The sequence below is a fragment of the Oncorhynchus clarkii genome, chromosome 6 (assembly GCF_045791955.1).
Source record: "Oncorhynchus clarkii lewisi isolate Uvic-CL-2024 chromosome 6, UVic_Ocla_1.0, whole genome shotgun sequence".
Classification (NCBI taxonomy): Eukaryota; Metazoa; Chordata; class Actinopteri; order Salmoniformes; family Salmonidae; genus Oncorhynchus; species Oncorhynchus clarkii.
In genome coordinates, this window is record NC_092152.1 from 86,730,185 (window position 1) to 86,874,363 (window position 144,179).

At 47.1% G+C, this 144,179-nt stretch overlaps 1 protein-coding gene across 13 annotated transcripts; it reads left to right on the forward strand.

Moving 5' to 3' along the window:
* Positions 1-8,134: 8,134 nt before the first annotated feature.
* Positions 8,135-94,141, forward strand: LOC139411755 (liprin-alpha-1-like). Of its 13 annotated transcripts, none has more exons than XM_071158461.1 (31): positions 8,135-8,488; positions 15,921-16,178; positions 48,445-48,546; positions 49,541-49,705; positions 49,810-49,884; positions 55,989-56,090; positions 56,460-56,681; positions 56,910-57,056; positions 60,448-60,582; positions 67,781-67,864; positions 68,182-68,313; positions 72,022-72,084; positions 72,446-72,528; positions 73,020-73,170; positions 73,859-74,085; positions 74,418-74,643; positions 79,960-79,989; positions 80,397-80,521; positions 80,971-81,191; positions 81,325-81,418; positions 84,749-84,830; positions 86,267-86,467; positions 87,483-87,545; positions 89,695-89,721; positions 90,455-90,630; positions 91,085-91,200; positions 92,432-92,607; positions 92,790-92,858; positions 93,076-93,244; positions 93,475-93,542; positions 93,973-94,141. In XM_071158461.1, exons 2-30 carry the CDS (start codon positions 15,921-15,923, stop codon positions 93,531-93,533), a joined length of 3,780 nt encoding a protein of 1,259 aa, XP_071014562.1. In that variant the 5' UTR covers positions 8,135-8,488; the 3' UTR covers positions 93,534-93,542; positions 93,973-94,141. The 13 variants fall into 13 exon arrangements, with proteins under 13 accessions (XP_071014562.1, XP_071014561.1, XP_071014565.1 ...); XM_071158460.1 differs by having other exon boundaries at positions 92,790-92,857; positions 93,063-93,244; XM_071158464.1 differs by having other exon boundaries at positions 91,085-91,182.
* Positions 94,142-144,179: the final 50,038 nt, after the last annotated feature.

The following is a 144,179-nucleotide window of genomic DNA, read 5'->3' on the forward strand; positions in this document are numbered from 1 at the left end:
GGAACACATAAGCATCAGGTAAATGTATATTTTTTACATTCAGACATCTTCCATTTTGTCTGTGACGAGGTTGAAGATAAATGGTGTCCATATCAGACAAAAATGGACAATAATAAACAAGGGCTTTAATGCCTGAGGTGGGAGAATGGGTTTTCTTGAAGGTTTAATATCTACTTAATGTCGTGCGCTGTTTAGAAAACGTATTTATTCTAGTAAAAAAATAAATATATATATATATATATAATTTTCAAATATTTCCGCAGCCCAAGAATGACCCAAGTACTGTAGTATAAGTATGTTGATTTACACTGCCCTCCTGTGGTCAAATATGATTTAAATCCAGGACTATTATCACCCAGACTAACAGTATCTATTGTAGTATGTAGTATTAATTCAAGCATAATGGCATGTCTTGTCTAGTTCGCCATAGTTACAGTATATTTGTAACTTACGTTTTAGTTGTAGTTTAGTAGTTTAGTTTAGTTATGAAGTACTTCATAATGGGGCCAGTGATAATCCTCTCACTGACAGACCATCATCATCATCATCAGACATCCCTTGTTGCAACACAAATCTTTGCAGTTTTACCATCTTACCACCAGGGAGCGCTGCAGCACCTTCAGCACCAGTTCTTCCCGTTTTTCACAATTCCTGACATTTAATCCTTGTAAAAATTCCGTCATAGGTCAGTGAGGATCACCTTTATTTTAAGAATGTGAAATGTCAGAATAATAGTAGAGAGAATTATTTATTTCAGCTTTTATTTATTTCATCACATTCCCAGTGGGTCAGAATTTTACATGCACTCAATTAGTATTTGGTAGCATTGCCTTCCACAAGCTCGCCACAACAAATTGGGTGAATTTTGACCCATTCCTACTGACAGAGTTGCTGTAACTGAGTCAGGTTTGTAGGCCTACTTGCTTGCACACGCTTTTTCAGTTCTGCCCGCAAATTTTCTATGGGATTGAAGTCAGGGCTTTGTGATGGCCACTCCAATACCTTGACTTTGTTGTCCTTAAGCCATTTTGCCACAACTTTGGAAGTATGCTTGGGGTCATTTGAAGTCCCCTTTGCGACCAAGCTTTAACTTCCTGACTGATGTCTTGAGATGTTGCTTCAGTATATCCACATAATTTTCCTTCCTCATGATGCCATCTATTTTGTGAAGTGCACCAGTCCCTCCTGCAGCAAAGCACCCCCACAACATGATGCTGCCACCCCCGTGCTTCACGGTTGGGATGGTGTTCTTCAGCTTGCAAGCCTCCCCCTTTTTCCTCCAAACATAACGATGGTCACTATGGCCAAACAGGTCTATTTTTGTTTCATCAGACCAGAGGACATTTCTCCAAAAAGTACGATCTTTGTCCCCATGTGCAGATGCAAACTGTAGTCTGGCTTTTTTTATGGCAGTTTTGGAGCAGTGGCTTCTTCCTTGCTGAGCAGCCTTTCAGGTTATGTCGATATAGGACTCATTTTACTGTGGATATAGATACTTTTGTACCCGTTTCCCCCAGCATCTTCACAAGGTCCTTTGCTGTTGTTCTGGGATTGATTTGCACTTTTCGCACAAAAGTACATTCATCTCTAGGAGACAGAACGCGTCTCCTTCCTGAGCGATAGGATGGCTGTGTGGTCCCATGGTGTTTATACTTGCGTACTATTGTTTGTGCAGATGAACGTGGTACCTTCAGGCGTTTGGAAATAGCTCCCAAGAAGGAACCAGACTTGTGGAGGTCTACAATTTTTTTCTGAGGTCTTGGCTGATTTCTTTTGATTTTCCCATGTCAAGCAAAGAGCACTGAATTTGAAGGTAGGCCTTGAAATACATCCGCGGGTACACCTCCATTTGACTCAAATGATGTCAATTAGCCTATCAGAAGGTTCTAAAGCCATGACATAATTTTCTGGAATTTTCCAAGCTGTTTAATGGCACAGTCAACTTAGTGTATTTAAACTTCTGACCCAATGGAATTGTGATACAGTGAAATAATCTTTCTGCAAACAATTGTTGGAGAAATGACTTGTGTCATGCACAAACTAGATGTCCTAACAGACTTGCCAAAACTATAGTTTGTTAACAAGAAATTTGTGGAGTGGTTGAAAAACGAGTTTTAATGATTCCAACCTAAGTGTATGTGTCACACCCTGTCCATAGAGAGGTTTTTATTCTCTATTTTGGTTAGTTCAGAGTGTGACTAGGGTTGGCATTCTAGTTTCCTTATGTCTATGTTAGAGTGGTTCCCAATCAGAGGCAGCTGTCTATCTCTGATTGGGGATCATATATAAGTTGGCATTTTCCGTTTGAGTTTTGTGGGATGTTGTTTTCTGTTTAGTGTCTGTACCTGACAGAACTGTTTGCGGTGTTATTTTTGTTTGAGTGGTTTTTGATCATAAAAATCATGAACACTTTCCACGCTGCGCTTTGGTCCACTCCTTTCGACGAGAGCCGTGACCGTATGTAAACTTTCCACTTCAACTGTAGTTGGGCAGACCTGCCGTGATCATGGCACATTCCTGTAGGGTGTGTCAGCTGTCAGAGCTTGGGGAGGAAGTGGTGGTCATTGGTGGCCATCTATTTTTAAAGTGTTGAAACGGGCAGGAAGCGACAGGGTAAAGCTCAGAGGTCAAGAGTTACGGAAACGCATGGCTGTCGTGTGATTCGCTGACTGGCAAACAGGGGTGGCAGACGGGGGTGGGGTTGGGTTTGGGTATAGGTCTATGTGAAACACGAGAGGGGAGACAGGGTAGATGAGGAGGGCTAGGGGAGATGGGGAGGGAGGAGGGCTAGGGGATGATGGGTAGATGAGGAGGGCTAGGGGATGATGGGTAGATAGGGAGGAGGACTAGGGGATGAGGAGGAGAGGGGTAGAGGGGGGGAGGGATTGATACGACTGTAGTGACAGACACCTCATTAGACCTGTCATCAGTGTGACCTTGCAGGTAGAGTGCTGGGTACATTCCTCAAGTTTCAAAGGGTCGGTTAACCGGTTACCTCATACACAACATAAATGTCCCATTATAGTTCACAGACAGGACAGTCTAGCACACAGTACACTGCATTATAGTTCACAGGCAGGACAGTCTAGCACACAGTACACTGCATTATAGTTCACAGGCAGGACAGTCTAGCACACAGTAAACTGCATTATAGTTCACAGGCAGGACAGTCTAGCACACAGTAAACTGCATTATAGTTCACAGACAGGACAGTCTAGCACACAGTAAACTGCATTATAGTTCACATACAGGACAGTCTAGCACACAGTAAACTGCATTATAGTTCAAAGACAGGACAGTCTAGCACACAGTAAACTGCATTATAGTTCACATACAGAACAGTCTAGCACACAGTAAACTGCATTATAGTTCACATACAGAACAGTCTAGCACACAGTACACTGCATTATAGTTCACATACAGGACAGTCTAGCACACAGTAAACTGCATTATAGTTCACATACAGGACAGTCTAGCACACAGTAAACTGCATTATAGTTCACATACAGGACAGTCTAGCACACAGTAAACTGCATTATAGTTCACATACAGGACAGTCTAGCACACAGTAAACTGCATTATAGTTCACATACAGGACAGTCTAGCACACAGTAAACTGCATTATAGTTCAAAGACAGGACAGTCTAGCACACAGTAAACTGCATTATAGTTCACATACAGAACAGTCTAGCACACAGTAAACTGCATTATAGTTCACATACAGAACAGTCTAGCACACAGTACACTGCATTATAGTTCACATACAGGACAGTCTAGCACACAGTAAACTGCATTATAGTTCACATACAGGACAGTCTAGCACACAGTAAACTGCATTATAGTTCACATACAGGACAGTCTAGCACACAGTAAACTGCATTATAGTTCACATACAGGACAGTCTAGCACACAGTAAACTGCATTATAGTTCACATACAGGACAGTCTAGCACACAGTAACCTGCATTATAGTTCAAAGACAGGACAGTCTAGCACACAGTAAACTGCATTATAGTTCACAGACAGGACAGTCTAGCACACAGTAAACTGCATTATAGTTCAAAGACAGGACAGTCTAGCACACAGTAAACTGCATTATAGTTCACATACAGAACAGTCTAGCACACAGTAAACTGCATTATAGTTCACATACAGGACAGTCTAGCACACAGTAAACTGCATTATAGTTCACATACAGAACAGTCTAGCACACAGTAAACTGCATTATAGTTCACAGGCAGGACAGTCTAGCACACAGTAAACTGCATTATAGTTCACAGACAGGACAGTCTAGCACACAGTAACCTGCATTATAGTTCACAGGCAGGACAGTCTAGCACACAGTAAACTGCATTATAGTTCACATACAGAACAGTCTAGCACACAGTAAACTGCATTATAGTTCACAGACAGGACAGTCTAGCACACAGTAAACTGCATTATAGTTCACATACAGAACAGTCTAGCACACAGTAAACTGCATTATAGTTCAAAGACAGGACAGTCTAGCACACAGTACACTGCATTATAGTTCACATACAGAACAGTCTAGCACACAGTAAACTGCATTATAGTTCACAGACAGGACAGTCTAGCACACAGTAAACTGCATTATAGTTCACATACAGAACAGTCTAGCACACAGTAAACTGCATTATAGTTCACATACAGAACAGTCTAGCACACAGTAAACTGCATTATAGTTCACATACAGAACAGTCTAGCACACAGTAAACTGCATTATAGTTCACATACAGAACAGTCTAGCACACAGTAAACTGCATTATAGTTCACAGACAGGACAGTCTAGCACACAGTAAACTGCATTATAGTTCACATACAGGACAGTCTAGCACACAGTAAACTGCATTATAGTTCACAGGCAGGACAGTCTAGCACACAGTAAACTGCATTATAGTTCACATACAGGACAGTCTAGCACACAGTAAACTGCATTATAGTTCACATACAGGACAGTCTAGCACACAGTAAACTGCATGATAGTTCACATACAGGACAGTCTAGCACACAGTAAACTGCATTATAGTTCACAGACAGGACAGTCTAGCACACAGTAAACTGCATTATAGTTCACATACAGGACAGTCTAGCACACAGTAAACTGCATTATAGTTCACATACAGGACAGTCTAGCACACAGTAACCTGCATGTTAGTTTAGTTTTATTTTGCATACATGGCAACTGAAAGCTGAATTGTGAATATAAGTACAAACATAAAACATCAACAAATCAATAAAGTATGAAATCGAACTGGAAGCCTGATGGATGATCAGGGAAGCAGATCTGATGGATGATCAGGGAAGCAGATCTGATGGATGATCAGGGAAGCAGATTTGATGGATGATCAGGGAAGCAGATCTGATGGATGATCAGGGAAGCAGATCTGACGGATGATCAGGGAAGCAGATCTGACGGATGATCAGGGAAGCAGATCTGATGGATGATCAGGGAAGCAGATCTGATGGATGATCAGGGAAGCAGATCTGATGGATGATCAGGGAAGCAGATCTGATGGATGATCAGGGAAGCAGATCTGATGGATGATCAGGGAAGCAGGTCTGATGGATGATCAGGGAAGCAGATCTGATGGATGATCAGGGAAGCAGGTCTGATGGATGATCAGGGAAGCAGATCTGATGGATGATCAGGGAAGCAGATCTGATGGATGATCAGGAAAGCAGGTCTGATGGATGATCAGGGAAGCAGATCAGATGGATGATCAGGGAAGCAGATCTGATGGATGATCAGGGAAGGAGATCTGATGGATGATCAGGGAAGGAGATCTGATGGATGATCAGGGAGGCAGATCTGATGGATGATCAGGGAGGCAGATCTGATGGATGATCAGGGAAGCAGGTCTGATGGATGATCAGGGAAGGAGATCTGATGGATGATCAGGGAAGCAGGTCTGATGGATGATCAGGGAAGCAGGTCTGACGGATGATCAGGGAAGCAGATCTGATGGATGATCAGGGAAGCAGGTCTGATGGATGATCAGGGAAGCAGGTCTGATGGATGATCAGGGAAGCAGATCTGATGGATGATCAGGGAAGCAGATCTGATGGATGATCAGGGAAGCAGGTCTGATGGATGATCAGGGAAGCAGGTCTGATGTCACTTTGCAGTTCCACCACACGCTGCTATGTCATACGAGTGTGACTGTCTGTTTAGCAATTCCATCATCCCCCAATAACGCCATTATGAGAAGGGGTTGGGTCTCATTACTACTGATGTAGTCTAACAGAACCATCCTGTAGTCTAACAGAACCATCCTGTAGTCTAACAGAACCATCCTGTAGTCTAACAGGACCATCCTGTAGTCTAACAGAACCATCCTGTAGTCTAACAGAACCATCCTGTAGTCTAACAGGACCATCCTGTAGTCTAACAGAACCATCCTGTAGTCTAACAGGACCATCCTGTAGTCTAACAGGACCATCCTGTAGTCTAACAGAACCATCCTGTAGTCTAACAGAACCATCCTGTAGTCTAACAAAACCATCCTACTGCTGTAGTCTAACAGAACCATCCTGTAGTCTAACAGAACCATCCTGTAGTCTAACAGGACCACCCTGTGGTCTAACAGAACCATCCTGTAGCCTAACAAAACCATCCTACTGCTGTAGTCTAACAGAACCATCCTGTAGTCTAACAGAACCATCCTGTAGTCTAACAGAACCATCCTGTAGCCTAACAAAACCATCCTACTGCTGTAGTCTAACAGAACCATCCTGTAGTCTAACAGAACCATCCTGTAGTCTAACAGAACCATCCTGTAGTCTAACAGGACCATCCTGAGGCTCCATAACTAATTTAAGCAAAACCCACCCTCACATTTTCTCTCTCTGGCTTTTCCCCTCTCTCTTTCTCCTTCACTCTCAAAAGCTGGAGAGGATGTTGGAGCTCGGGATGATTATGTTGACTTATTACTGCCAATATTGCAGGTCCCTGAAGCAAAACGTCTACTCACTTGATTGACTGGAAATTCCCAGAAGGTCTCTAAGACATAAATTATTCAGGTCAGACCGGACGCTGAGGATAATAAACATTTAAATTGTTCACAAAGAAATTGGCAATATCTGTCTCATAGTGTACATGGAGGGCATAATTCATTTAATAAAGACACCCTGTGGAGTGTCTCTGGAGTGCTGTGTGTGTGTGTGTGTGTGTGTGTGTGTGTGTGTGTGTGTGTGTGTGTGTGTGTGATTTTTCAAAGATAACTAAATCTCTTCCATTATAAATGTTTTAAAAAATCAAGTGACAAGAGGGAAAATGCTGCCATTATTCCACCACACATAGGCTAATCACAATGACCTAAAACACACTCAAAGATAATATACTGTAAATCTAAAGGCAGACTGAATGAGCGGCAACCTTGGTCGCCGACGGTAGCCTGCGACGTACCGACGTGCTTTCCACCGTTCCAACGTATTGACGCACAGGAGAGCAGGAAACGATAGACAACAAGAAGTGACTCCTGAGCCGACCGGGAGAGGGACGGCTCCTGTCGAGCTGGACTACCAAAGAAAACTGGATTAAAAGCTTGCATTCGGACGGAAACCTGGTTTATTTGATACGTTGGTAACCCATGGACAAATTGGCCGTGGATACATATTTATCAAGTGCGTTTCGAGCTCAATCCAAGGAGTTTAAAGTTTCCGCGATCTCCTCTCTTGGATCCCACAGTTTTCTTTTTTGCCAGGCTGTGATGTGGTGACGCGGCTCGTCGACGGGAAGCTAAGCTAACGTTAGCTGGCAAAATACACCAGAGAATGTGTTTTTAGATTTTTTAGTTTTCTGACTTCGTCTTCATTTTTTTTTTTTCATTTGACCCTTGAAGTTGGATTATAAACACTTTTATATATATATATATATGCTTTGCCTGGTATTGTCTTGGACAGTAACATTACACTTTTTAGTTGCAGTCCAATGAGCTATCGTAACCGGCTGTAGTGCCGAGCTAGCTCTGGACATTTGATTGCTAACGGTAGCTAGCTATCTAGCTACATCTGTTTCCACTTTTGTTTCTTGTAAGGAGTGTTGCCTAACTACACTTTTTTTTTTCTTCCCTTGAACAAAGTATAGAAAATGTTAGGATGAGTTAATAATTGTGTGTCTGTATATTACATGTGCAAACACTAATAATCAGTTTGACTCACTTTTATCTTTGTGCAATGCAGAAGTCACTACCGTTAGCGAAATAGCTAGCTAGAGTTGTTGCCCTCTGATGTGGGTCTGGCGGTGCGGCCTTTTGGAGTTATCTTTTTTTGTTCGCCGTCGGGGACCTTTCAGTCTGGATGGTTTTCAACATTTTCATTGGATTTAATGTTTTGAATGGCTTGGATTATTCATACAATTGTACCGTTGTATTAGTTGAACGAACTGGCTAGAAGTTAAGTTGAAGAAAGCTCGGCAACATAGATAGAAAAGTGGACATCCACAAAGGAATTTCGCCTACTCTGCAAAGGTAACGTTAGCTAACCATTGATCTGTTTGTATTAATGTATAATATTTTTTATTGTACCAGCTTTACTAACTTTCTACCAGGCATATGTCGTCATATATGTCCATTTGGTTCACAGCTCTAGAAAGGAGTGCATTTGGCAGTAACTTAATTAACTTATTTAACTTAAAAATCTCGAAAACCTTTTCGATAACTGCCAATTGATTGATCTAGTTAGCTAGGTGTCCGTACTCAGATTTTATGCCTCCTGCCTTGAGTTTGAAAGAGTTAGGACTGTTCTACACTAGACCTACAGTACCAACACAGCTAGTTTGTTTATCAAAAACAGTCACATTCCAGACCGAAAGTATTAGCGTTAGGCTTTCCCCGTGACCTTGCTGTTATGGTTTACACATTAATGTTACCGGACTTTGACCCTCTTGTCTCTCTCTCTTCGGACTTCAGCCTACCTGTAGCAGCCTTGTTTACGCTGGTATGTTAGCAGCCCGTCCAGTACGAACGCTGTGTACGTTTTGTTCAATAGATGTGCATAGGGACTTCAGCCTTATGTAACGCTACTTGGTGATGTAGGTGTACCCCCCCCCCCCCCCCCCCCCCAACTCACTGCATTGAGATGTCTACAACTGAACTGCCATACTGTGAAGCCTACTGACATGATGGACCTGTTGTTGTTTTGTACATTGAGGTAGTTACACTACAGAGTATTGTTACCATCTGTCATTCCGTCTCGTGCTCTTCAGTAGGGCTCCTCCCCCTCATCAACTCCATTGTTTTTTTTGGTTTGACCTTGTTTACTGGAGAGCTGCTGTCCATTTTGACTAGGTGAAAATTAGGTTACATTTGGCAGTAGCCAATCAGAATATTTCTCACCTCGATATGTGGGGGATTTGGATGGTTTTGGCTCAGTGACGGGCCTGCTTTGTAAACAAGCTCCTAAGGTACAGTGCCACTGCTCAGGTTCCTGAACTTAACACAGTGGCTTCTGAAAGCAAGTGCCTTTGGCGTTGAAGGCCGTGGAAGAAGAAGAAGAAAGGAAAGCCCTAAGTCCTCCCCGGCCACCCAGTAAAAAATGCACTTCGTTCCAATTCATTAGCTGCAGTTCCGTTTGTTAAAAAAAAATATGTAGCTCACATGATTCTCGGCTTTCCCGCCTGGAGGCCCGTCTACAGGGCCTAATTTCCAGTGTTGAGCCCCCTGTTGTGGAGCCAGTGGATGGAGTCAACCACTCAGTCAGGCCTGCATCCCCAACATCTTACACCTGCCCGTCTACAGGGCCTAATTACCAGTGTTGAGCCCCCTGTTGTGGAGCCAGTGGATGGAGTCAACCACTCAGTCAGGCCTGCATCCCCAACATCTTATGCCTGCCCGTCTACAGGGCCTAATCGCCAGTGTTGAGCCCCCTGTTGTGGAGCCAGTGGATGAAGTCAACCACTCAGTCAGGCCTGCATCCCCAACATCTTATGCCTGCCCGTCTACAGGGCCTAATCGCCAGTGTTGAGCCCCCTGTTGTGGAGCCAGTGGATGGAGTCAACCACTCAGTCAGGCCTGCATCCCCAACATCTTATGCCTGCCCGTCTACAGGGCCTAATCGCCAGTGTTGAGCCCCCTGTTGTGGAGCCAGTGGATGGAGTCAACCACTCAGTCAGGCCTGCATCCCCAACATCTTACGCCTGCCCGTCTACAGGGCCTAATCGCCAGTGTTGAGCCCCCTGTTGTGGAGCCAGTGGATGGAGTCAACCACTCAGTCAGGCCTGCATCCCCAACATCTTACGCCTGCCCGTCTACAGGGCCTAATTGCCAGTGTTGAGCCCCCTGTTGTGGAGCCAGTGGATGAAGTCAACCACTCAGTCAGGCCTGCATCCCCAACATCTTATGCCTGCCCGTCTACAGGGCCTAATCGCCAGTGTTGAGCCCCCTGTTGTGGAGCCAGTGGATGGAGTCAACCACTCAGTCAGGCCTGCATCCCCAACATCTTATGCCTGCCCGTTTACAGGGCCTAATTGCCAGTGTTGAGCCCCCTGTTGTGGAGCCAGTGGATGGAGTCAACCACTCAGTCAGGCCTGCATCCCCAACATCTTACGCCTGCCCGTCTACAATGGAAAACCATATTACTGTACACACACATCCAGAGTGATTGTAGGCTAGGTCTACATTTAAAAAAAAAAAAAAATGTTTTTTTATTTAACTAGGCAAGTCAGTTAAGAACAAATTCTTATTTTCAATGACGGCCTAGGAACAGTGGGTTAACTGCCTGTTCAGGGGCAGAACGACAGATTTGTACCTTGTCAGCTCGGGGGTTTGTGCATGTGTTTGTGTTTGTGCACATTGGGTTTCTTAGTGTCTAGTCAATGGAAGGGCTGAGTAGTGGTCTGGCTTCATCATCTGATGCACCACAGGCTTTGGTGCAAACCTCATCAAGCACAAATCTCCAGTTAGGAATTGGCCCTTGGAAAGCATAAAGGACCCCCTCCTTATAACATGTTCTAGCAGCGTATACAGACACTCTGCGGACCAGGGTCCTGATGAAGTCTCAGTCTACTGACTCTCTGTGGACCAGGGTCATGATGAAGAACCCATTACTCAGTATACTGACTCTCTAGACCAGGGTCATGATGAATAAGTCATTACTCAGTATACTGACTCTCTGTGGACCAGGGTCCTGATGAAGAAGTCATTACTCAGTCTACAGACACTCTGTGGACCAGGGTCCTGATGAAGTATCAGTCTACTGACTCTCTGTGGACCAGGGCCATGATGAAGAAGCCATTACTCAGTCTACTGACTCTTTGCAGACCAGGGTCATTATGAAGAAGTCATTACTCAGTCTACTGACTCTCTGTGGACCAGGGCCATGATGAAGAAGCCATTACTCAGTCTACTGACTCTCTGTGGACCAGGGCCATGATGAAGAAGCCATTACTCAGTCTACTGATTCTCTAGACCAGGGTCATGATGAAGAAGTCATTACTCAGTCTACTGACTCTCTGCAGACCAGGGTCATGATGAAGAAGTCATTACTCAGTCTACTGACTCTCTGCAGACCAGGGTCATGATGAAGAAGTCATTACTCAGTCTACTGACTCTCTGCAGACCAGGGTCATGATGAAGAAGTCATTACTCAGTCTACTGACTCTCTGCAGACCAGGGTCATGATGAAGAAGTAATTACTCAGTCTACTGACTCTCTGCAGACCAGGGTCATGATGAAGAAGTCATTACTCAGTCTACAGACACTCTGTGGACCAGGGTCATGATGAAGTCTCAGTCTACTGACTCTCTGTGGACCAGGGCCATGATGAAGAAGCCATTACTCAGTCTACTGACTCTCTGCAGACCAGGGTCATGATGAAGAAGTCATTACTCAGTATACTGACTCTCTGCAGACCAGGGGCATGATGAAGAAGTCATTACTCAGTATACTGACTCTCTGTGGACCAGGGTCATGATGAAGAAGTCATTACTCAGTCTACAGACACTCTGTGGACCAGGGTCATGATGAAGTCTCAGTCTACTGACTCTCTGTGGACCAGGGCCATGATGAAGAAGCCATTACTCAGTCTACTGACTCTCTGTGGACCAGGGCCATGATGAAGAAGTCATTACTCAGTCTACTGACTCTCTGCAGACCAGGGTCATGATGAAGAAGTCATTACTCAGTCTACTGACACTCTGTGGACCAGGGTCATGATGAAGTCTCAGTCTACTGACTCTCTGTGGACCAGGGCCATGATGAAGAAGCCATTACTCAGTCTACTGACTCTCTGTGGACCAGGGCCATGATGAAGAAGTCATTACTCAGTCTACTGACTCTCTGCAGACCAGGGTCATGATGAAGAAGTCATTACTCAGTCTACTGACTCTCTGTGGACCAGGGCCATGATGAAGAAGTCATTACTCAGTCTACTGACTCTCTGTGGACCAGGGTCATGATGAAGAAGTCATTACTCAGTATACTGACTCTCTGCAGACCAAGGTCATGATGAAGAAGTCATTATTCTTTACTTTACTGACTTTTTTGTCGCCATGGGGAAATGTTGTTGCAGTGTCAAGTACATGTTTAAAATGGTGTTTAAATAGCAAAACAAATTGACAGTACGACTTTCATAACAGTTACATACCAATAAAAAGAGACTAGCCTGCTGGCCTTACTGGGTCAATAGGAACATTAGCCCAAGCTATTTAGGGGGGGGGGTATTACACCTGGCACAAATTATTGTCTAGTTGTGTTTTTCTTGTTTCGGGGTGCCCTATACCTGCGCCCAGAGGGGAGTAGTTCAAAGTCCAGGTACAGGGGGTGGCTTGGGTCTAAAATGATTTTGTGAGCCTTGCAGAGGGCCCTGACCTTAAAGATCTCATCCAGTCCTGTCTGTTTGACTCCAAGTACCTTGGGGAGGTCCCTGACCTTAAAGATCTCATCCAGGCCTGTCTGTTTGACTCCAAGTACCTTGTGGATGGCCCTGACCTTAAAGATCTCATCCAGTCCTGTCTGTTTGACTCCCAGTACCTTGGGGAGGGCCCTGATCTTAAAGATCTCATCCAGGCCTGTCTGTTTGACTCCAAGTACCTTGGGGAGGGCCCTGACCTTAAAGATCTCATCCAGGCCTGTCTGTTTGACTCCAAGTACCTTGCTTGCTGTGGTGATAATCCTTGTCGGCATATTTGTCTGGCTGACGGTGGCATTGCCAAACCAACAAACAGTTAAAATACTCTCACTGAAAGATTTGTAAAACAGAGTCAGTATAGTACAATTAACATTAAAAGATCCCAGCTTTTTGAGAAAAGTCCATCTCTGTTGACTCTTTTTTTTTATGTAGATCAGGTCTGTACATTTACTCCACTGAAGCTTATTGTCCAAGAGGACACCCAGGTATGTGTGTTCCTCTACAATCTCTATGTTCTGACCTCTGATAGATGTTGCAGAGGTAGGTGGTGTTCTCTTCCTGACGTCTATGCACATCTCTTTGGTCTTGTTGGTGTGGAGGACCAAGTGTGATTGGTCACACCACTCTTCAGTCATTTAGGACGTTCCTCATCATCATGCAACAGGCTGATCAAGGCAGTGCCATCAGCGAACTTAACGAGGTGTCTGTCAGGATGGGAACTAATACAACTATTAGTGTATGAGATGTATACTGACTCTCTGCAGACCAGGGTCATATTGCGATATACTGCTCAAAAAAATAAAGGGAACACTTAAACAACACAATGTAACTCCAAGTCAATCACACTTCTGTGAAATCAAACTGTCCACTTAGGAAGCAACACTGATTGACAATACATTTCACATGCTGTTGTGCAAATGGAATAGACAACATGGGGAAATTATAGGCAATTAGCAAGACACCCCCAATAAAGGAGTGGTTCTGCAGGTGCAAGGAGGAGGAGCACTGCCAGAGCCCTGCAAAATGACCTCCAGCAGGCCACAAATGTGCATGTGTCTGCTCAAACGGTCAGAAACAGACTCCATGAGGGTGGTATGAGGTTCCGATGTCCACAGGTGGGGGTTGTGCTTACAGCCCAACACCGTGCAGGACGTTTGGCATTTGCAAGAGAACACCAAGATTGGCAAATTCGCCACTGGCGCCCTGTGCTCTTCACAGATGAAAGCAGGTTCACACTGAGTGTGTTAATTTTGAGTGTGACTCCAAATCCAGACCTCCATGGGTTCATAAATTTGATTTCCATTGATAATTTTTGTGTGATTTTGTTGTCAGCACATTCAACTATGTAAAGAAAAAAGTATTTAATAAGAATATTTCATTAATTCAGATCTAGGATGTGTTATTTTAGTGTTCCCTTAATTTTTTTGAACAATATATATAATATTTATTTATTAATTCCATTCTTCTACTTTTTAGGTTTGTGTGTATTGTTGTGAATTGTTAGATACTACACTATTGGAGTTAGGAAGACAAGCATTTCTCTACAGCCTCAATAACATCTGCTAACAATGTGGATGTGACCAATAGCATTTTATTTAATGAAGAAGCCATTTCTCTCTGCGGACCAGGGCCGTGACGAAGAAGGCCATTTCTCAGTCGTTAGAAAATGGCACTTGCAACGCCAGGATAGTGGGTTTGATTCCCGCTAGCATGACTTTCAGTTGCTTTGGATAAGGGCATCTGTTAAATGGCATTAATGATTATCACTATAATTACATGCATTATTATAGTAATGTAGTTGTGCTTAACAAACCGGTTGCAGAAAAGCCCATTTATTTTATTAATGGAGTTGTGCTTAACAAACAGGTTGCAGAAAAGCCCAGTATTATATTAATGGAGTTGTGCTTAACAAATCGGTTGCAGAAAAGAGTGCTTTGACTGGGCTCTCCTCTTGTTTAATACAGTGGTTTACAGCAGACCTGCCAAGTAGTTTTTGTTTACTAAATCATACATCAGCAACCTTGCAGTAACCAGTTGGTGCAATATATACGGCCTGATTGTGTGTGGAGGCCTTCCCCACTGTGTTCTGTTTTCTCACCGCAAATGAACGTTCTCTCCATGCGTGCCTGCCACTACCCTTCAGACAACAGCTTGGCTCAAGGTGCTGGTTTATTGAGTGCAGATGGGGAGATGGTGAGAGTACCGTTGTCACGTTGCGCTGGATCTTTATCTAGCCGGGGGGGGTGTCTCTGTTGATGGGCCGGGTGTCTCTGTTGATGGGCCGGGTGTCTCTGTTGATGGGCCGGGTGTCTCTGTTGATGGGCCGAGTGCCTCTGTTGATGGGCCGGGTGTCTCTGTTGATGGGCCGGGTGTCTCTGTTGATGGGCCGGGTGTCTCTGTTGATGGCCCGGGTGTTTCTGTTGATGGCCCGGGTGTTTCTGTTGATGGGGCCGGGTGTTTCTGTTGATGGGGCCGGGTGTTTCTGTTGATGGGGCCAGGTGTTTCTGTTGATGGGCTGTGTACGTGTGTATTTTGAGTGTGTTTAGAGACAAACTTCATAGAATCTCTGCAAGCACTCTGTCACACAGAACACCAGAGATGGCACCACACAGAAATGTCAGCACTCGTAACTTAACACAAGTGTGAGGTCCAGTGTCTCGCGGCCCAGTGTCTCGCGGCCCATCGTGGCAGTGCTGGCAGGTTGTTGTGTCCAGCCCTCCCTGGCTATCTTTCTGTGCTCTCGGTTGTGAATGAAATTAATGATTTCCCCAGAGTCAAATATGAAGAAAATACAATGTTGTATGTTCATGGTCACCTTGCGGTTTCATGTTTCCGTGTTCGTAATGGTTTTCCATGGAGAGCGCCGCTTAGTGAAGTTGTCATTGATCCTGATGTGTGATAAGTCATTCAACTCTGATGTAAAGATCAAGACCCTGTTGAGCTCCGAGGCGTTGTCCTTGTATGTGTTGGCGACTTCTTTCTCTGACATTTTCTCCCTCTCTGTCTCTATTCCTCTCTCCCATTTCTCTCTCCACCCCTCTCCTCCTATCCTAGATGATGTGCGAGGTGATGCCCACCATCAGCGAGTCGGAGGGGCCTTCGGGTGGCCGGCGGGGGTCTGGCTCGCCTCTTCATTCGGACTCGGAGGGGCACTTTGAATCTCTGATGGTTTCCATGCTGGAGGAACGCGACCGGCTACTGGACACGCTGAGGGAGACCCAGGAGAACCTAGGCCTGACCCAGGGCAAGCTGCACGAGGTCAGCCACGAGAGGGACTCGCTGCAGAGGCAGCTTAACACCGCCCTGCCCCAGGTAAGAGACCTGCTGCTGGTGTAGATAGTGAGGCTGCTGATGCTACTGTACGGGACACATGGCTTATGTTTACACTGCTCTGTGTTTTTATTTGTTATTTTTGATATGTGGTGAAATCACATAAGGCCTGTTACAAACTGGGTGGTTCTAGCCCTGAATGCTGATTGGCTGACATCTGTGGTAAATCAGACCGTATGACAACATTTCTTTTTACTGCTCTAATTAAGTTGGTAAGCAGTTTCTAATTCAGAGGTTTGTGATATATGGCTAATATACACCCCCCCCCCCCCCCCCCCCCGACCTTATTGCTTAAATATACCATTTAATTCTAGACTACTGGGGTAGAGAGAGAGTAGAGTTTGTTCCCACAAACGGAGAGGGAAGCTACTGTATAAGTCCATACTAGCTGCATTTTGTTGTGTGTGTTTAGCTACGGGATGAAAGGCCTTAATGCAGCCTTCTCCCTCAGCAGATGGCCTTAGTGATTGAGACTCCACAGGGACTCTGGTTAAGGGGGGGGGGGTTGGTGGTAAGTCTCCCCCTCCCATTACTGTAGTCCCTCAACCAGCCAGTGTAAAACGCTTGAATTTTAACCTTCTGTTGTCATTCTGGACGCTCTCCAAGGTTACACAAAGCACTTGTCCGTCCTTCAGATGAACTGCCGTTACTGTGTCACGCGGTGCTAGAATATGTATGATGGGCTTGATCCTCCTCTGCCCTCTGTAACGGCCACTGCTGACCTCACGGATCACACACACACACACTGCTAGGCCTCTCTGGCTGGTCCAATAAAACGAGTGCTGGAGAGGTTTCTGGTGAGATGAGACTCATGTAATGGCATTGAGACTCATGTAATGGGGCGGCAGGGTAGCCTAGTGGTTGGACTAGTAACTGGAAGGTTGCAGGTTCAAATCCCCGAGCTGACAAGGTACAAATCTGTCGTTCTGCCCCTGAACAGGCAGTTACCCACTAGGCCGTCATTGAAAATAAGAATTTGTTCTTAACTGACTTGCCTAGTTAAATAAAGGTAAATAAAATTGTGTTCCTACAGGAAGTAGTCCTACGGACTGTGACATGCATGTAATCGCCAACGTTTCTGCCATGGAGGGAAACAGAACCGCGGTGTGGCTTTGAAATTATTGCTCTTGTGTAATTCTAAAGTGTTCATATCACTTGCGTATCTGAACTGGGTAGGTCATGAGCAGGAAGCACCTCAACCAGAGAAGAACTCAGTTTTGCATACTGTGTCGCTGAGGTAAATTCAGGAACGTCTGTGGTTTGGCTGGTGAGGACATTTGTCTAATGAAGTCACCTTTGTGGCTTTGGTTGTGGACTTTGGTTGGTCTTTATTCATTCTGACCGTGTCTTCAGCTGTTGGTTAGTATTAGTTAGTTTGTTTATAGCATGAGATGGTAGAGTCCTGCATTTCTCTTGCTACTGTGATGAAGAAAAGTTTCTCTCTCTCTGCCCCCCCCCACACGTTTTCTCTCTCTCTGCCCCCCCCCACACGTTTTCTCTCTCTCTGCCCCCCCCACACGTTTTCTCTCTCTCTGCCCCCCCCACACGTTTTCTCTCTCTCTCTCTGCCCCCCCACACGTTTTCTCTCTCTCTCTCTCTGCCCCCCCCACACGTTTTCTCTCTCTCTCTCTGCCCCCCCCACACGTTTTCTCTCTCTCTCTGCCCCCCCCACACGTTTTTTCTCTCTCTCTCTCTCTGCCCCCCCCACACGTTTTCTCTCTCTCTCTCTGCCCCCCCACACGTTTTCTCTCTCTCTCTGCCCCCCCCACACGTTTTCTCTCTCTCTCTCTCCCCCCCCCCCCCCCCCCCCCCACACACGTTTTCTCTCTCTCTCTCTGCCCCCCCACACGTTTTCTCTCACTCTCTCTGCCCCCCACACGTTTTCTCTCTCTTTCTGCCCCCCCTACACGTTTTCTCTCTCGATTAAGCCTTGCACCCGTCTGGTCTGTCTCTCTGTATGTGTGTATGATGGAGGCTCGGGTTTCAGTCCCTCTCACAAGGCACATCCTCATAGTTTTACATTGTGAACCAGGCCCTGAGGGGATTGGGTGGTTTTACGTTGTGAACCAGGCCCTGGGGGGATTGGGTGGTTTTACGCTGTGAACCAGGCCCTGGGGGGATTGGGTGCTTTTACGTTGTGAACCAGGCCCTGGGGGGATTGGGTGGTTTTACGCTGTGAACCAGGCCCTGGGGGGATTGGGTGGTTTTACGCTGTGAACCAGGCCCTGGGGGGATTGGGGGGTTTTACGCTGTGAACCAGGCCCTGGGGGGATTGGGTGGTTTTACGTTGTGAACCAGGCCCTGGGGGGATTGGGTGGTTTTACGCTGTGAACCAGGCCCTGGGGGGATTGGGTGGTTTTACGCTGTGAACCAGGCCCTGGGGGGATTGGGTGGTTTTACGCTGTGAACCAGGCCCTGGGGGGATTGGGTGGTTTTACGCTGTGAACCAGGCCCTGGGGGGATTGGGTGGTTTTACGCTGTGAACCAGGCCCTGGGGGGATTGGGTGGTTTTACGTTGTGAACCAGGCCCTGGGGGGATTGGGTGGTTTTACGCTGTGAACCAGGCCCTGGGGGGATTGGGTGGTTTTACGCTGTGAACCAGGCCCTGAGTGGATTGGGTGTCCTCTGTTAATCATGCACAAGGACCTGGAGTTCAATTAAACAAGCTGTTCTGGGCTCGCCAGACGATGGCCGACACTAATACAAAAGCACATTGGATACTTAACAGAGTTTAATTAAATTAAACTATCAGACTAGTGTTATCCAGAGGAGGGAAATAGTTAGTTCTATTCTCCATAGCTGGACAATAGGATGAGAATCCCATAAAAAGCTGTTGGTTTCCTGTACCCTGCCCAGTTTTCTACCTTGTTCCTCATTCCGTTTAGCTTCTCTTCTTGTCTTTGGAGCGGTCGCTGACCTCACACAGCGTAACACTGTCCTTGGGAACACACGCCTCGCTTTCCTGTTAACCCTTCTCACATCTGGTGCACCAGAGAGGAAGCCAGAGGGTTTTAACCATTTGTTCGGGGCAGAAATGGACCGATGCCCTGAGTGGTCGTCAGAATGCAGAACTCTGAAGAGAAGCAGTTCTATTGCTGATGGAAATTAATTCCTAGACATGTTCTTTACTTTTTTTCTGCTTTAGAAATGGAGTCAATCTCTACTCAGGATTTTCAACTTTATTGGGTTCTGCACTGTTACCACTCACCAGTTAACTTCCAGTCCCGGGACCTCACCCTGCCGCTCGGGACGTGTCTGTCACCCTGCCGCTCGGGACGTGTCTGTCACCCTGCCGCTCGGGACGTGTCTGTCACCCTGCCGCTCGGGACGTGTCTGTCACCCTGCCGCTCGGGACGTGTCTGTCACCCTGCCGCTCGGGACGTGTCTGTCACCCTGCCGCTCGGGACGTGTCTGTCACCCTGCCGCTCGGGACGTGTCTGTCACCCTGCCGCTCGGGACGTGTCTGTCACCCTGCCGCTCGGGACGTGTCTGTCACCCTGCCGCTCGGGACGTGTCTGTCACCCTGCCGCTCGGGACCGTGTGGCGCTACGGGTACCCTGCTAACATGCTACGATGCCAGGGCTAATTAAACTCTGTCTGTGGGGGTGCCCCCAGCACACAGAGCTGTGAACAGGAACCATGGAGGTGAACCCTTTATCAGTGTGTGTTTCCTCTGTCTTCCTGGGCTCAGTCTGTCATTCTGCTAGGTGATGGTGTCTACAGTACACAGAGCTGTGAACAGGAACCATGGAGGTGAACCCTTTATCAGTGTGTGTTTCCTCTGTCTTCCTGGGCTCAGTCTGTCATTCTGCTAGGTGATGGTGTCTACAGTACACCACGTCAGGACAGGTCTGCTCTTGTCAATCCCCCACTATAGGAGCCCTGTGGCAACACCTCAGACATGTTACTACATAGTAAAGGTTGTGGAATGTGAAAGACTGGTGGGAGAGCTTGGTACTAGGCTGTTGGAGTGGGTGGGTGGGGGCTTGGGACCTGGCTTTTGGGGGGGGGGCTTGGGACCTGACTTTTGGAGGGGGGGGGTGGCTGTTGCTCTTTCGTTTGGCTGTACTCAGTGGCTGCATATCTGACTTATAAAGCTGGAACAGGAAGGGGGGTGCCTCTGACGTGACTGATTGGTAGCCTAGCTAATTCACGGTAACCTGGGGTAACAGGCCAAACATGCACTAATTACAGGTGCCTCCTATGCACTGTGTAGAGAGACACTGGTTATGGAGCCAGACTGTAAGAGGGGGACCTATAGCAATAATACAGTGCCTTGCGAAAGTATTCGGCCCCCTTGAACTTTGCGACCTTTTGCCACATTTCAGGCTTCAAACATAAAGATATAAAACTGTATTTTTTTGTGAAGAATCAACAACAAGTGGGACACAATCATGAAGTGGAACGACATTTATTGGATATTTCAAACTTTTTTAACAAATCAAAAACTGAAAAATTGGGCGTGCAAAATTATTCAGCTCCCTTAAGTTAATACTTTGTAGCGCCACCTTTTGCTGCGATTACAGCTGTAAGTCGCTTGGGGTATGTCTATCAGTTTTGCACATCGAGAGACTGACATTTTTTCCCATTCCTCCTTGCAAAACAGCTCGAGCTCAGTGAGGTTGGATGGAGAGCATTTGTGAACAGCAGTTTTCAGTTCTTTCCACAGATTCTCGATTGGATTCAGGTCTGGACTTTGACTTGGCCATTCTAACACCTGGATATGTTTATTTTTGAACCATTCCATTGTAGATTTTGCTTTATGTTTTGAATCATTGTCTTGTTGGAAGACAAATCTCCGTCCCAGTATCAGGTCTTTTGCAGACTCCATCAGGTTTTCTTCCAGAATGGTCCTGTATTTGGCTCCATCCATCTTCCCATCAATTTTAACCATCTTCCCTGTCTCTGCTGAAGAAAAGCAGGCCCAAACCATGATGCTGCCACCACCATGTTTGACAGTGGGGATGGTGTGTTCAGGGTGATGAGCTGTGTTGCTTTTACGCCAAACATAACGTTTTGCATTGTTGCCAAAAAGTTCAATTTTGGTTTCATCTGACCAGAGCACCTTCTTCCACATGTTTGGTGTTTCTCCCAGGTGGCTTGTGGCAAACTTTAAACAACACTTTTTATGGATATCTTTAAGAAATGGCTTTCTTCTTGCCACTCTTCCATAAAGGCCAGATTTGTGCAATATACGACTGATTGTTGTCCTATGGACAGAATCTCCCACCTCAGCTGTAGATCTCTGCAGTTCATCCAGAGTGATCATGGGCCTCTTGGCTGCATCTCTGATCAGTCTTCTCCTTGTATGAGCTGAAAGTTTAGAGGGACGGCCAGGTCTTGGTAGATTTGCAGTGATCTGATACTCCTTCCATTTCAATATTATCGCTTGCACAGTGCTCCTTGGGATTTTTAAAGCTTGGGAAATCTTTTTGTATCCAAATCCGGCTTTAAACTTCTTCACAACAGTATCTCGGACCTGCCTGGTGTGTTCCTTGTTCTTCATGATGCTCTCTGCGCTTTTGACGGACCTCTGAGACTATCACAGTGCAGGTGCATTTATACGGAGACTTGATTACACACAGGTGGATTGTATTTATCATCATTAGTCATTTAGGTCAACATTGGATCATTCAGAGATCCTCACTGAACTTCTGGAGAGAGTTTGCTGCACTGAAAGTAAAGGGGCTGAATAATTTTGCACGCCCAATTTTTCAGTTTTTGATTTGTTAAAAAAGTTTGAAATATCCAATAAATGTCGTTCCACTTCATGATTGTGTCCCACTTGTTGTTGATTCTTCACACAAAAATACAGTTTTATATCTTTATGTTTGAAGCCTGAAATGTGGCAAAAGGTCGCAAAGTTCAAGGGGGCCGAATACTTTCGCAAGGCACTGTATGTGTTGCCCCCCCCCCCTCCTGCCATGTCATCCCATTGCTTTTATTTGGCACCATTACACACCATGTTCCTCTCCTTTCTGTCTCTGTCCCTCTCTCCTTTCTCTCTCTCCTTTCTCTGTCCCTCTCTCCTTTCTCTCTCTCCTTTCTCTGTCTCTCTGTCCCTCTCTCTCCTTTCTCTCTCTCTGTCCTTTCTCTGTCTCTCTGTCCCTCTCCTTTCTCTCTCTCCTTTCTGTCTCTCTGTCCCTCTCTCCTTTCTCTCTCTCCTTTCTGTCTCTCTGTCCCTCTCTCTCCTATCTCTCTCTCTGTCCTTTCTCTGTCTCTCTGTCCCTCTCTCCTTTCTCTCTCTCCTTTCTGTCTCTATCTCTGTCCTTTCTCTGTCCCTCTGTCCCTCTCTCTCCTTTCTCTCTCTCTCTGTCATTTCTCTGTCCCTCTGTCCCTCTCTCTCCTTTCTCTCTCTCTCTGTCATTTCTCTGTCCCTCTGTCCCTCTCTCTCCTTTCTCTCTCTCTGTCATTTCTGTCTCTTTGTCCCTCTCTCCTTTCTGTCTCTGTCTCTCGCTCTCTCACTCTCTCGCTCTCTCTCTTCCTCTTAATTCAATTTATTTTTTTCAATTTCTCTGTCTGGTTTTGGGAAGCACTGGGTAGGTGGGGAGTGGCTTTACCTGAAAGTTATCAGCCTGCTTGCTAATAGGGCCACACCTCTCCCTCACGTCTCCTGCTTTCCCCCTCCCCCAGAGAGTTGCCCCTCTAGTGGAATGTACCAACATTCCAGGGCAGCGTGCTCATACATCCACAGCTCCTCAACCCTCACAGTCGGTAGTGAACCTCACTGTCAACCCTGTCAGTTAGTAGTAAACTGTACTGAGGGGGTTGACGGGACAGTTCACTGCTGACTGACGGGGTTGTCGGGACAGTTCACTGCTGACTGTCGGGACAGTTCACTGCTGACTGACGGGGTTGAGGGGACAGTTCACTGCTGACTGACGGGGTTGAGGGGACAGTTCACTGCTGACTGACGGGGTTGAGGGGACAGTTCACTGCTGACTGACGGGGTTGAGGGGACAGTTCACTGCTGACTGTCGGGACAGTTCACTGCTGACTGACGGGGTTGAGGGGACAGTTCACTGCTGACTGACGGGGTTGTCGGGACAGTTCACTGCTGACTGGCGGGACAGTTCACTGCTGACTGGCGGGACAGTTCACTGCTGACTGGCGGGACAGTTCACTGCTGACTGACGGGGTTGAGGGGACAGTTCACTGCTGACTGGCGGGGTTGTCGGGACAGTTGACTGCTGACTGACGGGGTTGTCGGGACAGTTCACTGCTGACTGACGGGGTTGAGGGGACAATTGACTGCTGACTGACGGGGTTGAGGGGACAGTTGACCGCTGACTGACGGGGTTGAGGGGACAGTTCACTGCTGACTGACGGGACAGTTCACTGCTGACTGACGGGGTTGAGGGGACAGTTGACAGCTGACTGACGGGGTTGAGGGGACAGTTGACCGCTGACTGACGGGGTTGAGGGGACAGTTGACCGCTGACTGACGGGGTTGAGGGGACAGTTGACCGCTGACTGACGGGGTTGAGGGGACACACACTCATTCATTCACACGAGCACACACACACTCATTCATTCACACGAGCACACACACACTCATTCATTCACACGAGCACACACACTCATTCACACGACCACACACTCATTGAAACGACCACACACACACACTAATTCACACGACCAGCGCCATGAATATATTTGTGATCCCTTCTGTTTTAGACTGTTGACACGGGGGTGGTGTTGTGTTCAGCCCCAGCAGGTTTAATCTAATGTTATGCCCCAGATGGTGGAATTGGGCTAATTGTGTCGTTGAGGTCAGTGCCATTTTGAAGCACAGTGTGGTTTTGTTAAAGTGGGGAACTGTTTTTCTCTGAGCTCTCTCACGCTCTGTCTCTCTCTCTCTCTCTCTCTCTCTGGGTGTGTGTGGTGAATTAAATCTGTTCTTCAGGCCTGGTGGTGTTTCTATGGCTCTACACAAGGGAGGAGGTGATGGAAGTTTAAAGGGAGAAGGGGGGGGTTAATGAAAAGCGGTGCTTTGCTGGATGGTGTACCACCACTCTAGGAGGGGGTGGATGGAGGAGGGAGGGAGAGGACGGGGAGGGGGGAGAGGAAGGGAAGGGGGGGAAGTGAAAATGGTGAGAGAGAGAGAGGGTAACAGACAGACAAGATGGAGAGAGAGAGACAGACCAGATGAAGAGCGTGGGGTCTGAGTGGAGGGCGTGGGGTCTGAGTGACATTTCGGCACAGTGGCTGCTTGGTGTGGGTGGGGAAAGCAGGAGCCTCTTCACGTGATAAGGCCAGAGAGGGAGAATGAGAGAGGCCGGCAGGGAGAGCTTACTGGTCTGGTGATGGGGGGCCAGTAGAGGACTGTAGTAATGCTCTTATTATAAGATGGAGATTTAGTAAAGTCTCATATACCCATACTAACAGAGAGCAGTGAGGTGTTTCATAGCTCTGTCTCTTCCATCCTCTCTTCCATCCTCTCTTCCCGCCTCTCTTCCCGCCTCTCTTCCCGCCTCTCTTCCCGCCTCTCTTCCCGCCTCTCTTCCCGCCTCTCTTCCCGCCTCTCTTCCCGCCTCTCTTCCCGCCTCTCTTCCCGCCTCTCTTCCCGCCCTCTTCCCGCCCTTCTTCCCGCCCTTCTTCCCGCCTCTCTTCCCGCCTCTCTTCCCGCCTCTCTTCCCTCCTCTCTCCCCTCCTCTCTCCCCTCCTCTCTCCCCTCCTCTCTCCCCTCCTCTCTCCCCTCCTCTCTCCCCTCCTCTCTTCCCTCCTCTCTTCCCTCCTCTCTTCCCTCCTCTCTTCCCTCCTCTCTTCCCTCCTCTCTTCCCTCCTCTCTTCCCGCCTCTCTTCCCGCCTCTCTTCCCGCCTCTCTTCCCGCCTCTCTTCCCTCCTCTCTTCCCTCCTCTCTTCCCTCCTCTCTTCTCTCCTCTCTTCCCTCCTCTCTTCCCGCCTCTTCTCTCCTCTCTTCCCGCCTCTTCTCTCCTCTCTTCCCGCCTCTTCCCGCCTCTCTTCCCGCCTCTCTTCCCGCCTCTCTTCCCGCCTCTCTTGCTCACTGTGTCCTTTACTGTTTTAAACTCTTCCTTCCTCCTCGTTTCTCTCCCTTTTCCCCTCCCTCTTTCCCCCCCTACTCTTTTTGCCTCCCTCTTCCCCCCCCTACTCTTTTTGCCTCCCTCTTTCCCTCCCCTACTCTTTTTGCCTCCCTCTTTCCCTCCCCTACTCTTTTTGCCTCCCTCTTTCCCTCCTCTACTCTTTTTGCCTCCCTCTTTCCCCCCCCTACTCTTTTTGCCTCCCTCTTTCCCTCCCCTACTCTTTTCGCCTCCCTCTTTCCCTCCCCTACTCTTTTTGCCTCACTCAACTCCAAATGTGATTTGTTTCCGTGGCGTCTTGGTTTAGAGGGCTTCTATAAAATATCTCTGTTTTTCTCCTCGTGTGCCTCTGCCTATTTTTATTTATTCCCACATTCACTCTCTCTCTCCTTTCCTCTCTTCAAAGTCCTTTTAGAGTTATCTTCCTTGTTTTAGCATCTTGTTTTAGCATCTTTTGTAGTTTCCTAGGGAGGGAGGGAGAACTGTATTCTATTGATTGTGGCGAATAAATCCAGCCTCACTCTGTATTCCATGGAAAATGTGACGAGGGAAAGTTTATTTTTTTTCATTCACTGGTGGAAGTATGGAGTTGGTGGAGCATAGCCAGGGGATCATTCCTCCTTCTATCCACTGAGGGGACCCTGAGAGGGGCAGAGAAACACAGAGAGAGGGGGGAGTACAGTAACCCCCACAAAACAATCTAACCTAAGTTCCAGACGTGAGTTTTTTTTTTTTGTATATGGTTGTGTAGTCTTAGTTTTGGACATCTGTGACAGAAAGGTTGAATTTCTCTGCATGGACTTTGAGACCCAGGTCCTGGTACCGGTTCCCATACAAGTCCCCTCCCACTCTGGGTTTGGCCACTCGTGGTCACGGTCCGGTCTGGCAGGTTGGGTCAGGTCCCCTCCTTTCTCCCTCCCACTCTGGGTTTGGCCACTCGTGGTCACGGTCCGGTCTGGCAGGTTGGGTCAGGTCCCCTTTAGGACCCTCTGACTCTCTAAGACTGTCATGTTTGCTCCTGACTCAGTCCACAGGCTCTCTGTCAACATTGCACATTACTGCAATGCACTGTTTTCTGCCTGCTGCCACGAAGCACCTCTATAACACAGACCTATGAGGCAGCAGTAGTCTCCTTGAGGCAGCCCTCCCTCCCTGCCCTAACCCAGATTAAGGGGTTGGGGGCTCTGCTAATCTCTGATATCAGAGGGACTCTGATCAGTGGAAATTAGAGTGGCGTCTTGCCCTCCAGATAAATAATCCATGGTTTGGAACTGGAGTAGGGCAAGGACTAGCATGGGGGTTCAGGAATGGATTGAACCCAGTAGAGGAATGAGACCCCTCCTCTGAACCTTGGCTCTCTGGGGGCTGAACCTTGGCTCTCTGGGGCTGAACCTTGGCTCTCTGGGGGCTGACCCGTGACTCTCTGGGGGCTGACCCTGGCTCTCTGGGGGCTGACCCGTGGCTCTCTGGGGGCTGAACCTTGGCTCTCTGGGGGCTGAACCTTGGCTCTCTGGGGGCTGACCCGTGACTCTCTGGGGGCTGACCCTGGCTCTCTGGGGGCTGACCCGTGGCTCTCTGGGGGCTGACCCGTGGCTCTCTGGGGGCTGACCCGTGGCTCTCTGGGGGCTGAACCTTGGCTCTCTGGGGGCTGACCCGTGGCTCTCTGGGGGCTGAACCTTGGCTCTCTGGGGGCTGAACCTTGGCTCTCTGGGGGCTGACCCGTGGCTCTCTGGGGGCTGACCCCTGGCTCTCTGGGGGCTGACCCCTGGCTCTCTGGGGGCTGACCCCTGGCTCTCTGGGGGCTGAACCTTGGCTCTCTGGGGGCTGAACCTTGGCTCTCTGGGGGCTGACCCGTGGCTCTCTGGGGGCTGACCCCTGGCTCTCTGGGGGCTGACCCCTGGCTCTCTGGGGGCTGACCCCTGGCTCTCTGGGGGCTGACCCGTGGCTCTCTGGGGGCTGACCCGTGGCTCTCTGGGGGCTGACCCCTGACTCTCTGGGGGCTGACCCCTGACTCTCTGGGGGCTGACCCCTGGCTCTCTGGGGGCTGACCCCTGGCTCTCTGGGGGCTGACCCCTGGCTCTCTGGGGGCTGACCCCTGGCTCTCTGGGGGCTGACCCCTGGCTCTCTGGGGGCTGAACCTTGGCTCTCTGGGGGCTGAACCTTGGCTCTCTGGGGGCTGACCCGTGGCTCTCTGGGGGCTGACCCCTGACTCTCTGGGGGCTGACCCCTGGCTCTCTGGGGGCTGACCCCTGGCTCTCTGGGGGCTGACCCCTGACTCTCTGGGGGCTGACCCCTGGCTCTCTGGGGGCTGACCCCTGACTCTCTGGGGGCTGACCCGTGGCTCTCTGGGGGCTGACCCCTGACTCTCTGGGGGCTGAACCCGTGACTCTCTGGGGGCTGAACCCGTGACTCTCTGGGGGCTGAACCGTGGCTCTCTGGGGGCTGAACCCGTGACTCTCTGGGGGCTGACCCGTGACTCTCTGGGGGCTGAACCGTGGCTCTCTGGGGGCTGACCCGTGACTCTCTGGGGGCTGAACCGTGGCTCTCTGGGGGCTGAACCGTGGCTCTCTGGGGGCTGAACCGTGGCTCTCTGGGGGCTGAACCCTGGCTCTCTGGGGGCTGACCCGTGACTCTCTGGGGGCTGAACCGTGGCTCTCTGGGGGCTGAACCCTGACTCTCTGGGGGCTGAACCCTGACTCTCTGGGGGCTGACCCGTGACTCTCTGGGGGCTGAACCGTGGCTCTCTGGGGGCTGAACCCTGACTCTCTGGGGGCTGAACCCTGACTCTCTGGGGGCTGACCCGTGACTCTCTGGGGGCTGAACCGTGACTCTCTGGGGGCTGAACCGTGGCTCTCTGGGGGCTGAACCCTGACTCTCTGGGGGCTGAACCCTGACTCTCTGGGGGCTGACCCGTGACTCTCTGGGGGCTGACCCGTGGCTCTCTGGGGGCTGAACCCTGACTCTCTGGGGGCTGACCCGTGGCTCTCTGGGGGCTGACCCGTGGCTCTCTGGGGGCTGAACCTTGGCTCTCTGGGGGCTGACCCGTGGCTCTCTGGGGGCTGACCCCGTGACTCTCTGGGGGCTGAACCGTGGCTCTCTGGGGGCTGAACCGTGGCTCTCTGGGGGCTGAACCGTGGCTCTCTGGGGGCTGAACCCTGGCTCTCTGGGGGCTGACCCGTGACTCTCTGGGGGCTGAACCGTGGCTCTCTGGGGGCTGAACCCTGACTCTCTGGGGGCTGAACCCTGACTCTCTGGGGGCTGACCCGTGACTCTCTGGGGGCTGAACCGTGGCTCTCTGGGGGCTGAACCCTGACTCTCTGGGGGCTGAACCCTGACTCTCTGGGGGCTGACCCGTGACTCTCTGGGGGCTGAACCGTGGCTCTCTGGGGGCTGAACCCTGACTCTCTGGGGGCTGAACCCTGACTCTCTGGGGGCTGACCCGTGACTCTCTGGGGGCTGACCCGTGGCTCTCTGGGGGCTGAACCCTGACTCTCTGGGGGCTGACCCGTGGCTCTCTGGGGGCTGAACCTTGGCTCTCTGGGGGCTGACCCGTGGCTCTCTGGGGGCTGACCCCGTGACTCTCTGGGGGCTGAACCCGTGACTCTCTGGGGGCTGACCCGTGGCTCTCTGGGGGCTGAACCTTGGCTCTCTGGGGGCTGACCCGTGGCTCTCTGGGGGCTGAACCTTGGCTCTCTGGGGGCTGACCCGTGGCTCTCTGGGGGCTGACCCGTGGCTCTCTGGGGGCTGACCCGTGGCTCTCTGGGGGCTGACCCGTGGCTCTCTGGGGGCTGACCCGTGGCTCTCTGGGGGCTGACCCCTGGCTCTCTGGGGGCTGACCCGTGGCTCTCTGGGGGCTGACCCGTGGCTCTCTGGGGGCTGACCCGTGGCTCTCTGGGGGCTGACCCGTGGCTCTCTGGGGGCTGATATGACAGACTCTCTGGGGGCTGATATGACAGACTCTCTGAATTACGCCCCATCTTTGTTTGCACTTTGTTTCATTCCACTAAGAGTGTGTGTGTGTGTGTGTGTGTCTGTGTGTGTCTGTGTGTGTGTGTGTGTGTCTGTGTGTGTCTGTGTGTGTGTGTGTGTGTGTGTGTGTGTGTGTGTGTGTGTGTGTGTGTGTGTGTGTGTGTGTGTGTGTGTGTGTGTGTGTGTGTGTGTGTGAGAGAGAGAGACACACTGTGTCGGCTGATGTAAAGCTCCTTAACCTGAGAGTGGCTTACCACAGTACAGGGTGTTGTGGCCTCATAAGGCCTTGTAGCAGTGGAGCCATCTAACCCAGACATCACTGTAGCTATAATACTTAAAGGGCCAGACCACTGGTTCTCTAACCTCTCCTCGGGGGACCCACCCCTCCATGTAATGTCTGGGGGTCCCGGGGAGAGGTTAGAGAACCACTGATCTAGATCACCCCCCCCAAACAGGGCAGTGGAACGGCATGTAGAATTAGTTTCAGTCCACCTTAGACCCACTATTCCACCAATAGACACAGCGTATGAACATAGAGCCCCTGCATGGGGACATTGGACATACAGGGACATTCACCACCAATGTTTTCCTCCCAGGATACAAATAACATCCAAGAAACCAAACTGAGACTGGGACAGAGAGGGGGATAAATCAGTGACTTACCGAGAGAGTGTGAGAGACGGAGAAAAGGAGCGCGAGAGGGGGAGAAAGAGGGACAGAACAGGAGACTGAGACAAAGGAGCGAGAGAGGGGGAGAAAGAGGGACAGTACAGGAGACTGAGACAAAAGAGCGCGAGAGGGGGAGAAAGAGGGACAGAACAGGAGACTGAGACAAAGGAGCGAGAGAGGGGGAGAAAGAGGGACAGTACAGGAGACTGAGACAAAAGAGCGCGAGAGGGGGAGAAAGAGGGACAGAACAGGAGACTGAGACAAAGGAGCGAGAGAGGGGGAGAAAGAGGGACAGTACAGGAGACTGAGACAAAAGAGCGCGAGAGGGGGAAAAAGAGGGACAGAACAGGAGACTGAGACAAAGGAGCGAGAGAGGGGGAGAAAGAGGGACAGAACAGGAGACTGAGACAAAGGAGCTAGAGAGGGGGAGAAAGAGGGACAGAACAGGAGACTGAGACAAAGGAGCGAGAGAGGGGGAGAAAGAGGGACAGAACAGGAGACTGAGACAAAGGAGCTAGAGAGGGGGAGAAAGAGGGACAGAACAGGAGACTGAGACAAAGGAGCGAGAGAGGGGGAGAAAGAGGGACAGAACAGGAGACTGAGACAAAGGAGCGAGAGAGGGGGAGAAAGAGGGACAGAACAGGAGACTGAGACAAAGGAGCGAGAGAGGGGGAGAAAGAGGGACAGAACAGGAGACTGAGACAAAGGAGCGAGAGAGGGGGAGAAAGAGGGACAGAAGAGAAGAGCAGTCTCTTAGCAGATGTAATAGCAGAGTAGAGAGTCTGTCAGACCAGTGTTGCTGCAGTCTCTTACCAGATGTAATAATAGAGTAGAGAGTCTGTCAGACCAGTGTTGCTGCAGTCTCTTACCAGATGTAATAGCAGAGTAGAGAGTCTGTCAGACCAGTGTTGCTGCAGTCTCTTACCAGATGTAATAACAGAGTAGTGTGTCAGACCAGTGTTGCTGCAGTCTCTTACCAGATGTAATAGCAGAGTAGAGAGTCTGTCAGACCAGTGTTGCTGCAGTCTCTTACCAGATGTAATAGCAGAGTAGAGAGTCTGTCAGACCAGTGTTGCTGCAGTCTCTTACCAGATGTAATAACAGAGTAGATTCAGACCAGTGTTGCTGCAGTCTCTTACCAGATGTAATAGCAGAGTAGATTCAGACCAGTGTTGCTGCAGTCTCTTACCAGATGTAATAGCAGAGTAGAGAGTCAGACCAGTGTTGCTGCAGTCTCTTACCAGATGTAATAGCAGAGTAGAGAGTCTGTCAGACCAGTGTTGCTGCAGTCTCTTACCAGATGTAATAGCAGAGTAGAGAGTCTGTCAGACCAGTGTTGCTGCAGTCTCTTACCAGATGTAATAACAGAGTAGTGTGTCAGACCAGTGTTGCTGCAGTCTCTTACCAGATGTAATAGCAGAGTAGAGAGTCTGTCAGACCAGTGTTGCTGCAGTCTCTTACCAGATGTAATAGCAGAGTAGAGAGTCTGTCAGACCAGTGTTGCTGCAGTCTCTTACCAGATGTAATAGCAGAGTAGAGAGTCTGTCAGACCAGTGTTGCTGCAGTCTCTTACCAGATGTAACAGCAGAGTAGATTCAGACCAGTGTTGCTGCAGTCTCTTACCAGATGTAATAGCAGAGTAGATTCAGACCAGTGTTGCTGCAGTCTCTAACCAGATGTAATAGCAGAGTAGATTCAGACCAATGTTGCTGCAGTCTCTTACCAGATGTAATAGCAGAGTAGATTCAGACCAGTGTTGCTGCAGTCTCTTACCAGATGTAATAGCAGAGTAGATTCAGACCAGTGTTGCTGCAGTCTCTTACCAGATGTAATAGCAGAGTAGAGAGTCAGACCAGTGTTGCTGCAGTCTCTTACCAGATGTAATAGCAGAGTAGAGAGTCTGTCAGACCAGTGTTGCTGCAGTCTCTTACCAGATGTAATAGCAGAGTAGATTCAGACCAGTGTTGCTGCAGTCTCTTACCAGATGTACTAGCAGAGTAGATTCAGACCAGTGTTGCTGCAGTCTCTTACCAGATGTAATAGCAGAGTAGATTCAGACCAGTGTTGCTGCAGTCTCTTACCAGATGTAATAGCAGAGTAGAGAGTCAGACCAGTGTTGCTGCAGTCTCTTATCAGATGTAATAGCAGAGTAGAGAGTCTGTCAGACCAGTGTTGCTGCAGTCTCTTACCAGATGTAAAAGCAGAGTAGATTCAGACCAGTGTTGCTGCAGTCTCTTACCAGATGTAATAGCAGAGTAGATTCAGACCAGTGTTGCTGCAGTCTCTAACCAGATGTAATAGCAGAGCAGATTCAGACCAGTGTTGCTGCAGTCTCTTACCAGATGTAATAGCAGAGTAGATTCAGACCAGTGTTGCTGCAGTCTCTTACCAGATGTAATAGCAGAGTAGAGAGTCTGTCAGACCAGTGTTGCTGCAGTCTCTTACCAGATGTAATAGCAGAGTAGAGAGTCAGACCAGTGTTGCTGCAGTCTCTTACCAGATGTAATAGCAGAGTAGAGAGTCAGACCAGTGTTGCTGCAGTCTCTTACCAGATGTAATAGCAGAGTAGAGAGTCTGTCAGACCAGTGTTGCTGCAGTCTCTTACCAGATGTAATAGCAGAGTAGATTCAGACCAGTGTTGCTGCAGTCTCTTACCAGATGTAATAGCAGAGTAGATTCAGACCAGTGTTGCTGCAGTCTCTAACCAGATGTAATAGCAGAGCAGATTCAGACCAGTGTTGCTGCAGTCTCTTACCAGATGTAATAGCAGAGTAGATTCAGACCAGTGTTGCTGCAGTCTCTTACCAGATGTAATAGCAGAGTAGAGAGTCTGTCAGACCAGTGTTGCTGCAGTCTCTTACCAGATGTAATAGCAGAGTAGAGAGTCAGACCAGTGTTGCTGCAGTCTCTTACCAGATGTAATAGCAGAGTAGAGAGTCAGACCAGTGTTGCTGCAGTCTCTTACCAGATGTAATAGCAGAGTAGATTCAGACCAGTGTTGCTGCAGTCTCTTACCAGATGAAACAGCAGAGTAGAGAGTCTGTTAGACCAGTGTTGCTGCAGTCTCTTACCAGATGGAACAGCAGAGTAGAGAGTCTGTCAGACCAGTGTTGCTGCAGTCTCTTACCAGATGTAATAGCAGAGTAGAGAGTCAGACCAGTGTTGCTGCAGTCTCTTACCAGATGTAATAGCAGAGTAGATTCAGACCAGTGTTGCTGCAGTCTCTAACCAGATGTAATAGCAGAGCAGATTCAGACCAGTGTTGCTGCAGTCTCTTACCAGATGTAATAGCAGAGTAGATTCAGACCAGTGTTGCTGCAGTCTCTTACCAGATGTAATAGCAGAGTAGAGAGTCTGTCAGACCAGTGTTGCTGCAGTCTCTTACCAGATGTAATAGCAGAGTAGAGAGTCAGACCAGTGTTGCTGCAGTCTCTTACCAGATGTAATAGCAGAGTAGAGAGTCAGACCAGTGTTGCTGCAGTCTCTTACCAGATGTAATAGCAGAGTAGATTCAGACCAGTGTTGCTGCAGTCTCTTACCAGATGTAATAGCAGAGTAGATTCAGACCAGTGTTGCTGCAGTCTCTAACCAGATGTAATAGCAGAGCAGATTCAGACCAGTGTTGCTGCAGTCTCTTACCAGATGTAATAGCAGAGTAGATTCAGACCAGTGTTGCTGCAGTCTCTTACCAGATGTAATAGCAGAGTAGAGAGTCTGTCAGACCAGTGTTGCTGCAGTCTCTTACCAGATGTAATAGCAGAGTAGAGAGTCAGACCAGTGTTGCTGCAGTCTCTTACCAGATGTAATAGCAGAGTAGAGAGTCAGACCAGTGTTGCTGCAGTCTCTTACCAGATGTAATAGCAGAGTAGATTCAGACCAGTGTTGCTGCAGTCTCTTACCAGATGTAATAGCAGAGTAGAGAGTCTGTTAGACCAGTGTTGCTGCAGTCTCTTACCAGATGAAACAGCAGAGTAGAGAGTCTGTTAGACCAGTGTTGCTGCAGTCTCTTACCAGATGTAATAGCAGAGTAGAGAGTCAGACCAGTGTTGCTGCAGTCTCTTACCAGATGTAATAGCAGAGTAGAGAGTCAGACCAGTGTTGCTGCAGTCTCTTACCAGATGTAATAGCAGAGTAGATTCAGACCAGTGTTGCTGCAGTCTCTTACCAGATGTAACAGCAGAGTAGAGAGTCTGTTAGACCAGTGTTGCTGCAGTCTCTTACCAGATGTAATAGCAGAATAGATTCAGACCAGTGTTGCTGCAGTCTCTTACCAGATGTAACAGCAGAGTAGAGAGTCTGTTAGACCAGTGTTGCTGCAGTCTCTTACCAGATGGAACAGCAGAGTAGAGAGTCTGTTAGACCAGTGTTGCTGCAGTCTCTTACCAGATGAAACAGCAGAGTAGAGAGTCTGTTAGAACAGTGTTGCTGCAGTCTCTTACCAGATGGAACAGCAGAGTAGAGAGTCTGTCAGACCAGTGTTGCTGCAGTCTCTTACCAGATGTAATAGCAGAGTAGAGAGTCAGACCAGTGTTGCTGCAGTCTCTTACCAGATGTAATAGCAGAGTAGAGAGTCAGACCAGTGTTGCTGCAGTCTCTTACCAGATGTAATAGCAGAGTAGATTCAGACCAGTGTTGCTGCAGTCTCTTACCAGATGTAACAGCAGAGTAGAGAGTCTGTTAGACCAGTGTTGCTGCAGTCTCTTACCAGATGTAATAGCAGAGTAGATTCAGACCAGTGTTGCTGCAGTCTCTTACCAGATGTACTAGCAGAGTAGAGAGTTAGACCAGTGTTGCTGCAGTCTCTTACCAGATGGAACAGCAGAGTAGAGAGTTAGACCAGTGTTGCTGCAGTCTCTTACCAGATGTAATAGCAGAGCAGAGAGTCAGACCAGTGTTGCTGCAGTCTCTTACCAGATGTAACAGCAGAGTAGAGAGTCAGACCAGTGTTGCTGCAGTCTCTTACCAGATGTAACAGCAGAGTAGATTCAGACCAGTGTTGCTGCAGTCTCTTACCAGATGTAATAGCAGAGTAGAGAGTCTGTTAGACCAGTGTTGCTGCAGTCTCTACCCAGATGGAATAGCAGAGTAGATAACAGTTTCAGGAGATGCTGCCTGCCATGGGCCAGGCTCCAGCTCAACACACTGTTCAGCCAAGGTCCTTTCTGTCTTTACAGTGTGTAGTGCTCAAGTGCCCTGGTGTGCCCCGAGCCGGAAGCCCGTTGTCTGGGGTACTTTGGCTTTTGACCCGCAGATGCCTGGAGTTGTGTGGTTCAGGGCGAAACGTCTCCGTGGCTTCAGATTGCAGAGTGCTGTTGGCAGCCTGGTATCAACACCATTGGCATTTACATTGTATTCTACATGTGAAATTGTTTTACAGTTCCCTAACATCCTACGTGCTTATTAAAGACATGCTGACAAAGTGTTTGTTTTTTAACCTCTCGCTGTGGGCTGGATGTGTCAATGTGTCGTTCGTACATACAGATTGACTGTTTTTGCCACCAAATCCCTCATTTGAAAGCAACTGTCTTTCTGGAAGAAGCTGTGCTGTGTCATTTCCCCCCTGTATCTTCCACCATGTGGGCCCGGCCTCCTATCAATTGGGAGTTCCACCAATGTGACTCACCCGTCTGGAACTTGAACCCTCGGTCGAGGACTCACCTCCTGACAGACGAGACGACTCGCGGTAGAGGGCTCACCTCCCGACAGACGAGACGACCCGCGGTAGAGGGCTCACCTCCTGACAGACGAGACGACCCGCGGTAGAGGGCTCACCTCCCGACAGACGAGACGACCCGCGGTAGAGGGTTCACCTCCTGACAGAAGAGACGACCCGCGGTAGAGGGCTCACCTCCTGACAGACGAGACGACCCGCGGTCGAGGGCTCACCTCCTGACAGACGAGACGACCCGCGGTAACATCACACCCTCTCTGTTACCCACCGGACATCTGCCCAGCGAACACAGAGAGGCTGCTCCCATTTCATCCAAATGGGTGTATGCACGTGCTCCACCTTACATATTTAATAGAGGTGTGTGTGTGTGTGTGTGTGTGTGTGTGTGTGTGTACATGCTGTTCCAGAGCCAGTACTGTTCTTTCTTCAGACAAACGTGCGTCTATTTGCACAATGTCTCTTGTTTACATTCACTTGGAAATGTCCAATCTTATCAAACATGACATCCGGTAGATCCCCTCTCTCTCTTTTTCTCTGTCTCTCTGTGTGTGTACAAAGCATTAGGAACACCTGCTCTTTCCATGACACAGACTGAACAGGTGAAAGATACGATCCCTTATTGATGTCACCTGTTAAATCCACTTCAATCAGTGTAGATGAAGGGGAGGAGACGGGTTAAAGAAGGATTTAAAAGCCTGGAGACATGGATTGTGTATGTGTGCCATTCAAAGGGTGAATATGTATATTTAGTGTTTCTCTCCTCTCCTCACCGTCTCTCTCTCTCTCCTCACCGTCTCTCTCTCTCTCCTCACCGTCTCTCTCTCTCCTCACCGTCTCTCCCTCATTCCCCGTCTCTCTCCCTCATTCCCCGTCTCTCTCTCTCATTCCCCGTCTCTCTCTCTCATTCCCCGTCTCTCTCTCTCATTCCCCGTCTCTCTCTCTCATTCCCCGTCTCTCTCTCTCTCTCTCATTCCCCGTCTCTCTCTCTCTCTCATTCCCCGTCTCTCTCTCTCTCTCATTCCCCGTCTCTCTCTCTCTCTCATTCCCCGTCTCTCTCTCTCCTCTCCGTCTCTCTCTCTCATTCTCCGTTCTCCGTCTCTCTCTCTCCTTACCGTCTCTCTCTCTCATTCCCCGTCTCTCTCTCTCATTCCCCGTCTCTCTCTCTCATTCCCGTTTCTCTCTCTCTCTCATTCCCCGTTTCTCTCTCTCTCTCATTCCCCGTTTCTCTCTCTCTCTCATTCCCCGTCTCTCTCTCTCCTCACCGTCTCTCTCTCTCATTCCCCGTCTCTCTCTCTCTCATTCCCCGTCTCTCTCTCTCTCTCATTCCCCGTCTCTCTCTCTCTCTCATTCCCCGTCTCTCTCTCTCTCTCATTCCCCGTCTCTCTCTCTCTCTCATTCCCCGTCTCTCTCTCTCTCTCTCATTCCCCGTCTCTCTCTCTCTCTCTCTCTCATTCCCCGTCTCTCTCTCTCTCTCTCATTCCCGTCTCTCTCTCTCTCTCTCATTCCCGTCTCTCTCTCTCTCTCATTCCCCGTCTCTCTCTCTCTCTCTCATTCCCCGTCTCTCTCTCTCTCTCTCATTCCCGTCTCTCTCTCTCTCTCATTCCCCGTCTCTCTCTCTCTCTCTCATTCCCCGTCTCTCTCTCTCTCTCATTCCCCGTCTCTCTCTCTCTCTCATTCCCCGTCTCTCTCTCTCTCTCATTCCCCGTCTCTCTCTCACTCTCATTCCCCGTCTCTCTCTCTCTCTCATTCCCCGTCTCTCTCTCTCTCTCATTCCCCATCTCTCTCTCTCTCTCATTCCCCGTCTCTCTCTCTCTCTCATTCCCCGTCTCTCTCTCTCTCTCATTCCCCGTCTCTCTCTCTCTCTCATTCCCCGTCTCTCTCTCTCATTCCCCGTCTCTCTCTCTCTCTCATTCCCCGTCTCTCTCTCTCTCTCATTCCCCGTCTCTCTCTCTCTCTCATTCCCCGTCTCTCTCTCTCTCTCATTCCCCGTCTCTCTCTCTCTCTCATTCCCCTCTCTCTCTCTCTCTCATTCCCCGTCTCTCTCTCTCTCTCATTCCCCGTCTCTCTCTCTCTCTCATTCCCCGTCTCTCTCTCTCTCTCATTCCCCGTCTCTCTCTCTCTCTCATTCCCCGTCTCTCTCTCTCTCTCATTCCCCGTCTCTCTCTCTCTCTCATTCCCCGTCTCTCTCTCTCTCTCATTCCCCGTCTCTCTCTCTCTCTCATTCCCCGTCTCTCTCTCTCATTCCCCGTCTCTCTCTCTCTCCTCACCGTCTCTCTCTCATTCCCTGTCTCTCTCTCTCTCTCATTCCCTGTCTCTCTCTCTCTCTCATTCCCTGTCTCTCTCTCTCTCTCATTCCCCGTCTCTCTCTCTCTCTCATTCCCCGTCTCTCTCTCTCTCTCATTCCCCGTCTCTCTCTCTCTCTCTCTCATTCCCTCTCTCTCTCTCTCTCTCTCTCTCTCTCTCATTCCCCGTCTCTCTCTCTCTCTCATTCCCCGTCTCTCTCTCTCTCATTCCCCGTCTCTCTCTCTCTCTCATTCCCCGTCTCTCTCTCTCATTCCCCGTCTCTCTCTCTCATTCCCCGTCTCTCTCTCTCATTCCCCGTCTCTCTCTCTCATTCCCCGTCTCTCTCTCTCATTCCCCGTCTCTCTCTCTCATTCCCCGTCTCTCTCTCTCATTCCCCGTCTCTCTCTCTCATTCCCCGTCTCTCTCTCTCTCACTCCCCGTCTCTCTCTCTCTCACTCCCCGTCTCTCTCTCTCTCACTCCCCATCTCTCTCTCTCTCCCCGTCTCTCTCTCTCTCACTCCCCGTCTCTCTCTCTCTCACTCCCCGTCTCTCTCTCTCTCACTCCCCGTCTCTCGCTCTCTCACTCCCCGTCTCTCGCTCTCTCACTCCTCGTCTCTCGCTCTCTCACTCCCCGTCTCTCGCTCTCTCACTCCCCGTCTCTCGCTCTCTCACTCCCCGTCTCTCGCTCTCTCACTCCCCGTCTCTCGCTCTCTCACTCCCCGTCTCTCACTCCCCGTCTCTCTCTCTCTCTCACTCCCCGTCTCTCTCTCACTCCCCGTGTCTCTCTCTCTCATTCCCCGTGTCTCTCTGTCAGAGGTTGTCGTTGTGGTGTAAACATGTAAGTGATGTAAAGTGAGTTTACCTCTGTGTGTTTAAACAAACAGGGCTGCTCCCTGTCACCTGTCTCTGTCTGACGCATCACAGACCACACCATATGGTGGTGTGTGTTTTTCATGACTACTGTCTACACTGTTTGGCTTTACACATACCTGTTAATGAGGACTGTTCTGTTTGGCTTTACACAGACCTGTTAATGAGGACTGTTCTGTTTGGCTTTACACAGACCTGTTAATGAGGACTGTTCTGTTTGGCTTTACACAGACCTGTTAATGAGGACTGTTCTGTTTGGCTTTACACAGACCTGTTAATGATGACTGTTCTGTTTGGGTTTACACAGACCTGTTAATGAGGACAGTTCTGTTTGGATTTACACAGACCTGTTAATGATGACTGTTCTGTTTGGGTTTACACAGACCTGTTAATGAGGACTGTTCTGTTTGGCTTTACACAGACCTGTTAATGAGGACTGTTCTGTTTGGCTTTACACAGACCTGTTAATGAGGACTGTTCTGTTTGGCTTTACACAGGCCTGTTAATGAGGACTGTTCTGTTTGGGTTTACACAAACCTGTTAATGAGGTCTCTCTCTGAAGTGTCCTTCTGGAATGAGGGAGGGAGCTGTCATACTGGAATGAATTTTGGGGCTACTGAGTGGGGCAGCGGTCTAAGGCACTGCTCAGTGCTGAGAGGCATCAATACAGACACCCAGGTTCGAATCAAGGCTGTTTCACAACCAGCCATGATTGGGAGTCCCATAGGGCGGCGCACTATTGGCCCAGCGTCATCTGGGTTTGGCCGGTCTAGGCCATCATTGTAAATAATAATTCATTCTTAGCTGACTTGCCTAGTTAAATAAAGGTAACACGAGAGGAGGAGGGAGCCGTCATGCTGGAGGGAGGGAGCCGTCATGCTGGAGGGAGGGAGCCGTCATGCTGGAGGGAGGGAGCCGTCATGCTGGAGGGAGGGAGGGAGCCGTCATGCTGGAGGGAGGGAGGGAGCCGTCATGCTGGAGGGAGGGAGGGAGCCGTCATGCTGGAGGGAGGGAGGGAGCCGTCATGCTGGAGGGAGGGAGGGAGCCGTCATGCTGGAGGGAGGGAGGGAGGGAGCCGTCATGCTGGAGGGAGGGAGGGAGTTAGGGAGCCGTCATGCTGGAGGGAGGGAGGGAGCCGTCATGATGGAGGGAGGGAGGGAGCCATCATGCTGGAGGGAGGGAGGGAGCCGTCATGCTGGAGGGAGGGAGGGAGGGAGCCGTCATGCTGGAGGGAGGGAGGGAGCCGTCATGCTGGAGGGAGGGAGGGAGGGAGGGAGCCGTCATGCTGGAGGGAGGGAGGGAGGGAGCCGTCATGCTGGAGGGAGGGAGGGAGGGAGGGAGTTAGGGAGCCGTCATGCTGGAGGGAGGGAGGGAGGGAGCCGTCATGCTGGAGGGAGGGAAGGAGGGAGGGAGGGAGCCGTCATGCTGGAGGGAGGGAAGAAGGGAGGGAGGGAGCTGTCATGCTGGAGGGAGGGAGGGAGGGAGGGAGCTGTCATGCTGGAGGGAGGGAGGGAGTTAGGGAGCCGTCATGCTGGAGGGAGGGAGGGAGCCGTCATGATGGAGGGAGGGAGGGAGCCATCATGCTGGAGGGAGGGAGGGAGCCGTCATGCTGGAGGGAGGGAGGGAGGGAGCCGTCATGCTGGAGGGAGGGAGGGAGCCGTCATGCTGGAGGGAGGGAGGGAGGGAGGGAGCCGTCATGCTGGAGGGAGGGAGGGAGGGAGCCGTGATGCTGTAGGGAGGGAGGGAGGGAGGGAGTTAGGGAGCCGTCATGCTGGAGGGAGGGAGGGAGGGAGCCGTCATGCTGGAGGGAGGGAAGGAGGGAGGGAGGGAGCCGTCATGCTGGAGGGAGGGAAGAAGGGAGGGAGGGAGCTGTCATGCTGGAGGGAGGGAGGGAGGGAGGGAGCTGTCATGCTGGAGGGAGGGAGGGAGGGAGGGAGCTGTCATGCTGGAGGGAGGGAGGGAGGGAGGGAGGCAGGCAAGAAACCTTCCCGACGCTGGTGGTGTCCCACAGCAGCAAATACAGGTTTCTGTTAATACAGAACAGTTTCTGTGTTCATTTATCCCACCAGATGTCCTATCTAGACTGTAATACCAGGAGGACAACAGGTTGCAGGTAGCCTAGCGGTGACCAAGTTATCCAAAGGTCGCTATTCCTGAATCCCCATGCCAACAAGGTGAAACACAAGTTGATGTGCAAGGCACTTAATCCTAGTTGCTCCAGGGGTCTGTGTTGATAATGGTTGATCCTGGCTGTGACCCCAGTCTCCGAGGGTGTCTCAGGGGGAGTTAGGATATGCAGGCACATGGAGACACCAAGCACACGGGGACACCAAGCACACGGGGACGCTCGGTGCACTCACTTAGACGCACACACATATCACACTCTCAACATATATTCTAGGAAGCCGTGCTGACAGGAGTAAGATAAATGATCTTCAGTGGTATTTCTCTCTTCCCCCCCGAAGCGCTAGGTCAGAAATGACAAGGAGAGCATTCAGCTGTGCTTTTGTCCCACTCTGCTCTCAGGCCTCTTAGTGCTGCACTGATGGATGGACAGTGGACAGACAGACACGCTGCTTATCAGTCGAGCCCACATTAGGCCGTTACCACGGGGCCCTTAGCCTAGATAGACTTGTGTGCTAAACATTAAAGCATGTCTGACTGAAGCCTTTTTTGCCTTTGGTGATGTAGAAAAGAGAAAAGCTGCCCTTTGGTGTCCGGTTTGGTCACATGTCTTTAGTACAAAGAGGAGAGAGACGCACAGGGGCACCACAGAGGTGAAAAAGAAAGTGACACAGAGGTCGCAGATTTATTTTCATAGTTTGTGACATTTTGAAAATGTAGTGTTTTTTTAAAGTGCCAGGATTTCATACTCAATTTGGCTTTTCGTCTAGTTTGATTCGCCGCATGCTGGGGCGGCAGGGTAGCCTAGTGGTTAGAGCGTTGGACTAGTAACCGGAAGGTTGCGAGTTCAAATCCCCGAGCTGACAAGGTACAAAGGTACAAGGTACAAATCTGTCGTTCTGTCCCTGAACAGGCACTTAACCCACTGTTCCTAGGCCGTCATTGAAAATAAGAATTTGTTCTTAACTGACTTGCCTAGTTAAATAAAGGTAAAATAAAACACTATTGGGGAAGGGAATCTTGTTTCGAGACCCTCGTGTTTGACGACAACTGATAATTAGCATAATTATTAGAGAAGGGGGCGGGGCTGGAGAAAAATGAAACAAGAGATGCAACGATGGGGGGGGGGGGCAACAAAAGTAATGAAATGTAATCCGATTACTTTTACGAGTAACTAGCAATATCATGTATTACTTTTCAACACTTGGTAATACATTAATAGTTACTTTGTGAAGTAAAGTGTGTTATTTTTAGAATCATAACCCTACCGTGTGAGCGTTTTCAGGATCCGATCTCAACTTGTTTCCTCATTTAACCAGAACTGGCGACGTGAGAGAGAGATTTTGAATGAAAAGCCAGCTAACCTGTACAGATGTTTGTCCTCCAGTATATATGGCTAATTCAGCAGCTCAGATGACAGTGCAGCACACTAGACTAGCACAGGAAAGCAGTGCCACAGATGGAAGGAGGAACTAGTGTTCAGACCTGAGTTAGTAACCAGCCTATCAGATGGGAGGAGGAACCAGTGATCAGACCTGAGTTAGTAACCAGCCTATCAGATGGAAGGAGGAACCAGCGATCAGACCTGAGTTAGTAACCAGCCTATCAGATGGAAGGAGGAACCAGCGATCAGACCTGAGTTAGTAACCAGCCTATCAGATGGGAGGAGGAACCAGTGATCAGACCTGAGTTAGTAACCAGCCTATCAGATGGGAGGAGGAACCAGTGATCAGACCTGAGTTAGTAACCAGCCTATCAGATGGAAGGAGGAACCAGTGATCAGACCTGAGTTAGTAACCAGCCTATCAGATGGAAGGAGGAACTAGTGTTCAGACCTGAGTTAGTAACCAGCCTATCAGATGGAAGGAGGAACCAGTGATCAGACCTGAGTTAGTAACCAGCCTATCAGATGGAAGGAGGAACTAGTGATCAGACCTGAGTTAGTAACCAGCCTATCAGATGGAAGGAGGAACCAGTGATCAGACCTGAGTTAGTAACCAGCCTATCAGATGGAAGGAGGAACCAGTGATCAGACCTGAGTTAGTAACCAGCCTATCAGATGGAAGGAGGAACCAGTGATCAGACCTGAGTTAGTAACCAGCCTATCAGATGGAAGGAGGAACCAGTGATCAGACCTGAGTTGGTAACCAGCCTATCAGATGGAAGGAGGAACCAGTGATCAGACCTGAGTTAGTAACCAGCCTATCAGATGGGAGGAGGAACCAGTGATCAGACCTGAGTTAGTAACCAGCCTATCAGATGGAAGGAGGAACCAGTGATCAGACCTGAGTTAGTAACCAGCCTATTAGATGGAAGGAGGAACCAGTGATCAGACCTGAGTTAGTAACCAGCCTATCAGATGGGAGGAGGAACCAGTGATCAGACCTGAGTTAGTAACCAGCCTATCAGATGGAAGGAGGAACCAGTGATCAGACCTGAGTTAGTAACCAGCCTATCAGATGGGAGGACGAACCAGTGATCAGACCTGAGTTAGTAACCAGCCTATCAGATGGAAGGAGCAACTAGTGATCAGACCTGAGTTAGTAACCAGCCTATCAGATGGAAGGAGGAACCAGTGATCAGACCTGAGTTAGTAACCAGCCTATTAGATGGAAGGAGGAACCAGTGATCAGACCTGAGTTAGTAACCAGCCTATTAGATGGAAGGAGGAACCAGTGATAAGACCTGAGTTAGTAACCAGCCTATCAGATGGGAGGAGGAACCAGTGATCAGACCTGAGTTAGTAACCAGCCTATTAGATGGAAGGAGGAACCAGTGATCAGACCTGAGTTAGTAACCAGCCTAGTAACCAGCCTATCTTTGGTAGAGCGCGCGACTCCCTCCGACAGTCCAAAACGTTTAGAGATTTTTTTTCATGACTATAACGCCGGCTCCCTTCGACATGCAAAGTAATATTATAAAGTAACGCGTTACCTTTTGTTAAATGTACAGAGTAATATGTAATATATTAGTTTCCAGGTAACTAACCCCAACACTGATTGTCAGTATGGGAGACCCTAATATGTTGATATTTGTTGCTTACTGAATACTCTTCTGCTAAACACTATGTACTAAATAGTATGTTGTACGATTAGTGAACGGCTGCATACATTTCTACTAAATAGTATGTTGTGTGGTTAGTACACAGTATGGCTTTTTGGTTAGTAGTAGGCAAGACAGATTTCAGACAGACAGTGATGAGACGAGACAGAGAGATGAAGGGAGACCAAGAAGGAGAGCGTGGGTAAATGGAAGGAAAGGAGAGAGTATGCAGGGCAGGCTGTACTGAAGTAGCCAGACAGGCAGGGCCTCTCTCTCGCTCTCTCGCTCTCTCGCTCTCTCTCTCGCTCTCTCGGCTGGTTGTACATCAGACTCTGCTCTGGAATTCAGGAATCCAACATTCCAACTCCCTACATAATAACCCCTTTGCCCGCCTCCTACTCCTCCCTCACTGGCTAAAGGACGGGCACTTATGCATGGTCAGGCCAATCAAAAACTCCCATGGTCTCTCGTGTGGAATCGGTGCCAGTCTCCAAAGAAGTAGATCAATATACAGTGCCTTGCGAAAGTATTCGGGCCCCCTTGAACTTTGCGACCTTTTGCCACATTTCAGGCTTCAAACATAAAGATATAAAACTGTATTTTTTTGTGAAGAATCAACAACAAGTGGGACACAATCATGAAGTGGAACGACATTTATTGGATATTTCAAACTTTTTTTAACAAATCAAAAACTGAAAAATTGGGCGTGCAAAATTATTCAGCCCCTTTACTTTCAGTGCAGCAAACTCTCTCCAGAAGTTCAGTGAGGATCTCTGAATGATCCAATGTTGACCTAAATGACTAATGATGATAAATACAATCCACCTGTGTGTAATCAAGTCTCCGTATAAATGCACCTGCACTGTGATAGTCTCAGAGGTCCGTTAAAAGCGCAGAGAGCATCATGAAGAACAAGGAACACACCAGGCAGGTCCGAGATACTGTTGTGAAGAAGTTTAAAGCCGGATTTGGATACAAAAAGATTTCCCAAGCTTTAAACATCCCAAGGAGCACCGTGCAAGCGATAATATTGAAATGGAAGGAGTATCAGACCACTGCAAATCTACCAAGACCTGGCCGTCCCTCTAAACTTTCAGCTCATACAAGGAGAAGACTGATCAGAGATGCAGCCAAGAGGCCCATGATCACTCTGGATGAACTGCAGAGATCTACAGCTGAGGTGGGAGACTCTGTCCATAGGACAACAATCAGTCGTATATTGCACAAATCTGGCCTTTATGGAAGAGTGGCAAGAAGAAAGCCATTTCTTAAAGATATCCATAAAAAGTGTCGTTTAAAGTTGGCCACAAGCCACCTGGGAGACACACCAAACATGTGGAAGAAGGTGCTCTGGTCAGATGAAACCAAAATTGAACTTTTTGGCAACAATGCAAAACGTTATGTTTGGCGTAAAAGCAACACAGCTGAACACACCATCCCCACTGTCAAACATGGTGGTGGCAGCATCATGGTTTGGGCCTGCTTTTCTTCAGCAGGGACAGGGAAGATGGTTAAAATTGATGGGAAGATGGATGGAGCCAAATACCGGACCATTCTGGAAGAACACCTGATGGAGTCTGCAAAAGACCTGAGACTGGGACGGAGATTTGTCTTCCAACAAGACAATGATTCAAAACATAAAGCAAAATCTACAATGGAATGGTTCAAAAATAAACATATCCAGGTGTTAGAATGGCCAAGTCAAAGTCCAGACCTGAATCCAATCGAGAATCTGTGGAAAGAACTGAAAACTGCTGTTCACAAATGCTCTCCATCCAACCTCACTGAGCTCGAGCTGTTTTGCAAGGAGTAATGGGAAAAAATGTCAGTCTCTCGATATGCAAAACTGATAGAGACATACCCCAAGCGACTTACAGCTGTAATCACAGCAAAAGGTGGCGCTACAAAGTATTAACTTAAGGGGGCTGAATCATTTTGCACGCCCAATTTTTCAGTTTTTGACTTGTTAAAAAAGTTTGAAATATCCAATAAATGTCGTTCCACTTCATGATTGTGTCCCACTTGTTGTTGATTCTTCACAAAAAAATACAGTTTTATATCTTTATGTTTGAAGCCTGAAATGTGGCAAAAGGTCGCAAAGTTCAAGGGGGCCGAATACTTTCGCAAGGCACTGTATAAGAGGGGGAAAGAAGACAGCTTCCTCAGGCCAGTGTGTGTGTGTGTGTGTGTGTGTGTGTGTGTGTGTGTGTGCGCGCGTGTGTGTGCGTGCCCGCCCGCCCGCCCGCCCGCAAAGAAGGCCTGGATACTCAGGGAACCAAATATCAGGATGGTTCATTCTGTCGGCACAACCATCACGGAATCTGTTAAGGGGTGTGGGTGGTATAGGGCAAGAGTCTCTGGTTGGTAAACTGCATGTAGTCTTAATGCATGGTGACTGTTGATTGAATGGGATGATGGAAGAGTGGAGGGAGACTTTGGAATATGAAGGCAAAGGAAAGGTGTCTCCTGTCCTCTCTCTCCTCTCCTGTCCCCTCCATCTCTCATCTGTCCTCCTCTACTGTCCCCTCTCCATCTCTCATCTGTCCTCCTCTCCTGTCCCCTCCATCTCTCATCTGTCCTCTTCTCCTGTCCCCTCCATCTCATCTGTCCTCCTCTCCTGTCCCCTCCATCTCTCATCTGTCCTCCTCTCCTGTCCCCTCCATCTCTCATCTGTCCTCCTCTACTGTCCCCTCTTCATCTCCATCTCTCCTCCTCTACTGTCCCCTCTTCATCTCCATCTCTCCTCTTCTACTGTCCCCTCTCCATCTCTCCTCCTCTACTGTCCCCTCTCCATCTCTCCTCCTCTCCTGATGGTTGTAGTCAGTGTGTGCTGCTCTTACTGTGGTTGTGTCCACCTGGTCCTCTGAGAGATGGAGAACTCGACCTCTCTGAATAGATATTATAATCTTAGTGACGGAACGTACTCTGAAACCCCAGTTGTATTTTTCAGTCAGATTCGTGAAACAGTGTTAACACTCGTTCAATACTTCAATCGTATTTTAATTCAATTCTCACATGAACATACAGCTGAAATGTTTTCTTTGCACCTTAAAAGGTGACTGTCAGGATGTGTGTAGATGCCCTACCTGTTGACTGCCAGGATGTGTGTAGATGCCCTACCTGTTGACTGCCAGGATGTGTGTAGTTGCCCTACCTGTTGACTGCCAGGATGTGTGTAGTTACCCCACCTGTTGACTGTCAGGATGTGTGTAGTTGCCCTACCTGTTGACTGCCAGGAAGTGTGTAGTTGCCCTACCTGTTGACTGCCAGGATGTGTGTAGTTGCCCTACCTGTTGACTGCCAGGATGTGTGTTGATGCCCTACCTGTTGACTGTCAGGATGTGTGTAGTTGCCCTACCTGTTGACTGTCAGGATGTGTGTTGATGCCCTACCTGTTGACTGTCAGGATGTGTGTAGTTGCCCTACCTGTTGACTGTCAGGATGTGTGTAGTTACCCTACCTGTTGACTGTCAGGATGTGTGTAGTTGCCCTACCTGTTGACTGTCAGGATGTGTGTAGTTGCCCTACCTGTTGACTGTCAGGATGTGTGTAGTTGCCCTACCTGTTTACCAACATGGAAACGTATTATGTATGCAGCCTCTGGGCTTTGGTCTATAGTAGTGCACTATATAGGGAATAGGGCTCTGGTCTATAGTAGTACCACTATATAGGGAATAGGGCTCTGGTCTATAGTAGTGCCACTATATAGTGAATAGGGCCCTGGTCTATAGTAGTGCCACTATATAGGGAATAGGGCTCTGGTCTATAGTAGTGCACTATATAGGGAATAGGGCCCTGGTCTATAGTAGTGCACTATATAGGGAATAGGGCTCTGGTCTATAGTAGTGCACTATATAGGGAATAGGGCTCTGGTCTATAGTAGTGCGCTATATAGGGAATAGGGCTCTGGTCTATAGTAGTGCACTATATAGGGAATAGGGCTCTGGTCTATAGTAGTGCACTATATAGGGAATAGGGCTCTGGTCTATAGTAGTGAACTATATAGGGAATAGGGCTCTGGTCTATAGTAGTACCACTATATAGGGAATAGGGCTCTGGTCTATAGTAGTGAACTATATAGGGAATAGGGCTCTGGTCTATAGTAGTGAACTATATAGGGAATAGGGCTCTGGTCTATAGTAGTACCACTATATAGGGAATAGGGCTCTGGTCTATAGTAGTACCACTATATAGGGAATAGGGCTCTGGTCTATAGTAGTGCCACTATATAGGGAATAGGGCTCTGGTCTATAGTAGTACCACTATATAGGGAATAGGGCTCTGGTCTATAGTAGTGCCACTATATAGGGAATAGGGTGCCAATTCAGATGCAGCTTGTTACTCCTGTTAAGTGTTGAGAAGAGTTTCCATAACAACAGACTTAACTTTATGAAAGACTTAAAAGGGCTAAAATCCATTTGATTGATTTGACCTGCCGGTCTAACGTTGTGTTAATGTGTTGTTGTTGTCCAGGAGTTTGCTGTCTCTCTAATGTTGTGTTAATGTGGTTGTTGTTGTTGTTGTCCAGGAGTTTGCTGTCTCTCTAACGATGTGTTAATGTGTTGTTGTTGTTGTCCAGGAGTTTGCTGCGCTGACCAAGGAGGTGAATGTGTGTCGAGAGCATTTGATGGAGAGGGAGGAGGAGATCGCTGAGCTCAAGGCTGAGAGGAACAACACACGGGTCAGTCTCACACACACACACACACACACAGTCCCCTTCCAGTCCCTAGCATAGTCCATTAACAGTGTCAGACTCCCACTGGTTTGACCTGTGAGTATTCGTTTCTGTTTGTGTTTTAGTAGTGTGTGTGTGTATGTGTGTGTGTGCGTGTGTATTTACGAGTGTTTTTAAGAGAGGGCTTGATCTTTGTTCTGAGGATTAGGTCACCCCTAATGAGTGGTTGACAGAGCACCCGCCCTCCCAGGTCACAGCGCAGACAGCCATAGGATAATTCCCCTGTCTGTCACTTCTCTGCTCAGGCCTAGTGGCAGATGACGGCTCTAACTGGTTAATCCGCCTGCCAGTCCAGTTGCAATGAGCAGAGTCTGGGTCAGTCTAATTAGGAACGATGGACACTGACTGGGGAGAGGAGGGAGGGGGAGGAATTAGAGAGGGGAGGGAGGAGGAATTGAAAGAGGGGGTGGGAGGAGGAGGAGAGGGGATGGAGGGTAGAATGTGGGAGGATGGAGGGTAGAATGTGGGAGGATGGAGGGTAGAATATGGGAGGAAGGGAAGAGGGAGGATGGAGGGTAGAATATGGGAGGAAGGGGAGAGGGAGGATGGAGGGTAGAATATGAGAGGGAGGAGAGAGGGAGGATGGAGGGTAGAATATGGGAGGAAGGGGGTAGAGAGGGGGGATATGAAGGGGGAAGGGGAGATTAAGGGAAGAGTCTGGGCTTTGTCAGCCTGCAGCTCTGATGGGACCCCCCTGAGCTGCTGAACCACATGGGATTGAGCACAACACACACTCGTGTGTAGACATGTCTGTACTATTTCCCAATCCTGTGTGTGTGTGTGTGTGTGTGTGTGTGTGTGTGTGTGTGTGTGTGTGTGTGTGTGTGTGTGTGTGTGGCGTGAACAAGCTGTTTGAAACTTGTTTATTCTGTGATGACCGTAGCTTTTCCTGGAAGGTGTGTGTGTGTAACATCTGATGTGTGTTCTGTGATGACCGTAGCTTCTCCTGGAGCATCTGGAGTGTCTGGTGTCTCGTCATGAACGCAGTCTGAGGATGACGGTGGTGAAGAGGCAGGCCCAGTCTCCTGCCGGGGTCTCCAGCGAGGTAGAGGTCCTCAAGGCACTCAAGTCCCTGTTCGAACACCACAAAGCCCTGGACGAGAAGGTTGGTAGAGTGGAGGACATTGTCTGCCTGCTAATCTCTTCTTTTGTAGAGATGTAATGGCAAGTGTGTAAAATGATGGAGACTAATAATTGTCTGTTTTCCAGGTCAGGGAGAGACTGCGTGTGGCTTTAGAAAGATGCAGCCAACTGGAAGAACAGCTCACATCACAACACAAAGAGGTAAGCCTCATCGGACCATCCTGTGGTAACCCTGTGGTAACCCCATGGTAACCCTGTGTACACACACACATCTAAAAGTACAATCATGGAATTAAGATGTATATACTATTAGGACGAGCAATGTCGGAGTGGCATAGACGAAAATACAGTAGGCTAGTATACAATATATTCCTATGAAATGGGTAAAGCAGTATGTAAACATTATTAACGTGACCAGTGATTCCATGTCTATGAATATTGGGCAGCAGCCTCTAAGGTGCTGGGTTGAGTAACCGAGTGGTAGCCGGCTAGTGATGGCTATTTAACAGTCTGTTGGCCTCCACCCTCTTGAAAGCCCTGCGGTAGCGGGCGGTGATACAGCCCGACAGGATGCTCTTAATTGTGCATGTGTAAAAGTTTGTGAGGGTTTTAGGTGTCAAGACAAATTTCTTCAGCCTCCTGAGGTTGAAGAGGCGCTGTTGCGCGTTCTTCACCACACTGTCTGTGTGGGTGGACCATTTCAGGATGTCAGTGACGAAGTCCGAAGAACTTGAAGCTTTTCAACTTCTCAACTGCGGTCCCGAAGATGTGGATAGGGGCGTGCTCCCTCTGCTGTTTCCTGAAGTCCACAATCAGCTCCTTAGTTTTGTTGAGGGAGAGGTTACCTGGTACCACACTCCGAGCCCTGACCTCCTCCCTGTCGGCTGTCTCATCGTTGTTGGTAATCAAGCTTACTACCGTTGTGTCGTCTGCAAACTTGAGGATTGAGTTGGAGGGGTGCTTGGCCACGCAGTTATGGGAGTACAGGAGGGGGCTGAGCATGCACCCTTTTGGGGCCCCAGTGTTGAGGTTCAGCGAAGAGGTGTTGTTTCTTATCTTCACCACCTAAGGGCGACCCGTCAGGAAGTCCAGGACCCAGTTGCACAGGGATGGGTTCAGTCCCAGGACCCTGAGCTTAGTGATGAGCTTGGAGGGTACTATGGTATTGAAGGATGAGCTATAGTCTATGAACAGCATTCTTGCATAAGTATTCCTCTTGTCCAGATGGGATAGGGCAGTGTGCAGTGCGATGGCGATTGCATCGTCTGTGGATCTATTGGGGGCGGTATGCAAATTGAAGAGGGTCTAGGGTGTCTGGTAAGATAGAGGTGATGTGATCCTTAACTAGCCCCAAGCCTTAGTTCAGTTACCTTTTGCTTTATTGGGTACAGGAGCAATGGTGGACATCTTGAAGTAAGTGGGGACAGCAGACTGGGAAAGGGAGAGATTGAATATGTCCGTAAACACTCCAGCCAGCTGGTCTGCGCATGCTCTGAGGTCGCGGCTAGGGGGGCCGTCAGCCTTGCGAGGGCTAACAAGCTTAAATGTCTTACTCACGTCGGCCACTGAGAACAAGCCCTTACATTCCTTGGAAGTGGGCCGCGATGGTGGCACTGTGTTATCCTCAAAGCGGGCCGCGATGGTGGCACTGTGTTATCCTCAAAGCGGGCCGCGATGGTGGCACTGTGTTATCCTCAAAGTGGGCCACGATGGTGGCACTGTGTTATCCTCAAAGTGGGCCACGTTGGTGGCACTGTGTTATCCTCAAAGCGGGCCACGATGGTGGCACTGTGTTATCCTCAAAGTGGGCCACGATGGTGGCACTGTGTTATCCTCAAAGTGGGTGAAGAAGCTGTTTGTCTTTTCTGAGGAGCGAGACATCGGTGTCTCCGTGACGTGGCTCGTCTTCCCTTTGTAATCAGTTGATTGTCTATCGACCCTGACACATCCATCTCATGTCTGATCCGTTGAATTGCGACTCCACTTTGTCTCTGTACTGACATTTTGCCTGTTTGTTTGCCTCGTGGAGGGATTCAACCATGTTCCCAGTCATCTTGCCAATGGCGACTCACTCTCGCCCGACAATCAGCAAATCGTATCCATGACAACAGTCCTCACTCGTTTTCCTGGGGGAATAAAAAACCAATCCATCTTGAATGACTATGGACCTTATGTCATCATCCCCATGTTTAACAAAGAAGAACAGGCTTCGTGTGGTGATTACACAGTATCTGTAATGTTATACTGTCTAGTGGTTACACAGTATCTGTGATGTTATACTGTCTAGTGATTACACAGTATCTGTGATGTTATACTGTCTAGTGATTACACAGTATCTGTGATGTTATTCTGTCTAGTGATTACACAGTATCTGTGATGTTATACTGTCTTGTGATTACACAGTATCTGTGATGTTCTACTGTCTTGTGATTACACAGTATCTGTAATGTTATACTGTCTTGTGGTTACACAGTATATGTGATGTTATACTGTCTAGTGGTTACACAGTATCTGTGATGTTATACTGTCTTGTGGTTACACAGTATCTGTGATGTTATTCTGTCTAGTGATTACACAGTATCTGTAATGTTATACTGTCTAGTGGTTACACAGTATATGTGATGTTATACTGTCTAGTGGTTACACAGTATATGTGATGTTATACTGTCTAGTGATTACACAGTATCTGTAATGTTATACTGTCTAGTGATTACACAGTATCTGTAATGTTATACTGTCTAGTGATTACACAGTATCTGTGATGTTATACTGTCTTGTGGTTACACAGTATCTGTGATGTTATTCTGTCTAGTGATTACACAGTATCTGTAATGTTATACTGTCTAGTGATTACACAGTATCTGTAATGTTATACTGTCTAGTGATTACACAGTATCTGTAATGTTATACTGTCTAGTGATTACACAGTATCTGTAATGTTATACTGTCTAGTGATTACACAGTATCTGTAATGTTATACTGTCTAGTGATTACACAGTATCTGTAATGTTATACTGTCTAGTGATTACACAGTATCTGTAATGTTATACTGTCTAGTGATTACACAGTATCTGTAATGTTATACTGTCTAGTGATTACACAGTATCTGTAATGTTATACTGTCTAGTGATTACACAGTATCTGTAATGTTATACTGTCTAGTGATTACACAGTATCTGTGATGTTATACTGTCTAGTGATTACACAGTATCTGTAATGTTATTCTGTCTAGTGATTACACAGTATCTGTAATGTTATACTGTCTAGTGATTACACAGTATCTGTAATGTTATACTGTCTAGTGATTACACAGTATCTGTAATGTTATACTGTCTAGTGATTACACAGTATCTGTAATGTTATACTGTCTAGTGATTACACAGTATCTGTGATGTTATACTGTCTAGTGATTACACAGTATCTGTGATGTTATACTGTCTAGTGATTACACAGTATCTGTGATGTTATACTGTCTAGTGATTACACAGTATCTGTAATGTTATACTGTCTAGTGATTACACAGTATCTGTAATGTTATACTGTCTAGTGATTACACAGTATCTGTGATGTTATACTGTCTAGTGATTACACAGTATCTGTAATGTTATTCTGTCTAGTGATTACACAGTATCTGTAATGTTATTCTGTCTAGTGATTACACAGTATCTGTAATGTTATACTGTCTAGTGATTACACAGTATCTGTAATGTTATACTGTCTAGTGATTACACAGTATCTGTAATGTTATACTGTCTAGTGATTACACAGTATCTGTGATGTTATACTGTCTAGTGATTACACAGTATCTGTGATGTTATACTGTCTAGTGATTACACAGTATCTGTGATGTTATACTGTCTAGTGATTACACAGTATCTGTAATGTTATACTGTCTAGTGATTACACAGTATCTGTGATGTTATACTGTCTAGTGGTTACACAGTATCTGTGATGTTATACTGTCTAGTGGTTACACAGTATCTGTGATGTTATACTGTCTTGTGGTTACACAGTATCTGTGATGTTATACTGTCTAGTGATTACACAGTATCTGTAATGTTGTGATTACACAGTATCTGTAATGTTATTCTGTCTAGTGATTACACAGTATCTGTAATGTTATTCTGTCTAGTGATTACACAGTATCTGTAATGTTATTCTGTCTAGTGATTACACAGTATCTGTAATGTTGTGATTACACAGTATCTGTAATGTTATACTGTCTAGTGATTACACAGTATCTGTAATGTTATACTGTCTAGTGATTACACAGTATCTGTAATGTTATACTGTCTAGTGATTACACAGTACCTGTAATGTTCCACTGTACACAGATACAGGTGTTATAGGGACATGAGTCACACATTGATATGAGACTTATTAACTGAGAGCCTGATACTGGGACTCCACGAATGGACGTATACACACACACACAGAATGCACAGCGCTCTCAGGGGAGATGAGTCGTGAGTGGGATTAGAATGGACAAAAGGGCTCGAGGATCATGGGAAAGTGGACTAGATTTCTCTCCTGTCCTCTACATCTCTCCTTATGATTCTCTTCTTCTCAGAGAGTAGGGAATTAGCCTAGCAGTACACACACACACACACACACACACACACACACACACACACACATACACACACATACACACACACACACACACACACACACCTCTTACGCTTCTCCTTGTGTGTGTCAGCCTGCATGAATGTGTGCGAGTTGGGCGTTTAACAGACACTATTATCCAACGGAATAATGAATATGTTTTACGGGCTGCCGGTCCCGGGAATCAAACCCTCTACCCTGGAGTTGCAAGCTCTACCGTCTGACCTGTGAAAGATGGGAAGAGCGTGTCTGCCCGTCAGTGGAGGGATATATGCGTTTGTGTGGTTGGTCCCTGACCGTGGGCCGGCGGCACTAGAATAGTTGTGGTCAGGCTCACGGCCCAAGCTGGACTCTTCCCTGGTGCTTCAGTCTCATGAGTTCACTCACTGTTTTTAAAATGGTGGCCAGACAACACACACAAGTACACACACACACCAGGGGAGGCTGCTGAGGGGAGGACGGCTCATAATAATGTCTGGAACGGAGCGAATGGAATGGCATCAAAGTCAAGGAAACCATGGAAACCACGTGTTTGATGTATTTGACACCATTCCACGGATTCCGCTCCAGCCATTACCACGAGCCTGTCCTCCCCAATTAAGGTGCCACCAACCTCCTGTGATACCCCCCACGGTTCAGCTGTACGTTTCAGTAGGAATCTTCTCTTGCCTCTAAAGCAATAGTGTGTGTGTGTGTGTGTCTGTGTGTGTGTGTGTGTTTTAATGTCAGAGAGGGTCATCTGTATTTGGGGATTTGACAAAGTGGGATCAATGAATGAGTTAGCCTGCTAACTTTGAGAAGACTTCCGATCCGACTGTGGAGTCCCTTAGGGGGCTTTTTAACAGTGCTCTGATCAGACTGTGGAGTCCCTTATACCCAGACTACACCGCTCGCGTCGCGTGCGTGAGTGTTACAAAATAAATGTAGAAATCTATATTATTCAATTATTGGACCCACACTGCTCGCGCGCGCCAATGAGCATCTGCGTTGCCATGGGCTAAAATAGAAGTCAGTTCTATTTGTGACGCAGATCGCGCTGCAAGTCCTGCCTCTCCCATCTCCTCATTGGTTTATAGAAGCAGGTACCCACGTGCCATCTCATTGGTTATACCCATGTGGGTCACTGAAAGACGAATGAGGTCGGTGGCGGTAATGCACCTAATTTATGAAAGTTGCCAATCGCTATATAAAGTCCAGAGAAGAAAAGGCCCGGAAGCAAGAGAGATGACTAGAAACGATTCGGTGGACAGTTTTTTATGTGTGGATTAATTGTCGGAGTACAGGACCTTGTGCATTTTAGGTAAAATAACAACTCAATGTTTATATCCCTGGACAAATGATCTAGCAACAGCAAGCTAGCTAGCTAAATTGCCATAAATGTTTTATGCTTTTCAACCTGTCCCCATATTCATGTAATTGGTTCAGAGTTTGTTTTGATATTTTAACCTGCGTGTCGTGATCGTGTTTGATGTGGGGGGGGGTTACATTTATGCACCTTGGCGCAGCCGGTTTGCGTTCCGTGATAGGAGTCTCTTTAACATGAACCCTTAGTTTTTTCTAATCATTAATGATGTGCTGCTGTTAGTGTCTGGGTTCTGTTGTGTTTTTATTGGGTATTTATTGGTCTTCTATGTATTGGCTGGTCCAATCAAATGTCCCCAATTTGGGGTATTTATTAAAGTACCATCTTCTCCTAGATGTCTTACCTGAGAGAGCAGAACATCCAGAAGAGGTCGCTAGGCGATGGAATGGAAGGGCTCAACCACAACTCTGAAAACACCCCAAGCACAAACGGCAAGGTAGGAAACCTTTTATCCAGAGAGACTTAGTCAGTGCATTTAAATAAGGAAGATAAAACAACCACAAGCCTCCAAGGCCGTGCCCTGCAGCATTTAATATCTACTGGCCTCCTCTCTCAACTAGTCCCTAGTGGTCATCAGATGGCTCTCTGAGCTAGGAGGAGGACCAGGGGAAGGGTCAGGGGTTATAGGTCATGTCCTAGTTGTGTCTGTCTATATTTAAGAAACCTAAACCCTGTCTTGTCCCTAGCGGTTGTCAGATGGCTCTCTGAGCCAGGAGGAGGACCAGGGGAAGGGTCAGGGGTTATAGGTCATGTCCGAGTTGTTTCTGTCTATATTTAAGGAACCTAAACCCTGTCTTGTCCCTAGCGGTCGTCAGATGGCTCTCTGAGCCAGGAGGAGGACCAGGGGAAGGTGGGGGAGCTGCAGGAGGTGGTGGCGAGACAGACGTCAGACCTGGGGCAGATGATGGAGCGCATGGCGGCCATGACGGGACGCATCAGTGAGCTGGAGGAGGACCTGGACACGGCACGCAAGGACCTCATCAAGAGTGAAGACGTGAACACACGCCTGCAGAGAGACATACGAGAGGTATGTACTGGATGTTAACGTTACGAACACGCCTGCAGAGAGACAAACGAGAGGTATGTACTGGATGGTAACATTACGAACACGCCTGCAGAGAGACATACGAGAGGTATGTACTGGATGGTAACATTACGAACACGCCTGCAGAGAGACATACGAGAGGTATGTGTGTATGTATACGGGTGTAGTGTGTGTGCTAAACGTATCCGTCTCTCTCTCTGTCCCGTCTAGTCTATGGCCCAGAAGGAGGACATAGAGGAGCGTATCGTCACCCTGGAGAAGAGGTACTTGGCAGCGCAGCGAGAGGCCACCTCCGTACACGACCTCAACGACAAGCTGGAGAACGAAGTGGCCAACAAGGAGTCCCTGTTCCGACAGGTCAGTACACACACACACACACACACACACACACACACACACACACACACACACATCGAACCAACAGCAAGATCAGAGCAGTCATACTGTACAGAGACTATACTAGCCCACCAGTAAGGAAGCCTACAGTATCTCAGGTCTACAGCCCACCAGTAAGGAAGCCTACAGTATCTCAGGTCTACAGCCCACCAGTAAGGAAGCCTACAGTATCTCAGGTCTACAGCCTACCAGTAAGGAAGCCTACAGTATCTCAGGTCTACAGCCCACCAGTAAGGAAGCCTACAGTATCTCAGGTCTACAGCCCACCAGTAAGGAAGCCTACAGTATCTCAGTTCTACAGCCCACCAGTAAGGAAGCCTACAGTATCTCAGGTCTACAGCCCACGAGTAAGGAAGCCTACAGTATCTCAGTTCTACAGCCTACCAGTAAGGAAGCCTACAGTATCTCAGTTCTACAGCCCACCAGTAGAAGCCTACAGTATCTCAGGTCTACAGCCTACCAGTAAGGAAGCCTACAGTATCTCAGTTCTACAGCCCACCAGTAGAAGCCTACAGTATCTCAGGTCTACAGCCTACCAGTAAGGAAGCCTACAGTATCTCAGGTCTACAGCCCACCAGTAAGGAAGCCTACAGTATCTCAGGTCTACAGCCCACGAGTAAGGAAGCCTACAGTATCTCAGTTCTACAGCCCACCAGTAGAAGCCTACAGTATCTCAGGTCTACAGCCTACCAGTAAGGAAGCCTACAGTATCTCAGGTCTACAGCCCACCAGTAAGGAAGTCTACAGTATCTCAGTTCTACAGCCCACCAGTAGAAGCCTACAGTATCTCAGGTCTACAGCCCACCAGTAGAAGCCTACAGTATCTCAGGTCTACAGCCCCACCCGTAAGGAAGCCTACAGTATCTCAGGTCTACAGCCCACCAGTAAGGAAGCCTACAGTATCTCAGTTCTACAGCCCACCAGTAGAAGCCTACAGTATCTCAGGTCTACAGCCCACCAGTAGAAGCCTACAGTATCTCAGGTCTACAGCCCACCAGTAAGGAAGCCTACAGTATCTCAGTTCTACAGCCCACCAGTAAGGAAGCCTACAGTATCTCAGGTCTACAGCCCACCAGTAAGAAAGCCTCAGTTGAGTTTTCCCACAGGGGTTTTTCAATTTTTGTTGTGTGTGTGTTTTGAGGATTTGTGTATTTGGGGGGTTAGTGTGAGTGTCGGCTCTTTCCGACAGCAGGATGAGCCTGCGGGGTCCTGGACCCCTTCTCGTGCATTCACAGACTGCCCAACGCAGCAGGCACTGAATCAGACGCCTCAGGCACATTCACTTCTCTCTCTGTTTTCTCTCTGGTTTGCCTGCTCTTCTCTTGTATGTCCTCTTCCCCTCCCTTCTGTTTTCTTTCTTGCCTCGATCTCTTCTCTCTTTTTCTAATCTCTATTGGTGGTTTCTCTTTTATTCTGGGCCTCCATGCTGCCAGAACTGGGCCAGCACGCTGCTGGAGGGGAGAGGAGGGAGGGAGACGGCGAACAGAGAAAATAGCTAGCCTTGTTATAGCAGGGAGATTACATCCAGATTGGAGTTTATCAAGTCATCCACCAGGGCAACAAGACGGTACCTAAACACTATCATCCCCCAGGCCAACAAGACGGTACCTAAACACTATCATCCCCCAGGCCAACAAGACGGTACCTAAACACTATCATCCCCCAGGCCAACAAGACGGTACCTAAACACTATCATCCCCCAGGCCAACAAGACTGTACCTAAACACTGTGTATCATCCCCCAGGCCAACAGGACGGTACCTAAACACTATCATCCCCCAGGCCAACAAGACGGTACCTAAACACTGTGTATCATCCCCCAGGCCAACAAGACTGTACCTAAACACTGTGTATCATCCCCCAGGCCAACAAGACGGTACCTAAACACTATCATCCCCCAGGCCAACAAGACAGTACCTAAACACTATCATCCCCCAGGCCAACAAGACGGTACCTAAACACTGTGTATCATCCCCCAGGCCAACAAGACGGTGCCTAAACACTGTGTATCATCCCCCAGGCCAACAAGACGGTACCTAAACACTGTGTATCATCCCCCAGGCCAACAAGACGGTACCTAAACACTGTGTATCATCCCCCAGGCCAACAAGACGGTACCTAAACACTGTGTATCATCCCCCAGGCCAACAAGACGGTACCTAAACACTGTGTATCATCCCCCAGGCCAACAAGTCGGTGCCTAAACACTGTGTATCATCCCCCAGGGCAACAAGACGGTACCTAAACACTGTGTATCATCCCCCAGGCCAACAAGACGGTACCTAAACACTGTGTATCATCCCCCAGGCCAACAAGACGGTACCTAAACACTGTGTATCATCCCCCAGGCCAACAAGATGGTACCTAAACACTGTGTATCATCCCCCAGGCCAACAAGACGGTACCTAAACACTGTGTATCATCCCCCAGGGCAGCAAGATGGTACCTAAACACTGTATCATCCCCCAGGCCAACAAGATGGTACCTAAACACTGTATCATCCCCCAGGCCAACAAGACTGTACCTAAACACTGTGTATCATCCCCCAGGGCAACAAGACGGTACCTAAACACTGTGTATCATCCCCCAGGGCAACAAGACGGTACCTAAACACTGTGTATCATCCCCCAGGGCAACAAGACGGTACCTAAACACTGTGTATCATCCCCCAGGCCAACAAGACTGTACCTAAACACTGTATCATCCCCCAGGCCAACAAGATGGTACCTAAACACTGTATCATCCCCCAGGCCAACAAGACTGTACCTAAACACTGTGTATCATCCCCCAGGCCAACAAGACGGTACCTAAACACTGTATCATCCCCCAGGGCAACAAGACGGTACCTAAACACTGTGTATCATCCCCCAGGGCAACAAGACGGTACCTAAACACTGTGTATCATCCCCCAGGGCAACAAGACGGTACCTAAACACTGTGTATCATCCCCCAGTCCAACAAGACGGTACCTAAACACTGTGTATCATCCCCCAGGCCAACAAGACGGTACCTAAACACTGTGTATCATCCCCCAGGCCAACAAGACGGTACCTAAACACTGTGTATCATCCCCCAGGCCAACAAGACTGTACCTAAACACTGTGTATTGTGTTTGATCTACAGACTGAGGAGAGGAACCGTTGTAATGTATTGATTATTGTGTTTGATCTACAGACGGATGAGAGGAACCGTTGTAATGTATTGATTATTGTGTTTGATCTACAGACGGAGGAGAGGAACTGTTGTAATGTGTTGATTAATATGATTGATTATTGTGTTTGATCTTCAGACTGAGGAGAGGAACCGTTGTAATGTATTGATTAATATGATTGATTATTGTGTTTGATCTACAGACTGAGGAGAGGAACAGGCAGCTGCAGGAGCGTTTAGAGCTGGCTGAGCAGAAGCTACAGCAGACCATCAGGAAGGCGGAGACTCTGCCCGAGGTGGAGGCGGAGCTAGCCCAGAGGGTGGCGGCCCTCACCAAGGTCAGTCCCGCCTCCACGCCGTCAAACATCATGCCTCCTGAGAGAGACTCCTCCATTTCTCATCCCCCCCCCCCCCCCCCCCCCCGTGCGTGCTTGTGTGTGTGTGCACGTGCTTCGTTCCTCTAACTTTCTCACATCATTATTCAGGATTCATTCATGATTATCCATAATCGCGGTAGCATCCACGTTTTTAAATATAGAAATGTTTAGAAACATATTTGGTTCCTATTTACAATAAAAGTGACACAATACGTAGTTCACAATTCAGTTTCTTATTGGGGCAAAAAACCTAATCTGAAACACAACCTTAAACAAACTTAAAATGCATCCAACAAGTTTGTAGTCACCAGCTGGATGTATTCAGTGCGTGCTAGGAATATGGGACCAAATACTAACCTTTGGATGACTTTAGTACACTAGAAGGGAATTTGTGAAAATACTTATTGAAGAGAAATAAAACATGTTCAAATGGGGAGACTATATACAGGGCATTCAGAAAGTATTCAGACCCCTTGACCTTTTCCACATTTTATTACGTTACAGCCTTATTCTAAAATAGATTTAAATATATATTTTTCCCCCTGATCAACTACACACAATACCCCATAATGACAAAGCAAAAAAAAAAATGTTTTTGCCATTAGATAAAAACTGAAATAACTTATTTACATAAGTATTCAGACCCTTTGCTATGAGACTCGTGATTGAGCTCTGGTGCATCCTGTTTCCATTGATCATCCTTGAGATGTTTCTACAACTTGATTGGAGTTCACCTGGGGTAAATTCAATTGATTGGACATGATTTGGAAAGGCACACACCTGTCTATTTAAGGTCCCACATTTGACAAGACATGTCAGAGCAAAAACCAAGAATTGAGGTCAAAGGAATTGACCGTAGAGCTCCGAGACAGGATTGTGTCGAGGCACAGATCTGGGGAAGGATACCAAAAAACGTGTCTCTTTCCTCTCTTCCTTTTAACTATTTAAGAGGCAGAGAGTTCAGTGTAGAACCTGTCACTGCCACACCGCCCAGCTACCTCCACCCAACCACCCAGCTACCTCCACTTAGCCACCCAGCTACCTCCACTTAGCCACCCAGCTACCACCACTTAACCACCCAGCTACCACCACTCAACCACCCAGCTACCTCCACTTAACCACCCAGCTACCACCACTTAACCACCCAGCTACCTCCACTTAACCACCCAGCTACCACCACTTAACCACCCAGCTACCACCACTTAACCACCCAGCTACCACCACTTAACCACCCAGCTACCACCACTTAACCACCCAGCTACCACCACTTAACCACCCAGCTACCACCACTTAACCACCCAGCTACCACCACTTAACCACCCAGCTACCACCACTTAACCACCCAGCTACCTCCACTTAACCACCCAGCTACCACCACTTAACCACCCAGCTACCACCACTTAACCACCCAGCTACCACCACTTAACCACCCAGCTACCACCACTTAACCACCCAGCTACCACCACTTAACCACCCAGCTACCACCACTTAACCACCCAGCTACCACCACTTAACCACCCAGCTACCTCCACTTAACCACCCAGCTACCACCACTTAACCACCCAGCTACCACCACTTAACCACCCAGCTACCTCCACCCAACCGCCCAGCCACCTCCACCCAACCGCCCAGCCACCTCCACCCAACCGCCCAGCCACCTCCACTTAACCACCCAGCCACCTCCACCCAACCGCCCAGCCACCTCCACCCAACCGCCCAGCCACCTCCACCCAACCGCCCAGCCACCTCCACGCAACCGCCCAGCCACCTCCACCCAACCGCCCAGCTACCTCCACCCAACCGCCCAGCTACCTCCACCCAACCGCCCAGCTACCTCCACCCAACCGCCCAGCTACCTCCACCCAACCGCCCAGCCACCTCCACCCAACCGCCCAGCCACCTCCGCCCAGCCACCTCCACCCAACCGCCCAGCCACCTCCACCCAACCGCCCAGCTACCTCCACCCAACCGCCCAGCTACCTCCACCCAACCGCCCAGCTACCTCCACCCAACCGCCCAGCTACCTCCACCCAACCGCCCAGCTACCTCCACCCAACCGCCCAGCTACCTCCACCCAAATGCCCAGCTACCTCCACTTAACCACCCAGCAACCACCACTTAACCACCCAGCTACCACCACTTAACCACCCAGCTACCACCACTTAACCACCCAGCTACCACCACTTAACCACCCAGCTACCACCACTTAACCACCCAGCTACCACCACTTAACCACCCAGCTACCACCACTTAACCGCCCAGCTACCACCACTTAACCGCCCAGCTACCACCACTTAACCGCCCAGCTACCTCCACCCAACCGCCCAGCTACCTCCACCCAACCGCCCAGCCACCTCCACCCAACCGCCCAGCCACCTCCACCCAACCGCCCAGCCACCTCCACCCAACCGCCCAGCCACCTCCACCCAACCGCCCAGCCACCTCCACCCAACCGCCCAGCCACCTCCACCCAACCGCCCAGCCACCTCCACCCAACCGCCCAGCCACCTCCACCCAACCGCCCAGCCACCTCCACCCAACCGCCCAGCCACCTCCACCCAACCGCCCAGCCACCTCCACCCAACCGCCCAGCCACCTCCACCCAACCGCCCAGCTACCTCCACCCAACCGCCCAGCTACCTCCACCCAACCGCCCAGCTACCTCCACCCAAATGCCCAGCTACCTCCACCCAAATGCCCAGCTACCTCCACCCAACCGCCCAGCTACCTCCACCTAAACGCCCAGCTACCTCCACCCAGCCCTCTAGCTACCTCCACCCACCCAACCACCCAGCCCTCTAGCTACCTCCACCCACCCAACCACCCAGCTACCTCAACCCACCCAACCACCCAGCTACCTCCACCCACCCAGCCCTCTAGCTACCGCCGCCCACCAACCCAACCACCCAGCCCTCTAGCTACCTCCACCCAGCTACCTTCACCCAGCCCTTTAGCTACCTCCACCCAGCTACCTCCACCCACCCAACCACCCAGCTACCTCCACCCACCCAACCACCCAGCTACTTCCACCCAGCTACCTCCACTCACCCACCCAGCTACCTCCACTCACCCACCTAGCTACCTCCACTCACCCACCCAGCTACCTCCACTCACCCACCCAGCTACCTCCACTCACCCACCCAGCTACCTCCACTCACCCACCCAGCTACCTCCACTCACCCACCCAGCTACCTCCACTCACCCACCCAGCTACCTCCACTCACCCACCCAGCTACCTCCACTCACCCACCCAGCTACCTCCACCCAACCACCCAGCTACCTCCACCACTTATCATCCTCCAGTCTCTTGTTATTGTCATTAAGTCCTGTCTAGGAATCTCTGCTGAAGTCCTGTCTGTCATCTGTCTTTAGTCCTGTCTGTCCGCAGTCTTTAGTCCTGTCGGCCGGTCCGCAGTCTTTAGTCCTGTCTGTCCTCTGTCTTTAGTCCTGTCTGTCCGCGGTCTTTAGTCCTGTCTGTCCGCGGTCTTTAGTCCTGTCTGTCCGCGGTCTTTAGTCCTGTCTGTCCGCGGTCTTTAGTCCTGTCTGTCCGCGGTCTTTAGTCCTGTCTGTCCGCGGTCTTTAGTCCTGTCGGCCTGTCCGCGGTCTTTAGTCCTGTTGGCCTGTCCGCAGTCTTTAGTCCTGTCTGTCATCTGTCTTTAGTCCTGTCTGTCCGCAGTCTTTAGTCCTGTCGGCCGGTCCGCAGTCTTTAGTCCTGTCTGTCCTCTGTCTTTAGTCCTGTCTGTCCTCGGTCTTTAGTCCTGCCGGCCGGTCCGCGGTCTTTAGTCCTGTCGGCCAGTCCGCGGTCTTTAGCTGCACTAAAACTCTATTCCCTCTTGTCCTAAAGTACCTCCTGCTCTCTGTCTTGCTCTCATCTCTCACACTGTCGTCTTCTCCTCTCTGTTCCTCCTTTGGCCTGTCCTCAACCTTTACCTCCCCCTCCTCCCCAACCCCCCCTAGCCTGACGCCTCGGTCTCTAAGGACGCCAAGACACAGAGGAAGGTAGACTGGCTACAATCACCCCTAAACCTCCCCCTATACCCTCACATCCCAGCCCCATCTCTTACCCCCGCCCAGTGGTCTAACTCTGCCTGCCTAGCTTGGTACTGCTGATCTATGTTTAAAGTCTATTTCTGTGCACAACTCCCCTCCCCCAACCTCTAAAAATAGTTTATGATCTAACAAAAACAGGAAGTGCTACTTAATTCCCTCCCCCCTGATGGGGGGCATCAGGATTTTAGAATAGTGCCCGGACACTAAGGAGACCGCTTTCTCCGGACTAATTCTGTTCTCCAAACTCGCCCTTTTTATTTTAATGTTTAAATGTTCTTGGTTACATTGGACCACCCCACACTGGATTGTTACAGTATACTTCCCTTTAGCTACAGTATACTTCCCTTTAGCTACAGTACACTACCCTTTAGCTACAGTACACTACCCTTTAGCTACAGTACACTTCCCTTTAGCTACAGTACACTTCCCTTTAGCTACAGTACACTTCCCTTTAGCTACAGTACACTTCCCTTTAGCTACAGTACACTTCCCTTTAGCTACAGTACACTTCCCTTTAGCTACAGTACACTTCCCTTTAGCTACAGTACACTTCCCTTTAGCTACAGTACACTTCCCTTTAGCTACAGTACACTTCCCTTTAGCTACAGTACACTTCCCTTTAGCTACAGTATACTTCCCTTTAGCCACAGTACACTTCCCTTTAGCTACAGTACACTTCCCTTTAGCTACAGTACACTACCCTTTAGCTACAATATACTTCCCTTTAGCCACAGTATACTTCCCTTTAGCTACAGTACACTTCCCTTTAGCTACAGTATACTTCCCTTTAGCTACAGTACACTTCCCTTTAGCTACAATATACTTCCCTTTAGCCACAGTATACTTCCCTTTAGCCACAGTACACTTCCCTTTAGCTACAGTACACTTCCCTTTAGCTACAGTACACTTCCCTTTAGCTACAGTACACTTCCCTTTAGCTACAGTATACTTCCCTTTAGCTACAGTACACTTCCCTTTAGCTACAGTATACTTCCCTTTAGCTACAGTATACTTCCCTTTAGCTACAGTACACTTCCCCTTAGCTACAGTACACTTCCCCTTAGCTACAGTACACTTCCCCTTAGCTACAGTACACTTCCCTTTAGCTACAATATACTTCCCTTTAGCCACAGTATACTTCCCTTTAGCCACAGTACACTTCCCTTTAGCTACAGTACACTTCCCTTTAGCTACAGTACACTTCCCTTTAGCTACAGTACACTTCCCTTTAGCTACAGTACACTTCCCTTTAGCTACAGTACACTACCCTTTAGCTACTGTACACTTCCCTTTAGCGACAGTACACTTCCCTTTAGCGACAGTACACTTCCCTTTAGCGACAGTACACTTCCCTTTAGCTACAGTACACTTCCCTTTAGCTACAGTACACTTCCCTTTAGCTACAGTACACTTCCCTTTAGCCACTAACTCTCTCCCCTTTCCACATGTGTCTAAGCACATTGTAGAGCCATTAACATGACAACAGTTTCCCCTTCTTCCCCCTCTCAGATCCCCTTGTTTCTAGTCTGTGTATTCTGTCTGGAATGTAGTCATGGTGCTTTTATGGGGCTTGGCTGTACTGCTACTGTCCCTGTCCCCTGTCTCTGCTGGTGCATGGCTGCTACTGGCTGACTGTACTGCTCTGTGTCCCCTGTCTCTGCTGCTACTGGCTGGCTGTACTGCTCTGTGTCCCTGGCCCCCGTCTCTGCTGGTGCATGGCTGCTACTGGTTGGCTGCAGTGCTCTGTGTCCCTGTCCCCTGTCTCTGCTGGTGCATGGCTGCTACTGGTTGGCTGTACTGATGTGTCCCCTGTCTATGCTGGTGCATGGCTGCTACTGGCTGGCTGTACTGATGTGTCCCCTGTCTCTGCTGGTGCATGGCTGCTACTGGTTGGCTGCAGTGCTCTGTCTCCCTGTCCCCTGTCTCTGCTGGTGCATGGCTGCTACTGGTTGGCTGCAGTGCTCTGTTTCCCTGTTCCCTGTCTCTGCTGGTGCATGGCTGCTACTGGTTGGCTGTAGTGCTCTGTGTCCCTGTCCCCTGTCTCTGCTGGTGCATGGCTGCTACTGGCTGACTGTACTGCTCTGTGTCCCTGTCTCTGCTGGTGCATGGCTGCTACTGGCTGCCTGTACTGATGTGTCCCCTGTCTCTGCTGGTGCATGGCTGCTACTGGCTGGCTGTACTGCTCTGTGTCCATGTCCCCCGTCTCTGCTGGTGCATGGCTGCTACTGGCTGGCTGTACTGCTCTGTGTCCCTGTCCCCCGTCTCTGCTGGTGCATGGCTGCTACTGGCTGACTGTACTGCTCTGTGTCCCCTGTCTCTGCTGCTACTGGCTGGCTGTACTGCTATGTGTCCCTGTCCCCTGTCTCTGCTGGTGCATGGCTGCTACTGGCTGACTGTACTGCTCTGTGTCCCCTGTCTCTGCTGCCACTGGCTGGCTGTACTGCTCTGTGTCCCTCTGCCATGTCCCCTGTCTCTGCTGGTGCATGGCTGCTACTGGCTGACTACTGCTCTGTGTCCCTCTGCCATGTCCCCTGTCTCTGCTGGTGCATGGCTGCTACTGGCTGACTACTGCTCTGTGTCCCTGTCTCTGCTGGTGCATGGCTGCTACTGGCTGCCTGCACTGATGTGTCCCCTGTCTCTGCTGGTGCATGGCTGCTACTGGCTGGCTGTACTGCTCTGTGTCCATGTCCCCCGTCTCTGCTGGTGCATGGCTGCAACATGGCTGCTACTGGCTGACTGTACTGCTCTGTGTCCCCTGTCTCTGCTGGTGCATGGCTGCTACTGGTTGGCTGCAGTTGGTTGGTGTCTGGTTCTTGGTGCTGGTGTTTGTGGGTAGATGGGCACCTCAACCCCCCATAACCCCTAACGTGAACCTATATGGTACTAAGCCTCTGACTGGGCCTTTTCAGTTCCATCCTTCTCCAGGGTCATTTGTATTGATCTGAAAGAAGCTACACACCTAGCCAGCCCTCTTCAACTTCTCCAGTCCTCTTACACCGACCCAGCCCTCTCAGATCTGTACAAATTCTTAAAGGGTAGAGGTTAGGGAATGGTTTTTTTTTAGTTTTTTTTTGCAAGTATGAGGTGTTTGACTCTGTCTGTCCCGCAGGCGGAGGAGCGTCATGGCAACGTGGAGGAGAGGGTGAGGCAGATGGAGGCTCAGCTGGAGGAGAAGAACCAGGAACTGCTCAGGGTGAGATAGGGTCAAAGGTCATCTGTCTGGCAGTCAGTCAGTCTGTGTTGTTGGGGCAGAAATTGTTTACAGATGTGGTCATTGGACTGTCTTCATTTAGCATTGTACCTTCATTGTAGACAATATATTCATTCTCATTCAAATAAATCAGTGAATATTTTACCTCATATAACTGAAAGATCCATTAATTAACAGAACATGGAAAGAAAACAATTAAAATGTGTGTTGTGAAATGTTTCCTGTCATAAAGGAAGCGGTAGTTTTTCCTGCTCTGCCTGGGAGCTCTTCTGATTAGCGTGTGTGTTTGTGTTGTGAAGGCGCGCCAGAGGGAGAAGATGAACGAGGAGCACAACAGGCGTCTGTCGGAGACGGTGGACAAGCTGCTGTCAGAGTCCAACGAGAGGCTACAGCTTCACCTCAAGGAGAGGATGTCTGCCCTAGAGGACAAGGTGGGTGGGTTAGGTTACAGCAGATGTCTGCCCTAGAGGACAAGGTGGGTGGGTTAGGTTACAGCTGATGTCTGCCCTAGAGGACAAGGTGGGTGGGTGGGTTAGGTTACAGCTTCACCTCAAGGAGAGGATGTCTGCCCTAGAGGACAAGGTGGGGGGGGTTATGTTACAGCTGATGTCTGCCCTAAAGGACAAGGTGGGTGGGTTAGGTTACAGCTGATGTCTGCCCTAGAGGACAAGGTGGGTGGGTTAGGTTACAGCTTCACCTCAAGGAAAGGATGTCTGCCCTAGAGGACAAGGTGGGTGGGTTAGGTTACAGCTGATGTCTGCCCTAGAGGGCAAGGTGGGTGGGTTAGGTTACAGCTGATGTCTGCCCTAGAGGACAAGGTGGGTGGGTGGGTTAGGTTACAGCTTCACCTCAAGGAGAGGATGTCTGCCCTAGAGGACAAGGTGGGTGGGTTAGGTTACAGCTGATGTCTGCCCTAGAGGACAAGGTGGGTGGGTTAGGTTACAGCTTCACCTCAAGGAGAGGATGTCTGCCTTAGAGGACAGGTGGGTGGGTTAGGTTACAGCTGATGTCTGCCCTAGAGGACAAGGTGGGTGGGTTAGGTTACAGCTTCACCTCAAGGAGAGGATGTCTGCCCTAGAGGACAAGGTGGGTGGGTTAGGTTACAGCTGATGTCTGCCCTAGAGGACAAGGTGGGTGGGTTAGGTTACAGCTGATGTCTTCCCCAGAGGACAAGGTGGGTGGGTGGGTTAGGTTACAGCTTCACCTCAAGGAAAGGATGTCTGCCCTAGAGGACAAGGTGGGTGGGTTAGGTTACAGCTGATGTCTGCCCTAGAGGACAAGGTGGGTGGGTTAGGTTACAGCTGATGTCTGCCCTAGAGGACAAGGTGGGTGGGTTAGGTTACAGCTGATGTCTTCCCTAGAGGACAAGGTGGGTGGGTGGGTTAGGTTACAGCTTCACCTCAAGGAGAGGATGTCTGCCCTAGAGGACAAGGTGGGTGGGTTAGGTTACAGCTGATGTCTTCCCTAGAGGACAAGGTGGGTGGGTTAGGTTACAGCTTCACCTCAAGGAGAGGATGTCTGCCCTAGAGGACAGGTGGGTGGGTTAGGTTACAGCTGATGTCTGCCCTAGAGGACAAGGTGGGTGGGTTAGGTTACAGCTTCACCTCAAGGAGAGGATGTCTGCCCTAGAGGACAAGGTGGGTGGGATAGGTTACAGCTGATGTCTGCCCTAGAGGACAAGGTGGGTAGGTTAGGTTACAGCTTCACGTCAAGGAGAGGATGTCTGCCCTAGAGAACAGGTGGGTGGGTTATGTTACAGCTTCACCTCAAGGAGAGGATGTCTGCCCTAGAGGACAAGGTGGGTGGGTTAGGTTACAGCTTCACGTCAAGGAGAGGATGTCTGCCCTAGAGGACAGGTGGGTGGGTTATGTTACAGCTTCACCTCAAGGAGAGGATGTCTGCCCTAGAGGACAAGGTGGGTGGGATAGGTTAAAGCTTCCCCTCAAGGAGATGATGTCTGCCCTAGAGGACAAGGTGGGTGGGTTAGGTTACAGCTTCACCTCAAGGAGAGGATGTCTGCCCTAGAGGACAGGTGGGTGGGTTAGGTTACAGCTGATGTCTGCCCTAGAGGACAAGGTGGGTGGGTTAGGTTACAGCTTCACCTCAAGGAGAGGATGTCTGCCCTAGAGGACAAGGTGGGTGGGACATGCTAAATGGCATGTCATTATATCCGTACCTCTGTAGCTGAACCAATCTGGGACAATGCTGTGGTCATTATCTATAGCTGAACCAATCTGGGACAATGCTGTGATCATTATCTATAGCTGAACCAATCTGGGACAATGCTGTGGTCATTATCTATAGCTGAGACAATGCTGTGGTCATTATCTATAGCAGAACCAATCTGGGACAATGCTGTGGTCATTATCTATAGCTGAGACAATGCTGTGGTCATTATCTATAGCTGAACCAATCTGGGACAATGCTGTGGTCATTATCTATAGCTGAACCAATCTGGGACAATGCTGTGGTCATTATCTATAGCTGAGACAATGCTGTGGTCATTATCTATAGCTGAGACAATGCTGTGGTCATTATCTATAGCTGAGACAATGCTGTGGTCATTATCTATAGCTGAACCAATCTGGGACAATGCTTGTGGTCATTATCTATAGCTGAATCAAGCTGAGACAATGCTATCGTCATTATCTATAGCTGAACCAATCTGGGACAATGTTTGTGGTCATTATCTATAGCTGAACCAAGCTGAGACAATGCTGTGGTCATTATCTTTTGCTGAGACAATGCTGTGGTCATTATCTTTTGCTGAGACAATGCTGTGGTCATTATCTTTTGCTGAGACATTGATGTGGTCATTATCTTTTGCTGAGTCAATGCTGTGGTCATTATCTATAGCTGAGACAGTGCTGTGGTCATTATCTATAGCTGAGACAGTGCTGTGGTCATTATCTATAGCTGAGACAGTGCTGTGGTCATTATCTATAGCTGAGACAGTGCTGTGGTCATTGTCTATAGCTGAACCAATCTGGAACAATGCTGTGGTCATTATCTATAGCTGAGACAATGCTGTGGTCATCTATAGCTGAGACAATGCTGTGGGCATTATCTATAGCTGAGACAATGCTGTGGGCATTATCTATAGCTGAACCAATCTGAGACAATGCTGTGGTCATTATCTATAGCTGAACCAATCTGGGACAATGCTTGTGGTCATTATCTATAGCTGAACCAATCTGGGACAATGCTGTGGTCATTATCTATAGCTGAACCAATCTGGGACAATGCTGTGATCATTATCTATAGCTGAACCAATCTGGGACAATGCTGTGGTCATTATCTATAGCTGAGACAATGCTGTGGTCATTATCTATAGCAGAACCAATCTGGGACAATGCTGTGGTCATTATCTATAGCTGAGACAATGCTGTGGTCATTATCTATAGCTGAACCAATCTGGGACAATGCTGTGGTCATTATCTATAGCTGAACCAATCTGGGACAATGCTGTGGTCATTATCTATAGCTGAGACAATGCTGTGGTCATTATCTATAGCTGAGACAATGCTGTGGTCATTATCTATAGCTGAGACAATGCTGTGGTCATTATCTATAGCTGAACCAATCTGGGACAATGCTTGTGGTCATTATCTATAGCTGAATCAAGCTGAGACAATGCTATCGTCATTATCTATAGCTGAACCAATCTGGGACAATGTTTGTGGTCATTATCTATAGCTGAACCAAGCTGAGACAATGCTGTGGTCATTATCTTTTGCTGAGACAATGCTGTGGTCATTATCTTTTGCTGAGACATTGATGTGGTCATTATCTTTTGCTGAGTCAATGCTGTGGTCATTATCTATAGCTGAGACAGTGCTGTGGTCATTATCTATAGCTGAGACAGTGCTGTGGTCATTATCTATAGCTGAGACAGTGCTGTGGTCATTATCTATAGCTGAGACAGTGCTGTGGTCATTGTCTATAGCTGAACCAATCTGGAACAATGTGGTCATTATCTATAGCTGAGACAATGCTGTGGTCATCTATAGCTGAGACAATGCTGTGGGCATTATCTATAGCTGAACCAATCTGAGACAATGCTGTGGTCATTATCTATAGCTGAACCAATCTGGGACAATGCTGTGCTGATTCTCCATGTGCTGTGTGTCCTCCACCAGAACGGCCTGATCAGAGATCTGGAGCACAGTAAGAAGCTGGTTGAGGAAACGCACCATGAGAAGGTAAGGACTGTTGACTCTGGCTGCTGTCTCCTCTGAACAACTGGAGAGTTGTCATCACTGTGTTTGGATTCTCATTGCCAATGACACTCCTCATGTCTGTCTTTCTCCCCTCTCTCTCCCTCTCTTCCTACCCCCTCTTCTCCCCCCTCACTTCTCCCTCCCTCTCTACCTCCTTCCCTCTCTTCCTACTCCCTCCTCTCTCCTCCCTCCCTATCCCCCTCCTTCCCCCTTTTCCTCCCCCTTCTCCCCCTCCCTCTCCCCCTCCTCTCTCCCTCCCCCTCCCTCTCTTCCTATCCCCTCCTCCCTACCTCTCCCCCTCCTTCCCTCTCTTTCTCCCTCGCTTCCTCTCTCCCTCCTTCAGGAGCAGCTATTGATCCAGATTGAGACGATGCGGGCGGAGAACGAGCAAGGCAGGAACAGGAGCAACTCACTGCTGCACCATGGGTAAAATAATCAGCTTTCTCATTGGCTGCCCTGGACTCTGGCCCACACACGATTGGCCAGTGCTCTGGCCTCTGTCCACCTCTTTTCTTTGTGAGTTATATTTTGTGTTGCATTTCTGTCCTTGTGTGTGTGTGTGATGTATGTGTGTGTGTGTGATGTATGTGTGTGTGTGTGTGATGTGTGTGTGATGTATGTGTGTGTGTGATGTATGTGTGTGTGTGATGTATGTGTGTGTGTGTGATGTATGTGTGTGTGTGTGATGTATGTGTGTGTGTGTGATGTATGTGTGTGTGTGTGATGTGTGTGTGTGTGTGATGTATGTGTGTGTGTGTGTGATGTATGTGTGTGTGTGATGTATGTGTGTGTGTGTGATGTGTGTGTGTGATGTATGTGTGTGTGTGATGTATGTGTGTGTGTGTGATGTGTGTGTGTGTGTGTGATGTATGTGTGTGTGTGATGTATGTGTGTGTGTGATGTATGTGCGCTCTCAGGCGGTCTCACCAAGGCAGCACCCCAGACTTCCGGTACCCGGTGTCGGCCTCCTCCATGATGGACAGCCACTCGGACCACTACGGCAGCGCGCTGGTGCTGAGGCGGCCCCAGAAGGGGCGTCTCGCCGCGCTACGGGACGAACCCTCCAAGGTGAACCCCCGCAGCTCTGTGTGTCCTAGTGAGGGACAGTTTAAATGGAATATTGACAGCTGGTGTCTGTCTGTCTGGTGGATCTAGATACTGATGTTCCAGATCATTCAGCTCAGATATCTATTGTCTGTGTTGAAGTCATCTCCGGCCCACAAACTGTTGTCTGTCTCTGTCCCTCTCTCATTTGTTCTGTATCTGATGGTGTTCTTTCTCTCTCTCCTTCCCTCTCATTTGTTCTGTATCTGATGGTGTTCTCTCTCTCCTTCCCTCTCATTTGTTCTGTATCTGATGGTGTTCTCTCTCTCTCTCCGTCCCCCTCTCATTTGTTCTGTATCTGATGGTGTTCTCTCTCTCCTTCCCTCTCATTTGTTCTGTATCTGATGGTGTTCTCTCTCTCTCTCCTTCCCTCTCATTTGTTCTGTATCTGATGGTGTTCTCTCTCTCTCTCTCTGCTTCCTCTCTGGACATCAGAGACATGTAAGTCAGAGTGAAGACAACCATAATAATGAGAGGTTGATTTGATAGTGTTGGTCTGTAGTCATTGCTGTGGAGTGTGTTTTACAGAGCATGGCTGAAAGATATTCTGGAGACTCTGATACGGTTAAGCTAACTTTCTCTGTAACTTTTCCTTCCTCCCCCCCCCCCCTTTCTCTCTTTCCCTCTCTCTACCCCCCGCTTCTCTCCTCAGGTCCAGACTCTGAATGAACAGGAGTGGGAGCGCGTGCAGCAGGCTAATGTTCTGGCCAACGTTGCTCAGGCGTTTGAGTCTGACCTGGAGACGTCAGACCTGGAGGACGATGAGCGCGAGACCATCTTCAGCTCCGTGGACCTGCTGTCCCCTGCCGGCCAGGCCGACGCTCAGACCCTGGCCCTCATGCTGCAGGAGCAGCTGGACGCCATCAACAACGAGATCAGGTACACACACGCACCCCTACTATCAGCATGTTGGATGTATTTCAACATCATTCTGGAGATTCATTCTAGTATTTGTTGAGCAACATTTTCCCTTTCTTATTTTAGAGAAAACAAGGTGATGCTAGCACTAACATCTCGCTCTCCCTCTCCTCGCTCTCCCTCTCCCTCTCCTCGCTCTCCCTCTCCTCGCTCTCCCTCTCCTCGCTCTCCCTCTCCTCGCTCTCCCTCTCCTCGCTCTCCCTCGTCTCTCCTCTCCCTTCTCTCTCCTCTCCCTTCTCTCTCCCCCTCGTCTCTCCTCTCCCTTCTCTCTCCTCCCCCCCACCCCCCTCCAGGATGATTCAGGAGGAGAAGGAGAACACAGCCATGCTGGCAGAGGAGATGGAGAGCCGTGTGGGCAGCGGGGACAGCCTGGGGGCCAGCCGCTTCCGCTCCATGAGCTCCATCCCCCCCTCCTCCATGGGGGGCTCGTCGCCCCCCGGCTCAGGCTCCTCCACCCCGCGACGCATCCCCAACCGCAGCCCCAACCGAGAGGTGGACCGCATGGGAGTCATGACCCTGGTGAGAGAGAGACCTATGCCCTTGTGGAGATCTGAGAGGATTTGATTGGTGGAAGTTCCAACTAGCCTATCAGAGAACAAGTGGAGCTCTCATCATATTACCTACGCTTGTTATATCCTCTGTTCTCCACAAGGGCGTAGGGTTTAGGGTGCAGGGCGTAGGGTTTAGAGATTGGGCCCTACACTCCATCCATCATCAGTCTCCTTTTACTCATTCAGCTTCAGTCCATCCATGTTGATCAACCAGCTCCTCTTTCTTCCTCTCTGAAACAAGCAGCCTTTCAATCATCCTCCCCTAGGATGACCTCGCCCTCCCCTAGGATGACCTCGCCCTCCCCTAGGATGACCTCGCCCTCCCCTAGGATGACCTCGCCCTCCCCTAGGATGACCTCTCACTCCCCTAGGATGACCTCGCCCTCCCCTAGGATGACCTCGCCCTCCCCTAGGATGACCTCGCCCTCCCCTAGGATGACCTCGCCCTCCCCTAGGATGACCTCGCCCTCCCCTAGGATGACCTCGCCCTCCCCTAGGATGACCTCGCCCTCCCCTAGGATGACCTCGCCCTCCCCTAGGATGACCTCGCCTTCCCCTAGGATGATCTCGCCCTCCCCTAGGAGGACCTCGCCCTCCTTTAGAATGACCTCGCCCTCCTTTAGAATGACCTCGCCCTCCTTTAGGATGACCTCGTCCTCCTTTAGGATGACCTCGCCCTCCTTTAGGATGACCTCGCCCTCTTTTAGGATGACCTCGCCCTCCCCTAGGATGACCTCGCCCTCCCCTAGGATGACCTCGCCCTCCCCTAGGATGACCTCGCCCTCCCCTAGGATGACCTCGCCCTCCTCTAGAATGACCTCGCCCTCCCCTAGAATGACCTCGCCCTCCCCTAGAATGACCTCGCCCTCCCCTAGAATGACCTTTGTCTAGAATGACCTCGCCCTCCCCTAGAATGACCTCGCCCTCCTCTAGAATAACCTTTGTCTAGAATGACCTCGTCCTCCTTCTCTTGTCTATCTCATCTCTGCTCTCTCTCTCTCTCTCTCTCTCTCTCTCTCTCTCCACTCCTTGAGCTTCTCTAACTGTCATATGTCATTATTGGATCATAATACCACCCCCTGTTCATACTAGTCCCAGGAGATCTGTGTTGTCACATCTGTGTCTGTTAGAATCGAATGTTTTCATCTGTTCAGTGTTTCTGACACGTTCATGGAACTAGCTACTCGTTTGGCGTTTTGTATTTGGTAGGTGCCGTGTGTGTAATCTGTACCTGTGTTCCCCCAGCACTACCTCTATAACCCCTATGTGATCCAGAGGTCCCTGTCCCACCAGCAGACAGTAGCTTACCTGCCCTACCCTGCTGCTAGCATTAGCTTACCTGCCCCCCCTGCCTGTAGCTATGCTCCATGCTACTTCCAGGTATCACCCCCCTACCGTCGTCCTCTCTTACCCAGGCAGGGTTCAGTCAGCCTGGGGTCGCACTCACACACACCGCCCCCTGTCCCACGGTCCATCTGTGGGGCCACACAGTAATCACTAGCTGTTCACTAGCCTCGCATGGGAGGGTTTTGAAGTTGTCCTAGAATGCTGGGCCCCCATTGGACTTCAGAAAAAGATCAGGCAGGTAGCTTAACCAATGAAGATGCGGAGCAAATGTAAAAACTCTGTTTGGCTGTTAGCTCATCACACGCCAGACAGAATGGCTGTTAGCTCATCACACGCTAGACAGAATGGCTGTTAGCTCATCACACGCCAGACAGAATGGCTGTTGGCCCATCACTCGCCAGACAGAATGGCTGTTGGCTCATCACTCGCCAGACAGAATGGCTGTTGGCTCATCACACGCCAGACAGAATGGCTGTTGATTTTGATATCAGTTAAAGTAGAGCCTTGTTGTGCTCAATTCAGACTTCATTTCAGACACGACAGAGTTACATGAAGTCTTTTCCCCTCAGCTTGATTAAGTTCTGCGTTTGAGTTCTGTCCCCCCCCTTTCCTGGTTCTCTTATCTCTTCCTGTGTTCGGAGCAGGACGAGGAGAACCTTCCGCGGAAATATGTGCTGATACTCCATTTGTTTATTTACTCTAGAGATGCCAAGCTGGAGAAAAGGCTTGCAGGGGCACATCAACCCTGGCTGCCTCAATCCCCTGTCACATGACACGAATCCCATATCCCTGGCTGCCTCACTCCCCTGTCACATGACACGAGTCCCATATCCCTGGCTGCCTCACTCCCCTGTCACATGACACGAGTCCCATATCCCTTTCTGCCTCAATCCCCTGTCACATGACACGAGTCAAATATTATTACCACAGTCCTAGGTTGTGTTCAGTAGGGCACACCGTGGCAAAACATTTCAAAATTGGACACGTTGATGCTGGTTTTCTTCCTGTTGTGCCCCCTGAACACTACCCAGGCCCGTTCCTTTAGGTAAACAGTCCCGTTCCTTTAGGTTAACAGTCCTGATCCTTTAGGTAAACAGTCCTGATCCTTTAGGTAAACAGTCCTGATCCTTTAGGTAAACAGTCCTGATCCTTTAGGTAAACAGTCCTGATCCTTTAGGTAAACAGTCCCGGTCCTTTAGGTAAACAGTCCTGATCCTTTAGGTAAACAGTCCCGGTCCTTTAGGTAAACAGTCCTGATCCTTTAGGTAAACAGTCCTGATCCTTTAGGTAAACAGTCCTGATCCTTTAGGTTAACAGTCCTGATCCTTTAGGTAAACAGTCCCGTTCCTTTAGGTAAACAGTCCTGATCCTTTAGGTAAACAGTCCCGGTCCTTTAGGTAAACAGTCCCGATCCTTTAGGTAAACAGTCCCGATCCTTTAGGTAAACAGTCCCGATCCTTTAGGTAAACAGTCCCGATCCTTTAGGTAAACAGTCCCGATCCTTTAGGTAAACAGTCCCGATCCTTTAGGTAAACAGTCCTGATCCTTTAGGTAAACAGTCCTGATCCTTTAGGTAAACAGTCCCGGTCCTTTAGGTAAACAGTCCCGGTCCTTTAGGTAAACAGTCCCGGTCCTTTAGGTAAACAGTCCCGATCCTTTAGGTAAACAGTCCCGATCCTTTAGGTAAACAGTCCCGATCCTTTAGGTAAACAGTCCCGTTCCTTTAGGTAAACAGTCCCGTTCCTTTAGGTAAACAGTCCCGTTCCTTTAGGTAAACAGTCCCGTTCCTTTAGGTAAACAGTCCCGTTCCTTTAGGTAAACAGTCCCGATCCTTTAGGTAAACAGTCCCGTTCCTTTAGGTAAACAGTCCCGGTCCTTTAGGTAAACAGTCCCGATCCTTTAGGTAAACAGTCCCGATCCTTTAGGTAAACAGTCCCGATCCTTTAGGTAAACAGTCCCGTTCCTTTAGGTAAACAGTCTGTTGTGTGTTTCATTTTCTTTATCAACTTAAACCAATTAATACTCAAATGTTTGTTTTTTAAGAACACCCATGTGTGAGGGCACGGTCGCTGTGTGAGGGCACGGTCTCTGTGTGAGTGCGACCCCATAAAGCAATAGCTCAGCCATTAGCTACGAGCAGACTGAACCCCTTCCCTCCCGGAGAGTGTTTTGCAGTGGTTTCACTCTGCTCCCTCCTCTGATCTTTGACCTCAGTATGATTTCCCCAGATTTCAGACTGTGTAGAGTAATGTAGACAGTAGAGTGATGTAGTAATGTAGGGTGGTGGTAGTGGGGAGACAGACAGTAGAGTGATGTAGTAATGCAGGGTGGTGGTAGGAGGAGACAGTAGAGTGATGTAGTAATGCAGGGTGGTTGTAGGGGGAGACATTAGAGTGATGTAGTAATGTAGGGTGGTGGTAGGGGGGAGACAGTAGAGTGATGTAGTAATGTAGGGAGGGGGGTGACAGTAGAGTGATGTAGTAATATAGGGGGGGGGGGGCAGTAGAGTGATGTAGTAATGCAGGGTGGTGGTAGGGGGGAGACAGTAGAGTGATGTAGTAATGTAGGGAGGGGGGTGACAGTAGAGTGATGTAGTAATGTAGGGAGGGGGGTGACAGTAGAGTGATGTAGTAATGTAGGGTGGTGGTAGGGGGGAGACAGTAGAGTGATGTAGTAATGTAGGGTGGTGGTAGGGAGGGAGACAGTAGAGTGATGTAGTAATGTAGGGTGGTGGTAGGGAGGGAGACAGTAGAGTGATGTAGTAATGTAGGGTGGTGGTAGGGAGGGAGACAGTAGAGTGATGTAGTAATGTAGGGTGGTGGTAGGGAGGGAGACAGTAGAGTGATGTAGTAATGTAGGGTGGTGGTAGGGAGGGAGACAGTAGAGTGATGTAGTAATGTAGGGTGGTGGTAGGGAGGGAGACAGTAGAGTGATGTAGTAATGTAGGGTGGTGGTAGGGAGGGAGACAGTAGAGTGATGTAGTAATGTAGGGTGGTGGTAGGGAGGGAGACAGTAGAGTGATGTAGTAATGTAGGGTGGTGGTAGGGAGGGAGACAGTAGAGTGATGTAGTAATGTAGGGTGGTGGTAGGAAGGGAGACAGTAGAGTGATGTAGTAATGCAGGGTGGTGGTAGGGAGGGAGACAGTAGAGTGATGTAGTAATGTAGGGTGGTGGTAGGGAGGGAGACAGTAGTGATGTAGTAATGTAGGGTGGTGGTAGGAGACAGTAGAGTGATGTAGTAATGTAGGGTGGTGGTAGGGAGGGAGACAGTAGTGATGTAGTAATGTAGGGTGGCGGTAGGAGACAGTAGAGTGATGTAGTAATGTAGGGTGGTGGTAGAGGGGAGACAGTAGAGTGATGTAGTAATGTAGGGTGGTGGGGGAGACAGTAGAGTGATGTAGTAATGTAGGGTGGTGGTAGGGAGGGAGACAGTAGTGATGTAGTAATGTAGGGTGGCGGTAGGAGACAGTAGAGTGATGTAGTAATGTAGGGTGGTGGTAGAGGGGAGACAGTAGAGTGATGTAGTAATGCAGGGTGGTGGGGGAGACAGACAGTAGAGGCCTGTGTGTGTAACATGGTCGACCTGATTTCCACAGTTTTGTCCTCAACTGCATGTTGGACTTTACTTTTTCACTGGTCTGTGTGTCTGTCTCTGTGTGTGTGTCTGTCTCTGTGTGTGTGTCTGTCTCTGTGTGTGTGTCTGTCTCTGTGTGTGTGTCTGTCTCTGTGTGTGTGTCTGTCTCTGTGTGTGTGTCTCTGTGTGTGTGTCTCTTTGGAAGACACTCCCCCTCCACACACACCTTGTGTAGTGTGTGTGCCTGTGCTGGTCTTTCTGTTCTGCTGGTAGTGTGTGTATCCTGTGCTGAGCTTTCTGTTCTGCTGGTAGTGTGTGTATCTAACGTCCTCTCTTCTCTCCTCCTCCGCTGCCATGCTTCAGCCTAGTGACCTGCGCAAGCACCGCAGGAAGGTAATCTAGAGACCTCGCTAGTTACTGCTCTCTCTCTCTCTGACCTCTACCCTGCCTGCCTGCCTGCACCTTCCAAACCATAACCTGTAGTCTAGTCTCTACACCCCCCCCCTAAAACGTGACTTCCCAACCCCACACTCCCTAACTTCCTCACACCTTGACTCCCCCCCCGTCACACGTGTCTCACCTCTACACTTCCCAAACCCTGAGTGTCTTGAACATCCTGAAATGATCATGTCACAAAGAGAGGGGAGACCGTTATTAGAACTAGTCTGTCGTCTCCTCTTGTCCTCCTCATCCACTCAATACAGAGAGGGAGGAGTCGCTTTTTAAAAGCTCTCCTCCTCGACCCCCTTTTCCCGTTTAGAAGACAGTGACTGACTGAGTTGTCCCCATGTTATGTCTAGTCTGCCCAGGACGACAAGACCACAATCCAGTGTGAGACGTCTCCTCCCACCACCCCGCGCTCCATGCGCCTGCACAAGGGGGCCAGCCACACTGCCAGCCATGAGGACATCAGGGACATCCGCAGGTAGGAAGCCCCTTTCTGCCTAACCAATATCTCACTCTGTTTTCTACAATAGCCATGTTTCTCTCTCTCTCTCTCCTTCTGTCGTTCTCTTATCTGTCCCGTTCATCCATCCCTTCATCCCTCTGTTTCTGATCTTTCAATCTATCTATCCACATCTCTCTCTCTCGCTCCCCCTTCTCTCTCTCTCGCTCCCCCTTCTCTCTCTCTCGCTCCCCCTTCTCTCTCTCTCGCTCCCCCTTCTCTCTCTCTCGATCCCCTTCTCTCTCTCTCGATCCCCCTTCTCTCTCTCTCGATCCCCCTTCTCTCTCTCTCGATCCCCCTTCTCTCTCTCTCGATCCCCCTTCTCTCTCTCTCTCGAGATCCCCTTTTTCTCTCTCTCGTCCACCTTTTCCCTCTTCCTCTCTCCCCCCATCTCGCGCTTCCTCTCATCCCTCCTCTCTCTGTCTCAGTATGACCACCCTACAGGACGGCCAGGGTAGTAACCCCAGCAGCAGTAACAGCAGTCAGGACTCTCTGAACAAGGCAGCCAAGAAGAAGAGCATCAAGTCCTCCATCGGGCGCCTCTTCGGCAAGAAGGAGAAGGGTCGACCAGGCCCCCCAGGGAGCAAGGAGTCCCCTGGCAGCCAAGGTCAGTCCCCTGGCAGCCAAGGTCAGTCCCCTGGCAGCCAAGGTCAGTCATCCCCCTCCCTAAAACATGCCTGCTGGTTCAAGTTCATTAGGCAGCAAACAGAAGAAAACAAGCTGAAACAGGAAAGGACTACCTGCACTGACTTTAACCTCTGACCCTCCATCTCTCCTCACAGCTGGTACCCCCGAGGCAGAGACCTCTCCCCAGGATGCACTGGGGCTGGGCAAACTAGGCGGCCCCGCTGAGAAGAACAGGAAACTGCAGAAGAAGTAGGTGTTTCCACATCTTGTCACAGCTTCTGTAAAGGGCGCAACATTTTAACGGTGTTAACGGTGGAGGGACTGGTTCCCTCTCGTTAACGGTGGAGGGACTGGTTCCCTCTCGTTAACGGTGGAGGGACTGGTTCCCTCTCGTTAACGGTGGAGGGACTGGTGTTTTCTGCTTCCATCCAATAGATATGAATCTACTCGATCAACCATAGATCTTGCTGTACTAGAGAGGTCAATCTTGATCAGATAGGTCTTTTTGATGGCTCCAGCCATGCTGCTGTTTATGCTTGTGTGTTCTATATGTCCGTTGTAGATCTGACCCCAGCACTGTAACAGCCCTGTGTTGCTCTATGTTCACCCTGCCGTGCAGCGTACTGCCACTCGCTCTCTCACACACAGCCCCCGCTCCATGCTGTCCCTTTTTTATTTATTTATTTAACCTTTATTTAACTTGGCAAGTCAGTTAAGAACAAATTCTTATTTTCAATGACGGCCTAGGAACAGTGGGTTAACTGCCTTGTTCAGGGGCAGAACAACAGATCTTTACCTTGTCAGCTCAGGGATTCAAACTTGCAACCTTTCGGTTACTAGTCCAACCACTAGGCTACCCTGCCGCCCCTCCCAGGGTCCTGGTCTCATGCCCCCACCCCATGCTGTCCCTCCCAGGGTCCTGGTCTCATGCCCCATGCTGTCCCTCCCAGGGTCCTGGTCTCATGCCCCATGCTGTCCCTCCCAGGGTCCTGGTCTCATGCCCCATGCTGTCCCTCCCAGGGTCCTGGTCTCATGCCCCATGCTGTCCCTCCCAGGGTCCTGGTCTCATGCCCCATGCTGTCCCTCCCAGGGTCCTGGTCTCATGCCCCATGCTGTCCCTCCCAGGGTCCTGGTCTCATGCCCCATGCTGTCCCTCCCAGGGTCCTGGTCTCATGCCCCATGCTGTCCCTCCCAGGGTCCTGGTCTCATGCCCCATGCTGTCCCTCCCAGGGTCCTGGTCTCATGCCCCATGCTGTCCCTCCCAGGGTCCTGGTCTCATGCCCCATGCTGTCCCTCCCAGGGTCCTGGTCTCATGCCCCATGCTGTCCCTCCCAGGGTCCTGGTCTCATGCCCCATGCTGTCCCTCCCAGGGTCCTGGTCTCATGCCCCATGCTGTCCCTCCCAGGGTCCTGGCCTCATGCCCCCCCCCGTCCCATCCACACAAACTCGATCTCCCATCATACAATTCACTGCAGCTCCTCAGCCACACTGCCAGGATGTGATTTTGTAAGGGCCAGTTTCCCGGTCTCCTGTTAATGAATGCTTGTTAGTGCAGAGGTGGACTCTACCTGTGTCTGGGAAACCAGCCCTGTCTGTTTGTACAGCTTCATGCTTCTAGTTCAGCTTGATGTGATGCAGTGTATCAGCCAGGCTTCCATTTCACTTTCATTCATGTTTCTGAACTAATGTCCCCCTTCTTCCTTTAGGTAATCAAGGGGTGACTTGATCATAGCTGTATAACTTTCAAGTATAAGGCGGTTGAATTAGTTTGGTGTTTTGAACCTAACATTTAATGACACTTTTGATAGAGCTACGTTAGTTTGATACAGTCAAAGACTGGTTCTCATTGGCCATTGCCACCAGGAGTCCAAGCTTGGTTCTCATTGGCCATCGCCACCAGGAGTCCAAGCTTGGTTCTCATTGGCCATCGCCACCAGGAGTCCAAGCTTGGTTCTCATTGGCCATCGCCACCAGGAGTCCAAGCTTGGTTCTCATTGGCCATCGCCACCAGGAGTCCAAGCTTGGTTCTCATTGGCCATCGCCACCAGGAGTCCTAGCTTGGTTCTCATTGGCCATCGCCACCAGGAGTCCTAGCTTGGTTCTCATTTGGCCATCGCCACCAGGAGTCCAAGCTTGGTTCTCATTGGCCATCGCCACCAGGAGTCCAAGCTTGGTTCTCATTGACCATTGCCACCAGGAGTCCAAGCTTGGTTCTTATTGGCCATCGCCACCAGGAGTCCAAGCTTGGTTCTTATTGGCCATCGCCACCAGGAGTCCAAGCTTGGTTCTTATTGGCCATCGCCACCAGGAGTCCAAGCTTGGTTCTCATTGGCCATCGCCACCAGGAGCTCTCCATGGCCTAGTTAGGTTATTTTTAATTGGCTTCAGTTCTTTTTATTTAGCTGATTCTGACTCTTATTTCATCCCTCTCTCATTCCATCTGTAGTCCAACGACAGGGTGAGTCATCTCCTCCATGTTGCTTGTTGCTTTGCCCTCTTTGGCTCTAAACAGTTGGCTTCATGCTGCCCTCACCAGCTCTCCTCACCAGCTCTCCTCAGACCTGATGTGTTTTCCTCTCTGCTATACCTACAGTACCATCTCAACTAACAGGAATGTGTCTACCTGCTGTTTTTACAAAGCTTTCTCTGAGCCTCTTCCGGTGTTAAGGTTCTAGGATGATCTTATCAGGGTTGGTGTCAATTCCATTTCAATTCAGAAAGTCAACTCAATTCCAAAATGTCCTAATTTGAAAAGCACGGTAGAGAATTGGATTTTCAGTGTACTTCCTGAATTCAAATGTTATATTTTGTCACGTGTTTGGTAAACACAGATGTAATAGACTAACAACCCCTGGAAGTGACCACTAAGACACGGAGTCAGTCTTGCCAGGTTTCTAGGTCAGACACTAGTGGGATCTTTCCACAGGTTAATGCGATGCTGCTATTATAATTAAGTAGTGGGATGGTGCCATCTTGTGGACCAAAATATATTACTCACAAAAATAGACAAACCATCTGAAGGTTTTTCCCCATGTATTTTATTGCATGTATTCTGTCCTCTACTGACTGTTGTCTTATGGATGCATTCTAACACACGTTTTCCCCTAGTATTGAACCGTTGTGTGAACTCCATTTCCCATGATGCCTTTAGTCTGTTGGCCACAAAGATACTGGTTATGTAACAGTGGCTTGGCATAAAGGTGGGTCTCCTTCTAGACTGAGGAACACGAATCGTCCACCAAATGTATTGATTTAAATGGGACTCCTGCCAAGCTTTGAAGTGGTCAACAGCTTTTAAACTTCTGACCTGTTTACCTGGCCAGAATGTTCTGGAAATGATCTGGGGTTGGTCTTTCTCTCTCTCCCTCTCTCTCTCTAGGTCTGACCTGCCGCAGGGTTAAAATCCTCAGCTTTCTCTCTCTTTTACCTCGGCATGTTTACAACAGTGTGTGTGTGCATGTGTGTGTGAGGTACTGTGTTTTCATGGTGTGCAGGTTGAGGTGTGTGTTAGGTGAAACGGGCTCTCTCTCTCTGTGTTTGTGTGTGTCTCTCTCTCTCTAACCATGTGTGTTGTTATAGGCATGAGTTGCTGGAGGAGGCTCGCAGGCAGAGTCTTCCCTTCGCCCAGTGGGATGGCCCTACTGTAGTGGTCTGGCTGGAGGTGAGACACACACACACACACACACCATCACTCTCATATGGACACACACACCATCACTCTCACATGGACACACACACCATCACTCTCACATGGACACACACACCATCACTCTCACATGGACACACACACCATCACTCTCACATGTACACACACACCATCACTCTCACATGTACACACACACCATCTCTCCCACATGTACACACACACCATCACTCTCACATGTACACACACACCATCACTCTCACATGTACACACACACCATCACTCTCACATGTACACACACACCATCACTCTCACATGTACACACACACCATCACTCTCACATGTACACACACACCATCACTCTCACATGTACACACACACCATCACTCTCACATGTACACACACACCATCACTCTCACATGTACACACACAACAAAAACGATCATGTGCACGCACACACATTCAAAACACAAAAATAACCCAATCCTTTCTCCTGTCCCCTCTCTGCCATCCTCTGTCCTCCCCTGCCATCCTCTGTCCTCCCCTGCCATCCTCTGTCCTCCCCTGCCATCCTCTGTCCTCCCCTGCCATCCTCTGTCCTCCCCTGCCATCCTCTGTCCCCTCTCTGTCCTCCCCTCCCATCCTCTGTCCTCCCCTCCCATCCTCTGTCCTCCCCTCCCATCCTCTGTCCTCCCCTCCCATCCTCTGTCCTCCCCTCCCATCCTCTGTCCTCCCCTGCCATCCTCTGTCCTCCCCTGCCATCCTCTGTCCTCCCCTGCCATCCTCTGTCCCCCTCCCCTGTCCTCCCCTGTCATCCTCTGTCCCCTCTCTGTCCTCCCCTCCCATCCTCTGTCCTCCCCTCCCATCCTCTGTCCTCCCCTCCCATCCTCTGTCCTCCCATCCTCTGTCCTCCCCTCCCATCCTCTGTCCTCCCCTGCCATCCTCTGTCCTCCCCTGCCATCCTCTGCCCCCCCCCCCCCTGCCATCCTCTGTCTCCTCTCTGTCCTCCCCTGCCATCCTCTGTCTCCTCTCTGTCCTCCCCTGCCATCCTCTGTCCTCCCCTGCCATCCTCTGCCCCCCCCCCCCTGCCATCCTCTGTCCCCCTCCCCTGCCCCCCCCTGTCCTCCCCTGCCATCCTCTGTCCCCTCCCATCCTCTGTCCCCTCTCTGTCCTCCCCTCCCATCCTCTGTCCTCCCCTCACATCCTCTGTCCTCCCCTCCCATCCTCTGTCCTCCCCTCCCATCCTCTGTCCTCCCCTGCCATCCTCTGTCCTCCCCTGCCATCCTCTGTCCTCCCCTGCCATCCTCTGTCCTCCCCTGCCATCCTCTGTCCTCCCCTGCCATCCTCTGCCCCCCCCCCTGCCATCCTCTGTCCCCCTCCCCCTCCCCCCCCCCCCCCCCTCCCATCCTCTGTCCCCGCTCTGTCCCCCCCTGCCCCCTCTGTCTCCTCTGTAGCTGTGGGTGGGTATGCCAGCCTGGTACGTGGCGGCGTGTCGTGCCAACGTGAAGAGCGGTGCCATCATGTCTGCCCTGTCAGACACAGAGATCCAGAGGGAGATTGGCATCAGTAACCCCCTGCATCGCCTCAAACTGAGACTGGCCATCCAGGAGATCATGTCTCTCACCTCCCCCTCTGCCCCCCCGACCTCCAGAACCGTAAGAGAGAGAGATACACAAACACACACACACACAAGACAAAACACACACGCACACACACACACACACACAAGACAAAACACACACACACACACACACACATGACAACACACACACACACGACCACACACACACAAGACAAAACACACACACAAACACGACAACACACACACACAAGACAAAACACACACACACACACACACACACAAACACACACACCAAAGATACTGGTAGCTCCAAAGTTAAGACCGTCCAAAGAAGTCCAGTGCAGCCGTGGACCCTGGAGGGCCCTGCCCTCTTCTTCCTCTCCTCACCACCTGATTGGAGCATGCTGCTGTCACTCCTCTAACCAGCTAATAGCGTTTCTCACTGTAACCTTTCCACCAATCAGAGTTCACGGAGCATCACTCACTCACAAGGACTGCCCTGATTGGGGCCTCTCTCTCTTTCTCTCTGTCTCTTTCTTTCTCTCTCTCTCTCTCTCTCTCTTTCTCTTTCTCTCTCTTTCTTTCTCTCTCTTTCTTTCTCTCTCTCTCTCTTTCTTTCTCTCTCTCTTTCTTTCTGTCTCTTTCTCTCGTTCTCTCTCTCTCTCTGTCTCTCTCTCTTTCTCGCTTTCTCTCTCTTTCTCTCTGTCTCTTTCTCTCTCTGTCTCTTTCTCTCTCTGTCTCTCTCTCTCTCTGTCTCTCTCTCTTTCTCTCTCTCTGTCTTTCTCTTTCTGTCTCTCTCTTTCTGTCTCTGTCCCTCTTTCTTTCTGTCTCTCTCTCTCTAAAACTCTCTCTCTCGTTCTCTCTCTCTCCCTCTCTCTCTCTCTCTGAATCATGTGATGTGATAATAACAATACTGTTTGGTCTTATTTTCCTTCCCATCTTCCCTCTGTTCTTAATATAAACAAATCCTCACACCCCTGCCTCCCTCTCCTCACTCTCCTCTCCCTCCTCCTCCCTCTCCTCTCCCTCCTCCCTTTCCTCTCACACGCTTGCATCACTGGTGACTCTTGGGGTTGTCACATGATCAGTCCACGGGGAACGTGTGGGTCACGCACGAAGAGTTGGAGTGCCTTGCGGCCACGCCCTCCACGGTTAGTCTCCCCAAGCCATTGGGCAGTCACTGACGCAGGCGACTGGTAGTGATCTGGTTGGTAGTTGGGTGTTACTCCCTGTGTGTACTTTTCTCACGGCCCTGTTTGTCCATGTCTGTATCTTGGTTTGGGCTTTTGGTGTCAGTACGTGTGTTTTCTGTGTGTCTGTCAGTTTGGTTGAAGGCTAAGTTCAGTACTGACTTAGCTTTTGAACAGAAATGACTGGTTAACATATAGATTTGTCTTGTCTTTATGTTTCAGGCCTTGTTGCATTACAACCTGTAATTTTAAATAGATTTATTTGGATTTCATGTAATGGACAAACACAAAATAGTCTGAATTGGTGAAGTGAAATGAAAAAAATTACATGTTTCAAATGTAAAATTTAAATAAATTCAACGGAAAAGTGATGAGTGCATATCTATTCACCCCTAAATAAGATCTCGTGCAACCAAGTACCTTCAGGAGTCACATCATTTGTTAGATTGCACACGGGTGGACTTTTATTTAAGTGTCACATGATCTGTCACATGATCTCAGTGTATATATACCTCTGTTCTGAAAAGCCCCAGAGTCTACAGCACCACTAAGCAAGGGGAACCATGAAGACCAAGGAGCTCTCCAAACAGGTCAGGGACAAAGTTGTGGAGAAGTACAGATTAGGGTTGGACTATAACAATTAAATATCAGAGACTTTGAACATCCCACGGAGCACCATTAAATCCATTATTAAAAAATGGAAAGGATATGACACCACAACAAATCTGCCAAGAGAGGGCAGCCCACCAAAACTCACGGACCAGGCAAGATGGGCATTAATCAGAGAGGCAACAAAGAGACCAAAGATAACCCCGAAGGAGCTGCAAAGCTCCACAGCGGAGATTGAAGTATCTGTCCTTAGGACCACTTTAAGCTGTATACTCCACAGAGCTGGGCTTTACGGAAGGGTGGCCAGAAAAAAGCCATTGCTTAAAGAAAAAAATAAGCAAACACGTTTGGTGTTCACCAAAAGTGGGAGACTCCCAAAACATATGGAAGAAGGTACTCTGGTCAGATGAGACTAAAATTTAGCTTTTTGGCCATAAAGGAAAACGCTGTCTGGCGCAAACCCTACACCTCTCATCACCCCGAGAATACCCATCCCCACAGTGAAGCATGGTGGTGGCAGCATGCTGTGGGGATGTTTTTCATTAGCAGGGACTGGGAAACTGGTCCGAATAGAAGCAATGATTGATGGCGCTAAATACAGTTTCAGTCTTCCAGAGATTTGAGGCTGGGTCAGAGGTTCACCTTCCAGCAGGACAATGACCCTACGCATACTGCTAAAGCAACACTCGAGTGGTTTAAGGGGAAACATTTAAATGTCTTAGAATGACCTTGTCAACGCCCAGACCTCAATCCAATTGAGAATCTGTGGTATGACTTAAAGATTGCTGTACACCAGCGGAACCCATCCAACTTGAAGGAGCTGGAGCAGTTTTACCTTGAAGAATGGGCAAAAATCCCAGTGGCTAGATGTGCCAAGCTTATAGAGACATACCCCAAGAGACTTGCAGCTGTAATTTCTGCAGAAGGTGGCTTTGGGGGGGGGGGGGGGGGGGGGGGGGGTGAACAGTGATGCACACTCAAGTTTTCAGTTTTTTTTGTTGTCTTGTTTGTTTCACAAGAAAACATATTTTGCATCTTCAAAGTGGTAGGCATGTTGTGTAAATCAAATGATACAAACCCCCCCCCCCAACAAAATCTATTTTAATTCCAGGTTGTAAAATGCCAAAGGGGAATACTTTCGCAGGCCCCTCCCTGTATGTCAAGTTATAAAACTGTATTTCATTTAAACACTTTTGCTCAATGCTATATTTACAGTCCTGTTTCAACCTGGGATTTACTAACACATGTGGTACAATGGATGCTTCAACGGGTCAAATAGTGGTATTAGATATTAAAATGAATTCTAGCTCAATCCCAGGTTCATTGACAACGGGACGCCAATGTAGCCTAAAGCATGAGCTGTTGGTTGCATGTCCAGTTGACTTAACATTAACACTGGTTAAGTAGCATGTTGATGTTGAGCTGCCGAACCCAGCACTGCCACAGTCACTAACTCTAACCCGCTTCTCTTCTCTCACCATGCTAACCATGCTAACAACAGGAGGATGACGAGGGCAGCTGGGCCCAGGTTTGCACACCCCTGTCTGTCTCTTTTCTCTGGCTGTGGTAGACGACGAGGACATTTCACCTTATTTCAGTTGGACAGAGTTGTTTTGTTTGTTTTTTTCCTTGCACGGATCCTTGACAACAGTATGGCTCTTGGTCTCCGTTACTTTAGTCAGCTGCACATTTAACCTGCATGTAAATCTGGAGGTATCGGAGACAGAGGATATTGCAGCTAGAATAATGTAGTTATACACATTGTGATAAGGCTTCTTCATCAAATTCTTGTGGTGGCAGACAGACATTGACTCAGATGTCCTGTTTAGAAGCCACAGACAGGACAGGAGAGATTTATTAGAAGCCTCTGCTGTTTAGAAGTTGTTTACAGTTGGGCTACTTCCTTCCCCTCCCCCACCTATCAGAACACACATCAGTCTAGTTCTCTGACCTCCCACCTATCAGAACACACAAATCAGTCTAGTTCTCTGACCTCCCACCTATCAGAACACACAGATCAGTCTAGTTCTCTCACTGGCCCTAGTTCTGATCTGTGGTCGTAGCTGCTCTTAAACCTGCTGTAACTTACACACAAACATGATCGTACAGACACGTGCACACTCTAGATTTTAATGGGGTGATTTCCATCACTTTCCCACCTAGCCATTTTCTTTCATAGCGATGGTAGCCATCCCCCACTAACTTTTGACTCTTCAATAGACTCCGAACACTGACCTAGCCCCTGTCCCTCCCTCCCACAGACGCTGGCATATGGAGACATGAACCATGAGTGGATTGGTAACGAGTGGCTGCCCAGCCTGGGTCTGCCCCAGTACCGGTCCTACTTCATGGAGTCCCTGGTAGACGCACGCATGCTGGACCACCTCACCAAGAAGGACATGAGGGGACAGCTTAAAATGGTGGACAGTTTCCACAGGTAAAAAGCTCAAAATGGTGGACAGTTTCCACCGGTAAAAAGCTCAAAATGGTGGACAGTTTCCACCGGTAAAAAGCTCAAAATGGTGGGCAGTTTCCACAGGTAAAAAGCTCAAAATGGTGGGCAGTTTCCACAGGTAAAAAGCTCAAAATGGTGGACAGTTTCCACAGGTAAAAAGCTCAAAATGGTGGACAGTTTCCACAGGTAAAAAGCTCAAAATGGTGGACAGTTTCCACAGGTATTAGGAACCAAAATGGTGGACAGTTTCCACAGGTATTAGGAACCAGAATGGTCGACAGCTTCCACAGGTATTATGAACCAAAATGGTTTACAGTTTCCATAGGTAAAGGCCAAAATAAATGGTGGACAGTTCCCACTAATTAAGGGCCAAAACTAGGGATGTTAATTTTGTTTCTGTCTAAATGTTTAACCAGTCAATGTGTCTGTGTAACAGGAACAGTTTCCAGTGTGGGGTGATGTGTCTGAGGAGACTGAACTACGACAGGAAGGAGCTGGAGAGGAGGCGTGACGAGACCCAGCTGGAGCTGCAAGGTAACAGCTGGGATAACGGTGAGAGAAAATGACAGTCGACCGAAGGGAGAAATGACGACACTGTTCAGATTCACTTATCATTTAGTTAGCTCAGCAACACTAAGCTAATAACACTATGGGAGAATCTGAAGTGTAAGCTACGCTGAGCTAATAACGCTATGGGAGAATCTGAAGTGTCAGCAACGCTAAGCTATTAACACTATGGGAGAATCTGAAGTGTCAGCTACGCTAAGCTAATTACGCTAAGCTAATAACACTATGGGAGAATTAGAAGTGTCAGCAACGCTAAGCTAATAACACTATGGGAGAATCTGAAGTGTAAGCTAAGCTAATGACGCTATGGGAGAATCTGAAGTGTCAGCTACGCTAAGCTAATAACACTATGGGAGAATCTGAAGTGTCAGCTACGCTAAGCTAATAACGCTATGAGAGAATCTGAAGTGTCAGCTACGCTAAGCTAATAACACTATGGGAGAATCTGAAGTGTCAGCTACGCTAATGACGCTATGAGAGAATCTGAAGTGTCAGCTACGCTAAGCTAATAACACTATGGGAGAATCTGAAGTGTCAGCTACGCTAAGCTAATAACACTGTGGGAGAATCTGAAGTGTCAGCTACGCTAAGCTAATAACACTATGGGAGAATCTGAAGTGTCAGCTACGCTAAGCTAATAACACTATGGGAGAATCTGAAGTGTCAGCTACGCTAATGACGCTATGAGAGAATCTGAAGTGTCAGCTACGCTAAGCTAATAACACTATGGGAGAATCTGAAGTGTCAGCTACACTAAGCTAATAACACTATGGGAGAATCTGAAGTGTCAGCTACGCTAATGACGCTATGAGAGAATCTGAAGTGTCAGCTACACTAAGCTAATAACACTATGGGAGAATCTGAAGTGTCAGCTACGCTAAGCTAATAACACTGTGGGAGAATCTGTTTTTCCTTCTATTGCGTCCATATACACATTTAGAAATGATAGGTTTGTTTGTACATTGGATTTCTTTGGACTTATTTCCAGGATTTATTACCTGATCGTATCAACGTTTAACCAGTCATAGAGGAATAATTCCCAGCTCTACAACACTGTGGGGGGGGGCAACAAAATGTCAACTTCATTTCAGTCCTTCCCGATTGTTTTTATTTTTCTCACAGAGGAATTATTTTGACTGTCTCTTTGGATGTGTTCCCTGATCATTCCCCAAACGTTTCTGTACCAACTGGTTACCATTTTGTGTACCCTGAGCAGACGTGCTGGTGTGGAGCAACGAGCGTGTGATCAGCTGGGTGCAGGCCATGGGGCTGAAGGAGTACAGTAACAACCTGCTGGAGAGCGGCGTGCACGGAGCCCTGCTGGCCCTGGATGAAACCTTCGACCACAACGCCCTGGCCCTGCTGCTGCAGATCCCCACCCAGAACACACAGGTAGGTATACACACCAGCACACACACTACCAGCATTGGTGGGTGGCGGTGAACCACCCTGGCAGTCAAACGGCGCTCCCAGCTGAGACGTCCGCTCTTGTCTCCTCCGCGCCGAAGAGAGAGGAGACACACTCATTCATTGACTGTCTCTTTCTCTGTCTCTCCCTCCTTCCTGTGTTGTAGGCGAGAGCGGCTCTGGAGAGTGAGTACAACAGTCTACTGGCCATCGGTACAGAGAGGAGACTGGATGAGGTGAGACACACACATATGATGGACCACACACACACACTTTCTAAAGCTCACTCTCACACACACGCGCGCACACTCACTCACACGAGCGCACACACACTTTCTAAAGCGTTCACACACGCACACACACACACGCACACACACTTTCTAAATCACTCCTGCATGTATATCCACATCCTTATCTCCTTCCTGCTTCCTCCTCTCTCTGAATCTCTTCCAGGAGGACGATAACAACTTCCGGCGCGCCCCCTCCTGGAGGAAGAAGTTCCGGCCCAAAGACGCACGGGGGATGTCCCCGGGCTCAGCCGACACCCTGCCCGCCAACTTCAGACTGACCAATAGCAACGCAGCGTCCCCCTCCACGCAGCCGAAAAGGAGCCACATGGACGGTAGGACAAAGGGTTTGGGTCCACGGGGGAATGAGGGCTCGTTGTGTCTGTGTGTGTTTAGGCATGGCACCGCTGCGTCTTGTTACGGAGACCACCGATACACAACATGCTGTCAACAATGGGTTCGTGTTTTCCCAGCTCTAGTGTGTGTGGTGGGTGTGTTATGCTGGAGATTGTGAGTGACTAACTAACAGCATGTTTCTGCATGTGGTTTTGCTGTGGGGATGTAGGGAGTCAGTCTGCAATACAGAGGCTGGACACTGCCACAGTCAGGACATACTCCTGCTAACACAACACAGTAAGTTTACGCGCACGCACGCGCACACGCACACACACACTTCACAGTGGATCTCTTCTGTTCAAGCAGCTTCTTGTGCCTCTGTGGTCTTGGCTATATTAATGCATGTCTACGCTCCTCTCCTCCTCTATTCTCCTTCTATTCTCCTCTGCTGCTTTTGTCTCTTTCTTTCTCTCTCTCTCTCTTTTTCTGTCTCTCTCTCTCTGTCTGCTTCTCTACCTCTCTCTGTCTGCCTCTCTCTCTCTGTCTACCTCTCTCTTTCTCTCTTTCTCTCCTCCTCTATTCTGTCATCTTCATCTGCTGCTTTCTGTCTCTCTCTCTGTCTGTCTCTCTCTCTCTCTCTCTCTCTCTCTCTCTGCCTCTCTCTACCTCTGTCTGTCTGTCTCGCTCTCTGTCTACCTCTCTCTCTTTCTCTCTCCTCTTGTCTTAGTTGATCCTCATTATTTCTATAGGTGACTGCTGGTTGGCGGATGAGGGGTGAGTTCCTCCCTCCCCCCCATCAGGAGCAGCTGCTGACCCTGCAAGGACACAGCGTTGTATTGTTATCACAGCGATAAAAGAAGTAGCAACCACATCACCAATCTCCGTACTAGAGGGCCTAGATGCATCAATCTTTATAGTTCTATTTATGTTAGCAAGCTGGTGGGACATTTGAATGATTTTAGATTTGGTATGTATCTATCTGTTACTTCACCCGTCTCTCCCGGCTAAATGGAAATATCCCTATTTTCTAAAAAAAAACTGTTCCAACTGTGTCCTTATCAAGGTTAACTCTCAGATGTAACTGAATGTTTTTAGATGGTCTGGAGTTTGTATATTTTTTCAACAGACATTATCTAATCATTTTATATATATATATATATATATATATATTCCTGATCTTGTATTGACCAGATGTATGTTTTTATTTCTCTGTCCTCTGTTGTTTTTAATCATTGAACTGATGATCAAGTGACTTTAATAAGTGACTTTCTATCTGAATTGGACCCCATTTCCCTTCGACCCCAGCCTGTTATCTTCAAGCGTATCCATGGTGATTATTTGTAAATGCAGCTCTTATAGGACAATGTGAATATCAGAAATATTGCTGGAGTTCTGACTGACATTGTTTCACCAACTGCTACAGCGCTGTGGTCGCTAAGCACCGGGCGGACCGTAACCACAACAAGGCCCTAGGTAACTGTGACGACAGGTGACACGTGAAACAACTCTCTTTGTTATTTTTCCTGTGAAACCAAACCTGTAGAAAGACTGAAACAAAAGCCATAAACAGTAGTGAAGACCAGGGCTGTTTTCAGACGCATCGCTTGGTAAGAGACCGTTCCACTGTGTAGGATCTCCCATTCTCCAGTCAACCTTGCATGCCCAAACTCTCCATTCCTCTTTTCCTCCTTCTCCTCATCCCTCTCTTTTCCCTGCCTTCCCCTTGGAGCGCGCTAACGGGAGGCCAGACGTGCGTGAAGATCAATTCGCTTGTACCTGAGCCGAAAGCGTGGCGGCTCTACTATCGACGGACCAAGTCCACTGTGGCCTAAACTGATCCCAGCGACTAGCTACTCACCCGAGGTGGAGCGATCTACCCACAAACCTTTAACCAACTCTTTTTACTACGGACACTTCTAATCCAGCCTGATGGGGGGGGGGGTTTCTTACCTTATTTCTCTGGCTGTCTTATTTATTCGTCATCTCCGTCGTGTTTGTTGCTTTCTCCGTTTGATTTTTAGGAGTTGCCATTTTAAAAGCTGTTTCTGAGTGTTTTAACACAGGTTGCCGTGGCAATACTTTTTCAAGACAGATAATGTCACGGAGGCAAAGACTTCCTGTCCACCCTACATTAGTTATGTTATTCCCTTTGCGATTTAGTCATTTTATAATGCACAATGCGAATGCTGATATTATTATTATTATTATTATTTTTTAATCTTCAGTTTTCCCCCATTTTATTCTCCTGCTCTGGTAACAAAATGATGTACAGTCTGAGTACTTAACTATTTTATCACAGTATTATTTATGGATTTACTTTCAATAAAATACTGAAACTTATTTTCCACTGCCAATAAAAAGCTGAAGTCTTTGTGTTTTTAATGCATCTCTTGCCTTAACACGTGGTTCTTAACACGACTGTAAAGACTAGAAACACCTTCCAGTGACTCGGTTGGGGCTTGTAGTTGTACACCACTGTCTGTCCTGACGAGGGTTCCCCTGCTAACTTTGATTAGACATGATGACGAGGGTTCCCCTGCTAACTTTGATTACACATGATGACGAGGGTTCCCCTGCTAACTTTGTTTACATATGATGACGAGGGTTCCCCTGCTAACTTTGATTAGACATGATGACGAGGGTTCCCCTGCTAACTTTGTTTACACATGATGACGAGGGTTCCCCTGCTAACTTTGTTTACACATGATGACGAGGGTTCCCCTGCTAACTTTGATTAGACATGATGACGAGGGTTCCCCTGCTAACTTTGTTTACACATGATGACGAGGGTTCCCCTGCTAACTTTGATTACGCATGATGACGAGGGTTCCCCTGCTAACTTTGATTACGCATGATGACGAGGGTTCCCCTGCTAACTTTGATTACGCATGATGACGAGGGTTCCCCTGCTAACTTTGTTTACACATGATGACGAGGGTTCCCCTGCTAACTTTGTTTACACATGATGACGAGGGTTCCCCTGCTAACTTTGATTAGACATGATGACGAGGGTTCCCCTGCTAACTTTGATTACACATGATGACGAGGGTTCCCCTACTAACTTTGTTTACACATGATGACGAGGGTTCCCCTGCTAACTTTGTTTACACATGATGACGAGGGTTCCCCTGCTAACTTTGTTTACACATGATGACGAGGGTTCCCCTGCTAACTTTGTTTACACATGATGACGAGGGTTCCCCTGCTAACTTTGATTACACATGATGACGAGGGTTCCCCTGCTAACTTTGATTACACATGATGACGAGGGTTCCCCTGCTAACTTTGTTTACACATGATGACGAGGGTTCCCCTGCTAACTTTGATTACGCATGATGACGAGGGTTCCCCTGCTAACTTTGATTACGCATGATGACGAGGGTTCCCCTGCTAACTTTGATTACGCATGATGACGAGGGTTCCCCTGCTAACTTTGATTACGCATGATGACGAGGGTTCCCCTGCTAACTTTGATTACGCATGATGACGAGGGTTCCCCTGCTAACTTTGTTTACACATGATGACGAGGGTTCCCCTGCTAACTTTGTTTACACATGATGACGAGGGTTCCCCTGCTAACTTTGATTACACATGATGACGAGGGTTCCCCTGCTAACTTTGATTACACATGATGACGAGGGTTCCCCTGCTAACTTTGATTACACATGATGACGAGGGTTCCCCTGCTAACTTTGTTTACACATGATGACGAGGGTTCCCCTGCTAACTTTGATTACGCATGATGACGAGGGTTCCCCTGCTAACTTTGTTTACACATGATGACGAGGGTTCCCCTGCTAACTTTGTTTACACATGATGACGAGGGTTCCCCTGCTAACTTTGATTAGACATGATGACGAGGGTTCCCCTGCTAACTTTGATTACACATGATGACGAGGGTTCCCCTACTAACTTTGTTTACACATGATGACGAGGGTTCCCCTGCTAACTTTGTTTACACATGATGACGAGGGTTCCCCTGCTAACTTTGTTTACACATGATGACGAGGGTTCCCCTGCTAACTTTGTTTACACATGATGACGAGGGTTCCCCTGCTAACTTTGATTAGACATGATGACGAGGGTTCCCCTGCTAACTTTGTTTACACATGATGACGAGGGTTCCCCTGCTAACTTTGATTACGCATGATGACGAGGGTTCCCCTGCTAACTTTGATTACGCATGATGACGAGGGTTCCCCTGCTAACTTTGATTACGCATGATGACGAGGGTTCCCCTGCTAACTTTGTTTACACATGATGACGAGGGTTCCCCTGCTAACTTTGTTTACACATGATGACGAGGGTTCCCCTGCTAACTTTGATTAGACATGATGACGAGGGTTCCCCTGCTAACTTTGATTACACATGATGACGAGGGTTCCCCTACTAACTTTGTTTACACATGATGACGAGGGTTCCCCTGCTAACTTTGTTTACACATGATGACGAGGGTTCCCCTGCTAACTTTGTTTACACATGATGACGAGGGTTCCCCTGCTAACTTTGTTTACACATGATGACGAGGGTTCCCCTGCTAACTTTGATTACACATGATGACGAGGGTTCCCCTGCTAACTTTGATTACACATGATGACGAGGGTTCCCCTGCTAACTTTGTTTACACATGATGACGAGGGTTCCCCTGCTAACTTTGATTACGCATGATGACGAGGGTTCCCCTGCTAACTTTGATTACGCATGATGACGAGGGTTCCCCTGCTAACTTTGATTACGCATGATGACGAGGGTTCCCCTGCTAACTTTGATTACGCATGATGACGAGGGTTCCCCTGCTAACTTTGATTACGCATGATGACGAGGGTTCCCCTGCTAACTTTGTTTACACATGATGACGAGGGTTCCCCTGCTAACTTTGTTTACACATGATGACGAGGGTTCCCCTGCTAACTTTGATTAGACATGATGACGAGGGTTCCCCTGCTAACTTTGATTACACATGATGACGAGGGTTCCCCTACTAACTTTGTTTACACATGATGACGAGGGTTCCCCTGCTAACTTTGTTTACACATGATGACGAGGGTTCCCCTGCTAACTTTGTTTACACATGATGACGAGGGTTCCCCTGCTAACTTTGTTTACACATGATGACGAGGGTTCCCCTGCTAACTTTGATTACACATGATGACGAGGGTTCCCCTGCTAACTTTGATTACACATGATGACGAGGGTTCCCCTGCTAACTTTGTTTACACATGATGACGAGGGTTCCCCTGCTAACTTTGATTACACATGATGACGAGGGTTCCCCTGCTAACTTTGTTTACACATGATGACGAGGGTTCCCCTGCTAACTTTGTTTACACATGATGACGAGGGTTCCCCTGCTAACTTTGTTTACACATGATGACGAGGGTTCCCCTGCTAACTTTGATTAGACATGATGACGAGGGTTCCCCTGCTAACTTTGATTAGACATGATGACGAGGGTTCCCCTGCTAACTTTGATTACACATGATGACGAGGGTTCCCCTGCTAACTTTGTTTACACATGATGACGAGGGTTCCCCTGCTAACTTTGATTACGCATGATGACGAGGGTTCCCCTGCTAACTTTGATTACGCATGATGACGAGGGTTCCCCTGCTAACTTTGATTACGCATGATGACGAGGGTTCCCCTGCTAACTTTGTTTACACATGATGACGAGGGTTCCCCTGCTAACTTTGATTACACATGATGACGAGGGTTCCCCTGCTAACTTTGTTTACACATGATGACGAGGGTTCCCCTGCTAACTTTGATTAGACATGATGACGAGGGTTCCCCTGCTAACTTTGATTACACATGATGACGAGGGTTCCCCTGCTAACTTTGTTTACACATGATGACGAGGGTTCCCCTGCTAACTTTGTTTACACATGATGACGAGGGTTCCCCTGCTAACTTTGATTAGACATGATGACGAGGGTTCCCCTGCTAACTTTGATTACACATGATGACGAGGGTTCCCCTACTAACTTTGTTTACACATGATGACGAGGGTTCCCCTGCTAACTTTGTTTACACATGATGACGAGGGTTCCCCTGCTAACTTTGTTTACACATGATGACGAGGGTTCCCCTGCTAACTTTGTTTACACATGATGACGAGGGTTCCCCTGCTAACTTTGATTACACATGATGACGAGGGTTCCCCTGCTAACTTTGATTACACATGATGACGAGGGTTCCCCTGCTAACTTTGTTTACACATGATGACGAGGGTTCCCCTGCTAACTTTGATTACACATGATGACGAGGGTTCCCCTGCTAACTTTGTTTACACATGATGACGAGGGTTCCCCTGCTAACTTTGATTACGCATGATGACGAGGGTTCCCCTGCTAACTTTGTTTACACATGATGACGAGGGTTCCCCTGCTAACTTTGTTTACACATGATGACGAGGGTTCCCCTGCTAACTTTGATTAGACATGATGACGAGGGTTCCCCTGCTAACTTTGATTACACATGATGACGAGGGTTCCCCTGCTAACTTTGTTTACACATGATGACGAGGGTTCCCCTGCTAACTTTGTTTACACATGATGACGAGGGTTCCCCTGCTAACTTTGTTTACACATGATGACGAGGGTTCCCCTGCTAACTTTGTTTACACATGATGACGAGGGTTCCCCTGCTAACTTTGATTACACATGATGACGAGGGTTCCCCTGCTAACTTTGTTTACACATGATGACGAGGGTTCCCCTGCTAACTTTGTTTACACATGATGACGAGGGTTCCCCTGCTAACTTTGTTTACACATGATGACGAGGGTTCCCCTGCTAACTTTGATTAGACATGATGACGAGGGTTCCCCTGCTAACTTTGATTACACATGATGACGAGGGTTCCCCTGCTAACTTTGATTACACATGATGACGAGGGTTCCCCTGCTAACTTTGTTTACACATGATGACGAGGGTTCCCCTGCTAACTTTGATTACACATGATGACGAGGGTTCCCCTGCTAACTTTGATTACACATGATGACGAGGGTTCCCCTGCTAACTTTGATTACGCATGATGACGAGGGTTCCCCTGCTAACTTTGTTTACACATGATGACGAGGGTTCCCCTGCTAACTTTGATTACACATGATGACGAGGGTTCCCCTGCTAACTTTGTTTACACATGATGACGAGGGTTCCCCTGCTAACTTTGATTACACATGATGACGAGGGTTCCCCTGCTAACTTTGATTACACATGATGACGAGGGTTCCCCTGCTAACTTTGTTTACACATGATGACGAGGGTTCCCCTGCTAACTTTGTTTACACATGATGACGAGGGTTCCCCTGCTAACTTTGATTACACATGATGACGAGGGTTCCCCTGCTAACTTTGATTACACATGATGACGAGGGTTCCCCTGCTAACTTTGTTTACACATGATGACGAGGGTTCCCCTGCTAACTTTGTTTACACATGATGACGAGGGTTCCCCTGCTAACTTTGTTTACACATGATGACGAGGGTTCCCCTGCTAACTTTGTTTACACATGATGACGAGGGTTCCCCTGCTAACTTTGATTACACATGATGACGAGGGTTCCCCTGCTAACTTTGATTACACATGATGACGAGGGTTCCCCTGCTAACTTTGTTTACACATGATGACGAGGGTTCCCCTGCTAACTTTGATTACACATGATGACGAGGGTTCCCCTGCTAACTTTGTTTACACATGATGACGAGGGTTCCCCTGCTAACTTTGTTTACACATGATGACGAGGGTTCCCCTGCTAACTTTGTTTACACATGATGACGAGGGTTCCCCTGCTAACTTTGATTAGACATGATGACGAGGGTTCCCCTGCTAACTTTGATTAGACATGATGACGAGGGTTCCCCTGCTAACTTTGATTACACATGATGACGAGGGTTCCCCTGCTAACTTTGATTACACATGATGACGAGGGTTCCCCTGCTAACTTTGTTTACACATGATGACGAGGGTTCCCCTGCTAACTTTGTTTACACATGATGACGAGGGTTCCCCTGCTAACTTTGATTAGACATGATGACGAGGGTTCCCCTGCTAACTTTGATTACACATGATGACGAGGGTTCCCCTGCTAACTTTGATTACACATGATGACGAGGGTTCCCCTGCTAACTTTGATTAGACATGATGACGAGGGTTCCCCTGCTAACTTTGATTACACATGATGACGAGGGTTCCCCTGCTAACTTTGTTTACACATGATGACGAGGGTTCCCCTGCTAACTTTGATTACACATGATGACGAGGGTTCCCCTGCTAACTTTGATTACACATGATGACGAGGGTTCCCCTGCTAACTTTGTTTACACATGATGACGAGGGTTCCCCTGCTAACTTTGATTACACATGATGACGAGGGTTCCCCTGCTAACTTTGATTACACATGATGACGAGGGTTCCCCTGCTAACTTTGTTTACACATGATGACGAGGGTTCCCCTGCTAACTTTGTTTACACATGATGACGAGGGTTCCCCTGCTAACTTTGATTAGACATGATGACGAGGGTTCCCCTGCTAACTTTGATTACACATGATGACGAGGGTTCCCCTGCTAACTTTGTTTACACATGATGACGAGGGTTCCCCTGCTAACTTTGTTTACACATGATGACGAGGGTTCCCCTGCTAACTTTGTTTACACATGATGACGAGGGTTCCCCTGCTAACTTTGTTTACACATGATGACGAGGGTTCCCCTGCTAACTTTGATTACACATGATGACGAGGGTTCCCCTGCTAACTTTGATTAGACATGATGACGAGGGTTCCCCTGCTAACTTTGATTACACATGATGACGAGGGTTCCCCTGCTAACTTTGTTTACACATGATGACGAGGGTTCCCCTGCTAACTTTGATTAGACATGATGACGAGGGTTCCCCTGCTAACTTTGTTTACACATGATGACGAGGGTTCCCCTGCTAACTTTGTTTACACATGATGACGAGGGTTCCCCTGCTAACTTTGATTACACATGATGACGAGGGTTCCCCTGCTAACTTTGATTACACATGATGACGAGGGTTCCCCTGCTAACTTTGATTACACATGATGACGAGGGTTCCCCTGCTAACTTTGTTTACACATGATGACGAGGGTTCCCCTGCTAACTTTGATTAGACATGATGACGAGGGTTCCCCTGCTAACTTTGTTTACACATGATGACGAGGGTTCCCCTGCTAACTTTGTTTACACATGATGACGAGGGTTCCCCTGCTAACTTTGATTACACATGATGACGAGGGTTCCCCTGCTAACTTTGTTTACACATGATGACGAGGGTTCCCCTGCTAACTTTGATTAGACATGATGACGAGGGTTCCCCTGCTAACTTTGATTACACATGATGACGAGGGTTCCCCTGCTAACTTTGTTTACACATGATGACGAGGGTTCCCCTGCTAACTTTGTTTACACATGATGACGAGGGTTCCCCTGCTAACTTTGATTAGACATGATGACGAGGGTTCCCCTGCTAACTTTGATTACACATGATGACGAGGGTTCCCCTGCTAACTTTGTTTACACATGATGACGAGGGTTCCCCTGCTAACTTTGTTTACACATGATGACGAGGGTTCCCCTGCTAACTTTGTTTACACATGATGACGAGGGTTCCCCTGCTAACTTTGTTTACACATGATGACGAGGGTTCCCCTGCTAACTTTGATTACACATGATGACGAGGGTTCCCCTGCTAACTTTGATTACACATGATGACGAGGGTTCCCCTGCTAACTTTGTTTACACATGATGACGAGGGTTCCCCTGCTAACTTTGATTACACATGATGACGAGGGTTCCCCTGCTAACTTTGTTTACACATGATGACGAGGGTTCCCCTGCTAACTTTGTTTACACATGATGACGAGGGTTCCCCTGCTAACTTTGTTTACACATGATGACGAGGGTTCCCCTGCTAACTTTGATTAGACATGATGACGAGGGTTCCCCTGCTAACTTTGATTAGACATGATGACGAGGGTTCCCCTGCTAACTTTGATTACACATGATGACGAGGGTTCCCCTGCTAACTTTGTTTACACATGATGACGAGGGTTCCCCTGCTAACTTTGTTTACACATGATGACGAGGGTTCCCCTGCTAACTTTGTTTACACATGATGACGAGGGTTCCCCTGCTAACTTTGATTACACATGATGACGAGGGTTCCCCTGCTAACTTTGATTACACATGATGACGAGGGTTCCCCTGCTAACTTTGATTACACATGATGACGAGGGTTCCCCTGCTAACTTTGATTACACATGATGACGAGGGTTCCCCTGCTAACTTTGATTACACATGATGACGAGGGTTCCCCTGCTAACTTTGTTTACACATGATGACGAGGGTTCCCCTGCTAACTTTGATTAGACATGATGACGAGGGTTCCCCTGCTAACTTTGATTACACATGATGACGAGGGTTCCCCTGCTAACTTTGTTTACACATGATGACGAGGGTTCCCCTGCTAACTTTGATTACACATGATGACGAGGGTTCCCCTGCTAACTTTGATTACACATGATGACGAGGGTTCCCCTGCTAACTTTGTTTACACATGATGACGAGGGTTCCCCTGCTAACTTTGTTTACACATGATGACGAGGGTTCCCCTGCTAACTTTGATTAGACATGATGACGAGGGTTCCCCTGCTAACTTTGATTACACATGATGACGAGGGTTCCCCTGCTAACTTTGTTTACACATGATGACGAGGGTTCCCCTGCTAACTTTGTTTACACATGATGACGAGGGTTCCCCTGCTAACTTTGTTTACACATGATGACGAGGGTTCCCCTGCTAACTTTGTTTACACATGATGACGAGGGTTCCCCTGCTAACTTTGATTAGACATGATGACGAGGGTTCCCCTGCTAACTTTGATTAGACATGATGACGAGGGTTCCCCTGCTAACTTTGATTACACATGATGACGAGGGTTCCCCTGCTAACTTTGTTTACACATGATGACGAGGGTTCCCCTGCTAACTTTGATTACACATGATGACGAGGGTTCCCCTGCTAACTTTGATTACACATGATGACGAGGGTTCCCCTGCTAACTTTGTTTACACATGATGACGAGGGTTCCCCTGCTAACTTTGTTTACACATGATGACGAGGGTTCCCCTGCTAACTTTGATTAGACATGATGACGAGGGTTCCCCTGCTAACTTTGATTACACATGATGACGAGGGTTCCCCTGCTAACTTTGTTTACACATGATGACGAGGGTTCCCCTGCTAACTTTGTTTACACATGATGACGAGGGTTCCCCTGCTAACTTTGTTTACACATGATGACGAGGGTTCCCCTGCTAACTTTGTTTACACATGATGACGAGGGTTCCCCTGCTAACTTTGATTACACATGATGACGAGGGTTCCCCTGCTAACTTTGATTACACATGATGACGAGGGTTCCCCTGCTAACTTTGTTTACACATGATGACGAGGGTTCCCCTGCTAACTTTGATTACACATGATGACGAGGGTTCCCCTGCTAACTTTGTTTACACATGATGACGAGGGTTCCCCTGCTAACTTTGTTTACACATGATGACGAGGGTTCCCCTGCTAACTTTGTTTACACATGATGACGAGGGTTCCCCTGCTAACTTTGAGGGTTCCCCTGCTAACTTTGATTACACATGATGACGAGGGTTCCCCTGCTAACTTTGATTAGACATGATGACGAGGGTTCCCCTGCTAACTTTGATTACACATGATGACGAGGGTTCCCCTGCTAACTTTGTTTACACATGATGACGAGGGTTCCCCTGCTAACTTTGTTTACACATGATGACGAGGGTTCCCCTGCTAACTTTGTTTACACATGATGACGAGGGTTCCCCTGCTAACTTTGTTTACACATGATGACGAGGGTTCCCCTGCTAACTTTGATTACACATGATGACGAGGGTTCCCCTGCTAACTTTGATTACACATGATGACGAGGGTTCCCCTGCTAACTTTGTTTACACATGATGACGAGGGTTCCCCTGCTAACTTTGATTACACATGATGACGAGGGTTCCCCTGCTAACTTTGATTACACATGATGACGAGGGTTCCCCTGCTAACTTTGATTACACATGATGACGAGGGTTCCCCTGCTAACTTTGTTTACACATGATGACGAGGGTTCCCCTGCTAACTTTGATTACACATGATGACGAGGGTTCCCCTGCTAACTTTGATTACACATGATGACGAGGGTTCCCCTGCTAACTTTGTTTACACATGATGACGAGGGTTCCCCTGCTAACTTTGTTTACACATGATGACGAGGGTTCCCCTGCTAACTTTGATTAGACATGATGACGAGGGTTCCCCTGCTAACTTTGATTACACATGATGACGAGGGTTCCCCTGCTAACTTTGTTTACACATGATGACGAGGGTTCCCCTGCTAACTTTGTTTACACATGATGACGAGGGTTCCCCTGCTAACTTTGTTTACACATGATGACGAGGGTTCCCCTGCTAACTTTGTTTACACATGATGACGAGGGTGATCCCCTGCTAACTTTGATTAGACATGATGACGAGGGTTCCCCTGCTAACTTTGATTAGACATGATGACGAGGGTTCCCCTGCTAACTTTGATTACACATGATGACGAGGGTTCCCCTGCTAACTTTGATTACACATGATGACGAGGGTTCCCCTGCTAACTTTGTTTACACATGATGACGAGGGTTCCCCTGCTAACTTTGATTAGACATGATGACGAGGGTTCCCCTGCTAACTTTGTTTACACATGATGACGAGGGTTCCCCTGCTAACTTTGTTTACACATGATGACGAGGGTTCCCCTGCTAACTTTGATTAGACATGATGACGAGGGTTCCCCTGCTAACTTTGATTACACATGATGACGAGGGTTCCCCTGCTAACTTTGTTTACACATGATGACGAGGGTTCCCCTGCTAACTTTGTTTACACATGATGACGAGGGTTCCCCTGCTAACTTTGTTTACACATGATGACGAGGGTTCCCCTGCTAACTTTGTTTACACATGATGACGAGGGTTCCCCTGCTAACTTTGATTAGACATGATGACGAGGGTTCCCCTGCTAACTTTGATTAGACATGATGACGAGGGTTCCCCTGCTAACTTTGATTACACATGATGACGAGGGTTCCCCTGCTAACTTTGTTTACACATGATGACGAGGGTTCCCCTGCTAACTTTGATTAGACATGATGACGAGGGTTCCCCTGCTAACTTTGATTACACATGATGACGAGGGTTCCCCTGCTAACTTTGATTACACATGATGACGAGGGTTCCCCTGCTAACTTTGATTACTTTGACATGATGACGAGGGTTCCCCTGCTAACTTTGATTAGACATGATGACGAGGGTTCCCCTGCTAACTTTGATTACACATGATGACGAGGGTTCCCCTGCTAACTTTGTTTACACATGATGACGAGGGTTCCCCTGCTAACTTTGATTAGACATGATGACGAGGGTTCCCCTGCTAACTTTGATTACACATGATGACGAGGGTTCCCCTGCTAACTTTGTTTACACATGATGACGAGGGTTCCCCTGCTAACTTTGTTTACACATGATGACGAGGGTTCCCCTGCTAACTTTGATTAGACATGATGACGAGGGTTCCCCTGCTAACTTTGATTACACATGATGACGAGGGTTCCCCTGCTAACTTTGTTTACACATGATGACGAGGGTTCCCCTGCTAACTTTGATTAGACATGATGACGAGGGTTCCCCTGCTAACTTTGATTACACATGATGACGAGGGTTCCCCTGCTAACTTTGTTTACACATGATGACGAGGGTTCCCCTGCTAACTTTGATTACACATGATGACGAGGGTTCCCCTGCTAACTTTGATTAGACATGATGACGAGGGTTCCCCTGCTAACTTTGATTACACATGATGACGAGGGTTCCCCTGCTAACTTTGTTTACACATGATGACGAGGGTTCCCCTGCTAACTTTGATTAGACATGATGACGAGGGTTCCCCTGCTAACTTTGATTACACATGATGACGAGGGTTCCCCTGCTAACTTTGTTTACACATGATGACGAGGGTTCCCCTGCTAACTTTGATTACACATGATGACGAGGGTTCCCCTGCTAACTTTGTTTACACATGATGACGAGGGTTCCCCTGCTAACTTTGATTACACATGATGACGAGGGTTCCCCTGCTAACTTTGATTACACATGATGACGAGGGTTCCCCTGCTAACTTTGTTTACACATGATGACGAGGGTTCCCCTGCTAACTTTGTTTACACATGATGACGAGGGTTCCCCTGCTAACTTTGATTAGACATGATGACGAGGGTTCCCCTGCTAACTTTGATTACACATGATGACGAGGGTTCCCCTGCTAACTTTGATTACACATGATGACGAGGGTTCCCCTGCTAACTTTGATTAGACATGATGACGAGGGTTCCCCTGCTAACTTTGATTACACATGATGACGAGGGTTCCCCTGCTAACTTTGTTTACACATGATGACGAGGGTTCCCCTGCTAACTTTGTTTACACATGATGACGAGGGTTCCCCTGCTAACTTTGATTAGACATGATGACGAGGGTTCCCCTGCTAACTTTGATTACACATGATGACGAGGGTTCCCCTGCTAACTTTGTTTACACATGATGACGAGGGTTCCCCTGCTAACTTTGATTAGACATGATGACGAGGGTTCCCCTGCTAACTTTGATTAGACATGATGACGAGGGTTCCCCTGCTAACTTTGATTACACATGATGACGAGGGTTCCCCTGCTAACTTTGTTTACACATGATGACGAGGGTTCCCCTGCTAACTTTGATTAGACATGATGACGAGGGTTCCCCTGCTAACTTTGATTACACATGATGACGAGGGTTCCCCTGCTAACTTTGTTTACACATGATGACGAGGGTTCCCCTGCTAACTTTGATTAGACATGATGACGAGGGTTCCCCTGCTAACTTTGATTACACATGATGACGAGGGTTCCCCTGCTAACTTTGTTTACACATGATGACGAGGGTTCCCCTGCTAACTTTGTTTACACATGATGACGAGGGTTCCCCTGCTAACTTTGATTAGACATGATGACGAGGGTTCCCCTGCTAACTTTGATTACACATGATGACGAGGGTTCCCCTGCTAACTTTGTTTACACATGATGACGAGGGTTCCCCTGCTAACTTTGTTTACACATGATGACGAGGGTTCCCCTGCTAACTTTGCTAACTTTTTACACATGATGACGAGGGTTCCCCTGCTAACTTTGATTAGACATGATGACGAGGGTTCCCCTGCTAACTTTGATTACACATGATGACGAGGGTTCCCCTGCTAACTTTGTTTACACATGATGACGAGGGTTCCCCTGCTAACTTTGATTAGACATGATGACGAGGGTTCCCCTGCTAACTTTGATTACACATGATGACGAGGGTTCCCCTGCTAACTTTGTTTACACATGATGACGAGGGTTCCCCTGCTAACTTTGTTTACACATGATGACGAGGGTTCCCCTGCTAACTTTGTTTACACATGATGACGAGGGTTCCCCTGCTAACTTTGATTAGACATGATGACGAGGGTTCCCCTGCTAACTTTGATTAGACATGATGACGAGGGTTCCCCTGCTAACTTTGTTTACACATGATGACGAGGGTTCCCCTGCTAACTTTGATTAGACATGATGACGAGGGTTCCCCTGCTAACTTTGATTACACATGATGACGAGGGTTCCCCTGCTAACTTTGTTTACACATGATGACGAGGGTTCCCCTGCTAACTTTGATTAGACATGATGACGAGGGTTCCCCTGCTAACTTTGATTAGACATGATGACGAGGGTTCCCCTGCTAACTTTGTTTACACATGATGACGAGGGTTCCCCTGCTAACTTTGTTTACACATGATGACGAGGGTTCCCCTGCTAACTTTGATTAGACATGATGACGAGGGTTCCCCTGCTAACTTTGATTACACATGATGACGAGGGTTCCCCTGCTAACTTTGTTTACACATGATGACGAGGGTTCCCCTGCTAACTTTGTTTACACATGATGACGAGGGTTCCCCTGCTAACTTTGTTTACACATGATGACGAGGGTTCCCCTGCTAACTTTGATTAGACATGATGACGAGGGTTCCCCTGCTAACTTTGATTACACATGATGACGAGGGTTCCCCTGCTAACTTTGTTTACACATGATGACGAGGGTTCCCCTGCTAACTTTGTTTACACATGATGACGAGGGTTCCCCTGCTAACTTTGATTAGACATGATGACGAGGGTTCCCCTGCTAACTTTGATTAGACATGATGACGAGGGTTCCGAGGGTTCCCCTGCTAACTTTGTTTACACATGATGACGAGGGTTCCCCTGCTAACTTTGATTAGACATGATGACGAGGGTTCCCCTGCTAACTTTGATTACACATGATGACGAGGGTTCCCCTGCTAACTTTGTTTACACATGATGACGAGGGTTCCCCTGCTAACTTTGTTTACACATGATGACGAGGGTTCCCCTGCTAACTTTGATTAGACATGATGACGAGGGTTCCCCTGCTAACTTTGATTACACATGATGACGAGGGTTCCCCTGCTAACTTTGTTTACACATGATGACGAGGGTTCCCCTGCTAACTTTGATTAGACATGATGACGAGGGTTCCCCTGCTAACTTTGATTACACATGATGACGAGGGTTCCCCTGCTAACTTTGTTTACACATGATGACGAGGGTTCCCCTGCTAACTTTGTTTACACATGATGACGAGGGTTCCCCTGCTAACTTTGATTAGACATGATGACGAGGGTTCCCCTGCTAACTTTGATTACACATGATGACGAGGGTTCCCCTGCTAACTTTGTTTACACATGATGACGAGGGTTCCCCTGCTAACTTTGTTTACACATGATGACGAGGGTTCCCCTGCTAACTTTGTTTACACATGATGACGAGGGTTCCCCTGCTAACTTTGTTTACACATGATGACGAGGGTTCCCCTGCTAACTTTGATTAGACATGATGACGAGGGACATGATGACCCCTGCTAACTTTGTTTACACATGATGACGAGGGTTCCCCTGCTAACTTTGATTAGACATGATGACGAGGGTTCCCCTGCTAACTTTGATTACACATGATGACGAGGGTTCCCCTGCTAACTTTGTTTACACATGATGACGAGGGTTCCCCTGCTAACTTTGTTTACACATGATGACGAGGGTTCCCCTGCTAACTTTGTTTACACATGATGACGAGGGTTCCCCTGCTAACTTTGATTAGACATGATGACGAGGGTTCCCCTGCTAACTTTGATTAGACATGATGACGAGGGTTCCCCTGCTAACTTTGTTTACACATGATGACGAGGGTTCCCCTGCTAACTTTGATTAGACATGATGACGAGGGTTCCCCTGCTAACTTTGATTACACATGATGACGAGGGTTCCCCTGCTAACTTTGTTTACACATGATGACGAGGGTTCCCCTGCTAACTTTGATTAGACATGATGACGAGGGTTCCCCTGCTAACTTTGATTAGACATGATGACGAGGGTTCCCCTGCTAACTTTGTTTACACATGATGACGAGGGTTCCCCTGCTAACTTTGTTTACACATGATGACGAGGGTTCCCCTGCTAACTTTGATTAGACATGATGACGAGGGTTCCCCTGCTAACTTTGATTACACATGATGACGAGGGTTCCCCTGCTAACTTTGTTTACACATGATGACGAGGGTTCCCCTGCTAACTTTGTTTACACATGATGACGAGGGTTCCCCTGCTAACTTTGTTTACACATGATGACGAGGGTTCCCCTGCTAACTTTGTTTACACATGATGACGAGGGATGACGAGGGATCCCCTGCTAACTTTGATTAGACATGATGACGAGGGTTCCCCTGCTAACTTTGATTAGACATGATGACGAGGGTTCCCCTGCTAACTTTGATTACACATGATGACGAGGGTTCCCCTGCTAACTTTGTTTACACATGATGACGAGGGTTCCCCTGCTAACTTTGTTTACACATGATGACGAGGGTTCCCCTGCTAACTTTGATTAGACATGATGACGAGGGTTCCCCTGCTAACTTTGATTACACATGATGACGAGGGTTCCCCTGCTAACTTTGTTTACACATGATGACGAGGGTTCCCCTGCTAACTTTGATTAGACATGATGACGAGGGTTCCCCTGCTAACTTTGATTACACATGATGACGAGGGTTCCCCTGCTAACTTTGTTTACACATGATGACGAGGGTTCCCCTGCTAACTTTGTTTACACATGATGACGAGGGTTCCCCTGCTAACTTTGTTTACACATGATGACGAGGGTTCCCCTGCTAACTTTGTTTACACATGATGACGAGGGTTCCCCTGCTAACTTTGATTAGACATGATGACGATGGTTCCCCTGCTAACTTTGATTACACATGATGACGAGGGTTCCCCTGCTAACTTTGTTTACACATGATGACGAGGGTTCCCCTGCTAACTTTGTTTACACATGATGACGAGGGTTCCCCTGCTAACTTTGATTAGACATGATGACGAGGGTTCCCCTGCTAACTTTGATTACGCATGATGACGAGGGTTCCCCTGCTAACTTTGATTACGCATGATGACGAGGGTTCCCCTGCTAACTTTGATTAGACATGATGACGAGGGTTCCCCTGCTAACTTTGATTAGACATGATGACGAGGGTTCCCCTGCTAACTTTGATTACACATGATGACGAGGGTTCCCCTGCTAACTTTGTTTACACATGATGACGAGGGTTCCCCTGCTAACTTTGATTAGACATGATGACGAGGGTTCCCCTGCTAACTTTGATTACACATGATGACGAGGGTTCCCCTGCTAACTTTGTTTACACATGATGACGAGGGTTCCCCTGCTAACTTTGTTTACACATGATGACGAGGGTTCCCCTGCTAACTTTGATTAGACATGATGACGAGGGTTCCCCTGCTAACTTTGATTAGACATGATGACGAGGGTTCCCCTGCTAACTTTGTTTACACATGATGACGAGGGTTCCCCTGCTAACTTTGATTAGACATGATGACGAGGGTTCCCCTGCTAACTTTGATTACACATGATGACGAGGGTTCCCCTGCTAACTTTGTTTACACATGATGACGAGGGTTCCCCTGCTAACTTTGTTTACACATGATGACGAGGGTTCCCCTGCTAACTTTGATTAGACATGATGACAAGGGTTCCCCTGCTAACTTTGATTACACATGATGACGAGGGTTCCCCTGCTAACTTTGTTTACACATGATGACGAGGGTTCCCCTGCTAACTTTGATTAGACATGATGACGAGGGTTCCCCTGCTAACTTTGATTACACATGATGACGAGGGTTCCCCTGCTAACTTTGTTTACACATGATGACGAGGGTTCCCCTGCTAACTTTGTTTACACATGATGACGAGGGTTCCCCTGCTAACTTTGTTTACACATGATGACGAGGGTTCCCCTGCTAACTTTGATTAGACATGATGACGAGGGTTCCCCTGCTAACTTTGATTACACATGATGACGAGGGTTCCCCTGCTAACTTTGTTTACACATGATGACGAGGGTTCCCCTGCTAACTTTGTTTACACATGATGACGAGGGTTCCCCTGCTAACTTTGATTAGACATGATGACGAGGGTTCCCCTGCTAACTTTGATTACGCATGATGACGAGGGTTCCCCTGCTAACTTTGATTACGCATGATGACGAGGGTTCCCCTGCTAACTTTGATTAGACATGATGACGAGGGTTCCCCTGCTAACTTTGATTAGACATGATGACGAGGGTTCCCCTGCTAACTTTGATTACACATGATGACGAGGGTTCCCCTGCTAACTTTGTTTACACATGATGACGAGGGTTCCCCTGCTAACTTTGATTAGACATGATGACGAGGGTTCCCCTGCTAACTTTGATTACACATGATGACGAGGGTTCCCCTGCTAACTTTGTTTACACATGATGACGAGGGTTCCCCTGCTAACTTTGTTTACACATGATGACGAGGGTTCCCCTGCTAACTTTGATTAGACATGATGACGAGGGTTCCCCTGCTAACTTTGATTAGACATGATGACGAGGGTTCCCCTGCTAACTTTGTTTACACATGATGACGAGGGTTCCCCTGCTAACTTTGATTAGACATGATGACGAGGGTTCCCCTGCTAACTTTGATTACACATGATGACGAGGGTTCCCCTGCTAACTTTGTTTACACATGATGACGAGGGTTCCCCTGCTAACTTTGTTTACACATGATGACGAGGGTTCCCCTGCTAACTTTGATTAGACATGATGACGAGGGTTCCCCTGCTAACTTTGATTACACATGATGACGAGGGTTCCCCTGCTAACTTTGTTTACACATGATGACGAGGGTTCCCCTGCTAACTTTGATTAGACATGATGACGAGGGTTCCCCTGCTAACTTTGATTACACATGATGACGAGGGTTCCCCTGCTAACTTTGTTTACACATGATGACGAGGGTTCCCCTGCTAACTTTGTTTACACATGATGACGAGGGTTCCCCTGCTAACTTTGATTAGACATGATGATGAGGGTTCCCCTGCTAACTTTGATTACACATGATGACGAGGGTTCCCCTGCTAACTTTGTTTACACATGATGACGAGGGTTCCCCTGCTAACTTTGTTTACACATGATGACGAGGGTTCCCCTGCTAACTTTGTTTACACATGATGACGAGGGTTCCCCTGCTAACTTTGTTTACACATGATGACGAGGGTTCCCCTGCTAACTTTGATTACACATGATGACGAGGGTTCCCCTGCTAACTTTGATTACGCATGATGACGAGGGTTCCCCTGCTAACGTTGATTAGACATGATGACGAGGGTTCCCCTGCTAACTTTGTTTACACATGATGACGAGGGTTCCCCTGCTAACTTTGTTTACACATGATGACGAGGGTTCCCCTGCTAACTTTGATTAGACATGATGACGAGGGTTCCCCTACTAACTTTGTTTACACATGACGAGGGTTCCCCTGCTAACTTTGTTTACACATGATGACGAGGTTTCCCCTGCTAACTTTGATTACACATGAAGGGGAAGAAAATACAGAACTATTGTCATTTGTGGCTCACAGGGTTGAAATATTCTGGTAACTTTACTTAAATGTCCCATGTTTCCTCCAGAAATCCTGGTTGGACGATTCCAGATTTCTTGTTTATTTCTGGGAATTTGAGGAAAGTTACTGGGATTTCACAACCCTGGTCGCTCAGCTGGCGCTTGGCAATGCTTTGGATTCAGCGTTGTCAACTTTTTATTTGGAAATTATATTTGCCAAAGGGGTTGCAAGGAAATGTAGATTATTTTTTTTGAGCCATGTGTTTGCAGCCCGATTCACAAAGCCCTCGTGAATTTCACAAGTGAACATGAAAGTAACGAGTGATAAATGATCTTCATAATTAGAATGAGCTGTCATCAAGATCTCTTTCTGTGGTTAAAGAGGCCATCTAGTGGCAAATTATGTGGTCATAACCTTTCAATACAGCCTAAACTAGCCATTTCACTTCATCCCATTGATTCAAATGAATTGCTCTATTAAACAACTGCATTGTTTTATGGTGTAAAATGTAAATATTTTTCCTCTTCAGTTCTTTGTACCAGTTTGGCACCTATGGGCTAAACCTTCCTACTGAACAATTCATGACTCCTTCAATTCTGTTCCAAACCTAGCGGGGAGAATGTCTGAGCCATTGCATGGTGCTTCAATTGTAAAAGACCAAGATGACATGATTTCACAAATAACGAGCATCTTCTGGTGTGACTGGTAATGGGTCTTTATTTTAATGTTTTATTCAAAGGTCATTTGATTTTCAAGATACAGAGTAATGTATATGAACACTTTAACATGGAATAGCTATCGTTTGGTTTTAAAATGTGTCCAGTGTCCAGATTTGTATCTGTTGCAGTATGATGTGCAATAAAAAAAATACAGGTATCATTGTCGGGAAAGACACATTTCAGTTGTACAGGTATCATTGTCGGGAAAGACACATTTCAGTTGTACAGGTATCATTGTTGGGAAAGACACATTTCAGTTGTACAGGTATCATTGTCCGGAAAGACACATTTCAGTTGAATTCATTCAGTTGTACAGGTATCATTGTCCGGAAAGACACATTTCAGTTGTACAGGTATCATTGTCCGGAAAGACACATTTCAGTTGTACAGGTATCATTGTCCGGAAAGACACATTTCAGTTGAATTCATTCAGTTGTACAGGTATCATTGTCCGGAAAGACACATTTCATTTGTACAGGTATCATTGTCCGGAAAGACACATTTCAGTTGTACAGGTATCATTGTCTGGAAAGACACATTTCAGTTGAATTCATTCAGTTGTACAGGTATCATTGTCGGGAAAGACACATTTCAGTTGTACAGGTATCATTGTTGGGAAAGACACATTTCAGTTGTACAGGTATCATTGTCGGGAAAGACACATTTCAGTTGAATTCATTCAGTTGTACAGGTATCATTGTCGGGAAAGACACATTTCAGTTGTACAGGTATCATTGTCGGGAAAGACACATTTCAGTTGTACAGGTATCATTGTCCGGAAAGACACATTTCAGTTGAATTCATTCAGTTGTACAGGTATCATTGTCGGGAAAGACACATTTCAGTTGTACAGGTATCATTGTTGGGAAAGACACATTTCAGTTGTACAGGTATCATTGTCCGGAAAGACACATTTCAGTTGAATTCATTCAGTTGTACAGGTATCATTGTCGGGAAAGACACATTTCAGTTGTACAGGTATCATTGTTGGGAAAGACACATTTCAGTTGTACAGGTATCATTGTCCGGAAAGACACATTTCAGTTGAATTCATTCAGTTGTACAGGTATCATTGTCGGGAAAGACACATTTCAGTTGTACAGGTATCATTGTTGGGAAAGACACATTTCAGTTGTACAGGTATCATTGTCCGGAAAGACACATTTCAGTTGAATTCATTCAGTTGTACAGGTATCATTGTCCGGAAAGACACATTTCAGTTGTACAGGTATCATTGTCCGGAAAGACACATTTCAGTTGAATTCATTCAGTTGTACAGGTATCATTGTCGGGAAAGACACATTTCAGTTGTACAGGTATCATTGTTGGGAAAGACACATTTCAGTTGTACAGGTATCATTGTCCGGAAAGACACATTTCAGTTGAATTCATTCAGTTGTACAGGTATCATTGTCGGGAAAGACACATTTCAGTTGTACAGGTATCATTGTTGGGAAAGACACATTTCAGTTGTACAGGTATCATTGTCCGGAAAGACACATTTCAGTTGAATTCATTCAGTTGTACAGGTATCATTGTCGGGAAAGACACATTTCAGTTGTACAGGTATCATTGTTGGGAAAGACACATTTCAGTTGTACAGGTATCATTGTCCGGAAAGACACATTTCAGTTGAATTCATTCAGTTGTACAGGTATCATTGTCCGGAAAGACACATTTCAGTTGTACAGGTATCATTGTCCGGAAAGACACATTTCAGTTGAATTCATTCAGTTGTACAGGTATCATTGTCGGGAAAGACACATTTCAGTTGTACAGGTATCATTGTTGGGAAAGACACATTTCAGTTGTACAGGTATCATTGTCCGGAAAGACACATTTCAGTTGAATTCATTCAGTTGTACAGGTATCATTGTCCGGAAAGACACATTTCAGTTGTACAGGTATCATTGTCCGGAAAGACACATTTCAGTTGTACAGGTATCATTGTCCGGAAAGACACATTTCAGTTGAATTCATTCAGTTGTACAGGTATCATTGTCCGGAAAGACACATTTCAGTTGTACAGGTATCATTGTCCGGAAAGACACATTTCAGTTGTACAGGTATCATTGTCTGGAAAGACACATTTCAGTTGTACAGGTATCATTGTCCGGAAAGACACATTTCAGTTGTACAGGTATCATTGTCCTGAAAGACACATTTCAGTTGTACAGGTATCATTGTCCGGAAAGACACATTTCAGTTGTACAGGTATCATTGTCTGGAAAGACACATTTCAGTTGTACAGGTATCATTGTCCGGAAAGACACATTTCAGTTGAATTCATTCAGTTGTACAGGTATCATTGTCCGAAAGACACAAGACATTCATTGTCAGTTGTACAGGTATCATTGTCCGGAAAGACACATTTCAGTTGTACAGGTATCATTGTCTGGAAAGACACATTTCAGTTGTACAGGTATCATTGTCCGAAAAGACACATTTCAGTTGAATTCATTCAGTTGTACAGGTATCATTGTCCGGAAAGACACATTTCAGTTGAAAGCATTCAGTTGTACAGGTATCATTGTCCGGAAAGACACATTTCAGTTGTACAGGTATCATTGTCCGGAAAGACACATTTCAGTTGTACAGGTATCATTGTCCGGAAAGACACATTTCAGTTGAATGCATTCAGTTGTACAGGTATCATTGTCCGGAAAGACACATTTCAGTTGAATGCATTCAGTTGTACAGGTATCATTGTCCGGAAAGACACATTTCAGTTGTACAGGTATCATTGTCCGGAAAGACACATTTCAGTTGTACAGGCATCATTGTCCGGAAAGACACATTTCAGGTGAATGCATTCAGTTGTACAGGTATCATTGTCCGGAAAGACACATTTCAGTTGTACAGGCATTCAGTTGTACAGGTATCATTGTCCGGAAAGACACATTTCAGGTGAATGCATTCAGTTGTACAGGTATCATTGTCCGGAAAGACACATTTCAGTTGAATGCATTCAGTTGTACAGGTATCATTGTCCGGAAAGACACATTTCAGGTGAATGCATTCAGTTGTACAGGTATCATTGTCCGGAAAGACACATTTCAGGTGAATGCATTCAGTTGTACAGGTATCATTGTCCGGAAAGACACATTTCAGGTGAATGCATTTCAGTTGTACAGGTATCCCCCCTTTTCTTTCTCTAAATGGCTAGTAAAGCAAACAAGAATTGTCTGTTTTAAAAATCTCGAGACAAGTATTGTTTTTAAACAAGGCCTACTTTAGATCACATCAAACACCAACCCTGAATTAATTCATAGTCAATTCTGATGTACAATGTTGTGGCCATTTTAGATATATATATATTTATAACATCTACTACAGTTGTAATTTAGTGAAGTGTTTATGTCTGGTTGCAGTGTTCATGGCATCTCTTCCTCTATCCGCTGTAGCACAGTGTCACAGAATATTTCTTTAACATTTTATTTAACAAGGCAAGTCAATTAATAAGAACAAATTATTATTTATGATGACAGCCTACACCGGCCAAACCCAGACGACGCTGGGTCGATTGTGCGCCGCCCTATTGGACTCACAATCACGGCCGGTTGTGATACAGCCTGGACTCAAACCAGGGTGTCTGTAGTAACAAGGAGCCAGATCTCTCGCAGGATGAATGAATCTGAAGCATTCGTTTAGAAGTCCAGTTGTGGGTGAAGTTGAAGCTCGATGAAACTTGGCTGACATTTTGCTAATTCTCTCATCGATGAAACATTCGATCTCAATGCAGTTTTCTGTTCCCAAATCTAAAATCTGTAGTGAACAGAGTGGACTAAGTTTTTTAGACTTAACTAAAACAATATTTTTAAATTGCATTATTTAGGAGAGCAAGGACGAATTGAGTTACTGCACGCGCACACTTCACAGAGTAGGCATTCCATAACGGAAATATGCAAATACCTGCTAGACCGCGCTTGGCTCTGCCCACCTGCAAGATGTCGCTGTGTCGTATGGTCTTGTGAGCTTCGACACAACTTTGCTGTTTTGTACAAAATGTTTTCTCTATTTGTTTCTTCCATGCACTCTTCTATAAAAACAACAGAGCCTTGCATGAGGGCCCGCTGATCCGGAGGACTGGGAGATATCACTCTCCGAGGCTGACATAAGGCTTTCAAACGGGTCAACACACCGAAAAGAACGCAGGGACAAACGGTATTCCAGGCTGTGTCCTCAGGGCACGTGCAGACCAGCTGGGAGGCATCTTTTACAGATATTTTCCATCTCACCTTGTCCCAGTCTGTAATCCCAATGTTTCAAGTTGACTACCATCATTCCTGTTCCCAACCTGCCTCAATAACTACCGCCCTGTAGCACTCACATCTGTAATCATGAAGTGGTTTGAAAGGCTGTTCGTGGCACACATCATCCCAGACACCCTGGACCCACTCCAATTTGGGGCCCCAACAGATCCACAGACGATGCAATCTCAAATTCACTCCACGCTGTCCTCTCCCGCCGAGAAACGAGGAATACCTGTGTTCCTTGGCGTCCACATTACTGAGAACTTAACATGGTCCTCTCACACCAGCACAGTCATGAAGAAGGTGTGACAGTGCCTCTTTCCCCTTCAGACACTGAAGAGATTTGGCCCCTCAGTTCCTCAGGAACTTTTACAGGTGTACCATCGAAAGCCTCCTGACTGGTTTTATCACCGCCTGGTATGGCAACTGCTCCGTCCACGACCGCAAGGCCCTAGAGAGGGTGGTGCCAACGGCCATCCAATACATTTATGCCCGAAAAACTGACAAGGACTCCAGCCGCCTGAGCCATGGAATGTTCTATCTGCTCCTGCCTGGCAGGCGGTACCGGAGCATCGAGTCGTGGACCAACGGGCTCCGAAATATACTGAACAAAAACGCAACATGCAACAATTCCAACCATTTCACTGAGTTACAGCTCATACGAGAAAATCAGTCAATTTAAATAAATTAATGTGGCCTTAATCTATTGATTTCACACGACTGGGAATACAGATGAGCATTTTTAAATGGGCCTCAGGATCTCGTCGCAGTATTTTTAGAACATTCAAATTGCCAATCGATAAAATGCAATTGTGTTCGTAGCTTTTGCCTGCCCATACCATAACCCCACTGCCACCATGGGACACTCTGTTCACAACGTTGACATCAGCAAACCGTTCACACAACTCCATACATGTGGTCTGCGGTTGGGAGGCCGGTTGGATGTACAACCAACCAACGACCAACCAACCAACAACCAACCAACAACATTGGAGGCAGTTTATGGTAGAGAAATTAACGTGAAACTCTGCCAACAGCTCTGGTGGACATTCCTGCAGTCAGCATACAAATTGCACTCTCCCTTAACTTTAAAAGTTGTAGTAGTTTTGTCACACAACACAATGCCACAGATGTCTAGACTGGCCTTTTATTGTCCCCTGTACAAGGTGCACCTGTGTATTAGTCATGCTGTTCAATCAGTGTCTTGATATGCCACACCTGTCAGGTTGATGGATTATCTTGGCGAAGTGAGAGATGCTCACTAACAGGGATGTAAACACATTTGTGCACAACATTTCAGAGAAGTAAGCTTTCTGCGCGTGTAGAACATTTCTGGGATCTTTTATTTCAGCTCATGAAACATGGGACCAGAACTTTACATGTTGTGTTTATATTTTAGTTCAGTGTAGCTTCTTTCCCCAGGCCATAAAACTGTTGTATATATAACTACCAATGTCCTTCCTCTCTACCACAGACTATCTGCACTCACTCTATGCCCATTCTCAGGTCATATCAGACCTCTATATCAGACCTGTATATCAGACCTGTATATCGGACCTGTATATCGGACCTGTATATCAGACCTGTATATCAGACCTGTATATCAGACGACCTGTATATTAGACCTGTATATCAGACCAGTATATCAGACCTGTATATCAGACCTGTATATCAGACCTGTATATCAGACGACCTGTATATCAGACCTCTATATCAGACCTTTATATCAGACAACCTGTATATCAGACAACCTGTATATCAGACCTGTATATTAGACCTGTATATCAGACCTGTATATCAGACCTGTATATCAGACCTGTATATCAGACGACCTGTATATTAGACCTGTATATTAGACCTGTATATCAGACCTGTATATCAGACCTGTATATAACAGCATCCTCATGTTTCTTCTCTCATGTCCTGTTTTTATTTCTTTCTCACTGGCTTCCTTGTGCATCGTTGGGAAAGAGTTCACAAGTTAACGTTTCACTGTACTGTGTTAGACCTGCTTAATCCTGTGCATGTGACAATAAAACTTCACTTGAAACTCCTTGTTCTGCCCACTGTGTTTCATTTGCTCCCTTTGGAAACAACACTGCTGGTGTATCTTGCTTTACTTCTGAAAATCTTTTGACTCGTTTCTCACGGAGGTTGACTGTCCACTTTTCAGTCACGTAGCAGGAGTCACAGAAGAGGCGTCGGTTCCGTATTCTGACCTCCGCTCCGACCTCCGATGCGCCCAGCAGCTCGGACTTACAGTTGATGCACTTGAAACACATCAAATGATAAACGAGCCCCAGGGACTCGATGACCATGGCGGCTCCCTTGACCAGCGCCGTGCCACACAACGTACACATTTCCTTGCCACTCACTGTCCTGCTGCTTTCATGCACGGAGAGGAATGACTGGGACTTGGGGCTTCCAACCCCGGCTCCTCTGAGGGAGCTCATGGAGAGAGAGGACATAGTGGCTGAGCCGGAATGACCTCCGACCCGGCCGATGTAGTTGTTGAGGGCAGAGTGAGGCCAACTGTAGTTGAGGATGGAGGAGGTGCTCTCCGGTGTCCACGACGAGTGCCAGGAAGAGCAGATGTCCAGGTTGTCGAGAGACTTGCCTTTCCTGATGAGTCCGGCGGCAGGAGGCTTGCTGGTGGAACACTGGCGGATCCAGCTGTTGTCGTTGCGTAGTCTGACTCTCTTTTTCATCTGCAGGATCTGCTGCCTCTCCAGCTGCTCCTTGGGCAGGATCTGCTGCCTCTCCAGCTGCTCCTTGGGCAGGATCTGCTGCCTTTCCAGCTGCTCCTTGGGCAGGATCTGCTGCCTCTCCAGCTGCTCCTTGGGCAGGATCTGCTGCCTCTCCAGCTGCGCCTTGGGCAGGATCTGCTGCCTCTCCAGCTGCGCCTTGGGCAGGATCTGCTGCCTCTCCAGCTGCGCCTTGGGCAGGATCTGCTGCCTTTCCAGCTGCGCCTTGGGCAGGATCTGCTGCCTCTCCAGCTGCGCCTTGGGCAGGATCTGCTGCCTCTCCAGCTGCGCCTTGGGCAGGATCTGCTGCCTCTCCAGCTGCGCCTTGGGCATGATCTGCTGCCTCTCCAGCTGCGCCTTGGGCATGATCTGCTGCCTCTCCAGCTGCGCCTTGGGCAGGGTCTGCTGGCCCTTTATCCATGATGCCTCACCCAGCCCATCACTGCTAGTCACGTTGATCTCTGGTTTCTCCACATGGTCCAGCTCAGGAATGGATTTGGACTTTGCCCTGTCTACCCTGGATGTCTCAGGCTGGACCTGGCCAGTATAGCCATAGGAGTCCCCTATCGATTGCTGCTGCTTCTCCCTCTCTTTCTCTTTCTCCCTCTCCTTCTCTCGCTCTCTCTTCCTCTCCTCTCTGCACTGTTGTTCCCCAGCCTCCTGGTGCCCCCTCTCCTCTTCCCTAAAGTCCTCCTTCCTCGTCTGCCACCTCAGCCCCTCCTCCTGTCCCTGTCTCCTTCCCTCTTCCTCCTGCTCCTCTCTCCTCTTCTTCTCCGAGGTGTTTCTCTGTAGTACGACTTCTTCAGTGACATCCACCATGACGTGTCTCCTCAGTGCTTGTATTATGAAGTGCTTCCTAATGTGTTTCTCACAGTAGTAGACAGAGCAGGTCAGACAAAGCTTCATGGCTTTGCGCTCAGAGCAGATGTCACATGGTTCTCCTGGTCTGGTTATTGATTGGGAAAAGAAAAGAGGAATGACCTACTAATCAAATACATGGATCAATAAAACATCTGTTAGATTTACTACACATTCTATCACCTACATGAATCAATAAAACATTGTTAGATTTACTACACATTCTATCAACTACATGAATCAATAAAAACATCTGTTAGATTTACTACACATTCTATCACCTACATGAATCAATAAAAACATCTGTTAGATTTACTACACATTCTATCACCTACATGAATCAATAAAAACACCTGTTAGATTTACTACACATTCTATCACCTACATGAATCAATAAAAACACCTGTTAGATTTACTACACATTCTATCACCTACATGAATCAATAAAAACACCTGTTAGATTTACTACACATTCTATCAACTACATGATCCTCCCACAATGCAACAGGATGAAGTTGAAGAGCAACTGCAGAAACTTGCAGTCGACACTTCATGATCTTAGATCACATGATTTTTTTTGTCAAGTTCATCAATTCGACATTCAGTCAGAACATTTTTATCCCCAGAATGTAAAACACTTTGAAAGACTTGACAAAAGTGATCCGCCCAAAATCGGCCATTGAGACGATGCAAGACTTTGGTCTCACACGATCACACAGAGAATCTGCGCATGTGCCGGGGTGCGCTTCACTCTGCTAACCGCGGTAGCTACGGGAACAAAACAGCAGAGAAGTTTAGAGTCATACTTCAACGTTCCTAGTTGTTGCAGAAATGTACACTATACAGTATACAAAAAAAGTATGTGGACACCCATTCAAATTTGTATGGATCTGTGCACAACATTTGAGAGAAATAAGCTTTTTATGGAACATTTCTTGGGTCTTTTATTTCAGCTCATGAAAACATGGGACCAACACTTTACATGTGTGTTGCGCTTATATTTTTGTTCAGTATATAATAACCTTGATCTGTTTCACTACAGTAGCATCCTTTAATATGTTATTATAATGAGGTAAAGCAGTAGCATCCTTTAATATTTTATTATATGAAGGTAAAGCAGTAGCATCCTTTAATATTTTATTATAGGCTGGTAAAGCAGTAGCATCCTTTAATATGTTATTATAATGAGGCAAAGCAGTAGCATCCTTTAATATTTTATTATATGAAGGTAAAGCAGTAGCATCTTTTAATATTTTATTATAGGCTGGTAAAGCAGTAGCATCCTTTAATATGTTATTATACGCTGGTAAAGCAATACCATCCTTTAATATTTTATTATAATGAGGTAAAGCAGTAGCATCCTTTAATATTTTATTATAATGAGGTAAAGCAGTAGCATCCTTTAATATTTTATTATAATGAGGTAAAGCAGTAGCATCCTTTAATATTTTATTATAATGAGGTAAAGCAGTAGCATCCTTTAATATTTTATTATAATGAGGTAAAGCAGTAGCATCCTTTAATATTTTATTATAATGAGGTAAAGCAATACCATCCTTTAATATTTGATTATACGCTGGTAAAGCAGTAGCATCCTTTAATATGTTATTATAATGAGGTAAAGCAGTAACATCCTTTAATATGTTATTATAATGAGGTAAAGGAGTAGCATCCTTTAATATTTTATTATATGGAGGTAAAGCAGTAGCATCCTTTAATATTTTATTATAGGCTGGTAAAGCAGTAGCATCCTTTAGTATGTTATTATACGCTGGTAAAGCAATAGCATCCTTTAATATTTTATTATAATGAGGTAAAGCAGTAACATCCTTCAATATTTTATTATAATGAGGTAAAGCAGTAGGATCCTTTAATATTTTATTATATGCTGGTAAAGCAGTAGCATCCTTTAATATGTTATTATATGCTGGTAAAGCAGTAGCATCCTTTAATATTTTATTATAATGAGGTAAAGCAGTAGCATCCTTTAATATTTTATTATAATGAGGTAAAGCAGTAGCATCCTTTAATATTTTATTATAATGAGGTAAAGCAGTAGCATCCTTTAATATTTTATTATAATGAGGTAAAGCAGTATCCTTTAATATTTATTATACGCTGGTAGAGCAGTAGCATCCTTTAATATTTTATTATAATGAGGTAAAGCAGTAGCATCCTTTAATATGTTATTATAATGAGGTAAAGCAGTAGCATCCTTTAATATTTTTTATTATAATGAGGTAAAGCAGTAGCATCCTTTAATATTTTATTATATGTTGTTAAAGCAGTAGCATCCTTTAATATTTTATTATACGCTGGTAAAGCAGTAGCATCCTTTAATGTTATCATAATGAGGTAAAGCAGCAGCATCCTTTAATATTTTATTATATGGAGGTAAAGCAGTAGCATCCTTTAATATTTTATTATACGCTGGTAAAGCAGTAGCATCCTTTAATATTATTATAATGAGGTAAAGCAGTAGCATCCTTTAATGTTATCGTAATGAGGTAAAGCAGTAGCATCCTTTAATATTTTATTATATGGAGGTAAAGCAGTAGCATCCTTTAATAATTTATTATACGCTGGTAAAGCAGTAGCATCCTTTAATATTTTATTATAATGAGGTAAAGCAGTAGCATCCTTTAATATTTTATTATACGCTGGTAAAGCAGTAGCATCCTTTAATATTTTATTATAATGAGGTAAAGCAGTAGCATCCTTTAATATTTTATTATACGCTGGTAAAGCAGTAGCATCCTTTAATATTTTATTATAATGAGGTAAAGCAGTAGCATCCTTTAATATTTTATTATACGCTGGTAAAGCAGTAGCATCCTTTAATATTTATTATACGCTGGTAGAGCAGTAGCATCCTTTAATATTTTATTATAATGAGGTAAAGCAGTAGTATCCTTTAATATGTTATTATAATGAGGTAAAGCAGTAGCATCCTTTAATATTTTTTATTATAATGAGGTAAAGCAGTAGCATCCTTTAATATTTTATTATATGTTGTTAAAGCAGTAGCATCCTTTAATATTTTATTATACGCTGGTAAAGCAGTAGCATCCTTTAATGTTATCATAATGAGGTAAAGCAGTAGCATCCTTTAATATTTTATTATATGGCGGTAAAGCAGTAGCATCCTTTAATATTTTATTATACGCTGGTAAAGCAGTAGCATCCTTTAATGTTATCATAATGAGGTAAAGCAGTAGCATCCTTTAATGTTATCATAATGAGGTAAAGCAGTAGCATCCTTTTATATTTTATTATATGCTGGTAAAGCAGTAGCATCCTTTAATATGTTATTATATGCTGGTAAAGCAGTAGCATCCTTTAATATTTTATTATAATGAGGTAAAGCAGTAGCATCCTTTAATATTTTATTATAATGAGGTAAAGCAGTAGAATCCTTTAATATTTTAGTATAATGAGGTAAAGCAGTAGCATCCTTTAATATTTTATTATACGCTGGTAAAGCAGTAGCATCCTTTAATATTTTATTATAATGAGGTAAAGCAGTAGCATCCTTTAATATTTTATTATAATGAGGTAAAGCAGTAGCATCCTTTAATATTTTATTATACGCTGGTAAAGCAGTAGCATCCTTTAATATGTTATTATAATGAGGTAAAGCAGTAGCATCCTTTAATATTTTATTATATGGAGGTAAAGCAGTAGCATCCTTTAATATTTTATTATACGCTGGTAAAGCAGTAGCATCCTTTAATAATTTATTATACGCTGGTAAAGCAGTAGCATCCTTTAATATTTTATTATAATGAGGTAAAGCAGTAGCATCCTTTAATATTTTATTATAATGAGGTAAAGCAGTAGCATCCTTTAATATTTTATTATACGCTGGTAAAGCAGTAGCATCCTTTAATATTTTATTATAATGAGGTAAAGCAGTAGCATCCTTTAATATTTTATTATAATGAGGTAAAGCAGTAGCATCCTTTAATATTTTATTATACGCTGGTAAAGCAGTAGCATCCTTTAATATTTTATTATAATGAGGTAAAGCAGTAGCATCCTTTAATATGTTATTATAATGAGGTAAAGCAGTAGCATCCTTTAATATTTTATTATACGCTGGTAAAGCAGTAGCATCCTTTAATATTTTATTATAATGAGGTAAAGCAGTAGCATCCTTTAATATGTTATTATAATGAGGTAAAACAGTAGCATCCTTTAATATTTTATTATATGGAGGTAAAGCAGTAGCATCCTTTAATAATTTATTATACGCTGGTAAAGCAGTAGCATCCTTTAATATTTTATTATAATGAGGTAAAGCAGTAGCATCCTTTAATATTTTATTATACGCTGGTAAAGCAGTAGCATCCTTTAATATTTTATTATAATGAGGTAAAGCAGTAGCATCCTTTAATATTTTATTATACGCTGGTAAAGCAGTAGCATCCTTTAATATTTTATTATAATGAGGTAAAGCAGTAGCATCCTTTAATATTTTATTATATGGAGGTAAAGCAGTAGCATCCTTTAATAATTTATTATACGCTGGTAAAGCAGTAGCATCCTTTAATATTTTATTATAATGAGGTAAAGCAGTAGCATCCTTTAATATTTTATTATACGCTGGTAAAGCAGTAGCATCCTTTAATATTTTATTATAATGAGGTAAAGCAGTAGCATCCTTTAATATTTTATTATACGCTGGTAAAGCAGTAGCATCCTTTAATATTTTATTATAATGAGGTAAAGCAGTAGCATCCTTTAATATTTTATTATACGCTGGTAAAGCAGTAGCATCCTTTAATATTTATTATACGCTGGTAGAGCAGTAGCATCCTTTAATATTTTATTATAATGAGGTAAAGCAGTAGCATGCTTTAATATGTTATTATAATGAGGTAAAGCAGTAGCATCCTTTAATATTTTTTATTATAATGAGGTAAAGCAGTAGCATCCTTTAATATTTTATTATATGTTGTTAAAGCAGTAGCATCCTTTAATATTTTATTATACGCTGGTAAAGCAGTAGCATCCTTTAATGTTATCATAATGAGGTAAAGCAGTAGCATCCTTTAATATTTTATTATATGGCGGTAAAGCAGTAGCATCCTTTAATATTTTATTATACGCTGGTAAAGCAGTAGCATCCTTTAATGTTATCATAATGAGGTAAAGCAGTAGCATCCTTTAATGTTATCATAATGAGGTAAAGCAGTAGCATCCTTTAATATTTTATTATATGGAGGTAAAGCAGTAGCATCCTTTAATATTTTATTATACGCTGGTAAAGCAGTAGCATCCTTTAATATTTTATTATACGCTGGTAAAGCAGTAGCATCCTTTAATATTTTATTATAATGAGGTAAAGCAGTAGCATCCTTTAATATTTTATTATATGTTGGTAAAGCAGTAGCATCCTTTAATATTTTATTATAATGAGATAAAGCAGTAGCATCCTTTAATAATTTATTATACGCTGGTAAAGCAGTAGCATCCTTTAATATTTTATTATAATGAGGTAGAGCAGTAGCATCCTTTAATATTTTATTATAGGCTGGTAAAGCAGTAGCATCCTTTAATATTTTATTATAATGAGGTAAAGCAGTAGCATCCTTGTAGTTTCTCTGTTTTGGAAGGTAGAATAGAGGGTCTTACTCTGCTTTTGGCTGAGAGACCTTTTCTCTCTCTTTGAAATAACGAGGGGAATCCATTGAACGGTCACTCTTCATTGATGTTACTGACATACAACTGGAGGGAACAGAAAACCAGAAGAGAGAAACTCTCATCAGAGAGTCGTCATTGATGTTACTGACATACAACTGGAGGGAACAGAAAACCAGAAGAGAGAAACTCTCATCAGAGAGTCGTCATTGTAAATAAGAATTTGTTCTTAACTGACATGTATTATAGTCCTATAACAACACAGAGAGACAGTACACAGACACCTAATTATAGTCCTATAACAACACAGAGAGACAGTACACAGACACCTATTATAGTCCTATAACAACACAGAGAGACAGTACACAGACACCTATTATAGTTGTATAACAACACAGAAAATTCAAAGACACTTATTATAGTCCTATAACAACACAGAGAGACAGTACACAGACACCTATTATAGTTGTATAACAACACAGACACTACACAGACACTTAATATAGTCCTATAACAACACAGAGAGACAGTACACAGGCACATATCATAACAACACAGAGATACAGTATACAGACACCTATTATAACAACACAGAGAGACAGTACACAGACACCTATTATAGTCCTATAACAACACAGAGATACAGTATACAGACACCTATTATAGTCCTATAACAACACAGAGAGACAGTACACAGACACCTATTATAGTCCTATAACAACACAGAGAGACAGTATACAGACACCTATTATAGTCCTATAACAACACAGAGAGACAGTACACATACACCTATTATAGTCATATAACAACACAGAGAGACAGTACACAGACACCTATTATAGTCCTATAACAACACAGAGAGACAGTACACAGACACCTATTATAGTCCTATAACAACACAGAGAGACAGTATACAGACACCTATTATAGTCCTATAACAACACAGAGAGACAGTACACAGACACCTATTATAACAACACAGAGAGAGAGTACACAGACACCTATTATAACAACACAGAGAGACAGTACACAGACACCTATTATAGTCCTATAACAACACAGAGAGACATTACACCGACACCTATTATAGTCCTATAACAACACAGAGAGACAGTACACATACACCTATTATAACAACACAGAGAGACAGTACACAGACACCTATTATAGTCCTATAACAACACAGAGAGACAGTACACAGACACCTATTATAGTTGTATAACAACACAGAGAGACAGTACACAGACACCTATTATAGTTGTATAACAACACAGAGAGACAGTACACAGACACCTATTATAGTCATATAACAACACAGAGAGACAGTACACAGACACCTATTATAGTCCTATAACAACACAGAGAGACAGTACACAGACACCTATTATAGTCATATAACAACACAGAGAGACAGTACACAGACACCTATTATAGTCCTATAACAACACAGAGAGACAGTACACAGACACCTATTATAGTCCTATAACAACACAGAGAGACAGTACACAGACACCTATTATAGTCCTATAACAACACAGAGAGACAGTATACAGACACCTATTATAGTCCTATAACAACACAGAGAGACAGTACACAGACACCTATTATAGTTGTATAACAACACAGAGAGACAGTACACAGACACCTATTATAGTTGTATAACAACACAGAGAGACAGTAGACAGACACCTATTATAGTTGTATAACAACACAGAGAGACAGTACACAGACACCTATTATAGTTGTATAACAACACAGAGAGACAGTACACAGACACCTATTATAGTTGTATAACAACACAGAGAGACAGTAGACAGACACCTATTATAGTTGTATAACAACACAGACAATACACAGACACTTATTATAGTCCTATAACAACACAGAGAGACAGTACACAGACACCTAATTATAGTCCTATAACAACACAGAGAGACAGTACACAGACACATATTATAGTCCTATAACAACACAGTGAGACAGTACAAGATGCATAATGAACCACCTAAAAGTTTCAGATTGTTATATGGTCTATCTATGTAGACTAGGAGTTCTCACATATTTTGCTTCGTGACCCACCAACTGCGGTGTCTGTTGAGTCGTGACCCACCAACTGCGGTGTCTGTTGAGTCGCGACCCACAAACTGAGGTGTCTGTTGAGTCGCGACCCACCAACTGAGGTGTCTGTTGAGTCGTGACCCACCAACTGCGGTGTCTGTTGAGTCGTGACCCACCAACTGAGGTGTCTGTTGAGTCGTGACCCACCAACTGAGGTGTCTGTTGAGTCGTGACCCGCCAACTGAGGTGTCTGTTGAGTCGCGACCCGCCAACTGAGGTGTCTGTTGAGTCGCGACCCACCAACTGCGGTGTCTGTTGAGTCGCGACCCACCAACTGAGGTGTCTGTTGAGTCGCGACCCACCAACTGAGGTGTCTGTTGAGTTGTGACCCACCAACTGCGGTGTCTGTTGAGTCGCGACCCACCAATAAGGGTTGAAAGGTGAAGAAATATACACAGACTAAAGAATAAGTATAAAATAGATCAATGAAACCCTTCTTCAATACATCTAACTGAATGTAGATCTGAGAAAGAGCTATTGGGACCAATTATAAGAAATTGACTGCATTATAATACCATTATTTGTAACTGCCATAGACCATATAACAATGTGAAACCTTTAGACCCTGTGAATGGAGATAACACCAGACCAACAACACAGATTGAGTCACTGCAGCACCAGCCTCCTAGGACATGACACACCTATTATAAACTATAACATTACTAAGAGACATGATACAGACACACCTATTATAAACTATAACATTAAGAGACATGATACAGACACACCTATTATAAACTATAACATTACTAAGAGACATGATAGACACCCCTATTATAAACTATAACATTACTAAGAGACATGATACAGACACACCTATTATAAACTATAACATTAAGAGACATGATACAGACACACCTATTATAAACTATAACATTACTAAGAGACATGATACAGACACACCTATTATAAACTATAACATTACTAAGAGACATGATACAGACACACCTATTATAAACTATAACATTACTAAGAGACATGATACAGACACACCTATTATAAACTATAACATTACTAAGAGACATGATACAGACACACCTATTATAAACTATAACATTACTAAGAGACATGATACAGACACACCTATTATAAACTATAACATTAAGAGACATGATACAGACACACCTATTATAAACTATAACATTACTAAGAGACATGATACAGACACACCTATTATAAACTATAACATTACTAAGAGACATGATAGACACCCCTATTATAAACTATAACATTACTAAGAGACATGATACAGACACACCTATTATAAACTATAACATTACTAAGAGACATGATACAGACACACCTATTATTGTCACGTTCTGACCTTGATTTCCGTTATTTTGTATTTATTTAGTATGGTCAGGGCGTGAGTTGGGTGGGCAGTCTATGTTTGTTTTTCTATGTTTTGGGGCATTTCTATGTTTCGGCCTAGTATGGTTCTCAATCAGAGGCAGGTGTCATTGGTTGTCTCTGATTGAGAATCATACTTAGGTAGCCTGGGTTTCACTGTGTGTTTGTGGGTGATTGTTCCTGTCACTGTGTTTGTTGTCACAGGATAGGCTGTATAGGTTTTCACGTTCCGTTTGTTGTTTTGTAGATTTAAGTTATTTCATGTATCGTTCAGTTTTCCATTAAAGAACATGAGTAACACCACGTTGCTTTTTGGTCCGCTTCTCCTCCTACAGACGAACGTCGTTACAGAATCACCCACCACAACAGGACCAAGCGGCGTGGTAACGGGCAACGACAAGAGGAGCAGCAGGAGAAGCAACAGAGGCAGCAGCAACAGGAGCAGCAGCAGCAGCAGTGGGAGAGGCTGCACTATTTGGAGAAATGGACATGGGAGGAAGATTTGGATGGTAAAGGACCCTGGGCTCAGCCAGGAGAATATCGCCGCCCCAAGGAAGAACGGGAGGCGGCGAAAGCGGAGAGGCGCCGGTATGAGGAGGCAGCGCGGCGTCGTGGATGGAAGCCTGAGAGTCAGCCCCAAAAATTTCTTGGGGGGGGGGCTAACGGGGAGTATGGCTATGCCAGGTAGGAGACCTGCGCAAACTCCCTGTGCTTACCGGGGGGCTAGAGAGACCGGACAGGCACCGTGTTATGCTGTGGAGCGCACGGTGTCCCCAGTGCGGGTGCACAGCCCGGTGTGGTACATTCCAGCTCCGCGTATCGGCCGGGCTAGAGTGGGCATCGAGCCAAGTGCCATGAAGCCGGCTCTACGCATCTGGTCTCCAGTGCGTCTCCTTGGGCCGGCTTACATGGCACCAGCCTTGCGCACGGTGTCCCCGGTTCGCCTGCATAGCGCAGTGCGGGCTATTCTACCTCGCTGCACTGGAAGGGCGACCGGGACCATTCAACCTGGTAAGGTTGGGCAGGCTCAGTGCTCAAGAGCTCCAGTGCGCCTGCACGGCCCGGTCTATCCGTCACCACCTCCACGCACCAGCCCTCCGGTGGCAGCCCCCCGTACCAGGCTGTCTCTCTGGCCCATCCTTACAGGGGATTCCTCCTCTCCAGCGCTGCCGGAGTCTCCCGCCTCTCCGGCGCTACCAGACCCTTCCTCCTGTCCAGCGCTGCCAGAGTCTCCCGCCTGTTCGGCGCTACGAGAGCTACTCAGTCCGGCGCTTCCAGAGCCTTCCTCCTCTCCAGCGCCGCCCGTCTGCCCAGCGCCGCCAGTGCCGCCCGTCTGCCCAGTGCCGCCCGTCTGCCCAGTGCCGCCCGTCTGCCCAGCGCCGCCAGTGCCGCCCGTCTGCCCAGCGCCGCCAGTGCCGCCCGTCTGCCCAGTGCCGCCCGTCTGCCAGGGGACGCCAGTAAGCCAGGGGCCGCCAGTGCCGCCAGTCAGCCAGGGGCCGCCCGAGCAGCTGCCGCCCCTCTGTCCCGAGCTGCTGCCGCCCCTCTGTCCCAAGCTGCTGCCGCCCCTCTGTCCCGAGCAGCTGCCCCTCTGTCCCGAGCAGCTGCCCCTCTGTCCCGAGCAGCTGTCCCTCTGTCCCGAGCAGCTGTTTCACCTCTGTCCCGAGCCTCCCCTCTGTCCCAAGCAGCCCCTCTGTCCAGTGGGGTCATTGAGAGGGGTGGCCATGGTGAGAAAGCCACGGAGGCGGACAATAAGGCGGACTAAGACAATGATGAAGTGGAGTCCGCGTCCCGCGCCAGAGCCGCCACCGCGGACAGACGCCCACCCAGACCCTCCCCTATAGGTCAAGGTTTTGCGGCCGGAGTCCGCACCTTTGGGGGGGGGGGGGGGGGGGGTACTGTCACGTTCTGACCTTGATTTCCGTTATTTTGTATTTATTTAGTATGGTCAGGGCGTGAGTTGGGTGGGCAGTCTATGTTTGTTTTTCTATGTTTTGGGGCTTTTCTATGTTTCGGCCTAGTATGGTTCTCAATCAGAGGCAGGTGTCATTGGTTGTCTCTGATTGAGAATCATACTTAGGTAGCCTGGGTTTCACTGTGTGTTTGTGGGTGATTGTTCCTGTCACTGTGTTTGTTGTCACAGGATAGGCTGTATAGGTTTTCACGTTCCGTTTGTTTGGTAGATTTAAGTTATTTCATGTATCGTTCAGTTTTCCATTAAAGAACATGAGTAACACCACGCTGCTTTTTGGTTTGCTTCTCCTTATACAGACGAACGTCGTTACAATTATACACTATAACATTACTAAGAGACATGATACAGACACACCTATTATACACTATAACATTACTAAGAGACATGATAGACACCCCTATTATAAACTATAACATTACTAAGAGACATGATACAGACACACCTATTATACACTATAACATTACTAAGAGACATGATACAGACACACCTATTATAAACTATAACATTACTAAGAGACATGATAGACACCCCTATTATACACTATAACATTACTAAGAGACATGATACAGACACCTATTATAAACTATAACATTACTAAGAGACATGATAGACACCCCTATTATACATTATAACATTACTAAGAGACATGATACAGACACACCTATTATAAACTATAACATTACTAAGAGACATGATAGACACCCCTATTTTACACTATAACATTACTAAGAGACATGATACAGACACACCTATTATAAACTATAACATTACTAAGAGACATGATAGACACCCCTATTATACATTATAACATTACTAAGAGACATGATACAGACACACCTATTATAAACTATAACATTACTAAGAGACATGATAGACACCCCTATTATACATTATAACATTACTAAGAGACATGATACAGACACCCCTATTATACACTATAACATTACTAAGAAATTGTAGTAATAGTCACAAACATACAGTATGTTATCTGACATGTTTTCTATTTTGATTAACTGAAACATATTTGTGAACAATCACATTATGATCAATAAGAAAGTAACTGCCAGATAAGCAAATCAATCTGCTGTTAAACCTCTGAAGAGGTTCACTTTTCATTGAACCAGAAAGGAGAATGCTCATAAAACAACCTACAGGTACCGTAACTGTCAATGTCCAATCACTGATCACATACATACCTGAGAGAAGCCTCCTAATTTTATCCGACAGAATTGTGTCACTTGCTCTTGCTTTCCGTGGCTTGTTCTTTTCTAACTTTCACTATGAATGTTTTCTGATAAAACGGGGTTTTGGGACTTTGTCCCTGCAAAGCAATAAAGTGTGCAGTTTTACACACACACACGAAGGTCCCTGCTTAATCATTCAAACAATATCCTTTATGGACTTTATGACTGACGAGAAACCCTGGATGTCCTGCGTGTCTCTGTTAGCCTGCCGAGCTAAAGCCTAGTCTTCAGGTTTCACACAAAACTACTCACAGAGCCACATACATCACACTTCACAAGAACACAAAACTACTCACAGAGCCACATACATCCTACTTCACAAGAACACAACACTACTCACAGAGCCACATACATCACACTTCACAAGAACACAAAACTACTCACAGAGCCACATACATCCTACTTCACAAGAACACAACACTACTCACAGAGCCACATACATCACACTTCACAAGAACACAAAACTACTCACAGAGCCACATACATCACACTTCACAAGAACACACTACTCACAGAGCCACATACATCACACTTCACAAGAACACAAAAGTACTCACAGAGCCACATACATCACACTTCACAAGAACACAACACTACTCACAGAGCAACATACATCACACTTCACAAGAACACAACACTACTCACAGAGCCACATACATCCTACTTCACAAGAACACAACACTACTCACAGAGCCACATACATCACACTTCACAAGAACACAACACTACTCACAGAGCCACATACATCCTACTTCACAAGAACACAACACTACTCACAGAGCCACATACATCACACTTCACAAGAACACAAAACTACTCACAGAGCCACATACATCACACTTCACAAGAACACACTACTCACAGAGCCACATACATCACACTTCACAAGAACACAAAAGTACTCACAGAGCCACATACATCACACTTCACAAGAACACAACACTACTCACAGAGCAACATACATCACACTTCACAAGAACACAACACTACTCACAGAGCCACATACATCCTACTTCACAAGAACACAACACTACTCACAGAGCCACATACATCACACTTCACAAGAACACAACACTACTCACAGAGCCACATACATCACACTTCACAAGAACACAACACTACTCACAGAGCCACATAAATCACACTTCACAAGAACACAACACTACTCACAGAGCCACATACATCCTACTTCACAAGAACACAACACTACTCACAGAGCCACATACATCACACTTCACAAGAACACAACACTACTCACAGAGCCACATACATCCTACTTCACAAGAACACAACACTACTCACAGAGCCACATACATCACACTTCACAAGAACACAAAAGTACTCACAGAGCCACATACATCACACTTCACAAGAACACAACACTACTCACAGAGCCACATAAATCACACTTCACAAGAACACAACACTACTCACAGAGCCACATACATCCTACTTCACAAGAACACAACACTACTCACAGAGCCACATACATCACACTTCACAAGAACACAACACTACTCACAGAGCCACATACATCCTACTTCACAAGAACACAACACTACTCACAGAGCCACATACATCACACTTCACAAGAACACAACACTACTCACAGAGCCACATACATCCTACTTCACAAGACCACATGTTTTGAATCCATTCCACTTTATTGATAATATTCAATAATTGTTGTCATTATCCATAAGTAAATGTGTTCCTTAAATCTCTCAGAGATATCTTCTTCTCCCATCTAAAATCATCAGTGGTATTATAAATATTAAATGACATTGTTGTCATCATCAATAAATTCAGATTTGGAGGATGATTTTTAAAGAAGCAATCTGCTGTTGAAACAACAACAAAGCGGACAGCCACCCCTGGTTTGGTAAACAGTTTAGGGATGGGGCTAGAGAAATGTAACCACTTGGAAATTAATAGAAAATGCTTTGGATGCAAGGATTGACCTTCAATTATATATTTTTAAACGTGTTTTGAGGCTACAGTATTTGTTTACAGTGTTTGTAAAACAAGCTTGTGTTTTGGGTTCTGATGGGGTCCGACAGTTTAACTAAGTTCATTAAGCATTTATACATTTTCTATCCTCAAACGGTTCTCTCTCTCCAGTCAGCCTACTGGGCCTCCCTTAGCCTCTCCTGACCCCTGTTGGTTATATACTGTTAGAAACTGTGTGGTTTGAGCCCTAAATTCTGATTGGCTGAAAGTCATGGTATATCAGACCGTATACAGCGGGTATGACAAAACGTTTAGTTTTACTGCTCTAATTACGTTGCTAACCAGTTTATAATAGCAATACGGCTCCTCTGGCCAATATACCACGGCTAAGGGTTGTGTCCAGGCGCTCCGCGTTGCGTGATGCATAAGAACAGCCCTTAGCCGTGGTATATTGACCATATACCACACCTCCTCTGGCCTTATTGCTTAAATAACGCACGGTATATTTGCACGGTAGAATTCAATGACTATAGTTCATTCTTTCTTGCCTTATCTTACCTCATTTGCACACACTGTATATAGACATTTCTACTGTATTATTGACTGTATGTTTGTTTATTCCATGTGTAACTCTGTGTTGTTGTTTGTGTCGAACTGCTTTGCTTTATCTTGGCCAGGTCGCAGTTGTAAATGAGAACCTGTTCTCAACTACACTACCTGGTTAAATAAAGGTGAAATAAAAATAAACAAATCGTTCATTATTTTTAATAGCCCCTCGTTGATAATCTCTTACTAATTCTCACCTCTGCTGTTCTTGTTCCTGACAGCAGGTGGCGATACTGACTAACTTTACTCCTACAGCGTTACTCGCATACAGTCACCACACACAAACACTCGAAAATAAAAACGATATGTAATTATTAACGGTGCTGTGTGAGAGAGAGAGTCTCGCCTAACATCCTTTTTCTAAATATTTCTCTAGAAACAGACGGTAGATTCATCTGATCGTTTCTCTGAACAGACAGACACACACAGACACACAAACACACACACGCTGTCTGATGTTTAACAGGCCAGATCCATCCTAATACACTGGACTCATTTTTAGAAAGAACTCTAAACGTTACCAAGCCACTGTTAAAACTCACATAAAACTACAGAGCAGGATTCTGGGTTGAGGGACGAATATTACAGACATCTGTTTTAGTCTGCCTGTTAGAAGCTGGACATTTAATGCTGCATTTACACAGGCAGCCCAATTCTGAACTTTTTCCCCCACTAATTGGTATTTTGTCCAATCAGTTCAGCTCTGAACAAGATCTGATTTGAAAATATCTGATGTGATTGGTAAGACCAATTAGTGAAAAACATATCAGAATTGGGCTGCCTGTGTAAGAGATAGGATAGATGTAAAAAATATATTATAATAATATTGAACCTTTATTTAACTAGGCAAGTCAGTTAATTAAGAACAAATTATTATTTTACAATGATGGCCAAACACTCCCTAACCCCGGACGACGCTGGGCTAATTGTGGGACTCCCGATCACGGCTGGTTGTGATACAGCCCGGGATCGAACCAGGGTCTGTAGTGACCCCTCTAGCACTGAAATGCAGTGCCTTAGACCGCCGCGCCACTCAGGAGCCCAAAATGTATTTACACCCATAGGATTACATTATAGAATCTCTATGTTTACCCCACTCATTGTAATGTCATATGTAGGCTTTTGACTGGGTTTGAACCTGGGTCGTTGTAGCATTATAAGACTACATTTGATCTAGGGCAACATTAGCTCAGGGAGCTGAACTAACACAAGACTTCTGGGCCTGAATTCACAAAGTGTCACAGAGTAATGCTGATCTAGAATTCATTTGTCTTTTTCTATCATAATGAGTAAGATTCCATGGACAGGGGAAGGGGAGGGCGGATGGATTCACTACTGTTGACTGTTAGTACCAGTACAACCTTTACACACACAGAGAGAGAGAGTAAGAGAGATGTACGGACGCCCACACACACACAGATGGCCGCACATGCACACACAGCCATACAGACCCAACCATGTCCAGGAATGCACACACACTTCCCTATGTTAGTTGTTCATTAACGGTCCATTATTTTGAGAAAATACAACCAGTCAGATATACAGCTGGGGTATTTCAACTGGGAAATTCAGGACCACTCTGCTGGGACACTCCACAGTCTGCTGAGACATATAGAACCACTCTGTTGGGACACTCCACAGTCTGCTGAGACATATAGAAGAAGACCACTCTGTTGGGACACTACAGTCTGCTGAGACATATAGAAGAAGACCACTCTGTTGGGACACTTCACAGTCTGCTGAGACATATAGAACCACTCTGTTGGGACACTCCACAGTCTGCTGAGACATATAGAAGAAGACCACTCTGTTGGGACACTCCACAGTCTGCTGAGACATATAGAAGAAGACCACTCTGCTGGGACACTCCACAGTCTGCTGAGACATATAGAAGAAGACCACTCTGTTGGGACACTCCACAGTCTGCTGAGACATATAGAAGAAGACCACTCTGTTGGGACACTCCACAGTCTGCTGAGACATATAGAAGAAGACCACTCTGTTGGGACACTCCACAGTCTGCTGAGACATATAGAACCACTCTGTTGGGACACTCCACAGTCTGCTGAGACATATAGAAGAAGACCACTCTGTTGGGACACTCCACAGTCTGCTGAGACATATAGAACCACTCTGCTGGGACACTCCACAGTCTGCTGAGACATATAGAAGAAGACCACTCTGCTGGGACACTCCACAGTCTGCTGAGACATATAGAAGAAGACCACTCTGTTGGGACACTCCACAGTCTGCTGAGACATATAGAAGAAGACCACTCTGTTGGGACACTCCACAGTCTGCTGAGACATATAGAAGAAGACCGCTCTGTTGGGACACTCCACAGTCTGCTGAGACATATAGAAGAAGACCGCTCTGTTGGGACACTCCACAGTCTGCTGAGACATATAGAACCACTCTGTTGGGACACTCCACAGTCTGCTGAGACATATAGAAGAAGACCACTCTGTTGGGACACTCCACAGTCTGCTGAGACATATAGAAGAAGACCACTCTGTTGGGACACTCCACAGTCTGCTGAGACATATAGAACCACTCTGCTGGGACACTCCACAGTCTGCTGAGACATATAGAAGAAGACCACTCTGTTGGGACACTCCACAGTCTGCTGAGACATATAGAAGAAGACCACTCTGTTGGGACACTCCACAGTCTGCTGAGACATATAGAAGACCACTCTGTTGGGACACTCCACAGTCTGCAGAGACATATAGAAGAAGACCACTCTGTTGGGACACTCCACAGTCTGTTGAGACATATAGAACCACTCTGTTGGGACACTCCACAGTCTGCTGAGACATATAGAAGAAGACCACTCTGTTGGGACACTCCACAGTCTGCTGAGACATATAGAACCACTCTGCTGGGACACTCCACAGTCTGCTGAGACATATAGAAGAAGACCACTCTGCTGGGACACTCCACAGTCTGCTGAGACATATAGAACCACTCTGTTGGGACACTCCACAGTCTGCTGAGACATATAGAAGAAGACCACTCTGTTGGGACACTCCACAGTCTGCTGAGACATATAGAAGAAGACCACTCTGTTGGGACACTCCACAGTCTGCTGAGACATATAGAAGAAGACCACTCTGTTGGGACACTCCACAGTCTGCTGAGACATATAGAAGAAGACCACTCTGCTGGGACACTCCACAGTCTGCTGAGACATATAGAAGACCACTCTGTTGGGACACTCCACAGTCTGCTGAGACATATAGAAGAAGACCACTCTGTTGGGACACTCCACAGTCTGCTGAGACATATAGAACCACTCTGTTGGGACACTCCACAGTCTGCTGAGACATATAGAAGAAGACCACTCTGCTGGGACACTCCACAGTCTGCTGAGACATATATAACCACTCTGTTGGGACACTCCACAGTCTGCTGAGACATATAGAACCACTCTGTTGGGACACTCCACAGTCTGCTGAGACATATATAACCACTCTGTTGGGACACTCCACAGTCTGCTGAGACATATAGAAGAAGACCACTCTGTTGGGACACTCCACAGTCTGCTGAGACATATAGAACCACTCTGCTGGGACACTCCACAGTCTGCTGAGACATATAGAAGACCACTCTGTTGGGACACTCCACAGTCTGCTGAGACATATAGAAGAAGACCACTCTGTTGGGACACTCCACAGTCTGCTGAGACATATAGAAGACCACTCTGTTGGGACACTACAGTCTGCTGAGACATATAGAAGAAGACCACTCTGTTAGGACACATTACATTTGACCAGAGCCCAATGCGTCCTGGTATAAAGTAGTCCACTGTATAAGCAATATGGTGTTATTGGGGACACAGTCATCTCTCAGAGAGAGAAAAAGAGAGAGAGACGTGGTTATCTCTACCTTGCTACCATGAAAAGACTTCCACCCTGCTTCCATACAGAGGGTAAACGCAAGTATTTCTTGTGACTGTGCCTCAAAACCAAATGTTTATTTGGCCCACCACTCCACCCTGGACTTGAACAGCCTCTTATGACCAGGTCCACCTATACAAGGCAGCAGTGCCCACCTTCGCTCGGACCCTAAAGGACATCGCCCTCAAACGCAGCCCCAACACTTCACACAGGAGCAGCAGATCAATAGACACCCCGCCCAGACCAGCAAGACACTCTGCCAGACCTGCGGGACCCCCCCCCCCCCCCACACACACACACTGGGAGGACCTACATCCAACCTATGCCCCTCCTGACCACCCCATACACTCCACTCCCGCAAAGAGGGCCTCAACATGAAAGTCACACATATGCCCAGGCAGTGAGCAGGCAAACAGGCCCATCCCCCACTCTTACACTAGCCCAAGCCAATGGCATGTACCAGATGCTCAGCAGGCCCAACCCCCACTCTTACACTAGCCCAAGCCAATGGCATGTACCAGATGCTCAGCAGGCCCAACCCCCACTCTTAAACTAGCCCAAGCCAATGGCATGTACCAGATGTTCAGCAGGCCCATCCCCCACTCTTACACTAGCCCAAGCCAATGGCATGTACCAGATGCTCAGCAGGCCCAACCCCCACTCTTACACTCGCCCAAGCCAATGGCATGTACCAGATGCTCAGCAGGCCCAACCCCCACTCTTACACTCGCCCAAGCCAATGGCATGTACCAGATGCTCAGCAGGCCCATCCCCCACTCTTACACTAGCCCAAGCCAATGGCATGTACCAGATGCTCAGCAGGCCCATCCCCCACTCTTACACTAGCCCAAGCCAATGGCATGTACCAGATGCTCATCAGGCTCTGCTCACACTTACTGACCTGAGGCCAAACCACACAACTAACAACATTGGACACTTTATGGAATACAAAGAATTCACTATCTCATCCTGGAATATCCAAGGCTTGAGGTCATCTACCTTTGGCCTAAAGAGCAGGAACCTGGACTTCATCAAAGAAATTGGAAATAGAGACATTGTCATCCTACAAGAAACCTGGTATAGAGGAGACAGACCCACTGGTTGCCCTCTAGGTTACAGAGAGCTGGTAGTCCCATCCACCAAACTACCAGGTGTGAAACATGGTATAGAGGAGACAGACCCACTGGTTGCCCTCTAGGTTACAGAGAGCTGGTAGTCCCATCCACCAAACTACCAGGTGTGAAACAGGGAAGGGACTCAGAGGGAATGCTCATTTGGTATGGAGCAGACCTAACTCACTCTATTAAATGAATCAAAACAGGAACATTTTACATTTGGCTAGAAATTCAAAAGGAAATTATGTCCTCCTGTGTGCTACCTATATCCCCACACTTTAATGGAGACAGCTTCTCCATCCTGGAGGGGGAACTCAATCATTTCCAGGCCCAGGGACATGTACTAGTCTGTGGCGACCTAAATGCCAGAACCGGACAAGAACCTGACACCCTCAGCACACAGGGGAACAAACACATGCCTGCAGGTGACAGCATTCCCTCCCCCATATGCCCTCCTAGACACAACTACGACAACATAACCAACAAAAATGGGTCACAACTCCTGCAGCTCTGTCGCACGCTGGGTATGTACATAGTCAATGGCAGGCTTCGAGGGGGCTCCTATGGTAGATACACCTATAGCTCATCTCTTGGCAGTAGTACTGTAGACTACTTTATCACTGACCTCAACCCAGAGTCTCTCAGAGCGTTCACAGTCAGCCCACTGACACCCCTATCAGACCACAGCAAAATCACAGTCTACTTGAACAGAGCAATACTCAATCATGAGGCATCAAAGCCAAAGGAACTAAGTAACATTAAGAAATGCTATAGATGGAAGGAATGTAGTGTGGAAACCTACCAAAAAACAATTAGGCAACAACAAATTCAATCCCTTGTAGACAATTTCCTGAGTAAAACGTTCCACTGTAATAGTGAAGGTGTAAACTTGGCAGTAGAAAATCTTAACAGTATATTTGACCTCTCAGCTTCCCTATCAAATCTAAAAATCTCAAATAGAAAACCGAAGAAAATTAACAATAATGACAAATGGTTTGATGAAGAATGCAAAAACCTAAGAAAGAAATTGAGAAACCTGTCCAACCAAAAACATAGAGACCCAGAAAACCAGAGTCTACGCCTTCACTATGGTGAATCACTAAAACAGTACAGAAATACACTACGGAAAAAGAAGGAACAGCTCATCAGAAATCCCTCTAACCACTTCTGGGAAAATTAGAAAACACTAAACAGACAACAACACAAAGAATTATCTATCCAAAACGGAGACGTATGGGTAAACCACTTCTCCAATCTGTTTGGCTCTATAACAAAGAATAAAGAGC

Coding starts and splice junctions, on each gene's coding strand:
- LOC139411755 (XM_071158460.1), top strand. CDS start 15,921: ATGATGTGCGAGGTGATGCCCACCATCAGCGAGTCGGAGGGGCCTTCG. Junction 68,314..72,021: donor TGTCTGCCCTAGAGGACAAG/GTGGGTGGGTTA, acceptor GTCCTCCACCAG/AACGGCCTGATCAGAGATCT. Junction 89,722..90,454: donor ACGAGGGCAGCTGGGCCCAG/GTTTGCACACCC, acceptor TCCCTCCCACAG/ACGCTGGCATATGGAGACAT.